General features: G+C 39.6%; 4 protein-coding genes across 12 annotated transcripts; 3 read left to right on the forward strand and 1 right to left on the reverse strand.

The window, feature by feature from the left end:
* Positions 1 to 4,177: 4,177 nt before the first annotated feature.
* rsph1 (radial spoke head component 1) lies at positions 4,178 to 8,851 on the forward strand. The gene is made up of 7 exons (XM_026177656.1): positions 4,178 to 4,360; positions 4,453 to 4,566; positions 4,857 to 4,962; positions 5,115 to 5,205; positions 5,507 to 5,642; positions 6,617 to 6,688; positions 7,668 to 8,851. Exons 1-7 carry the CDS (start codon positions 4,310 to 4,312, stop codon positions 7,788 to 7,790), a joined length of 693 nt encoding a protein of 230 aa, XP_026033441.1. The 5' UTR covers positions 4,178 to 4,309; the 3' UTR covers positions 7,791 to 8,851.
* A 629-nt stretch (positions 8,852 to 9,480) lies between these two features.
* Positions 9,481 to 12,935, forward strand: adprm (ADP-ribose/CDP-alcohol diphosphatase, manganese-dependent). The gene is made up of 3 exons (XM_026177659.1): positions 9,481 to 10,324; positions 10,659 to 10,781; positions 12,041 to 12,935. Exons 1-3 carry the CDS (start codon positions 9,751 to 9,753, stop codon positions 12,358 to 12,360), a joined length of 1,017 nt encoding a protein of 338 aa, XP_026033444.1. The 5' UTR covers positions 9,481 to 9,750; the 3' UTR covers positions 12,361 to 12,935.
* A 1,478-nt stretch (positions 12,936 to 14,413) lies between these two features.
* On the forward strand, positions 14,414 to 26,322 carry map2k4b (mitogen-activated protein kinase kinase 4b). 3 transcript variants are annotated; one of them, XM_026177427.1, is made up of 13 exons: positions 14,414 to 14,673; positions 16,819 to 16,854; positions 18,422 to 18,454; positions 19,555 to 19,657; positions 20,424 to 20,598; positions 21,427 to 21,546; positions 21,661 to 21,780; positions 21,876 to 21,927; positions 22,020 to 22,147; positions 22,928 to 23,005; positions 23,097 to 23,245; positions 23,341 to 23,386; positions 23,566 to 26,322. In XM_026177427.1, the coding sequence occupies exons 1-13, from the start codon at positions 14,562 to 14,564 to the stop codon at positions 23,677 to 23,679; spliced, it is 1,266 nt and encodes a 421-aa protein (XP_026033212.1). In that variant the 5' UTR covers positions 14,414 to 14,561; the 3' UTR covers positions 23,680 to 26,322. The 3 variants fall into 3 exon arrangements, with proteins under 3 accessions (XP_026033212.1, XP_026033215.1, XP_026033213.1); XM_026177430.1 differs by having other exon boundaries at positions 19,597 to 19,657; XM_026177428.1 differs by lacking the exon at positions 18,422 to 18,454.
* A 57-nt stretch (positions 26,323 to 26,379) lies between these two features.
* Positions 26,380 to 89,677, reverse strand: myocd (myocardin). Of its 7 annotated transcripts, none has more exons than XM_026177421.1 (13): positions 89,491 to 89,677; positions 45,143 to 45,208; positions 39,098 to 39,253; positions 35,649 to 35,833; positions 34,640 to 34,744; positions 33,923 to 34,266; positions 33,353 to 33,509; positions 32,713 to 33,255; positions 31,804 to 32,307; positions 30,909 to 31,055; positions 30,449 to 30,556; positions 29,701 to 29,758; positions 26,380 to 29,493 (listed from the first exon to the last, which is right to left on the reverse strand). In XM_026177421.1, exons 1-13 carry the CDS (start codon positions 89,639 to 89,641, stop codon positions 28,958 to 28,960), a joined length of 3,060 nt encoding a protein of 1,019 aa, XP_026033206.1. In that variant the 5' UTR covers positions 89,642 to 89,677; the 3' UTR covers positions 26,380 to 28,957. The 7 variants fall into 7 exon arrangements, with proteins under 7 accessions (XP_026033206.1, XP_026033205.1, XP_026033207.1 ...); XM_026177420.1 differs by having other exon boundaries at positions 26,380 to 29,571; XM_026177422.1 differs by lacking the exon at positions 89,491 to 89,677 and adding an exon at positions 51,451 to 51,857 and having other exon boundaries at positions 26,380 to 29,571.
* Positions 89,678 to 144,179: the final 54,502 nt, after the last annotated feature.

Below are 144,179 nucleotides of genomic sequence, written 5' to 3' on the forward strand. Positions count from 1 at the left end.
TGGAGAGAGACAGGATAGCAAGCACAATTGAGAAAAAACACATGACATAAATGTTATAAACTACATGAAGAACTACAAGTTCTTTGTCATCAACTTGACCCGCTGTGTTTGGGGGAAGAGAAATGCTGAGTATGACCTAAAGAACAATATCCCCACAGTCAAGCACGGAGGTGGAAACTTCCTTTGAGTCTTTTTTCTGTTAAAGATACAGGATGATTTCATCGCATCAATCTTACAGAGAATCTATGGAGGGAGCTCCCAAGAGGCAACCAAGAAAACTAAAAGATTTAGAGTTTCTGTAAAGAGAAGTTGCTGTTTCCGTAGCGATTGGAGTTTTTACAGGGTGGGGTTGCTAGCCCCACGCCCAACCCTCCTCCTTTCTCATCCGGGCTTGGGACCGGCAATGGCAGAGTTCAGACTACTGAACTCTATCGTCTTCCCTACTGCACTTTACGCTAGTGAAACCTGGCGCTCAACAAGTGCAACTATTCAACACCTAAACGTGCTTCAACAACGTGGCTTGCGGCGAATCCTGAGAATTTCCTACCGGGACCGAATAACAAATGAGGAGGTCCTACGAAGAGCAGGCACCCGCCCATTAGCCGATGTTGTTGCAGAAAGACGCTTTCGCTTTGCGGGACATACACTCAACAAAAATATAAATGCAACACCTTTGTTACTGCTCCCATTCCCCATGGGATGGACGTAGAGACCTAAAATTCATTCCAGATACACAATATAACCATCCCTCCCAAACAGTGGTCACAAATCAGTCCAAATGTGTGGTAGTGGGCACATCTGCTATATTGAGATAATCCATCCCACCTCACAGGTGTGCCACATCAGGATGCTGATCTGACATCATGAGTAGTGCACAGGTGTACCTCAGACTGCCCACAACAAAAGGCCACCCTGGAATGTGCAGTTTTGTCTCACAGCAAAATGCCACAGATGCCACAAGCAATGAGGGAGCGTGCAATTGGCATGCTGACAGCAGGAATGTCAACCAGATCTGTCGCCCGTGCATTGAATGTTCATTTCTCAACCATAAGCCGTCTCCACAGGCGTTTCAGAGAATATGGCAGCACATCCAACCGGCCTCACAACCGCAGACCTCGTGTAACCACACCAGCCCAGGACCTCCACATCCAGCAGGTTCACCTCCAAGATCGTCTGAGACCAGCCACCCAGACAGCTGCTGGAACAATTGGTTTGCACAACCAAACAATTTCTGCACAAACTGTCAGAAACCGTCTCAGGGACGCTCAACTGCATGCCCGTCGTCCTCATCGGGGTCTTGACCTGACTCCAGCTCGTCGCCGTAACAGACTTGTGTGGGCAAATGCTCACATTCGATGGCGTCTGGCACATTGGAGAGGTGTGCGCTTCACGGATGAATCATGGTTCACATTGTTCAGGGCAGATGGCAGCTGAGAATGTCCCAGTTCTTGCATGGCCAGCATACTCACCGGACATGTCACCCATTGAGCATGTTCGGGATGTGCTTGACCGGCGTATACGACAGCGTGTACCAGTTCCCACGAATATCCAACAACCTCGCACAGCCATTGAAGTGGAGTGGACCAACATTCCACAGGCCACAATTGACAATCTGATAGACTCCATGCGACGATGTGTTGCACTGCATGAGGCAAATGGTGGTCACACCAGATACTGACCGGTTCTGGGTCCCCAGACCCCCAATAGCGCAAAAAACTGCACATTCCAGGGTGGCCTTTTGTTGTGGGCAGTCTGAGGTACACCTGTGCACTACTCATGATGTCAGATCAGCATCCTGATGTGGCACACCTGTGAGGTGGGATGGATTATCTCAATATAGCAGATGTGCCCACTACCACACATTTGGACTGATTTGTGACCACTGTTTGGGAGGGATGGTTATATTGTGTATCTGGAATGAATTCTAGGTCTCTACGTCCATCCCATGGGGAATGGGAGCAGTAACAAAGGTGTTGCGTTTATATTTTTGTTGAGTGTATTTTACGCCTACCCCCTCATCGCCCAGCTAAGATTGCCATGACATGGCGTCCACGAACTGGCAAGCGAAAGCAAGGCCGACCAAAGACCACATGGCGTCGAACATTTATGGACGACCTGAGAACTGTCGACATTGCCTGGGACGAAGCTGAAGCAGTCGCTGCTGACCGACATCGATGGAGATCACTAGCTGCCCGATGCGCCGCTCGGCGTAGGAGGAACTAAGTACTAAGTAAGTAAGTAAAGAGAAGTGTCCCAAAACCCCTCATGAGATGTGCACCAATCTAGTGACAAACTACCGCTGTGCTTGCCAACAAGGATTTCTCCACAAGTCATCTTTTGCTTGGGCATGCAAATCAATGTATAACTTTTATTTTTAACTAAGTTGTGCTGGGCAACTTTATCTACATCAGATATGTCAACATTTTAACATTATTGGTATAATGTTTCTGTATGCAGGCAGATGGTGCCAGGTGTTTAATCATGCCCAGGAAACAGGTCATAATAGGCTGTTAAACTGTCACTTATTTTAAAAACCAGTGACAGCGTCATGAGAGAGAGATTAGATGGATATAAATTGACAAGTGAGGTGCTAAATCTCGAACAAGCAGCCAGTGAACCCAGGTATTAGCTGCCCCTTTCTTAAATATGCACTGTTTCAGGAATTAATCAGGAGTGAGATATTCTTAGGAACTGTCCTCAAAGGGACAATGATGCCACAGAGATTATCACCACGGCCATAAACTGCCGTTCATTTATCTTTATTATGTATGTTATTGAATACCTGCTTCAGAAATTTTAAACGGCACCTTATGTTGAGTCACAGAGGGAACAGCTGAACACAGTGGATTACAACCAGAGTTCATTCTAATCTTTAATGCAACAGATGGCAAAATCTCAGGGCTTATGAGTTAATGTCAAAACAAGTTCAAGTTGTCTAAATAAAGAGCTGCAAAGGAGAGGTCATTAAGTTTATTATGTTGGTGTCATTTGATGGACATACTGATTTGCCAAGATATCAAGAAAAATGTTTTTTCATGAATCATTTATTGAAATGCTGTGAATTTTTTTTTTGATTGTGTGGTCATAAAAAAGCCCTTTGGAGCTTTGAAGCAGATTTTAAAAGAGCAAAACTGAACTAAGTTTGACACAATTTATTAAAATGTTAAACAAATTTCTTCCAGTCAGAGAATGCTGCATATAATTGAATTTTTGCTTGATGGATAAAGTTAAAAGATTAAAACTATTAAAACTAGTTTTATTAGATTTATTCAGGTTGTAAATCATGTTTTTAAAAAGTAACTAAGTACTTTAGAAAATTAGTAATCAGTAAAGCAACGGGATTGCTTTTGGGGGGAAGTAATCGGTAATTAGTTACTGATTACTTTTTCAAGTAACTTGACCAACACTGGTAGTTTGTAATACCTCATACCCTTCCACTGAGATTATTGTTGACGAATAGCTTTCAGTGCAGTAGCTCTCACATGCTGTGTCAAGCCCTTTTTCTGTCACTTTACAATATGACTGTCACACACTGTTGATGTTCTGTAGTTTTTTAGGCCTGCCACTTCTTCTTTCGTCCAGTTTTTAAGGTATATTTGTTGGCTAATAGCCCCTTGGGAATTACCTTGCTCATACAAAAATACTATATATATCTGTCAAGGTGTGATCTTTGACATTTTTCATAGATTCAATTAAATGGGTCCCAGTCATGTATTTTTGCCACAAGTAACAAAGTACCTGAATACATCATTTAAAAATGGTTCTTTGCGAAGTTATCTGTTAACTGACTTGAAAACTCTTCAAACCAATTAAAGGAAGAAAGTCCAATCCTGTGGAATTAAAATATAAAGAAATAAGGGGTGGCTCACCATGTTTACTGCTAGAATAACACCCTCCAAAATAGACTGAACTACATTGAATACACTCGTTGCTTTTCATTATGGAGAAGTGGGGAACTTGGCTTTAAAGTTTAATAGAGTTGAGATAAAAAGCTACTATCACATTTTAAAAAACCCATAGTAACTTACAACGTATTCTCCAAAATAAACATTTTTAGCTTGGAAAAAAAAATCGGAGTCAGACGGGCGCCCTCTTGTGGCTGCGTCCGTCCAGTACACAAATGAACATCAATACTGCGCAAGAGTCTTCTCAGGCAAGAGCGCGCCTGGGTCTTTAGCTCGCGTGACCGACGGTTGTCATAGCAACTGTAAACTAGTAGGCTAAAAGAGCAGGTGCAGGATTTTCCCCGTTTTTGGCGCTTCTGTTTCAACTAAAACTACAACACAGTCGTTCAGAAACTGACAGAAACATGTCGGACGTAGGATCTGAGGAGTTCGAGGATGAACAAAATAAACTCGGGGTGAGAGAATATAATTATCGTGTTAAGTTTGTTTGCTGCCGACGATGAACTAAAGCTAATGGTAAAACCCTATTTTGTTTTTACCCGAGCAGGAGTATGAAGGAGGCAGAAATGAAGCTGGAGAAAGGCACGGATTCGGGAAAGCTATTCTGCCCAACGGAGACATTTATCAGGGAGACTATCAGAACGGGAGAAGACACGGACAGGTAGGACGTTTGAGCTGGACCCCTGCAGTCCAAAGCACACAACATTCTGCATGTATGTGCATATCAGCACATAAAGACATTATCCTTTAGATATAGAAAAAGCTGCTAAATTAGATAACAGTGTGGACAGTGCGTGAGAACATTAAGCAGTTTAAAGCAGTCTTACCCTCTAATTACAATTTTATTTAAATATTTAGTCCCAAAGAAAATTCTTAATATTTCACGCTTTTCCCTGATGCTACTCGGGTAAGGACTAATATATATTTAAATATAACTGCTTTCTCCACTAGGGGACATATCGCTTCAAGAATGGGGCGAGATATGTAGGGAACTACCAGCAGAACATGAAACATGGACAGGGAACCTTCTACTATCCCGATGGGTCCAAATATGAAGGTATAACAAATGTGCTTTACATGAGTGTGTTGTGTACTTCTACCAATCAAAATTATTTTTATACAGTCCTGAGAACGTTTTTAAAGCCAGCTGAAGCTCTGATGTTGGTTTCTGTAAGCAAAACTCTTACCACTGCCTCTTCTGACTGCCAGGGTCGTGGGTTGAGGGTATGAGACAAGGTCACGGTGTCTACACCTACCCCAACAAAGACACCTATGATGGAGAGTGGCTGCAAAATTTGAGGTATGTCACAAGAAATGCAATCACAATTGCTATAACAACTTGTAATGCCAGAAGGAGTCAGGGTTTATATTATATATACACTTTTTTATGTTAAGATAATTTACTTTGATTCAACAGTATTAATACTCTAGAGAGCAGGACTTTTTTCATGTTGAAATGTAGTCCCAGAAATGCTGTCACATGTCTTTAACTTCTGAGATGTTTGAACTTTTTTTTGCACCAACATGCTTTTACTTTGAAGTTAGCTGTAACTAGATATGTTAAAAGCTACTTGAATCTTTGCTGTTTTTGTGATTTCCAGGCACGGACAGGGCATTTACCACTACCAAGAAACTGGCTCTAAGTTCAAGGGCACTTGGGTGAACGGCAAGATGGAGTCAGCTGGAGAGTACCTCCATACTAACCACAGATTCATGGGCAACTTTATCAACAACTATGTAAGTTTTATTTTTATAACATTCTCACAAATTGGTCAGTGATCGATCAAAATACTGAATATGTTTTAATGTAGCCTGTGCATGGTGTGAAAAGTGACAATAGCCAAAATGATTATCATGATTTTTGTGATCACTGTTAAGTTATGTGTTATTTGTCATCACTATTCATTGTTTTTAGTGACATAAATGTTTTTATGACACCGTCCTCCTTATTCCCCTAAATTCAGAGCATCATTCACTCTTTTCATTGCACCTGTGTGTATATTTATGTGAGGGGACGACATCATTTGTCCAGTGAGTTAACCATTTTCCTGGAGGCTTCATTAGTCACCGTGCTTTGTGGGGATTTTAGTTAGTTTTTTTAGTTAGTTAGTCGGTTTGATGGACTGTACTCTTTTACTGTACTTCTATTTAGCAGAATTAGATTAATATATGTATGTATGTATATATATATATAAACTATTAAATTATGGTGTGCTTTAGCTATAGTGAATTATCTCCAGCTATCTCCATGATTTAACCATTCTATAGAGTTTGAAGTATGTTTTAATGCAGAACATTTGTACTTCAGCGTAAGTCTAATTTTAAAGAATGTATGTATACTGTAGCATTATTACTTTGATATAAGTAGAGGCTTTAGGATAGGTGCGTCTTCTATAGAGCCCTCAGAATCGCTTCATTCATCACATAATCAAAAGGTCAAAGTGTTGTAAAAAGACTTTTTAAGGAAAAACAAAAAACTCATTTTTCTGTTTTTAACCACAAAGAAAGTTACATTATGCGGCTCCATTCTTGCCTTGTGTATTGTTTTGTTTTGTTTTTTGCCCCACTGTTCCAAAATGACATAGATTGGTGTTTTCAGTGTCAATCAACAGAAACAACAATCAGTTCTTATATCATTGTGGTCTGTGTCATTGTAAATGAGGATGAGTCTGTGCCTCTCTCCCTTATTATCTTCGGTTTTAATTTTGTAGCCGCTTGGCCCGGGGAAGTATGTGTTTGACATCGGCTGTGAGCAGCATGGAGAATACCAGAAAGCAGAGCAGGTAAATCCACTCGATTCACTTGAACAGAAACACGGTGATGTTAAATATTTGCCCCCTTCCTGAGCTACTATTTTTTTTCACACATTCAGATCATCGAACAAGTATCAGACAAAGCTAGCCCACATACCAACAAAATGCACTTTTTTAATGATTTCATTTATTAAGGGGAAAAAAGTCACGAGATAGAGCATTAAGGTCAGCTGATCACAGCTTCTGGTTGTTCTGAGAAGCAGACTAAAGGCGATCGTGGCTCAAGAGTTGGCAGTTCGTCTTGTAATCGGAAGGTTGGTGGTTCGAGCCCCGACTTGGACAGTCTTGGTTGTTGTGTCCTTGGGCAAGACACTTCACCTACTGGTGTTGGCCAGAGGGGCCGATCAGTCTGGCCCAGGGCAGCTGTGGCTACAACTGTAGCTGCCTCCACCAGTGTGTGAGAGTGAATGAATTGTAAAAGCACTTTGAGGGACTCGAAAAGCGCTATATAAATGCAATCCATTATTATTAAAGCACAGAGGAGATCAGGCCTTTGCTGTAGTTGCACATACACTTTTGAACAGTCTGCCTCTTCAAATCAGGACCTCACCAACACTTCTTTAAATTGTCTTTAAAACCTGCTTGAAGAAGCATATTTACATGCTTGCATTTAAATGTGAATTAGTTTTTGATACTTTTCTTTCACTTTGTTTTTTGTTTGTTTTGTTCTTTCTGGTTTGCTCTGAGTTATTATTTTTAGTCATACAGAAATTTGGTCAGCCCTTGTTGTTTTAAAATCTGCTTATAATCAAATTGACTTGAGTGGCTGTGTGCTGGCTGCAGATGTGCCTTGTGTTTGCAGATGTTGTCATGCTCAGCTCACTCTACAGATAGTCATGCTGCTATTTGTGGAAACACAGAAATATGTCTGCATTCTGACTGAATTACATGCCAAAGTGTGTTCTTAGAGCATTTTCTATCTGTAGGATTCATCCTGTCCTCTCTCCAGCCTTTGCAGGACAGAGCTGAGGGTGAGTGGGATGCCACTGTCCTCAAATGGATTCCCAAATGTGTCACAGGCCTAACAACAGAAACTCCTGGGAAAGAGACTTCAGGTGAAATTCAACAGTGACGTGCAAGCCATGATTGTAAAACTACTGTCTGATAGCAGAACCCCATACAGAAGGTTACTCTTGCAACCCTAGAGATTTTGAATTTGAAAACACTGAAAATGTTCATTAAAACTTTAAAAAATGTTCAGTAAAAGGCTAAAATTTTATAAATAATTGTCAATATACTTGTTTTAGGGCTGCACAATTAATAAAAAGTTAATTTTGATAATGATTTTTGCATGGGCAAGCATGATTGATTGATACTTAAATGTATGCTTCACCAGTTAAAATGCAAAAGCAAAAGCAAATCAGTTGCTCCCTAAATCAGTGCTGGACCATCCGCTTGTGCAGATCATAGTTTTTCCCTGCAGTTTCCTGGACTAATGTAGACAACTAACATTATGTTAAAAGAATTTAAAAATCACCAAAATTGAAATTTCCTCCACATTATGAGCTTGTGCCTCCAAGAGGATCACCTGGAACAGCCTTGTTGATTTTAATTTTGCATTAAGTTTTGGTATATATATTTTTTTTCTTGATGCAAATAAGGAAGACGAGTTTTATTTTGATGCAGACACAGATGTGAGCATGTGAAAGCAGTGCTAGAAATAATAAATAATAAATGAATAATCGGGACCAATAAAAATGAAGATGGCTTAACAAACCAAAGGGTGACATCATAAATCATCAAGAACATAGGTCCTTAGAATTGGAGGGGGTCATTTCATGTTTGTGACATTTCTGTTGTGGTAAGCAGATCAAAACTAAACTAAGGGGGCAGCTGTGGTGGAAGGTGTATTGATCCGTTATGCTGTTTAGTAAAAAGTACTAATACCTCACTGAAAATACATCACTGTTTGTAAAAGTCCTCAAATTGAGATTGTTTTAGCTTGATTTAAATTGCCATGAAGGTTTGGCCATAAACCTCAATGGACTGAAACAACGCCGTAAAGAAGAGTGCTTCAGAAAGATGCAAGAGACTAATTAAGTTATACAGAAATCACTTCAAGTTATTGCTGCTAAAAGGTGGTTTTACAAGCTGTTGAATCACAGGATGTATTTAATTTTTACAACTGCTTCTGTATTTTGGTGTACATTTGTTTAATAAACATTTACACTGTGTAATATATCATATGTTGTTGTTCATCTGAGGTATATTTACTAAGGACTTCCTCATCTATATAGCTTTCAGAAGAATATTTCATTTTTTTATTAATCTTTTGAGTATACTTGCAGTTCTGCTGAAAGACAGAACTGTTCTCTCTAACATTTAAAAGAAAAAAGAATACAAGTTTTTGTCTGTTGTCTTTGCTTTATACTATTTTAGATTAAACCTTCTCCTTCATTATAGTCTTATAGCTATGTCAAATTAGTTGAAAACCAAAACAAACAACACGCCCCAAACTTCTGTATAGCCTGTTGGAATAAATACCTGAGTGGAGGTAAGATGGAAAAGATGTTTTTGATTCATGCACTGTCAAGTGAAAGTTAGAGCAAAATTTTAAACATGCTGGGAACTCAAACACTATATATTTTATAATGGAGACCTTTGTTGCAGGGGTAGCATAGGTAAATGAATGTTTCTTTATATTCTCTATAAAATAAATACATTTGTCTTTAAATTTCTCTACAAATCTAGAAAAATAAACCAAAAGAAAAATGTAGTATTCTCACCTATGAAATAAAATATACAATTTATGAGTAGTTTTTAAAGCCAGTTTCCACATTTTCACTTCACGTGTGCTGCGATGAGTCAGTTTCGCTTTCAGCATTATTTCGAAGGATGCCGGAAGTTGTTTTGTTGCCGTCAGTTTCGGTTACGCGCTGGCTGCTGCGCTGTCATTCTAGACAACGGAAGAAATTCTGGCAGGCAGTCAGCATGTGAGGGGGTGGACAGGATACCTGCGTGGAGTCGGTATTTTCATCTTCCTCGGTAGATATAAGGGGCGCACTCAAGCTGATTCGAAGACAACACCAAGAATGGACGACTGTCGTCAGCAAACGTTGCTGTTTACGTTCGGCGTGATAGCTGACATTCAGTACGCAGACATCGACGACGGCTACAATTACACTCGGACTCGTAGGCGATACTACCGAAGCGGTCTCCAGCTCTTGAGAAATGCTCGGAAAAGTTGGTCGGAATCAGCTGTCAAGCCAGCATTTATTCTCCAGCTGGGAGACATTATCGACGGCTTTAACAAGCCCAAGGACGCCTCGGAGCGCGCGCTGGACACCGTGCTGAGAGAGCTGAGCTCCTGCCCCGCGGAGGTGTATCATGTATGGGGAAACCACGAGTTTTATAACTTCAGCAGGAGCGCGCTGCTGCGTTCAAAGCTCAACAGCACGCTCCACACTGACAGGAGCATGAGCACTGCCCCGGCCGGCTCCGGCATATATGCTTACAGTTTCAGCCCTTTCCCCGGGTTTACATTTGTTGTCCTGGATGCCTATGATGTGAGCCTGCTGGGAAGAGAGAAGGCCAGTGAACAATATGTCGATGCTATGAATTTGATAAAGCAGTATAACAAAAACGAAGATCTCAACTGCCCTCCAGGTATGCTTTACTGATAATTACAACATTAATAAAACAAATGTAATTACATTAGCCCAGATATCAAGTAACAGGAATATGCATGTACACAGTATAAAATGCAGTAATATGTATTTAGTTTATTTATTGCCTTCCTTAAACAACTGACAATTCTTAGATGAAAATGTAATTTATACCAGTGAAGGTATCCAGTAGGACAGTTATGTGTTTTAGTAGCATAATTTGTAAATGAGGACCAAAGGATAGAAAACAGGTTTTATGGATTTACACTTGTTATTGACTAAATTAGCTTGCGACCCAACAACTGAGTTGATGATGGTTTGTGTTTTTGTTTCAGCATTTAACAATCTCACGCAGAGATTCACAATGTTCAATGGTGGGTTCAGTAAGGACCAGCTGGACTGGTTAGACTCTCTTCTATCATCAGCTGATGAGAAACAAGAAAAGGTCACAATTGTCAGTAAGTAAAACTTTTAAATACGTTCACTGGACACCTTGCTAGTACAGGACCAAGATTTGCCTTAATTTCTCACGGCATAGGTGCTGAAACCTTCCTACAAGATTTCAGTCCATATTAAGATAAGAGCTTCATGCAGTTGCTGCAGCTTTGTCAGCAAAATGTCTGTGATGGGACTCTCCTGTTCCACCACATCCTGAAAGAGCGAATCTGAGTTCAGTAAACTAACTGGCATGTTCCAGAAAGTAGTTTGAGATGATTTGAGCTTTGTGACATGGTGCATTATCTTGCATTATCTTCTACTGTCCAGTTTTGGTTTTTTTTGCCTGTCCCGTTTGGCTCTTTTGCCATCAGAATTATTGTCTAAAGGCAAAGAAAGATGCCCAATGGATTTACTTTACCAAATTGACCATCCCAGCCTTGCCATAATGGTCCATTTGATTCACCTTTTATTGTTTATTTTATTTTCACATACTGAATATGGGACAGACTTGACTGGGGGAAAGAAGGGGAGAAAGAAAGAGGGAAAGAGAAACAGCTGAGAAGAGGGACGGGGGAGAAGGGCAAAAGACAAAAACCAACAGAATGGGCAGAAAAAGAAAAAAAAGAAGGAAAAAAATGCATATATCAATCACCTGGGTCACCTGCTGAGAAAGAAAAAAGAAAACAATTAATTAATTTCTTAATTTCTCACGGCATAGGTGCTGAAACCTTCCTATGAGATTTCAGTCCATATTAAGATAAGAGCTTCTTATCTTAATATGGAGCTTTGTCAGCAAAATGTCTGTGATGGGACTCTCCTGTTCCACCACATCCTGAAAGAGCTATATCTGAGTTCAGTAAACTAACTGGCATGTTCCAGAAAGTAGTTTGAGATGATTTGAGCTTTGTGACATGGCACATTATCTTGCATTATCTTCTACTGTCCAGTTTTAATGAGCTCATGCAAACTGGAGCCCTAGTTTCCTGCTCTTAGCAGGAATGGTTCCTGGTGTGGTCTTCTGCTGCTGCAGTCAGTTTCCTTGGTTCTAGGTTTGCAAACTGCATCCAGCACAGAACCAAGAGCATTACACTGCTAACAAAACACCAGCCCTTTGCAAGCATCTGAACAAACAGCATGCTAACACAAAGGTAGCCAACAACCCAAAGTGAACGTATGCTGATCCCAGCTCAGCTTGATCAGAGCCTGATCTTCAACATTCCAGTGCTTCTAGTACAATTTAAAAGAACACATGTGTTTTTATTTTTCCTCCTTTATCCAGGTCACCTCCCCATCCACCCAGACTGCACAGACACCATTTGCCTCGCATGGAACTTTGAAGAGCTCCTGGCCGTCATACGCTCCCACACCAGTGTGGTGTGTTACATGGCGGGACACGCCCACGACGGTGGATACTGCCAAGACGAAGATACAGGAGTGCACCACCTGACGGTTGATGGGGTGATTGAGACACCACCTGACAGCAATGCATTCGCCACAGTCTCTGTATATGGAGACAGGATGGAGCTGAAAGGATACGGGAGTATCACAGATCGAGTGTTTCTGTTTCCATCCAGACAAAAGGACACATACTGTAATTAAAGAATCACAACTTTATCACTTCTGTCTTGAAAAAGAATTATTGAAGAATTATTTCTTGTGTGAGTCCAGTCCACCAGTTAGTTAGTGATACACCTAGGAACTAATTTAGAAGATTTTTGAAAGTGTCCTTTTGTGTTTAATCACACCTGGAGCTGTGATGGAACTGTTTGGATTTTGAGAAATGTTCTTCAGACTGGGAACTTGAAGGATGTTTCGCTGAGGAAGTGGGAATATTATGAGTACACCTTACAAGAAGATAGTGTTCTCGCTGCTTTCCACTTTACAGCACTGAGCTTTTTAAGTTATTTTCAAATGGAAAAACACTGACAAATTAGGAACTATTTAAGGGATTGTAATATGATAATATGAAAACAGCAGCATACTTTACAAATACAGTAGCTCAGATATTTTATTGACACTTATGTTGTTTTTTAATTTATGACAGCGTGTGAATGATAACACACCAAATTGGTGACAACGCTTGATTGAAAGTGTTTGATTAAGGCTGTATGAAATACAGTGAAAATAAAAATCTATCTATGCTCAGTGGATACATTAAATGCTACTGTTTCTTGCATTGTGTGATGTGTTCAAGTTAGTGGTAAATTAAAAATTGAGACTTAAGTTATTCATCATGGGGTGGAGTTATATAAATATAATGATGTGATAGCAGGCTCCAGTGTATGGTATGGTATTTCCATATACATTGTCGATTACCTATTTAACCATCTCTTCCTTCACACTGAAAGCCTAAAGAGCCTGATGGTAGAACCAGTTCCATTGTGGAACAAGAGTGCCACCTAGGGGAGAAAAAAAACGACACTTTTATTGCAAAGCAAAGTTTTAATGTGTTTTTTGATTTGACTGCTGGTTCTACATATGCAGTTTTTACCCCTCAGATGTAAAAGGCTAAATCTACCCGACATGTTATGTAGCTACTCATTTTGGCCCTCAGATTTATCCTGAAATTTTACCATGTACAGATGCGTACTAATACTTGTGTTTCTTCATTAGAGCAGTATTTCTTAAAATGGGACACTTTGGAGGACTGCGGCGGCACAAGGATTATTATTTTACGTTTTAGAAATTTGCGTCATGCAGAGTGCCTAAATTATTAATAAATTAGTTTGTTTAATAAGAAAATCGAAGTTAACATGTTTTATAAGTTCTGTATTTGTTATAAGCTCTCCCCAAAGGAGAAAGTAACACATGCAATCAAAATGAAGGAGCCAGTTTCCCATACTGATCACCGATGATTTGTGGTTAACATGTAGCAGCAGTCCAGAAACAAAAAAAGCTTGACCACTACATTTGCCTCACTGCCACAAACACAAGCCCTTGTTTCTTGAGTATCTCATCATAAATACTCAATTTGGCGTAACCATTGTCTCTGTTGTTTTGGTATAAATGTAGTTATGGAGTTGAACATTAAAAGTGTAGCATTTTTAGCTTAGACTGTAATAACAGACTGGCAGACTTTTACCGGTGAGGTTGGAGTGCTAGTTAGCAGCTACTGCTGATTAGCAGGCTACATTCAAATCACCGATACATATACACATATGTTAATTTGTGCTAAGCAACAGACTAATAAAACACCAGAATTTATTTTACCAAAAATGAAGCATAAACTTCCTGGACAGAAATTTGCGTATCATTTCAAAGGCTGTTTGACATATTATGTGATCCTTGATTATCTTTGATGAGCTGACACATCTAACAGTGTAAATCCAACTATAAAAATCTGAGTAAAATATATTACAAATTAAAAAAGGAAGCTTCATTATTCAACACGAAATAAAAAATGTAATACATTAGATCGTAATGTATTACATTACTTGAGGCGACTTTTGTTGTGATTTGGCGCTATATAAATAAAATTGAATTGAATTGAATCGTCTTTTGTCCATCATATTGTGTTAAATCGCTTAGAATATAAAACAAAAGTATAGAATTGAGTCGATACAAACTAGCCAGAATGTAGAATATGTTATATACATTTGTTATTTATTCAGGTCAAACGTTCAACTGTGAAGTCGTGATTTGCTATTTCCGATTGTCCATAAAAGCAGCAACAGCAGAGACGTGGCCGTCGTTGCGGCTGTTGCGTTCAAGTGGCGCAGTGTCCCGTCTGGAGGCAGAGCGGGCGAAGTTTCACTCTCTGCATTGCAGCCTGAGCGCTGCTGCTGGAATTCAACACAACAATGGCGACTCCCAGTCCTAACAGCAACTCCACTAGCTCTAGCAACAACAGCAACATCGTAGGATCAACGTCGCACCAACTCCACCAGCAAACACAGAGCAGCAGCATGCAAGGTAGGCGAGAACTGGCTCCAGTTCACAGTTTCATATTTCTACTGGGGACATAAGAGTTTGTAGGAAAGGGTAGCCTTTAGCTTCCTAAAAGCAGAAACACTGTAGCCAAGAGAAACCCAATAAGTAAGTCTTTTCGGTCAGAACTTTCAAAATAAATTATGTTACGCGGCCCATGTCTGGAAACGTGATCAATTTAATGCATCTGTTGCAGATGCTCCGCTTATGTTAATGCAAAATGCACACTTTTGCTAAAACAAGCCAAAATAGTGGCCGAACCGCCTTTTCTTTGAGTAAGGTCAATCTGTGCACTTATTTGGTTAATCATAATTAAAATTAAAATGAGCAGTTAGTGACAAGCATCACACATGTAAGTTTTTACATGTTAAATCAGATTTAAAAAAATATTCACACCATGTAGTTGATTAGCCTAAACTAATCAAAGGCTTTACTGTAGGATCTGAGTAATTGTCTGTTGACAAGCAGCGCTTTTACTTTGACGTCTGACTCGTGAGACTTCCGCTAATTCTGTCTTTCTGCGCTTAGCTTCATCTCCATCTCCCTGAAACTGCACTGCTGCTAGGCTAGCAATGATGCACAAGCTTCAGTTTAATTGTTGTACCAACGGGCCTGTAATGGCATAGTCAAGTGTTTTCATTCCTGAAGTTTGAATCGTACATCTCGACTCTACCTTTAAAAGTATTACGTTGTTTAAAAAAATGAGTTCTCCAACTATTTTAACTTTTTCGCCTTTGTTATTAGCAGAGGGCTGCTACAAGTAGCCTCAAGGCCTACACTGAAGTGTACTTCTGTCCCCGGTCAGGCCACTGTTTCAGTGCTTTGCTCCGAGTAGCAAAGAAATGATGGAGCTAATAAAGTTAAAGTTGGGGCTATCAATTCTATTAAGTGTCAACATTAAATTCTGTTGGCTTCAGGCCATACATAACGTTACTTGTCTTCCTTGTGTTGCTAACGGTAGTTCTGTCGGTGGTTTCATAACGTGTTGACACAAATCACCTCTATTTGTTAAATAAATTTAAAGTCTAAGCCTTTATATTTGTTAAGTGTACATCTCTATCTAGTTAATGCCTCTAAGCGCACACTGTCATCTCTTATCGGACAGGCAGACCTCGTGACAAAACCTGTAGTCAGCTAAGATTTGTTTTAGTGAGGTCACACATTTTAATAATGTGCTGTGAGGAACAGAAACGTCTACTGAAACTTAATACATAAAATCAAATTTTCTTATTCTACATTAATCCACTGTGCATATAAAAGAGGATGATCGCAAGAGAGTCCTCAACGAATAGGAATAAAATCACCAAAATAATTATTAACACTTGACAAAAATACTTAACTAAAAAAGGGAGACAACGTATTAGTTTAGTTTTTGCGAATGCAATATCGACATTATGTTAAAATTGAAGTAACAAACAGAACTTTTGTCCGTAGGGTTTTTCTTACAGGAAAAGCACCTTCTTTGACCTGAGGGTTTAGGCCTTGTCTTGCTTACTTCTGTTTACAAATTAGAATTAGATTTCAGAAGCAAAGATAAATCACCACAGAAACTTTTGAATGTGTGTAAGGAGCGGTTGAAGGTGACTGCTGTCAGGAGTAAAGTTGCTCCTGGTGCTGTGGTATATGGAAGACTAACACCCCCCATATAAGTGTCATTACAAGAGGAGGGGGGGAAAGTCAATTTTTGGGCTACAGCTCCATAGGATGCTATTTGTTCTGACTTGCTTGTCACCCCCTATGAAACCCTCAGTCCTCAGAGTAGGAGTTCTCCGCTATAGTTGAAATTCTGCAGATATACAGGGAGTCATGTAGTGACAGCTGATGGGTGTTTTGGGGGGTTAAATAGAATTCTTATTGTCATTCATAAACCTTGATTACACACACATGTAAAGTGCTTCACATACATTAAGCTGTGTTTTCTTCCAAGAGTTGTCATTTCATTGGAAAAAGCCAGCAGAGCAGGTTAGACAGACTTACATGTAATAATGGATGTGCTCATAGTATATCAGGAGGGCTTTACTCTGGATTTTATTGATTATTAAGCGCCTAATCTTAAGCCTCAACAGCCATATCTGACTTTGTAATTTCTTGCTCTGTGGCAGTATCAAATGTTTTATCTAAACCTTGCAGAAACCAACACCTGCTGGAGATGTCAAAATGAAACAGGTATTCAAACTTATTTTATAAGGTTTTAGTCTGATTTGGGGAGATTTCGTTTTTTGTTGAGTTGAAAAAAAAAATTATTATTATTATTTTTTTTTTTTAATTTTTAGGGCCAATCTTGGCAAAGGAATTTATTGAAATGTCCCCATCGCTTCCCTCTGTTGGTCTTTTTCTTTTGTTCGCATAAAGTTATTTTGTTTTCCATTTTTTCCATTTTTGTAATACCTGTAATTGTATCATCTTTTTTTCTGCATGTTTTCAACTGAGTTTCTATGTTAGAATGACCTGATGTAGACAGACCCCATTTGATGAGACACTGTTAAGTGTGGTTTCCATTGTATGAAAGGTATACCAGTTGAAGTGGCACATGCAAGTTTTTAGTGGCTGGCCACTGTGAAACTGTGGTGTTCTGCTAAGCCAACAAAAAGAGAATCAGTCTCGTTCCACCGGCAAATACCAGTCATCACTAGTGTGTTCATAGTATTTTACTACTGTCTGTTTATAAAGCTAACAAACATCGTAGCTTTTAGTATTAATTTTATTTACCTCCACCCCACTCCCCATTGTGATTAAATTCAACAGTTGCATGTAATTAACTTTATTACCAAGAATTTGCAGCATGAAATATATTCTTGTAATACAAACTGTTTTTGTTTGGGTTTTTTTTTTTTTTTTTTTTTTTTTTTGCTAAGACTGTTTTATCAGCTAGCTTTAACGTGTAGCCCTTTGTTTTATTTTTTTTCCCCACAAAAATGTAATTTTCTAAGATATTAGTTTATATACTTACATTTAAGGTACAATGGCAAACAGTGACATTGAGTTCGTTTTAATAAGCTGTATTTTGACTTTGTAGTGCTAAGCATACGTTAGCAAAAAGGGCTAATGCCAAACAAAGTATAGGAAACAATATAGTTTATTTTAATTTTACTGTCACTTTTTAATACAATCCACTTATTCTTCTATAGTACTTCATACACTGATGATACAGTATTCAACTTTAATAATAATCTTGGCAATATGGGAAAATTGAACTATTTGCTTTTTTGCCATATGCTTTTAGTACTGCTAACAAGCTAGCAGCCAGCTAACCTAGCTTGGCACAACAATTGCTATCTATCTATTAGAGAGGTCACAGGAAGTAATTGCAAAAGCCTAAAACAGTTTTATATAGGCAGCAGTGACAAATACATGTAATTGATTATTGTTCTGGTGGTAGTATTTGCAAGTGGAACAGCAGAAAGTAGTGCCATATGCACAGTGCCACAAGACTGGCAGAACATTGGTTTTCAAAATTGAAAGTAAGATGGTACTGAAATGACTGTTAAAATTGAACTATTTTGCCAGTAATACAGCAAATACTACATCGGTTATATATGGCAGTGCACTGAGCAAGACCCACCAATATGTGGCACATCTTTTGCCAGCTAAAGCACGTTCTCAGTATCCTGACCTGTTTTCCATTTTCAGCATTGAATCATGCTGGGACGGCACTTATCAAACGTGGCCCATTTAAACTCTTAACAACACATTTCAAGAAAATGTAGTAAAAATGTTTTTTTCTTTACTTCAGGGTTTCAGATAAGCCTGTCTGGAATACCCCAAAGTAAGCATTAGACTTGCACACAAAGCACACGACCTCTACTCTTTGTGGGGACACCTCAGTAGTGTAAAGGAGCATCCTTCCCTCTGTTATTGTAGCCATATTCAAGACTGGGCTCATTCTTGCCTCCTGTTACTGAGCTTCAGTCTTGATTCATGGTTTATACTATTATATACATGCACGTGCGTAATTGGATAACACAGGTGAGAGGATGCCACTGTATACTACTGAAACAGCCTGTGTGGTGCTCTGGTAGTGGGAGTCTGTCCACTGTTCACTGCTGTTAATTGTCACAAATATATTTATTGCCATGAAAGATTCATTTGCACTGGGGCTTAAAAGGCTAAGGGATCTGTTTGCATTCAGGAGCTGGTTGGACAGGGCATGGCAGAGACAACTTAACACTTGAACTCAGCACTTTCAACAATGCCTAAACTTAATTACCAACTCTATTTGGGTGATGCATTCATATACTCACATGCACCTAACAGTTAATTCAACCTATGTGTCCTCAGTCTGAACGAAGTGCTGTCTTGAGTGTTGGGTCGCTTTCACATGTCAGTGGGAACTGTTTAGTGTTGACATGCACATTTATAAAGATTATTGATGGAAACATTCTGAACATGGATTCCCAATGTTAGCACCCTGCTTAGTGCACAGCATACTAGCCTGATAGCTTGCACACATGCTGCATGCCATTTGTTCAGAAGGTTCTAGCTAAAAGGGCTTGTGCAGTACACCTATCTGAACACTGGGAACCCCTGTACATTTTTGCTTGTGTTCAAAACTTTTTGCTTTCTCGAAGCTTGAGAAGAGCTTGAGAACTCCAAAACTTCATGCCACAGATTTTTTTTCCCCACCCTTCCCTCATAGTCATATTTTTCAAATGCAACTGCATAATGCATATGAATGTGTTTATACTTGGATCATATTAAGTTGCTGTGGCATATTGAGACTTATCTCAAGTGTAGAAAGACAATACTGAGGTAAGAAAGGCATTTTATCACACCATGTGTATCCTCTGTCTTCACCAGTTGGTTGAACCCACAGACTGGTGTGCATGTGGTGGCACTGTGCATCTGTTTCTCTCTTTGTCCTACCAGGTAAACGCAAAGCTCTGAAACTGAATTTTGCCAACCCTCCAGTGAAACCGGCTTCCAGGCTCCCACTCAATCCAACAGTTCCCTCTTTCCAGAACCCTCACATGTGAGTAAAGATAGTTGGGACATGATGTCACTGGAACTAGATAAGAGGTTGTATATAGAAATTGAACATAGCCTCTGGACCTGATAACAGTAGAGTGAATTTGTCAGGCCAGCAGGGGGCAGTGCCTGGTTGCAAAAAGTAGTCCTGTTGTGTAGACGTTTACAGAGAAACAACACTGCTCATTTGCTTCATAACCTCAGGAAGTACGTTTTGATTATTAAGTTTCTTTGTGAGCAATTTTCCAAAATCTCTTCAAGTTACTATGACAACAGAAATGCACTGACTACATTTGCTTCTGTGTAAAACATTTGTAGAGTTGGTTTTTATGCTAACCACCTTAGCTTGCTAGCAGTTTTTTTTTTTTTTTTTTTTTTAAGTTGACATGTTGCTACATTTCCTGGCAATTTGTTGAGTGCTGTGCAATGGCACAAAATCACTGACACGACTGTTTTTCAGCACATGTTCATATTTCTGGTTGCACAACATGCAGTCTAAGTTGGGGCATATCCTTAGAAATACTGCTTAATAGCACTAATGGTGGTCTAATCTTTATGCATCCTGCACCTTTAATATCATGAGGGGATTTTTTTTTAATGATAAAAATATTACAAATACTATGTTCATATTTTGCCATCTTGTCAAATCCCACATACCCGATCAGATTTTAAAGCCGGTTCATGGAAACTTTACAGTTCACATAGAATTAATTTCTGATTAAAATATAAGTGATTAAATCTAAATGCTGTCATCGTCCCACATTCAACAGAGAGCGCCTACGGACACACAGTATTGAGTCATCTGGGAAGCTGAAGATCTCCCCTGAGCAGCACTGTGACTTCACTGCAGAGGATCTGAGAGACCTTGGTGAGATCGGCCGTGGGGCGTATGGCTCCGTCAACAAGATGGTCCACAAACCCACAGGCCAGATCATGGCTGTCAAGGTAGCCCAATAATAGACTATTAGTGATCTGGAGAAGTTTGTGGAATCAACCAATTCCAGTCTCTGGCCAGTCTCTAGGTGCTTCTCTACTTTTTGTTAAGCTGATGCAGAGCTGCTGTATTGAGGTCATATATTGTAGTGTACTGCATGAAAATGTCACGTCACCAGAGGCCAGTCTTTACTGATCAACAGGCATCTGAACTCAGTTTTGCAAAGACGTCCCAACCAACTAATATTTTAGTCGATTGTACTAAAACGAGTCTGACAGTAAACGTCTCTCAAAGTGTGACTAACATTAGCCGTGCAAGCAGCAGCAGTCTGCCCACACACCTGGATGGCATGCAGTGTGCACTGCAGGTGGTTACATGTTAGCTTATTCTGACAGCCTTTTTAGAAGCATTCATTGTGTAGATGAAATACTGACAGACTCTGATTTTAGGAAAAATGCGTTGTTGAATTTTGAATAACATGATAACGAGCTCATTGGAATTAGTTTCGCCGATGCATTTTAGGGTCGAACAGTTTCATTTCTGACTGAAACAAAGGTTTACTGAACTAGCATCAGTGTTGTGGTCAAATGACCTCTCACTGTTAAGTGGATGTGGATGGCTTGAGTGGTTTATGTGCATTACTTTTATTGAACCCAGCATGCACACGGTGATAGCAGGTGAACTTGCAAGGTATAATAAATAACAAAAATGAAGGCTGTTCAATTCATGTCCATTGCTCTCTCAGAAATGAATTCTCTTGTTAATGCTGCTAAAGTTAGAAATGTGGTTAAAAGTGTGAGGCTGAAACATGCATGTCTGTTTTCTGATGTGTCCCTCAGAGGATTCGCTCCACTGTGGATGAGAAGGAGCAGAAGCAGCTGCTGATGGACCTTGATGTAGTGATGAGGAGTAGTGACTGTCTCTACATTGTGCAGTTCTACGGCGCCCTCTTCAGGGAGGTCTGAAAAACACACCCACCTGTCTTTTTTTATGTTACCGAAACAAAATATACCTGATTCATTCAGTTGATTGCAAATTCTTGAAGGAGTCTAACCTTTATGTCTTTGTTTCAGGGGGACTGTTGGATTTGTATGGAACTTATGTCTACCTCATTAGACAAATTCTACAAATATGTATATTGTGCATTAGATGACGTCATTCCAGAGGAAATATTAGGCAAAATAACATTAGCAGTAAGCAACGATTTCATATTCATGTAATGTAATTTTCCTGTAATGGCATGCATAGCATCAAATAATTAACCAAAGATTTTTTTTCTCTTTAACAGACTGTTAAAGCACTGAACCACTTAAAAGAAAACTTGAAAATAATTCACAGAGGTAAGTTTTCTCATTTTATTCTGATCAGCTATTACTAATTAACTCTCGTCCCAGTTACATTATAGTTAGGTCGTCCTTTACTGTGTTTGCAGACATCAAACCTTCCAACATTCTTATGGACCGAAAGGGGAATATCAAACTGTGCGATTTTGGCATCAGCGGCCAGCTGGTGGACTCCATAGCCAAGACCAGAGATGCAGGCTGCAGGCCTTACATGGCAGTAAGTAATCAACTGCACTGATTAAGAAATATGCATCAGTTACATGTGAAGGAGTAAAACGGGTTGATGTTATTATCATATTTATTAAGAACCTTCATTTGAGTTGTTCATACCTTGCAGAGTGCACCCCAAGCAGCCAAAACATTTAAATCTTCTGCTTAATATTGCATGGGTTACCCTTGTGTTCAGTTCTGACCAATGGGGGCACAGACCTGTGCTGTCGAGCAACTGATCCTTTGGATTGTAATAAATCAGGCTTGCTGAAAAGAGGTTGGAGACCAGTTCAGTACCTATAGCCAGGGGTGTGCAATTAATTTTCCCAAGCGGCCACATGAGAAGTGGAACTGTTGTGGAGAGATCAAATTAATACTGAGCAGAATTGAGTTCAGCTTATTAACATCGCCCTCTGCAACAGTCCAGCTTCTCGTGTGACTCTTTGGGAAAATTAATTGTCTGCCCCTGGCTTAAGCTGTGTGTCAAGTCATTCCTCGGTAGTTTTCACTGCACAGAGGGTGTTGCAGTTGGGAGCGAGTCTATGAAGGATTTCTGACAGTGTTTAGGTCGGCAGTACACCTTAAAGTAATTCCATATATGCCATTTATATGGGCATCCTCAGTAGAACTTTGCATTTAATGACAAGTTCACTTCACGTGTCATTGGATTTAAAATTGTTGTGACTGACATGTATTTTGCATTTGTATGATAGAGTGAAATACTGTCGTATGGGGTCTAGTGAATTATCTGTGTATCACAGAATATTTCCATTTGTGCATTTTGCAGCCTGAAAGGATAGACCCCAGTGCTTCTAGACAAGGCTATGATGTCCGGTCTGATGTATGGAGTTTGGGAATCACCCTGGTAAGACTCAAGGGTTTTATTAAGTTAAGCTGTTGCGATAAGGATAAATCCACAGTGTTAGACAATCACAGTTCTTTCTGTTTGTTATCAGTATGAGCTGGCAACAGGAAGATTCCCCTACCCTAAGTGGAATAGTGTTTTCGATCAGCTGACGCAGGTGGTAAAAGGTGAGCCTCCCCAGCTCAGCAACTCAGAGGAGAGGCAGTTCTCCCCCAAGTTCACCAACTTTGTTAACCTATGGTAAGCACAATCACGTAAAAATTGATTGGGGAACATTTTTATGCCCACTACATTTGGCACATTGCCTCTGATTTGTTCTTTTTTTGCCTGTCCAGCCTTACAAAGGATGAATCAAAAAGGCCAAAGTACAAGGAGCTTCTGGTGAGTTTCAATACTACTTAAAATTGAAATGTAAAAGTCATTTTTATTTGCTGCAGTAAATACAATTTTACCCCAACTCCTAGCTCTGTGATATTTGAGGATTTAGGCTAAACCAACTTTAAATTAGCTGCCTCATACAGGATGAATTGTCACTTCAGCTTTGTGTATCTCTCCTGTAGAAACACCCTTTCATTCTGATGTATGAGGAGCGTTTTGTGGACGTTGCCAGCTATGTGTGTCGCATTCTGGATCAGATCCCTGCCTCTCCTATCTCGCCCATGTATGTCGACTGACAGTTAGTCCAGGGAGGGTGGGGTGAGGGTTGGGGGAGGGGGGTCGTTAGCCAACAGTGGGTTGGACACCAAGTTTTGTGACGCGACGTTTGACATCTTAGCCCTAAGAGTTAGGTGGGATCACCAGTTTTTTCTCGTGTTCCAAAGAACAAAGGAAGTCTAAATTGCTCAGTGCAATGAGACAAATATCCTTAAGCAAACCTTTCAACCTCCCATCACCTCATTTTAAAATCCCATAATATTGTCATTTATCTTCAGTCAGAAAAACTTGAAGCGAGAACATTGTCTTAGTAAAATGCAATGTATCTGTGTATGTGAGGGGGAAAAGGAATAGAGTGTGTATATAGATATAGATATATATCTCATATGTACTTGAATTTGTACACAAATACAGAATTTACCAAATAAAGTGGTGAGCAGTGACGCTCTTGATGTATGAACAAAAATAGCCACCCAGTGGATTGTACATTGTGGACTGTATGTTTGCATATGTGTGTTCACCTCTGAACTGTTGACATGTACAAATGTATGCAGATAGGTCTGCTGTCTCAACAGTCTTTTCATGCATTTGGTTGAGAGCACCTTTACTCACAGCAAATGGTTGAGTATGCAAGAGTGTTTCTGTGTGGAACACTCGTGGATTTGGTAGCGCAGCTTTCTTTTTCTTTTCTTTTTCACTTTCCCCCAATATGCAATCTGTGAGAAGCTGTCTTGATAGAAACATAAGACAACTGCCATTTCTCACAAACTGGCCTCAGTTCATCTCTTTTGTTATCATTGTGTTTGAGTTATAAAACTAAGCATCTCTTTTTGATTGAGAATTTCCTGTGTTAGTCTTGTTGAACAGAGCTGGTGGTAGAAACTCCTAATTAGAAGTAATATCAAATGGCAACACCTGGTTTAATGCAACTGGATTTTTGTCATTCAAAGAGGTAGCTACAGCTAAAGACAACTGATAGGTTAAAACAAAAAACAACGCATGCTTCCAAATATCCTTTATAGGTTTTTGTTAATAAAAAAAGACAAAGGACAAGATGATGTAACAATAGCTAGCTAAGATGAGAAGCAGACTAGCAAAATATATGTTAAATAATTCTGTCCAAAAAAAAAAAAAAGGTTAAGATTGGTAAAGTAAGGTATACTAACTCAATAGAAATGTATATTTTTCTACTATATAGTTCTAGTCAAATGGATGAGGAAATAGAAAAGACTGTTACGCTATTATCATGCTAATAAATTCAAGTTTAACATCTAGCTAACCATATTTTTTTATAAATGCCTTCACCTGCATTTTAAATGCAATCAGTTTGCATTAAGGCATACTGTCGTTCTTTCAGGACCACCCAGAAGTCTCCCAGGCTACACACTTTTTGTCCCACAAAAACATCCTCGTTTCCTTGCGAGTAGTGGAAGATGCCCTCTACCCTGGTGTAAAGTTAGTTTGGGACATTATGTCCACTGTAAATGTGTATGTACATAGAACACCTAACCTGCTGTTACTGGCAGGTTCTGCTCAACAGTTAAGGCTGATTCCTAAACACAGATCCAAGCACCAAGATAGGTGTCAGGTGCAAATTCTTTTAGTTTAGGAATGAGCCTTAATTCCACCTGTCATAGTGCTGTACAGTTAAACTTCTCATCCACACTGATCACAGATCCACCGTGCTGCCATATAGCAGCAGTAACTACAAGTTTAAAAGTCTAGGCATGGGAGTTCTGTCAAAAAATAAATAAAAACTGTAAACGCTGCTAAATCACAAACTATTGACTTCCATACCAACTACCGAACTGTCGGGAGAAGAGGAATCTCACTCAACACAGTTACACGTTTTCGTCCTTAAGTTCACCACGGACTCGGCATGCTTCTCCATGACTTAGTATGTCTTTCTGGCTTGCACTGATGATAGAATATTACCATGCATTAAACTCGGATGCATCTCCATAATCCAAAATGCCTCATCTGTCTTCCTTTGTCAGTTATAGTAATATTCTGGAGTTTTACATAATTGTGTGGCAGAAGGTCAATGGGAGGCCACAATTTTGAGACTATTGAGATGCACCCGTTGTCATTTCTTTTCAGAAAGCCACATTTACCAGGCGGGGCCTCTTATCCACAGAATGGCGAGACAAATATCACATTACTTGGTGATAGCTATTAACCAAACTGTATGGATGATGGTCCTTTAAGTGTGGGACACTGTAGGGACTTTTACATGCGTCTCCCAGAAACTACCACCATTGTTGGAGTGGGTTGGGGACGTTTCAGTGTGGCTTGTTTAAATGTTGAATACTTTTGGCCTGTTTGGGAGGGCAACACATTACAACCGCATAGGTGGCGACGTTGTAGAACCCACACGATTCTTTTGGTAAGCGACTTTCCATTTCTGTCTAACACGAAATGGTGCAGACCCCAGAGAAAGCCCACAGATGGAGCCGTTTAACTTCAAACTGTCTCTAGAGCTGTTGTAGTCTGTCATGTGTTTCCAGGAAGCTAACTTGACGCTGGTGAATCTCCAGGGTACATGTTGTATAAATTGCAAAATTACTAGAATGTTCATATTAGATTATAAGATATTATTAAGGGCAATGAATATTATATTGTATCTTCATTGATCGTTACAAATAAAGTTCCCACGGAAAAGATTGGAAACCTGTATTGTGTGTTTCTTTGAATTTAGACACGAAAAAAAACTGCCAAAATAATTTTGATAAGTGATAAGTTTATTGCTGTCTTTTTTTTGTAGTATACAGGGACTTGGGCAAGTCAGTGGCCAAGCAACATGGAAGCTTCTGTCAGATTACTTTTCTCTTAATTAGGGAAAATTATTTAAAAATTTGTCAAAAATAATTAAAAGGACAGTAATTGTTCTGACAACAGAAGACAGGAAATAAAGTATTAGCTTTGACATATACTGAAGCTGGGTAATAGCTAACATGTAACCAGAGAAGCCACTCAAGTGCAACACTTCATTTTAACAAACAAAAAAACAACAATTTGGTCAACATGACATGAGAACCATGGTTACAGAGGACACGAATAATTGGACGAGGTTTATTAGCCAAGGAACTGAAGTCATAATTTTATATTACTGGAAATGACATACATCTTTCTAAGATCAAAACCATTTACATCTGTCTGTAAAATAGCTAGGTGGTAATGTTAGCATAAAGACTGGAATAAGGTAGAAACACTTTATGTAGCTAACGCCTACCAGCACTTCTGGTTCAAGTGTAAAAGCAAGCGGACTGCCGTTAAAAATTTGCTCAAGCATAGAACATGAATGAAGAGAAAATACATATTAGTAAAGTTTTCTGTCTCCTCGGGTGTTCTGAGTGGGAAAAAAAAACATACAAACAAAATCTAGACTGCTAGTTCTGCTAGTATTAATTTTACTGCATGAAAAAAGTACTTTATTTTAGCATTTTGCTAATAAAACTTGTATTATGTCTAATACTCACATTAAATAGAACAAGTTTATGTGGAGTAAAGTTAATATCATATTTTCAAGTTAATGACCAATGAGCTAGCTAAGATAATGCTAATTTGGAAAAGACGGTGAGTACTGTGAACAATGAATGAAGCTTACTGGGTCTTTTGAGAATGAATGAACAGATGTAACTAGGAACATAAAACAGAAGTGCTGGTAGGCTGATTCTGTGATTTGAAGACAAAGCCACTTCGGTCTGTCCCCATCTGTCAGTCTTTATGCAATTTAGGCTAACAAACTGCTAGCCGTAGCTTTACAGTCAGCGGATAGATATAAAGGAGGTATGCAAGAAATTATACTTATTTATTAATTTTTAATCTAAGTTTTTAGGTGCATAAAAATGCATTTACTAATCAAAACTAAAACCTTATTTGGTTCTGAGTTTGTCATTCTCACCTATAACTACTGTGCATAATAGGTTTATCTCGGCTGGCTTTTGTGAAAGTCTATTCTTTATTAATATCCAGTATTCACAGTAAAAATTTGATTATATTACATCATCCTATTAAGTGCTAAGAATTGTCAATTACAAATCTTTTTTTTTTTTTTAAAGTAAGTTAGGAAAACATGGCTTTTCAAAGTGGTTCTTTTACTTTGTATCACATTCTTAAGAGAACTAATAATGAAGAAATGTCAGTGATCGATAATGGTACTTTTTTCATACATCATATAGAGCCCCAATCTGTTTTAAACGAATGTATAAATACAGGATCAACTATAAATACAAAAGCACAAAATAAATAAATGTAAATGGGAACAGAAATGCTGGCATTTTAATGACCAAAAAAGAGAGAGAAAAAGCTAGATGTGAGCTTTACATGGGTGGAGCCATCTAAATCACATCAGTCAACAACTTCCAGGGGAGCAGTCATTTGATATTAAAATTTGGGAATAAAAAGCTTTTGCAAATAAGGCAGCATTTGGCTGCTGATATAAACTGATAAGATAATTCTTTTAAAGGTGTCATCCTGTGGATAATAGTGGAAAACAAATAAGTACAAAAAGATTCCTTCAAATGACCTAACCTATACACATATACTAAGCTCAAGCAAACTGTGACAAGTGTTTATTAAGCTAGAGGTGCACAGTGAATTAAAAAAAATCATATTTACATCAAATAATGAAGTGATTACAGAAAGCATTTGATTTGTTGTTTGTATGTTCTTCCACACCTCTGACATAATATGTAGACGGCAACTTATCTCTGTCAGTTTTGATATTTACAGTATGGCCATTACTAAGCAATCCAATTCACCTGTTAAGTCCTCTCTGGGGTTTTTTTCCAGTACAAATATATAACTCAAAGTACACAATGAAAGTCAAACTGTGTCTTCAAGTCAAAGCACTGATACTGTATTAAATGTTGGCGTAAAGTACTGTAATCAGGTTTTTAAGTTACATTAACGTTTCTTCTGACACTATGTCCGCTGTCATAAGTACTTGGTAGTTGTGCACATCAAGATCATGCCAAAAAGCACAAGGGCTTTAGTTTTTGAGTATGACGACAACATAAGAACCACATTTCAGTGAAGTGGAAAGGTTGGGATATGACAATTGTTCAATTTTCTGGCTTAGATTTCAGCTTTTGCATATCTGCTAATGGTTATACATTCCACTGGATCATAGCAAGGAGCAACACGTGAACATTTAAAGCTGTTAAGAACAGAATTAAATAGGTCTTTGGTATTGTCATAGCTAATATCAGAAGTCCGTGCAGCTAGTTGCAAGCTGCAGTCTTGAGTTCGATGGCTGGTATGCTGCTAACCAGCACTTTAGGGACAGTGTTGTTTTTACCAGTGCTCCAGGTGAAGGTCTGTGGCAGAGTTCAAATTAATGTCTGTTACATCCAGGAACTCGGCATTAAAAATGCTTGGTGCACTGGGTGGAGCAATGCTGAAGGCAGTGGCAGAACTGGGTGGTGTCAGGTCGAGCCATTCCATTGTCTCCCAAGCCGTCTCACTAAAGGTCATGCTGACCATTCCCTGCACCTCGGGGTTGGCGGATGCCTTACTGCCGATGGCCGAGAGAGACGTGTCCATCAGATCTCGGTTGCTCAGAAGTTTGTCCTGTTGTGGATGATGAGAGTGATGATGATTCTGAGGGCTGCTGTACCGATCAACCTCTCGCTTCCCTTCATCTTCCTGGCCCCCATCCTCTGCTGCCATTTTAAGAAGAGGTACCTCCCCTCCGCGGCCGACGGGACTGCCAAGCAGAGTGTCTGGGTGGCTCTCGGTGACGTGATTGGCTGCGTGGTCGTAAGGGAGCTGGTTGGGGGAGAGGTGCTCGTAATGTCGGTGAAACCACGGGATGAGGAGGCCGGGACACCCTGGGGACACAGTAATGTGAGGCATAACTTTGGTTACAGAGGACCTCTCCCTCTCTTCTCTGGCGTTAGCTGGCATCTCTTGAAGAGAAAGAGGAGAGGAGGGAGGGTCACAGCAGGTTCAATGTGTCAGGTAAGACTGTGAACAACGGGTAGTGATTTCAAATGCTTTCGTCTTCAGCCAATAGGATCTATAGAATGAATCCTTACCTCCACTCTCTATGAGCACATCCAAAAGCTCATCCATCTGCTGACTTCGGGTCAGTTGCTGTAACAGTAACAAAAAGTGCATTCCTTTTATCAGCTGAAATTTTAAACACTTAAAAAACTGAATTGAATTTGTTGATTTTTTTTTTAAACTTTCTAGCTCCTAAAACGGGACTTGGCCCCTTTTACTAGCTTTAAAAGATAGAGGGGTTTTTTTTTGCTTGTTTCAGAGAAACAGAAATATTTTAATTGGCTTTAAAAAATTTAGATGTGCTTTATTTTGCTTTGCTGGCAAAATTAAGAAGGTAACAGAAATTTAGTTTTGCTCATAGTCAAAAATGTAGCGCTACAACAAGTGTTCTAATAATTATTAATTATTCACTAACCTTTTTATGTCTAAGGGGGAAAATCCCTTTTATGTGCAAACAAAACAATACATTTCACAACACTGTAGGCATTTTTTTTACAGTTTAATATAATGAATAAAATATTTTGTCAACTGTAACAAATTTTTACATAATTATGATGGTTAAAAATAAAATCACTATAACGCTGTTGTCATAATAGCTATAAAAGTGCAGTGAACAAAGCGATGGATGAAAACAAAAACTACAACACAGATAAAAATAGAAGAAAGAAAAAACAAGACAGACCACAGGAGGAAGAGTGGAATGAGAGCAACGCCAAAAAAAGGTCAAATAAATTTCTGGCCAGCCATCTCTACTGAATTTTATCATGGATTTGAGTTTACCTGTTTGACTGCATCCTCATAGCATGGGGGCTGTCTTAAGTCAGATGCATCTGAATCTGAGCTACTGAAGGCAGGGGGAGGGACCTGGCACTTTGGCAAAACTGACATCTATATGGGAAATAGGTGAAAAGTGATATTAGTATATTATAGGGGGATTTACCCAAATTAGGCCCTCACGTTTAAAAAATCTCATCACAGTGAAAAGTTTACTCTAAAAAATGATTTGGCGTTGTCGTCTTGTAAAGGAAATGTCACTGACATGTCAAGGAATATATGATGAAAACTGATATGAAGTTATGACAAAATGAACTTCACAACAAAAGACAATAATACACAGAGACAGGCCACAAATGGAGAGAAGAAAGGAAAACAGTAACATACATGTGAGATGATTCAGCTGAAGTAAATGATGCTGATGTGACGATGCTGTAAAATGCTGGTCATGTGGATAGAAAATTACCTTTGGTTGCATGTTCTGGCTCTCAGCCTTAGCAGGGCTGCTGTTGTTGAGGCCACAGTCAGCTGAGCTGGGATAGACTCCCTGAAGACCTCTTTGGTTGGAAGGATAGGAGCAGTTTATAGGCGGACCGCCACTCTTTTGCTGCATCTAGTTAGCCAAAAATAAAATGCCCCAAACATGTTAGAAATCAACAAAAGAAGAAAAGACTAAAAAAACCCACCTAAACTAAAGAGAGCATATTTTGTATATGAAATAAATATTTACATATACTGTTTTGAACATGTTTTCAGAGATGCAGATGATGGGAAATTGTAAAAGCTAATGCTAGTTACATATGTTTCTGTGCTAGTTGGTGGCTGCCCACATTTAAAAATGTAGATAAGTATTATGTCGGTTTTCTTTAACTTTTATACTATAATATACATTTACTTATGCAGCCCACTGATGATGATGATGCCTAATGATTTTGGTGATCTCATGACAGCAAATACAGGAATATATAAATGCTAAAAGAAATCACAATAAAAATCAGAATATCCATAGAAAATAAAGAAATAGCAATATAAAGCTAAACAAACCTTGATTAGGTTATGTTTTTGGTAGCGTTTGTTTGCGTCCATATCATTCTTTCTGTCTCTAAACAGGATAGTTTGATAAAACTTCGTAGGGGTGTAAAGTGGGGTCATGTTAAAACATTGGTTAAATTATTGTCTCAAATCCACCATGGTCTTCAAGGTAAACATCTCAAAGTACATTAGAAGAGAACAAAGAAAACTAAATAAATATATATAAAATACAATACTATTCCCTTAAAAGTAAATACTGCTTCTTGTTTTAATTATATTATCTAATAGAAGTCAGTAAAATGGTCATTCTAAATATAAAGGCATCATACCTGCATGTTGCATGCTCTGTTGTTTCCCTGGGTGTGGGGGTGACTACAGCCATCCCTCCCCAGTTGAGGAGACAGCAGGTAGGGGTTGTTAGGAGATGAAGGCTGTGGGCTGCTGGAAGATTTTCTGATAGGAGAGTCTTGCGGTGAGCACTGTGGGCTGAGGAAGGTGGACATAGCGGTGGGGCTGCCAGAGGCAGGGCCTGTATCCATACACTGTGGTCCCCCGGGGACCCCCATGTTGGTAATGGAGGAACCGCAGTGTCCCATATCCTCTCTGCAGCTACCAGGAGGGCACTTAGGCTGTTTAGGGGAGGACAGAGGGCAGCTGGAGGACAAAGACAAAGGCTCCTGCTTGATAGTCACCCCAAAAAAATGCTGCCCCATCATGGCTGGTGTCTGGTGCTGCTGGTGGTGCATGGGAGGATGAGATGCAGGAGGGACCGTATCCTGTGTTGCTCCATAGCAACGTTTTCTCTTGTGGAGTTGCATCTTTAGCTCTTCAACCTAATAAGCATGATCACAGAGCATTCAATTTACAACTCAATACTTTATAAATAATAACATGATTGATTGTTGCATTAGTATTAGATGCTGCAGTTTCATGGCTGCCTATGACATAGACTTGATAAATGAAAATTAGCCTTCTTAACATCTCTACTTTACATCCACCTGTTGACTAGCAAAGCATGTAGTGGTAGGTTTAAGAGCTTGAAAAAAAGCAGACTTTTCACCTCTCATTCAAGAAGCACTGACCTATTAATTAGTGTGTAATCACATGGCCCAAGTTGTGAAAAAAGTCATGGGTCCAGCTTTTGGTTTTAGACCTGAGGAACCTCGGATGAGAGGTGAAATGCCTTCATTCTCTTAAGATCCACCATGAAGTGTTAGGAAGCAGAAACAGATCATCACCTGTCTCTGCTCCTGGTGCAATTTCCACGTCAGCTCCTCGATCACCTTCTGCTTTTCCACCAGCATCTTGTCTTTTTCGGCTTCTACACCATCCATACCACCAACCTCCCCCATCCTCTGACCTGCCCCACCCATGCTGCCACCTCCTCCTCCCCCAAAGCCATCCTCCACGCCGAGCTGGGCAGGAGATGGATGAAGGGCAAACTGTGTTGGCGAAGACATGGGCACATCGCTGAAGCTGTCGGGGAGTGAACCGCTGAGGGACAGCTCAGAGGAGGCCGGCGAGATGGGTGGGGTGGAGGAGGTGCTGGGGTACTGGTAATAGCCTCCCTGGGACAGAGCACTGGAGGAGGATGGGGACTGGTAGGAGGACAAGGACCCTGTGGGTGTGACAGGAAAGGTCATGGTGGTGATATCAGAGGATCCCGAGGGCGAGGAGCCGGTGTTGGAGTCTTTGAAGGGCCGGAGTCGCTCGATGAGGGCAGTCTTGGTGCCTGAGACAGGCATGCCACGAATACGCAGGTGCTGCCTCAGCTCTGAAACCTTGCAGGGCAAAAGAAAAAAAAGGAGAATAAAAAGGATTACATATGTATGTTAAGGAGAGAAGATTGTCAGAATGTTCCTCTCTAGTATCACCTACTTTTAGGTCATCCAGATTAGATGGCAGGGGCCCAGGTTTGACTTGTGCGATGTTGCTTTGGTTGGGGAATGTGTTCTTGACTGGAGAGGATGAGTTACTGTTGGCTGTGCTCGACGGGGCACTGGAACTACAAGCCGATAGTTGCTCACTGACTCCTCTGGAATGGAGCAATTGAAGAAGATTACCCAAAAGTAAATATATATATATATTGATGAGCCAAAACATTCTGACTGCTTACATTGGTGGGTGCACCACATGTTACATGGGTCTGCAGTATGTAAGATGGTAAATTAAAAACTGGATCTCATATTTACTGATGCAGATGTAAGGAGTTTATTATTGTTCTGACATTAACCATGGCTCAAACCTACAGAAAGTAATCAGATCCCAGATTTCTTCCCTAATCTACATCATTTTAAAGTCTTTCAGTTCATGTTTTTTGTGCTATTTACTGTTTTGGATCACACTTAAGAGTAAGATGTAGCATTACTTTTATTAACCCCCCCCCCCCCTACACAAGTTTGCAGTAGATAATTTGAGGAGATTTCGTCAGATATGTTCTCTACTTACTTCTGGGTGTGAGCTGGTGTGTGGGGTTGATAGCTGAAAGTGGGCTGCCTCTGCTGAGCCTGAGCCTGAGACTGGGCTTGGGCCTGCGTCTGCGGAGTGTGGGTATGCGGATGTTGCGACTGCTGTGTCTGCGATTGCGCATGAGTGTGTTTCTGCTGGCTGAGAATCTGCAGCTGCAGGAAGAGCTGCTGCTGCTGGAGGAGTCGGGCGTAGGCCGAATCCATGGGTGGAGGGGACTTCTCTGCCTTCTGGTCTGGAGGAATGTACTGGTGGTACTTGAGCTTTTTGACTTTAGGCTTCACATCTTTGGGCTTCTTGTGACGGTTCTTGTCGGAAGATTTAGACTGGTGGTAGAGAGGACGAGAAAGTCTGAGTTAGGGTTAGAAATTCATTTGTTAAAGTTAAGAATGTAAATGGCCTGCATTTGTATAGCGCTTTACTTAGTCCCTAAGGACCCCAAAGCAGTCATTCACCCATTGGTGATGGCAAGCTACATTGTAGCCACAGCTGCCCTGGGGCGCACTGACAGAGGCGAGGCTGCCGGGCCCTCTAACCACCACCAGTAGGCAAACATTGGGTTAGTATCTTGCCCAAGTTCGATCCCAGGCTGCTCCAGGCTGGGATCGAACCACCAACCTTATGGTTAGTGGCTGACCTGCTCTGCCACCTGAGCTACAGCCAGGTGGCAGATGATAGTGAGTTTAATGACAAACTGACCTTGACGATAGCAGGAACAGGTATTGGGGGAGTAGTCTGGCTGTTGTTAGCACCAGAAAGCCCCTCATCCTGGCTTTGATCAGGGGGGTCTCTGCTTACACCACCCTATCCACAAATAAAAACAAAGTACATTTACTTTTCCAGGCTGAAGTTAAAGAAATAATTACTAAAGTATAAAGTGTTTCAGTTTAGACGTAAAGAATAGTTTTCTTCTCGCTTCATTTGATAAACTGGTCTGTTGAGCTCAGTTTCACTCAAAGAGGTTTAACCTTGGAGTTGTTTTATCGTATCCACTCTACTGACAGACATCTGGTTCCAAACAATACTAAACAAGCACATGGCAGGATGTAATAAAAGTGAACGACTGTATTTACGCAGCTATTTTATAGTCTTTGGCAACTTTTTTGCTATTGTTGCCTTAGATTTCATGCATTTTGCTCTGACTGTATCTGTTTTCTTCTCATTTCTTCTTCATGATTATAAAGGTAAATTGAACAGACAGGGAGACTGCTTGACAGTTTATAATCCAAATAGAATAATTATCCCTAAAATGCTCATGTATTGATGTTTCCTCCGCAAAAGTATTCCAAAAAGCTTTAAACAAACCTTTGGGCCTGACATGACGCACAGAGGGATGATGATTCAGTTGGAACATTTAAGAGGCAGAGGTCTAAGAGATATAAACAATTGTGTTCTGGCACAAATTTCAGTTGAGGGACCGTTTCTGTTGGTGACCGTTGGAATGAGGTCACCGTGAGTGAAAGGTAAGCAGCAAGCATATAAAGGCAGCTGTGCCGCCAGCATGGCTCAGCATGCAGGAATGTGACACCTGCCTATGTCAACTCAGTCCAACAGTGGAAAACAGAGGATGTGCAGCTCACTCTGCTACCACAGGAGGGCAGCAGAAATAAACTGGTGGTAATCATAGCTGCTCAGTGTGGGAGCTTGAGTGAAAGAAATGGATAGAACAAAGGAGAGGAGAGGAGGCGTGTTTGTGTGTTTTTTTGACCTGTCGTTCGCTGGTGAGGGCAGGTGAGGACGAGGAGGAGGCCGTACTGCCGACAGCCTCAGATGAAGGGCAGGCCGAACCCTGCGACTCATCACTGTGGTGCTGCTCTGGAGACAGACTCTCGCTGCTGCTGTCCTCCTCAAATGCATAGGAGTCCTCTTGCTTAGGGAGCTTACCATGGTTTACTGCAAGAAGAACAAAAACAGAGATACGTGGGGGTGTCAGCGATGTAATATCTATCAGCCTAGACCCCTTTTACACCTAGAAACAAAACAAAACAAAAACTGTAAGTGCACACAGAATGCATTCGGATCGTCTTCAATCTGCCAGGCGTGCGTTGTTATCAGACATAACAGAAATCTGCACAGTGTGACTACAGCCTAAAGGAAATGATCCACATAGAAACTTTAAAGATCACCTAACCTAACAGTGTCTAGCAGCATTGCTACAATTGACATGGGATGTACCATCTAACTCATTTGCATACTGAGACACACATCAGGGCTGTTACAATATTACTATGCTCAAAAAAATTCCACATAACATTAGTACAATCTGTGAAGAAAATTTGGAAAAATGTAGATAGGTGAATTAAACTAAAGTGCAAAATCTAACCAGAACTAAAAGCAAAGCAAGTATAAACTGTCACAGTCATCATCGATATACAATTATCACAAGACCTATGATTCAAGACACTAAGAGCACATTTTAATAACCGAGCATGCTTCAATATGTTCCTTCCAGTTTTTTATAGCCTGGATATTACAGTTATTGAAACAGCCAATCAGTACTGCTGCCTCCAGCCGGCTGACAGTCAGACTTTACCACCAAACTACTTCATCTGCAATCTAAAACAGCAAATGACCAGTCGCAAGACTATTGTGTTCAACCTCAACCTGTTGTTTTAGTGGAAACGGTTCTCAGTTTAACACGCTGTTATGTTACTCCAGCACTGTATCTGTGGAGGTTCAATCATTCTGTGCTCTGTAGTTTTAAATACACCAGGCTTTAGTTACACGTGCTGCTGATAGGGTAAGACCTTTGTCCCACAAACCAAATGACAGCAGAATTTGTCCAAAGCGCCTTGAACACCATTTCAAGAAAACATTTCATTCAATCCACAAACCACTGGACCCTTTTCACATCTGTTTTTGTGAAACATTTTTTTTACCTGCTCCTTGGCTGATTGGATGCATACTGCATGCTGCACACAATGTATGTGAGCAGAGGTATTCACACACTGCCTGTCACTCACACCTAGTACAGCACTCAGCTCGGAGGTGTTACGCTGTGTGGGTAAGACACTCACACAACCACTTTACCTCTAGAACGCTCCTGATTGGCTGGCCCGATAGGGAACTCAGCTTTGATTGGGGTAGTTAAGAGCAACTATCTAATGGAGCTGAAGGGACAGAGCCAGGGAAGGAGGTGGTAAAGGCTGGAGTGTGTGTGTGTGTGTGTGTGTGTGTGTGTGTGTGTGTGTGTGTGTGTGTGTGTGTGCGCGCTGAGAGGTATAAGATTCTCTTTTTGTATCCAAACATGTGACAACCAGGAACAGATTCTGGTTTCCATCACAGTACCAGGTCCATTCTGTGCAACTCTATGACCTTGCAGTACACACAAACACACACTCGGCGAGCTTACTGCACAGCTTAGTAAATAGCATTGTCCTAAATGCCATTTCCTCCCACCTGTTCATGTTTAAGTCTGTAGGGAAAAACACCAACACGGTCTGTGTGTGAATTTACTCGGTGCATTTTCGCTCTGCTGCACAGTCCAGGACTCTTTAAGATAATTTGTTGTCACCGGGAGATTGAGTTGGCAGAATTACAGGAAATCTGCACGCCACGTACGCTTCCTCTTTTCACATGGCTGGTTTACAAGCTATGGCGGGTCAGGCAGTTTCCAAAATTACCAGACAGAGGTTGAAACAATCACTGGGAGTGTTATGTAGGGAGATATAGAGCTTTAAGGTGAGGGGTTAATGCTGCAGGCAAAGGGGGCGGGGTGGGGGTCACAACAGCCTGGTCCTGTCACGTAGTTTTGTAGGTGGCTGATTGGAGCCAGTCAGAGCACAGACAAAAGAGGGGGGTGGGGGGAGGATGAGCAGATAGGTCCAAACATACAGGCAGGTACGCCCACACATGTGGCAAAGGATGCACTCTACACGCACACACATCGCAGACTTCTAAAGAAAAAGGGTGGACCCAAATACAGCTGCTGTTCATCTCGATAAACGGAGATCCCCTTCTCCGGCAGAGGTATTATAAACCAGCTGACCGCAGCCTGCCGGCTCCTTTGTGCAACATGTTTACTGGAAGCTTAAGGAGGCAAACATAAAACCGCTAAAACAGCAGAGTCGAAAGAAAACTCGCTGCACTGCTAAGAACAGAGAGAGTGAGTAACATGTTGGACCCAAACAGTGTGAGATGTGAGCGGCGTGGTGGGACAGCTCCGGCCCTGCGCTTCACGCAGTGCTAAATCTTTGTTTAAGCATACACGATGCACCGAAGAGCACTCCTCAAACACTTGAGTCCATAATAGACATTTGTAAATGCTGATTGCTAAGCACCTTTTTTTTTTTTTACATGGATTTTCTTTCTTTCTTTCTGGCTACAAACACAACTGTTCATTTTAACAGCCCTCATCCCTGTTAAGGCATTCAAATTTAATGTACAAAGAAGAATACTTTGATGCATAGGTGGTCCACTAATCAAGACCAGAATTCAAATTTTGACTTGAATAATGCATTTTGATATGCCTTACAAAGCTTGACTGATCAGAAAGATAAACAAGAACACATGGGCAGGTTGTGAAAAATGCTTGTTCAGATGGTTTATATCCCTCATATTTTGTGGTAATACCAGTGTTTTATTAATAGAAATAAGGAATAGTGATAGTAATTAATAGTTTTAGTAATTTTAGTGTTTAAAACAATTCCTCTAAAATTCCTGTGTTTCCTGAAACACTGTAATATTTTCCCAAAATAGACTTTGCTGGAGAGTGCAACATTAGCGTGGTTCACATATGCAAAAATAGACCAGGTTAAAATAAAGAGAAATATCATTGCTCATACCTATAAACTTGACTTTAGCACATGACTCTCCAGCACGAGAGAAAAACAAAAGGGGTTGTGATGCATTGAAGACTCTGATCTGTGCAGACCCTTTGAAGGTCTTATCATTTGGAATAATCCGTTTCTCCTGTTAGAAGACTAAACGATGTGACCGACGTAGCAGTGCAGTCCACTCAAGTACAATGCTCGTTTGAGTAGCTTACAGTCTGCCTCATTAATGAGTACACACAGTCTGTCAGTTAGAAGGGCCCTTTTACACAAAACAAACTCTACACCTAAACTTTAGTTCCAAACACACAAGCATATAAACGCACAGGCTAAGGCGGGTGTTAAAGTCGGGTTACACCACGTGGCGGCGTCTCTCCACTGATACCTGTCATCGTGATGGCAGAGTCTAGGGGAATGATATTCTTTTGCACCAGCTCCATGGGCCCTGGCCTGAGAGCCAACTTCTTATTCAAGTCCTCGGCGAGCTGGGCTCGCTTTAGCCTCAGCTGGGCTTCCAGATTGGAGCCGCCTGAGGCCGGGTCTGGATAACACAGAGCAGGACCACAACATCAACGACATGGGACACACCAGGGAAACACTACACTAAAGGAGTGGAGAGTAATGAAGTACATGCTTAAAAGTATATTTTTATGTTTGCAGTTGAAAGTATACTTTGATATAATGCACTTTAGCCGTGATCACAAAGATCCTTAATCCATTTGTTTGACAGTGACTCTTATTACTTTTAAAGATTTAGATGGTCTATGTTGTCCAGAATAACTTACACCGATCATGCATAACATTATGACCACCTGCGTAATATTGCCCGGTCTGCCTTAGCCTGGTAAAACAGCCCTGACCTATTGAGGCATGGACTCCACTAGACCCCTGAAGGTGTGCTGTGGTATCTGGTACCAAGTTGTTAGCAACAGAATTTGGAGGTCAAGTCAACTCAAACTTGTGCTCCTCAAACCATTTTGCTTTGTGGCAGGGCGAATTACCAAAGTTTTCCCAGCAGGACATTTTCCAAAGCATCACACTGCGTCCGCTGGCTTCCCTTCTTCCCATAGTGCATCCTGGTGTTCAGCTAATCAATGCACACTCCAGACTGGGAGCCTCCCACAGGAGATGCTCTGACCCAGTCGTCTAGCCGTCACAATTCGTTCCTTCTCAGACACACTCAAATCCATACACTTGTACATTTTTCCTGCTTCTAACCAATCAACTTTGAGGACAAAATGTTCACTCGCTCCCTAATATATCCACCCCAGTAACAGGCGCCATGATAAAGAGATCATCAAAATGTTATTTACTTCACCTGGTATGCCTGCTCAGTGTATAATGACTCCATAAGCTAGTTAATAATGGCTCCACCTTACCCTGATACTACATGCTAACATGAAAAGATCTCTGATAAGTATGCAGTAACGATTTTGAGCATCTTCCAGATATAACTTTCAAACAATTCTGAACTAATGTTGAAATTCATTTAAAAACAAACCATATAACCCGATCCTTCAATACACCGTTACTGCGGTCATTTCTTAGAGGATTCAGGTAACTGACAGTGTCACTGGTGATCTATAAGTGGGATAATGTCCTGCAATTAATGAGCGTGGGCTCTGTGTCTGCATTTTTATGCAATCCTTCTCCTCCTCTCCACCGTTCGGTGTGTCTGTTCTACGACTATAAACACAGATGATTTCTTCGCGTCTCAAGAGCAAGCTGTGAGAAAGCACAACTTGGCGGTTAAGCTGGCACACTTCCACTGCCCTACTTGAAAGACAAGTTAAGGTCACAAGGCTGTTTTTCAGTAGCAAAAAGATGAACGTTGCATTTTAGGAATGCACCTGCAGCACACCACGAATTCATAACAGCAGATCTGCTTTTCCTGTACGCAGAGAGATTCTGCTCATAATATTTCTACACTTTTCCTTCTTTCCTTACAGAACATTTACCTGTAACTTGATTGGGGTATTTTTATAACCACGTATGGATGACAACTGTGATATTTAAAAATATTATATCAATAATGTCAGTAATTATAAGAATATGGCAAATAACTCTTTGTGTATGCTTTGTTAATGCAGACTTTAGTTTTTCGTCTTATTGTGAATGTTGTCGTTACAACACCCACAGTAACCAAAGTTATAGATGATGTTTAGAAGTAACAAACTACAATAATTTTGAAGTGATATCAGGGCTTTTTCCTCATCTGTTTATTAAATTCCAGAGTAAAATGGTCTTCCATTTAAACCTCTGTTCCCTTTTTTATCATATCATTATTAATCTACACACTTCTGCATTCAGCTGCTATCTCCACACTTCTTTTATCCTTCAATAATCAATATTTACATTTTGGATCAGCTGTAATATCAGTCCAGCTGCTTTTACTCCTAGTACAGTCTGAATACTAGAAAAATAAATGGAGAGGCTCTAATTAAAGGGTTGCAGTGGGTAAGATTTTCAACTTTCTACAATCTATCTCTGTTAAATCCTGGATAAATAATCAGGGCCAGAGCTAACCTGGCTTGGCCTACAATCTGTCCGCAGCACTTGCAGGACTGATTACCAAGCAGTGCGGAGAGCGCACCAGATCAGTTTGATTATCTGAGTCCAAGAAAGAGCAACAGCACTTATTTGGTCAAATATAATTTTAGTGGGATATTTCAGAGGGATGACATAGGATCCAGCGCCAACAAAGAAATGAATGATACTGAGCTTTGTGCTGGACAAGTTAGAGAGAGTATTAGTGTCTGATGAAAAACGGATCTGAAATGTAATGCTTCAGAGGAAAAATAGGTTTCATCAAAATCAAGATTAATGTTCAAATATTAGGCATTTTTAAACTTTAGATAAAGCAAATATTATGCTAAAGATCTCAGTCAAAATAGACATCTATCAATCTCTGACAAAAGAAGACGAAAAAAAGGAAGAGGCAGACGTTACTAAAACAGGATGAATGAGAAAGGAAAACACAGAAAGAAGGAAGGAGCAGCATCAGGAGGTAGAGAATAAAATCTCTGGCTCTCTTCCACAGCATGTCTTTATCCTGTCTTCCTTCTCTCACCCCAACTGGTCATGGCAGATGGCCCCGCCCCTCCCTGAGCCTGGTTCTGCCGGAGGTCTCTTCCTGTTAAAAGGGAGTTTTTCCTTCCCACTGTCACCAAAGTGCTTGCTCATAGAGGGTCATATGATTGTTGGGTTTTTCTCTGTATGTATTATTCTACGGTCTACCGTACAAATATATAAAGCGTCTTGAGGCGACTGTTGTTGTGATCTGGCGCTGTATAAATAGAAATAAAATTGAATTGACTTGAAAATAAGAAAGAAATATGTTAAAAGAGAGGACAATGAAGTAGATTAAGAATGATTATCATTGTATGTTAGAAGTTTTGATACTTCCAGAAAATGAAGAACATAAAGAGCAAAAAAAAGAAAAATATTCAACACAGACAAATTCTGAACTCAAAAAGGGGAGGGACAGGAAAAAAGGTAAATTTAATTCAATTTAATTATATTTGTATAGGACCGAATCACAACACAGTTCTGTATAATTGTAAGGCAAAGACCCTACAATAATACAGAGAAACTCCCACAATCAGATGACCCCTTATGAGTAAGCACTTGGCGACAGTGGGAAGGAAAAACTCCCTTTTAACAGGAAGAAAGCTCTGGCAGATCCAGACTCATCTGCAGTGGGGGTTGGGGGTGAAGGGATGTTAAAATAAAAAAACAAAAAAACAAAAACAATGTTGGGAGCATGAAAAGGAGCAGAAAAGAAGAAAAAAGAGATTCGATTTGAGTAGAAGGAAAAACACTGAGGTGGGTAATACAGATGATCCGCTGTGGCTGCACGCCCCATTCCTCTGAGAGAGAGTGGAGAAGCATCAGCTGCTGTCATGGTCACGTCGGCGTTATCGTCTGTTTAGAACTTGGCCTGATGCGACTGCGCTGGTCTAATGTAACATGATCGGGTGAGTCTGAAGCTCACTTTTAAACATACAGTGCTCTTTAAACCTACTGCAGTACATTTAACTGCTGACTGTCATGCGTAAACACTACACAGAGAGGTTTGGTGCATTAGCTGGAATGATTCCTTTTGTGGTTCCATCCACTGAGGATTAAAGTCCTTCTGCTGTGGAAATGAACATTTTAAAGCAACAGAGAGCACAGTAAACCTGCAGCTACGGGCCTGTTATCTTTATGGGGAAATATTAGATTGTATGTGTGTGTCAAGTCAGACCTGTGGCCAGCAGGCAGACAGTGTGTGCTCCCATGCAGGCCACACGCCAGTCGGGCCCGAGAGGCCGTGGCGGATTCTTGAATAGTCTAATAAACACCAGATGTTCCCTGGGTAATATATACACAGACCCTGTGCCGTGTCCATCTCCCCCGAGCAGGAATAACACAGCCAGGCAGAGTCAACCAGCATCTGAGGGATCACATCGACAGCAGCAGAAGCGGCAGTCGCAGGAGGAGGAGGACGTTGTGCCCTCCTCAGAAATGCCGGATTTTTTTTTGGGAGGACGGATGATGTTTTGAAGAACGATAAGACATCTAGTGTGTGGGTGTATGACAAACAGCACAAATACGAGTCCTTGCAACGTCTCTCAGATCTGCACCACCGCCTGCAATCAAGAGATAAACAGCCAATTGAAATTTCTTTTTTAAAAGAGTGCTTGGAGCCCTGCTGGCCAATTGTGTTTCTCGTTGCTGCCTTATCTGTGACAGACTCCTAGAAACTGATAGGGGCTCGCCGGGCCCCTGGATTCCGTTCCCCCGCACACTTACCAGAGGTTTATCTTGAGGCTGGAGCCTCTGTGAAATGGCGAACGGTGCCAGACATATCATTCAACAAATCCCCAGCCTGTAGTCCAGGTCACCCGGTCCCCTTGTTGTTTCTACATGCAAGGAATCGAGGGGGGGACAAAACCAGCTTGCTTGCATGGCTCACTAATTCCATGTTTCCCGAGATGACTTACGAGATGCTTTAAAGTAACAGGAATAGATAAAAATCTCGATTTTATGAGTAGCTGTCTGCTGTGTTGTAATGTCGCACACTAAACAAACTACTTTCTCATGAATATTTGAAATTTATCTCTCGCGTGGCGTGTGTTGGCAGTCACAGCTAACCCGAAAAGCTGCAAACATCCACTAAGCTGACCTGAAGAAAAGGAGGGAACATCAATCGCAGCAAGGGTGAAGATTTAAGAGGTTGCTCAGTACAGTCAGGTCTATGTGTTCTCATCACTATGACTTACGTGCTCTTAAAAGCACAAAGCCTCTTTATTGTAAATGCGGCCTGCACGCTCAGTTGTTGTGTTTGGGCATGCCTCTCAGCGCCGGGCTGTAAACAGGTGCCACCTCTTGTGAATCTGGCCTCCTAAGCTGTTTCTTCTGAGGCCGAATGTCCTCTTCCAGCACAAGAGCATTCCTCGGCGGTCACTTACAATCTTGTCTGCCTGTTCTCGGGCTGCAGCCACTATCTGGCCGTCTCTTTCTCCTCTGCTCTGTAGCATAAAGCCACCTGCTTTCCTTGGTTCTGGATTTATTCATCTCCACTATCTAGATATGTGCTTTGTTGTGTTTTTGCTGCCTGTTTCATTTTGCTTTCTCTCTTTAATACGGCTGGATTCATGTTACACGTCCATCAGTAACATATATGTACTGTGAAAAATTGTCCATGAGACTGTGGATCTCTTTCTTTTTGTCTCTCTTTTGACTAACAGCTGGTATCTGTTTTTATAGTTTTCATTTCAGGCCTACATCTAACTATTTTTTTCCCTTTTCTCTTTAAATGTCAAGCAGTATGTCAGACTCAAGGATCCGATGCATGTGAAACTCGGGCAGTTGGTGCTTCTCACAACCTCATTCCTGGATTTTCAAAATAATACTGATTGAGCCAAGGGGACCTAGGGCAAATTTGAAAAATGCAGTAACTGCTCATATTTCCCACAGTGAACTGCGCCATCCACCACACACCCGAGGACAAAGCACACAATATTTGTTTTTTCACTGCTCTAAATTATTGAAAAAAACCCCCAAATTAATTAAAAACAGTTTTAAAGCTCACTAATATTTTTGTTGGTAATGGAACAAGTCTAATGTTAAAGGAGTGCCTCACATAAATGAATGTAAAAAATTCAGTTACCTATCAACCTCGTATTTGCATGGAAGCAGAACACTCATTTATCTTTTGGACAGATAAAACCTACATTATTTTAACAGCTAGACAGTCAGGGGAACTGACCTTTCACCTCTGTATCTAATTGCTAATTGGGACAAGTGTGATAAGTTGACATGCTTGAGTTTCTCACACTTTTTCCCTCTGACTGTCTGACTCACACTTAAGTCTGAAAGCATGTAAGTACATGTGTGTGTGTGTGTTTGGATGTGCAGCAGCTCCATGTTGGAAGGTGTTACTCACGAGGCATGATGCCTTGGTCTGCCAGCTGCTCTCGTGTCCTCCTCTGCTGAAGTCTTAACTGTAGGACTAAAGTTGGGGGTAGGAGGAGGAAGAGGAGGACAGATAAAGAGCGAAGGTGAGAAAGAGGTATGGAGAGACAGGAGAGGGACAGAGAAAAAGCAGGAAGAGGCTGAGAATACAAGCCACTTAAATCGGTATTTCAGAATGAAACTTAAAGTCGAATTAGCATAGTTTTACTCTGTCTGTGGGCTGGAATGAAAAGCTACCAGCATTCAATTTGTAGTCATTGAACAGATGCACATGGACACATACGTATGTGCACATATGCATACAGAAAACACACACAAAACAGCGCAGCTTGCTCACAAATATTTCTGTGAGCAGGATGTAGGGAATGATAAACACAGCTCCTGGCTTTTAAACAGATCTGCTCTGCAGTGTGTGGTCCACAGCATGTGCACACGTTTCACTGTGCCCTGCATGTGTGTGTGTGTGGGGGGGGGAGTCTAGGTGGGAGTTTAAGGTCATAAACATAGAAACTCCTCAATGTCTGTTGGTTGAGTGCGTCTGTGATTTTGTTGCTTTCTCTTTCTTTCTTTGTCTGTGTGTGTTTTCCCTCCCCAGTATTATCTGAAGGTCTCCCGGTCAGATCCTGGATCCGACACATAAGTATGAAATGTTCCCTTTTCCCTGCTAGGTCCTAATCATTTTCTGTCTCCCCTATTGTTAATTATCTCACTCAGGTGGTTTATATTCACGCAGCTCTGGCTGCAATCACACGTTTTATGAATTTCTTCCAGCCTTCCAGCTTTGATGTCATGTAACAACTTTCTTAACAGTTTGACTGTGTGTCAGCGAGCTCAGGCGCCACATCACAGGTCTCTCATGGGAGAGCACCTCAATTATGTAATATCAGGCCCTTCCCTTCATCTGACATCTGCTTTCGTTTACAGCGAGGGGGTCGTGACCTGCCGGTCGCGACATCCCAAAGAGCAAATGAAGGCATTAGTTGCCGATTGGAAGCTTACCAAAACATGTAACCGATACAATTTCTGACAAGGAAAAATGAGCACTTTCCTGCATGCAAATGTTGTCTCTTCTTTTTTAAGACCAGGTGACAGATGGAATGTAACTATAGCTAAATGATTTTTTATTCAACAAGCTTGCACTCATTTGAATCTAAAAATAACAGTTTAAGTTGAACAGTACTGAGGGTAGCTAAGTCCTTGTAAAAGCAACATTTTCGTTTTAAAATTTAGCACCGCCAGTAAGCCAGTAATGTAACAGTAACCCTTAAAGCATTCATTTATACTTATGCTATGAATCTATGTAGTTAAATGTAGCCTACGCAAGTAGCTGATAGCATTGCCAGAATTTACCAAAAACACGTGACATAAAAGTTACAAATGGACGTTATATTTTGAGTCAAAAAAGTATTTGTTCCCCAAGGAAAACATGGCTGAGGAGGGATTTTGGCCCACTCCTTTTTATAGAAACTCTTTTTTTTCTTGGCTGCTGCACGGCAGCTCAAAGCTTCAGCTCCCTCTACAGAATTTCGGTAGGATTGAGGTTTGGAGACTCCACGAACATTATCAGAGTTATGGCTGAGGGAAGGACGTTCTTGTCTAAGATTTTGTGATACACGGCCATCGGTTGGCCCTTCAATGTGTTGAAGTTGTCCTCCACCCTTAGCAGAACAAGAGCCCCAGAACATAATGCTTCCACCTCCATGCTCGACTGTGGGGATGATGTTCTTTCTGTTATCCTCTCATCCTCCAAACACAGCAGGTACAGTTGATGCTAAAAAAAAAGAGCTTGACTGTAGTTTCATCTGACCACAGCGCTGTCTCCCACGCCTTCTTTGCATCATTTAGGCGTTCACAGGCCTGTGCATGCGTGTTCTTGAGCAGGGGCCCCTTGCAGACGCTGCAAGATTTCAGCCCATTATGGCGTAGTGTGTTACTAATAGTATTTTTTTGGTGACTGTGGTCCAACCGTCTTCATATTATTAACAAGCTTCTCCTGTGCAGCTTCACCTCATGAGACAAGATCCTGCATGGAGCTTCAGACTGAGGGTGACTGATGATGTTTTTATATTTCTTCCAACAGTTGCCACCATCTCATCAAGCTTCTTGGTGATGGTCTTGTAGCCCATTCCACCCATGTGTCCCTGTCTAGGGACCCTGTCCAGGGACACGTGGCAGCTCTTTGGTCTTGACCATGGTGGTGGAGAGGTTAGAATGGAAGAAATTGATTCTGTGACAAGTGTAATCTATACACGTAATGCGCTGAGATCAGACTGATTACAATCTGTGGGAACCAGAATTCTGTCTAGATCGTAGGGGATCAAATACTTATTTCACTCAGTAACTTGCTATTTTTATGCATTGTGTTTTTTCTGGATTTTTGGTTGATATTCTGTCTCGATTAAAATGACAGTCGTGAAAATTAAAGACTGTCCATTTGTTTGTAGGTGAGGAAACTTACAAATTTAGTAAGGGATCAAATAATTATTCCCCCTTCTATATATGCTTTAGAAAAAGGGCTTTAAAAAATAAAATAATTTCATTGTCAGACAAAAGACAGAATAACTGTTATTGTGAGCTGAAGAAACTTCCTCTTTGATTTTTTCTCTTCAAAAGCAGATAACCTGTGAAACTTTTAGGAGAGAGTTATACGCCTGAAACATTTGTCAGAGATCAAATATGAACAAATTTGATTTAAACACAGCATTATATGTATTCATAAAAATTAACAACAAACAAAATGAACAATGAACAAAATGACTTACGGAAATCAATGCGCTATCCAAACATCATGTCATGATACCGGGCTAACGTAACAATCAGCCTGAACAGCCTGAATCTGGTCGTACGTGCAAATTTTGTCTCTAATTTTCTTGGAAAAAGCCAGGTGAAACATCAGCTGCTCTTTATTATGTTCACTGACAGGTTATCAATAATTGTGCTTGGAAAAGCACAGCAGCTGCCATGTAATCTGCTCTTTCTCCCCAAAAGCTTTGCTGAGACCAAAGACTCGCTTGTCCTGATTGCAGAGTATACATGTTATAGAAAGTGGGCCAGAGCCAAGCTATGTAATCACAGATCACTGAACCATACTACGCCTCTCTGAATGTTGACTTTGAAACTGAAGACACTTGTTTTAACTTGGGCTTTCTTGACAATAAAGGACAGACAAACCCAATTTTTCAGATTTATAGTGCAAATAAATTGTCATTTGGCTTTGGTTTGCACCAGTGAAGTGCTGATAATTGCACAAGCCAGTTGAGTGATACTGTGATTTATTGTTCTGTGCCTCACACACTCACAGCCACCGCACTGAAGAAAGAACAAAAAAACAAAACAAGATAATAATAACACCTCACTTTTACACTTAAGCTCCAACACTGGTTGCATTTGTTACATGAATCCTCCTGAACTTTCCCTTAGTGCAATCAGGAATGTGTTCACGACAGATATATGGGTGTAACTGTATAACTTGTAATAAACAGGTATTCCTAAATGAAGTATTACGTTTATTTTAGTCTAATACCTCTGCATAAAGTGAAAATCCACCTTAAAACACAACTGGCATATTTTATTTCTACGGTCTTGGACAGTTGGAGTCAGGTTTGCGAATGCGAGCCAGGACCTGTGTGGAGGAGAGCCAACGCTCCACCATTAAGGTACAGTTTCTGGAGCGGCTCCATTGACAGTGAGTCATAGTGAAGAGTGGGGTAATAAGGACATTTGGATGTATGTTGAAGAAGGCGAAAAAAAATCTCACTTGCGTTCAGAAACACAGGTAAGACTGCAAATCATCGTCAGCAGAGCGTGTTGTGGGGTAGTCTCTCATTTCGTAACTTATTACCAACTTTGTCAGAAGAGACAAGAATTCTGCTGCAATTTTACCTGGTGACACGTTCGTTATAGCACAGCATTATAAATGCAAGATGAGACTAATTTAGTGCTAGTGTAGTGCAGCATTTAACATTAGAGATTTACTAAAAGAGAAGCAAAAGTGTTTTTTTCTATAAAAAAAGTAAAAGTGTTTTTTAAAATGTTATTGTAGGTTATTATAGCAAATTGTTGTTTTTTTTTATATCATTTAACTAGTGATTCTTACTTACAGCCTATTCTGATCACTTATTGAATAATACTTCAAAATAACTGTTGCAATTAGCGCCTGGAGGAGTCTCATGAAGGCTCTAGAACAGCGATAATTTCTTCAGTACGGACTTTCCTAAACAAAGAATAAACCCACAAATTTTGTCATGTGACTGCCTGCATGGTATGCTTATCCATTTAGTGCAGACTGCTGGTTCCTCCTGTTTTTTTTAAGCTAAGTTAATAATTTCTTTTTTGTTGTTGTTTATTTTGTTCTTTTTTTTGCTGTGGGTCAGATGGATTTTTTTATTTTTTATAGATGACACCGGTGGAGTGAAAGGCTTATTCTGCTTTTAACTGATAAACTCACAGATCATATTTCAAACGTGACAAATACCACATCAAATGTTTGCCAGCTCAGAAAAGAACATCAAACTAAGTTTCCTGTTTTACTATTTCGATTTTCTCGGTGATCCAGGTTGAAAACATCCAGCGTGTTTATGTTTTATACATTTGGGATCAGAAGTGAAAATGGGTCTGAAATAGTTATATATTAAAGACAGCACATGTATGCACTGCTGATTTACATATGGTTAACATGTGGCACTGCATTTGACGTCTCTGTCATAATATTATGCAATGGCCTTGAGCTTAAGAGCATGGACTGTGGTCATTTGAGCTCTAAATCAAATCAGCATGAGAACTCGTCAGTACCTCACACACTCAGATTCGGCGCTCCGTGGGGAGCACTTAAATGAGATCTTTATCTTTCCTTTTAGCTTCAACCATGCGGTAGCAGTTCCCATGGCTTTGATTAGTTTGATTGTCATTTAAGCATGGTGCATAGGAGTGACAATTGCTGTGTAGTGTAAGTCAACGTACTTCATGTTAAAGAAACTGTAAATCCTTGACAGCAGATCATCTTCGACTTCCCCTGCCATCAGCAGTTATCACAGAGACATTTACGGGCAATTTTACTTCGCTTACGCACAACATTTCACTCATGCGCTCATAAATGAGCTCAAGCAGTCGCTTTTATCAGGCGGCATTAACTCCTGTGACTGTAATATCAAGCAAACTTTGGCATAAGGACAATATCTCTACATCTGTGTTGTATTATAACAAGCTATAGCACAAGGGTTAGAGCAACACAGACCCTGAGCAACCTTCATGAAAAGCCTTATGCTGCTTTTGAATCCAGCCTCTCATGCTCCCCAGAGCACCGGGGGTCATTTCCAACCCTACTGATGTGCTCTAAACAAATCAAAGGAAAAGCATCATTTAGCCTGCCATTTCTGGAACGCAATTACAGCTCACAGGCACACTGGAGGTAGCAACCAGAGCCACTACAGCCACCGCTTTGAAGCAGCTGCTTTTTGAGTGTAGAACAAGCTGAACAGCTACGATCAGTTGCAATTTCCTCAGGGAGGTGGCAGTGTTGCTCAGACTACAAACACACTGAAAACACACACGTGCGAGCTTAGACAAAGTATGTTCAAACTAAGGAAAGTGCGTGTGGGAATAAGAAAGTGACGGAATTAAGGAGTCTGTGTACGTGAAGGAGACAGATGGATACAAATCCCCAACATCTGATGTGTATTAGAAGGAGTTTAAGTCAGTGCTGTAGTCCAGACCCTTCCTCCCGCTTTGATATACTCAGGTACACGCAGCTTCCAATGCAGCCATATTTAGATAACCTTTGACCTCTAATCTCTTTTTATCAAAGCCTGAAAACGACAGTGTCTGACTGGCTTTCCTCAGCAGCAGCAGAGGGTTAGTGACTGGGACTGAACAAGTGCACTAACCTGTCTGAAACATCATTCTCTCTCGTGTCATTTACAAGGAGTTTGATGGACATCACGTCTGTAAATCCATCATACTGTGACAGAGTGATGGGAAGCTTTCTGACTCACGCCGACCTCGCTCTGCTATTCCTTGTGCCATCACATGCCAGCACTGTGTATTACACACACCTGTCACTCGGCTGCTGTTACTGAGGAGCACATTCTGAGTATCAACACAACTCATCCGCGAAGACAGACGAATGACACAACGTACGGAGAATTGTTTTCAAATGCTGTTGGCAGACAAACTGTTTGTGCGGCTTCTGAGAATAAACACAGCTGTACACAGAAAGTGTTCATAAGTTGTGACAGAACAGAGAAGCAATAAAAGTCACGTTTCAGTCATCACTGGACTTACCCGATCTAAACTTGCTTCGTATTAGTATGGAGTGTTCAGAGCCCAGAAGAGTCATAATGCTTACAGTACAGTTCCAGTGTTCAAAAGTTGCAAAATAGCCACGCACACTCAAGAAGCAGTGACACTTTGACCCCGACCTCTGAACCCCACACTGAGACGAGACCCAGAGCTGACCCAGCCTGGCTCATCAACAGATCTAGAGGAAAAGTGGCACAGCAAAAAAAAAAACCAAAACAAAACAAACACTGGCTTTCCTGTCTTTCTCTCAGCCAGCGTGCACACCACCAGCAGCAGCCTTCCACTCTGCCTGCTGCTTTCTCTTCTCCGCTCACTCTCCCCCCGGTAGCTGATGTGGGAGTGTGTCTGTGAGTCTGTGGGCCTGAGAAAGCTTTGGTCCCATCTAGCTGTGAGATCTGAGCAGGGCCAGGGACAGCAGAGAGAGATATGCCCTGCTCTGGGAGTGGCTAGGCGGCCAGGGTTTCCTCCAAGCCCCGCCTGTCAGAGCCCAGGGGCAGGACAGGGTTTGGCTGATGATTTCTTCCTCCCTTGCCACCAGTGTAAATATATCAGCCTATCAGCCTTGTTGACTGTCATTAGAGAGGAGAGAGGGGGAGTTAGATGGGGAGGGAAATATCAAGATAGAGGAGCAGATAACGAAGTAGCAGTACAGCCAGGAGGAAGAAAGCGAGAAAAGCAGGAGTGGCAACAAGTTTCACTGGAGTATTCAATTCTTGTGTAATAAATAGAATGCATAAAAGCAATATTCAATAAACTTGTGATACAAATGTAGCAGTATAATCAGACTGGAAACACACGCTAGAAGACCAAGTGGGCTTTACACACACAGAGGAAACAAACAATGTGGACAATGTACAATAAATAAAAGTATTAATGGCTGCCACATTTTTTTAAAAACTTTAAACAGATATTGTCTGAAAACCTGATTACTTATCATTTATTTTCCTCACAGTGACTGAACTGCAGAAAGTAGCAAGTAGTTCTTGTACTAAGCCTCACTGAACTTTATTTTAAGGTGATGGTTAACAATTGTTTGGCAAGAAATGAGTGACTCGTAAGACAGAAGTCTAACATAACTCGAGATTCTCTTCCAAATATGTTTACATTTTTTCAGCAAACACAGCCTCAATAAACCAACATGTAGGTAAATAAAAGACAAATTTAGCTTAATTAAATCCATTATCCAACAATCTGTTAGGCCCAGAAACACTGACCACACCACACAACCAATGCTACAATGGAAACACAAAAATATGTAGGAATGTTTCCTATTTAAATCCAAGAAAGTGGAAAGAAATCCTTCATTTCTTAACAGGGCTTTTATTGTGAAACATTTTCAGGAAGCTGGTAAATAATCGTTTGTGGCAACTTTGACTACAACTCCATCTGAAATGCTGGGTTTCAACTGAATACTCGTTTATACTTTAAAAAATACTGTATATGTCAGTTGTGAAAACACTTTGATTTGAAGTCCAGAGTGTATGACTTTCCAGTCACATTCAAGCCAAATTACTTCACACAGTGCTAATTAGGCTAATCAAGCACAGACAGACCAGTATCGATACATTTTATGCCCAGTAATGATGACTGATTTGCCAGAGCAGCGTAGGGGAGGGACTGAACAGCATGAATATGACAGCTGCAAAAGTTTATGGTGTCACTGTGACTTTAAGTATTTAAAGAAGTGTGTCGCACAGCTTTCTCTGTCTCCTTTCAGATTTTTTTCAAGGTGAACTTTGACCTCGGGCACTAACAATAGTAGTATATTATTGTGACATTTGAAAATTACCCATAACAACTGCTGGTAATATAAAGTTTTACCGATTTTCACATTTGCTTTGGCCTGGACGTTAACCCAGCTAACATTAAATCATCTACAACTACACAAAATTTGAAAATTGTGGACACTAAACAGACAAACAAACATAACCAATTACTTACATCCTCTCTTAAGGGGGGAAAATAATACCACTGTAATGCAAAAGTCGCTATTTACAGTATGTGAAGGAGCAGACTCTGAGGAGGATTTAAAGCATGTTCTGAGTAACATTATTTATTTTGCAGCTTTAAATTTGAATAATTTTCAGACTTCTGAAACCATGAGATATACAAACAGGCGTCCCTTGTAAATGAGACATGCCTGCCTCAACAACAGCAACACTGATGACCACTGAAACTGTCTAGCATTTAAAATAAACCTCTCTGAGCTACTTGTCTTGACTTTTTGTACAATCACTGAGTTTGCTCAGTCACACAGCAGTTTATATTATATTCTCCTGTCCTCAACATGTGATCCCCACCACATAGCACGTTCTCCTCTGAGGGCAGCCTTCGCCAACTGCTGCCCCACCGGGTGCAGAGCCTCCTAAACCTCTGTCGACATTGGACGTCGGCTGGACACATCGAGGATTTCACCGTTGCTGTTTATCCTTAGATTTGAATGGAAAGTTATATGGAATATGATCCGGAGCATGAAAAGAAAAACACCAGGAGCAGTGAAGGTGTGCAAGGGTCCAGAAAATATACTCTTTCATTTCTTAACAGGGATTTTATTGTAAAATATTAACAAGCATTGTCATTTTAGTTTGTTTATTACTAGCAAATTATTCTGTATTATAATCTGATGATTCAAAAGAATTCGTTTTTAAGAAAACTCTCGCCTCCTTTTGACCCTTTCTCTTTGTATCCCCCTATTTATAGGCTTTTCTCCACCTCAACTTTGGCTAGAAAATTATTTTTCCATTAATTTCCCACCCTGCCCGTTTTCAGTTTGCTAAATAGAGAGAATACCAAAGACAAGTGTGTGATTACTACAGGCCTTTTCTCCACACTGTGTAAAAACTGCAGCGAAAGAGGGCTAATCAGTCATTGAAAGCTTTTTTCCAGCAACAGCTCAGTGCTTCTGCCTCGCTACTATCCATTTTAATCTCTTCACACCATAAACACTGCTTGGTTTTTGTTGCCGAAGAGCCCCTGCACACACCAGTGAGATGCGCACACCAAAACACGCAATAATTTAAGGTAATAAATGATACGGTCTATCTGTTTGCTGTTAGCCCATGTGCCTGACGTGTGCTGGAGTGAGCTCCAAGAAAGCCATAGGATTCTCAAGTCAAATATTTACATAGAAGCTCCTCGGGCTGTAAATCTATCCCCGACATTCGCAGGTACATTTGTCTTGCGAGTACGCTGAATGAACACAGGTGCACGCACACCGACACGCACACACGAACCGGTCCCGTCTTAATTAGCAGGTGAAAGTGCTTAAAGGGAAGTTCTGTCAGAGGGTTTGACAGTGTACACACAGTGTCTCAGACAGATTCCTGAGGAGGTCACCCAGCCCTGGCTTAATCCTCCCCTTTAATTGGGGCCTATGTCAGCGGATGTGACAAGTCTCATCTGAACTGTCTGGAAGCGCACGTGTGTTTGTGTGTGTTTCAGCGTGTGCGATAAAAGCACTAAGAGAGCAGATGATCACACTCATACAGCCGTGAGACAGTTCTGAGTGCATATTTTTTACATTATATACAATAAGAATGCAGCAGAGTGTGTGTTGATGGTCGGCTTTTTCTTTTCTGTGATGCATATTTCAACAATGTTTCTCTGATGCAATTACTCAAATGTCTGTGCCTGGAGCATAAGGCAAGAGAAACTGTTTATTGGCCAACTGTGCAGACATGTAGATCAAAAAATGACTGTTAGTGTTTTGGGTGATTTCTTGTGTTTTAGATAACGCAGATGTGACTCGCAAAAATGGCCAAACTGGATACAATGTAATAAAAATTACATCTAGTACAAACAGTTATTACACACGACGTGTCTGGACATTTTTTAACGACATCGTCACATTGTCTTTTCCACCAGTTCCAGTAAATGATGAATCAGTGGTCTGTAGGAGCCCCTTCTGCTGATAGGAGCAGTCGCATCGTATTTTAAATGCTTGGAATATCTCCTGTCAAATGCCATCTGTGGAATCCAGCTGTCCTGCAGCCATTTGCCTGACAGAATGTCACAGGAGGAAGTGTACTAGAATGCGCTGTCCAGTGTGAATGCAACATGTGCTGGACATTGTGTGGCCTTGTAGAGCATGCAGCAGCTGTTACATGACACCCGACTTCAGAGAAAAATTGAAAACTTATCTCCTTCATCCCTCTATCTTCAACCATCCTGTCTCGTCTATCTTCCATCACTTAGGTCTCATAATGAGGTGGAATTATGACAGACTGACTCACAAAGCTTAAAATACTACAAAACCACATGTCATTTGGTAATTTATGCCCAAACTTGTCTACTAGAATACACCAGGTCATGGGCTAGAGCTTTGATTACGTGATTGTCCAGCAGGGTTCTGAAGGGTGTCACTTGAGCCACCAGGTGATGTGAGCATGCACAGAGATAAGCTTGATCTGTCAGGGTTGAGGCTGAGCTTAATTATGTGGTTTATCTGAACTATCACTGTTTTAAATTCTGTGTGTGTCTGGTAGCTAGCCAGGAAACTAGTTATGGCCATGACTCATTTCATCTTATATCAGCCAATTTGTTAGAATATTTTAGAATTTAAAACACACACATATATAAAGTCTGCATTTATATAGCTACATCTATCTATATATCAAATAGATATGTTAAGCTAATAGATAAACAACTATGGCTTGTGTACTTGTGTAGTAGGTTGTTAGTCCATTGTTTACTTCAGCTGTCAATATGTAGTCCTGTCTCTTTATTCTAGAGGAGTAAATAGATGTGGATAAGAACTGACGAGCCAGAAAAACCCACTTCTGTCCACTGACAGTGATACCGAGATGAGTTATTGAGGATATCCATAACCTTTCTCCCTGGATGCACTGCTGTTTTTATGCTGCTGTTGGGGTTCATTTCTGTTAGCTTCTCTTAGTCAATGCTACTAAAACTTTGAAGTTGATCTATTATTTGGACTGTAACAGTAAATAAACTCCCACATGAGAGTTTATATAAGGCAGTGGTTCCCAAACCTTTTTTGCTAGGCCCCCCTTTGTTTTACAAGAAAAATGTTATAAAGAGCTAACATCTCTAAATGTCAGGAGTAGTTGGTCGTTACAACAAGTGTTTGTGAACTAAAAATCAAGAATGTAGGATACTGTTTGTCTGTGATGTCCGAAAAGCAGTTATGCAGGGGAGACCTACCTCGGCACTTGTGCAGGTGAAGCCAAAGGGAAGATATGCTTCACCATATTTTCTAGTCTTTGGCTTAGAATGAAGTTGGTTTGGAAACATATTCAGCGATGCTTCATCTCCTGCTTTGCGTTTGTGTGGGAGCCCCGTGCTAGCAGTGTCCAAGCGTTTTTTTTTCTTCCTTTTCACACCACGCCCCCCCTGCAATGGCTCTTCGCCCCCCTAGGGGGCAGGCCCCACACTTTGGGAAGCTCTGATATATGGTATGTTAATCAGAGTAAAAGTGTGATTTTTAGGCTACTCAAGCCTAACATTATTTGGCATAATGCATATAACCAACAGTTTTTGTTGTTTAGCGGGGTTGTTGTCTCACTCCTTCATGTTTTTGCTTGCACGATATCTGAGCAGTGCTGATGAGTAAAAATACTTCAGAAAAAAAATTCTGATTGAGGTTGTCATAATTCATGCATGAAAGGGTTAAATAACAATAATTACAATGAAACACGTAATACATCTATGGTAACATTAAAAAAACAGTGCGTGGCAGGGTATGTAGTGACACATCAGTGTCCAATGTAGTGGTTTATATGCAAGGATACCATCAACAGTGACACAAATACAGGAAAACAGTGTTTGAATAGCCGTCCACTGTAGGGTGCCGACAAAATATTAAAAATTAAAAGAAATTTACCCCCACGACAAACGAATGCCTAATTCTCTTCTCCTCCACCTCTGGTGTACTATGTACAGTGTGACCGCTTTCTAACCACATATATAAAATGTGATTAGAGGAACAGCAATGTCTCTCTCAGCCACTGGATTCAATATGTTGGCTTCCACAAACTGGCACCGCTCCGATGTATTTTTGTTTAGGTATTTTTCTCATTTTAGTTTATGAAAATGCCTCAATTTCCTGGGAAACATAATTATGTTTTTTACATGCCCCATGATCAAAGCTGTAGGATATGTCTTTGATGTTAAGTATTTAAAAGGATTCATCACTTGTTAATGCAATGATCTTACACAGACTGTGCACACCTGACACTCACTATACTCAGTAAGTATATACACACACACACACACACACACACACACACACAAGATTCAATTTTGGTCATGTTGTGAGATCATATGAACCCCATTCATCACAGATGAACAAATCTGTGCTCAAACTGCATTTTAACGTTTCATGAGCATCCATGATTCGATTGTATTCTATAAAATAATGCCTCGTGAAAATTCAAGCTTAGATTCTTTTATAAAGGTCTGTTTTGATCTTCTACCAAAGATATCCTAGCAAACAAGACAAGTCCTGTTTCATTTACAAAGACATGAAGCCAATCCTGGTGTGTCTTAATTGACTAACTGAAAAAGGAGGCATTTTCATTGGACCACATTATATCCAAACTGGCAAATAGTAAATCTGACCTGAACTAAAAACAGCTATAATACAGAAAAGATGAATATATTGTTGGAATTTCTTTTACTTATGTATTAATCACATTATTTTATTGTATGAAGCCTTGGTGCCACTGGATTTTAACATGTCTCACACTCATACAGTAAGACAAATGGTGGGGGTGTAGTAAGGAACTTGGGGGGAAGCAGACCACGCCGCAGGAAGAATCTTTGTCTCTTCGAGGACTCTGGGAGTAGCAAGGCAGTGTGAATCTTAAGGTGTGAAACAGCTGTGTACTGCCTTTTGTTCCTGAAGAAGGTATTTAACTGACAGCCATGTTAGGCTCGAGAGACTCTGCTGACCGTTTGCCCCGCGATCATGCAGCCTCTCCACCAACTTGGTTTTCTGTTCTTTGTGTTTTGATTAAAGAATGTTAGCTACCGCTCACCGCTCGTCTGCAGGCTTTGTTTAAATGGAAAACTTCCACAACAATTGAAAACTTGGATGTTCACTACCTGAACACCAGGTTCTATGGCCAATTATTTTGGTAGGTGTGTATGTGTTTGTTAAAGAGTCTCAGCGGCCTTGGTGGCAGCAGCTGTGTCCTATCAGTGTGAATGCCTTTGTGCTGGTCTACCTCAGACAGCAGCTCTTGGTCCACTGTCTCTGTGGTGGTTGGCTCTCGGGTAAATACTGACATTTAAATAAGCGGTTAGAGAGATATATTAGAGTCCTGCACTCATACAGCCAAGCAGGTTTAAAATAAGTCTCACCCATCCCAACAAGAAAAGATGAATCAGTTTAAACAAGTCCCCGTTGGGACTTGACAGCAAGTATCTTTTTCATGTTGTGCCTCGGTCAAAACAAGCAGCAAGCATTTTTATCACTGATGATATCCAACTACTATTTTCAGGTCACTATCATGTATATTTTATTTTACTTATTAAAGTTTAGCCAAAGTATAATTAAATATAGTATCAACTTGTGATGTAGTCAGTGTTGGGAAGGTTACTTTTAAAATGTATTCCATTACAGAATACATGCCCCAAAATGTATTCTGTAACGTATTCCGTTACGTTACTCGATGACAGTAACGTATTCTGAATACTTTGGATTACTTAATATATTATCATGCTTTTTACAACAACGTGAATGTACTATTGCTGTGTGATTTATTACTATTACTGAAGGTCCGCGACTCCGAACTGTAGTAAAGGGACCTTTGACTAATACGGCGGGGTCCCTGTCAGCTCGTAGCCGAAAAATAGCTTTACTTTGTTGTGTGGGTCAACTTTTCTTGCGAGAGACAGAGAGAGGCGTTGAAAGACTGCTCCAACGGAACTTATTGTTTTCGGAGGAAAACACGAACACGGTGTACAGTCGAGTCTTAATAGCTTACTTACAACTGGGCTCGTCAGGCACTCTTCTTGGCTGAAGTGGTTATTATTATATTTACATGCTTCCAGCTCCCGTTTTTCCTCGATGACAACTCGTACCTTTCCACGCCCCTTTTTCTCCCTCCTCGCACTCACAGACCCATGACATGTATGGCAGTCCATTCTCCCTGCAGCACGGACTACACTGCCCATGATGCTACATTCTTTAGAGCTATGCTTGTAGCATTCTGCCTGTTAGCTTAGCACAACAACAACAACAACGAAAAGGCGCTCTCTCACCCAGGAAACACACAGTCACAGAGAGAGAGCGTCACCCTGTAACCATGGCAACCGTAACGCTGCCGCCTGGAACAACAGAACGTAGCTGTCAAACAAAACCCAAACAGTCCTGACCCGCCACAATATGAAACAGGAAAGTACCGCAGTGTAATCCATTTATTTCAACAAAGTAACTGTATTCTGAATACCACCTTTTTAAACGGTAACTGTAACGGAATACAGTTACTCATATTTTGTATTTTAAATATGTAACGGCGGTACATGTATTCCGTTACTCCCCAACACTGGATGTAGTGGAATTTGGATAGTTAAGAAAGCTGTGAGTAACATGTTTACATGTACCTTTGCTACATACATTAGCTTGCTAAGCCCTAGCTAGCATTTCTGTTCAAAAACCCAAATAGACAGGGGCTACTGAAATATTGCCTAATACAGTATTTCAGCCTTCCACAGCATGTTGTAGGGCTGATGCCTAACATGGGTGCACTCTTGTTTGTGTCTCTTTGAGGTTTAACTGACAGCTGCTGCGATGCAAGCTACACTTGTTAGCATTCTTACTTAACTAGCTTACTTTATATAAATATATAGTTGTTTTTTGTTTCCACTATAAAACATGAGAAAGCCAATGGGGTAATATAAGGTTAGATGATGGCAGTTGGATAAGTTATCAGAAAGTCTTGAGAGTGAGTCAGTACTTTATCAGCAACCAATCAGCCTTATCAGAAAGCTGAGGGGTTTCTCACGACACAAGCAGACCAACTAAAAAGAAAAAGAGGACTGAAAAAGGAGGCGACTGTGAAATGCAAACAGAGTCGCCGAAATATAAAGAGTATAAGAGAAAAGGGCATAAAGTAAAGAATGAGATTGGAGGAGACAGAAATATAGGGAGAGGCAAGAAAAAGAGTTGGGGGAGGCTGGGAAAGAAAGAGCAAGATGTGGACCGGGCCAGACGAGGAGTCAGGTTCAGCGTTTCCCTCCGTCTCTGAGCTGCGGTTATAATGAAGTTCCAGTCAGAGTGGGCTGAATTCAAAACCAGAAGTGACAGAAAGATGAGGCTGAGCCAGCACTCTCCCCTCCTGTCTCCCTTCAAATCCCTCATCTCTGCTCTCTCTCCATCTTTATCTGGTCTGCGCGTCGGTCACCTTCACTCTGCGTTCTCTCCTCGGGCCTCACGGGGTCCGAGCGGCGCATGTCTGCCGCCAGGTTGGAAATGTCAACATGTGTGAGAGGCACTGGCGCTGCGAGCGATCTGAATGTAATCCCAAAACACAACAACAGCGTGAGGGAAATAGATTTTCTCCACATTATGTAAAAAGCTGAGGGGACGTAGTGTTTTGTACTTTTGTGGTTGTTTAGATTTCGCCAATTGACTTTGCCTCCGCTGTAGTCTGCAGGCGCTGGCGTGCAGCCAAGCTGGGAGGAGGTGGGTGTATGTCTGCGAGGCTTCAACAGAGACGGGCCTGCATCACTAAAGCTTAACTGTAACTCCTGCCTATTACCAAGGCCTATATGTGCTGGCTTTATGTGGTATTCCCAAAACTTCACTATCAGAAATTTAATAACTCAAAGTCTGCTTTGTTGTTGTTAATGTGTGTGTCCGTGACTAACAGGCCAGATGAAAGGCCCATCAAGAGGAACCACCGGGTATGCCACGCAAATGTCTTTCATCAAGCTTGACGGAGCCACAACGAGAAACCTATTAAGTAAAAATTTGTGAAGATGAAGTAGCATGTTTGATTATTAGCTGAAATAATTTCAGGACAAACTGTTTTGTCACAGCGTTCGGTGGAGAGACGATCAGCTGTGTTGACACAAGGCAGAGAGCCACTGCCTCAAAGCTTTCCAAATAGGAACTTTACTTTCTACAAACAAATATGTGAACTCAGTACACTGCAGTGTGAAAAAATAAATGAAGTAAGATGGTGAGAGCTCAGGCATGGCGCTTAGTTAAAAAACTAAAAGAGATACACTATTTTGTTTTTCTACATCTCATTTTTAATGAGAGTTCACACAGAAGAGAAAAGAATTAATTTGTACATATTTGTAGAGCACGTTTAGTCCCCACATATTCAAATATCAGAACATTATTAACTTCTGTCTACTTTCAGCCTTTCTGTATTTTGAATCCTCTTTTTGGACTTCCCTTTGGCTTCACCCACTAACAATCACGGCAGAAGGCCTCCTGTCACCACGTACTTAGTCATACTAAGGCATCTTTTCATGTGGATTCCCACACTTTGAGAAAACTGTTATTGGAAACTATTTAAATAAAGCTGAGATGATAAGTATTTCAAATATAAATAGTAAAACATTTTGAGGCTTGATAAATAAAAATAGTAAGAAATACCAAAATACTGGGAAAAGTATTCATCATGTAGAAAGAAATTTATTCAATCATTACTTCTGATGATGTTCATAGTTTATAAAAATATTCTTTTACATGAGGTATGAGATATGAGGTCAGCAACTTGAGTAATTGATGGCGCAGTTGATCAAGAACGGAAGATAGATAGATAGATAGATAGATAGATAGATAGATAGATAGATAGATAGATAGATAGATAGATAGATAGATAGATAGATAGATAGATAGATAGATAGATAGATAGATAGATAGATAGATAGATAGATAGATAGATAGATAGATAGATAGATAGATAGAGGGGAGTATTGTACAAGCCTTTAAATATGAGGATTGAGAAAAAACTCCCATGGTTTAAACATTTAAAAATGTCATCCTTGATCCACATCTCCATCACCTAACTGTGACAGGGAGACACCCTGATGTAGACCCACCGCAGAATCATTGCAGAACTAGTAACAACTCCTGGTAAGAAAAGACTCACTAGTGCAAATATTTAGCTATCTAGATCTTCCGAGCTGGTCCAGCACTTCCTAAACAGCTTGGCTGAAATGACCTGTCAGCCAGCACATTCTTTCTCTCAATGAGGACCTTGTTTTTGTTGGTATGACCCAACCCCAACGAGCCCGTCCTCTGCACAACCCCACCACTCTCCCCGCCCTCCACCCACTGATGTCTGTTTGACAGAGTAAAACATTCCACTCCAGACACCGATTCAACGTCGGAGTTGTGTACTTAAACAAAAACGAAAAACTGACTCACTCGAGTCCAACTGCTGTGTAATGTGATCTGGGAACAGAATTTGAGGTGGCTGACAGACAGCAGACAGAGGGGTTGCCACGGGCCACAGACTGATCCCTGGGTACAGAGCTGGTATCTGCTGGCATGGACTCCACTTGACCCTCCAGGACCAAAGACTTATTTATAGAGGACTACATCTCTGTGTGTCTGTTTATCTGTCTGCGTGTGCACATGTGTCACGTGTGTGCATGTTGCCTTATCAGTGCTGTGAAGGATTCATCAGGAGTGGCATTTTCTGCCATTCGGTGTTCAAAACAAACACACAGCTGTATGTGCTATCGCCACTCTGTGGGATGTTGAAAGGCCTGACTTATGCGACTTGTCAGTAAGAAATTATGCTATCGTCATGCTAACCCATTGATTCGCTACATTGGCTTCTTTATTATTTTTTTTCTCGCAATAAGTAATTCGCTCAAACAAACCTTTCTTTCTTCCTCGCCCGATTCCAAAAGCTGAATCAACAAAGGGGCACCAACAGCTACATGGTCCTGCTTGCTTTTAACACCCCAGGGACCCTCAGTAGGTTGTGATCAAATGTTGTTCTAGGGTTCTGAAGGGGTCTGGATGTGTATTTTTTGTTGCATTTTTTTTCCTGTTCTCTGGTGTGATTGTGTGTATTAAACCCCAGCACACCTTTCCAGGCTGTATGGGTTTGGAAACCTTGGTCATGACTGAGAGTAATCGGATAGTGGATGCTGTTGATTCATCTAACAGGATTGGGAAATGTGGAAAACGACCACCTTTGCTTCATTGGTTGTGGCAGTTTTCTTTCCCTAGATGTAGCCTGGGTTTGGATATTGTGGACGGGGGAAATGAAAGAGACAACCTCACTTATGATAGAGTGCCAGTGCAGATTTTAAGTTATATTTTTCAGGCTTAATTACTTTAGTTAGCCATCTATTTGGAGTGATTTTATTATATTTTATTATAATATAAAAACAGTTCATCAAATAAAGAAATAATAACAATAAATATATAAATAAAAATAATTTAAAAATCTGTGCAATTATCTATGCAATTTAAAGAACATTTCATCTACATAAATATAGACACTGAGACTTGAAATATTATGACGATTCCTCTGAAGGACTAACAGACCTCTGAAAGTGGTCCATGATGTCAGACACCAAGGTTTTTAGCTGCAGTTCCTTTCTGGAAACTGTGAGATGCTGATAATATAATAATTCCAACCAACTCTCTTATGGGATCCTCCTCAAGCTTTAAGTGTCTGGACAATACCTCAGACTGTTTCCTTAATGGTCCTTGTATTTATAATTTTTCTTTAGCACTTTGTTAACTAAATCCGTGCTCTTTTTTTTCTTTTTTCCAAAAATGAAGGTTATTGTAGATAAGATACAGTCCACAATCTCTTTTGTGTTTCTTACCATTTTAATTTGTGAAGTCCAGAGGATATGCTTATTGAATAAAGACTGGATGCTAAGAAGACAAAACACTGGCAAGTGTGAGCTGAAGCTGGAGTCCAAGTTAGTGAAATTACATCAATATTTTTAAAGATTATTGCCTATTCCTTTCCTTATTGTGTTTGTCTTGCCTGTTTCCTTGTAATGAGATGAAATATGGCAGAGAAATACTTTTTGACAGTAGCACATTTGTTGTGAGGTAAAAGAAAAAGAAAACAAAGCTTTAGATGTGATCTGGGATCTTTCAAGCTGCTTTTATCTAACTTGATCATTATTAATCTAGATGCCCCATATCTCACATAGGCCAAAATGTGTCCTTTGCATTGTATTTTATCTTACGATACTAACTCTTCAAAGTTACAGTAATTTGTCTCAGAGGTAGTATAAACAGCTTTGCATGACCAAAAAACCTTCTATAAAAACAGTATTTTACTGTAAGTATGTCTAAATCAAGACCCTGCAGCTCAGCTTTAAGATGCAAAGCCTGCACATAACTACTAAAAACAAGAGAAATCTTAATGTGGAGCGCTGACTTTGTAAATGCAGAGATCGGGAAAAAACCTGTTCGTTACCTGTTGACATACTGTACATGGTAAGATCGTCAGCGCAAGCAAGAACAACGTCTCTACACAGTCCACAAACTTTATGGGATCCCAACATTTTTTTGTTTGAGCTTTTACATGCAACAGGACTTTATTTCATCGTAGCACAGACAGCTTTAAGACACAAAACGCTCACATATCTTCTGATGATCACGCTGTGTACGGTCACAGTGTTCAGTATTTGCACACAGCACTGTCTTTGGATTTACTCAGTTTAAATCACAGCAGCTAATTAGAAATTATACACACTTCAAATCCAAATCCTATTGCAATCCATTCTATTGCAGTTATAGTTGTTACTTTTTCCATGTGGCATTTGGTTGAATGTTATAATTTAATTTGCTGTATCTAGCAGATTGAGTCTAGTAGTCAGGAATAACCATAAGAAAGATAACATTTAGAGTTCAGCACAACACACCGCTACAACCACAGCGAGAACTGACTCAGTGCATGAACTTGGTGGGTGAGACGAATGGTGTGTCACACTGACCAGAGGTGTCACTTTATGTCTCCCCCCCTCCACACACACATCCGCAGCGAAGTATGATGTCATTGGCTGCCTGTCTGCTAAGCGGTGGACCAGCGCCATGATCACAAGCTGCACGACTCACAGGCTCCACACGAGCCGAGAGAACGAGGAGGAGATGAGGGGGAGGGAGGAAGAGTAAACAGCAGGAAAGGAGAGGAGAGACAACTCCACAGTGTCCTAGACCACAAAGAAATGATGCAGAAACACTGCCAGCGATTCCTCCTTAACCCAGTGTCTGATATCATTTGACTTTTTGAAATTTACACTTGTAGTACAGCACCTATCAGCATAACAAGTGCTATGTAAAGGGCAGTGCAGACAGAGACTGGAGGAGGGGTTAAAATTAATGATGTAACCCATTAGTTTTGCTTTGTACAATACATTTCTGTTGACCTTTTGAATCAAGAAACAAAGCCAGAAAGAGACGATGATTCTGTTTTTTGGCAAATATTTCTGCAGTCAAGAATGAACTATGAAGCTGAACTTCTGTTGCCAGTATACAGTAAAAACAACCAAGTATTTGTATGGAGCCGTGGAAATGCCTATAAAGAGGTTAAAAAAAGAAGCACAATAAAGCATGTAAAACGAAGAAGTGACACTGTACAGTAATCACCTGTCAGAGATACAGCCCCAAGATCTCAACAGAACAGTGAGGAATGGGAGATGTGACAGCAGAACTAAGTGAAAGTGACCAAAAATCACATTATTACTGAATTTGCAAAAAAACAACACATCTGTCTTTAAAAGACTATGTAGTAAACCACTTCTCTGGAGGGGAAACAACACAAATCATAGCCTGTATGATGTAAAAGATGTCACTGTGACAGCCACCATTATTTTTATGAATGGGTTCAATTTTTGCAAAACTACTCTTAACATACTATCTGGTGGGATAATTTGTTTTCATACACTGTATTTCCAAAAGTCTTCACTCACCTATTCAAATCATTTAATTCAGGTGTTCCAATCACTTCCCTGGTCACATATGTGTGACATCAAGCACCTGCTTCTACACACAAATAATCCCAGGAGAATGGTACGTATTTGATTGCACTACGCCAAATGTAACGTTCTTGTGAGTGAATTTGACCTTTGACCTTTGACCCTGAGCTTTTATGTTAAACCTCTGAGGTCTACCCATAACCTCAGCCTAGCCCTATATTTTGGAGATATATTTTGGCAAACACTGACTTTTTGGGGAGGTTTTTAATGTTTTTTTAAGCATGTCAATTATTTTTGTTGTTTTTCTCAGGAGAAAAACTTAATAAAACAAAAATTCAGTATTATGTAGCTCTAAGGGGTCAACGTCAAAGACAACTTAAACAGAACGGGGGAGTTCATTATGTTTGGTTTAGTTAGGTTTTGTGTGTTTTACCCCTTCTCCTGTTTTTGTGGGCTGATCAGCCACTATTTAAGTTTCCCCTTTGTCTTGTTAAGTTAGGTCAGTTTGTATGAATTATCAGTTGTGTTGTCAACTTTGAGTGGAGTTTTGTTATTTTGACCTCTTTTATGGGCCCAAGATTTTGATTCTTTTTGCATGAGTTAACCAATTATGTTTTTTGGGTTAAATAAAAAATCATTTTTTTGGATTTTAACCTGTGCCTAAGTTTCCTTCACTGCTCGGTCCATCACACAGACATATACAGAAAAACAATATATACACATGTACACATACTTGCATTTACAAATACGAATATATATGTAAATACAGACACGTATGTGCTCAGACAAAACAAATGACATGAAATGACAATTATTAAGTCTGAAATGGAGGAAGAAGTATAACATACTTATTAATCCCTACCCCATGCTCAACATTCTATTGAATCCCACTATTCATTGTTACCCCTAATTCCCATCATCACTTACCCCACACAATAAACAAGGAGGACATGAGTAAACATAGCTACAGTGACAGATATAATTTAGATACAATTTAGCATAGTTATATATACAATGGGTGATCAACTTTATCAGTTTCATATTCTTCCAAAAGCAGTTTTCAAAACATCTTTATGAACTAATGCTTGAACATTGCTGTAGGACCACAGTTAAACTGTTCCACAGTTTTACCCCACAAATGGTAACACAAAAGGTTTTAACCTTTGTCCGTGCTTTAAGAGTCTTCAGATTTAATTTCCCCCTCAATTCATAGTCCCCTGGTAACATTGTATCTGGCTTTGTACATAATCTTTGCAGTTTTATATTTTATAAGATCCATAAACTTCAGAATTTTTAATTTCAAGAACATAAGGTTAGTGTGGTCTCTAAATCCTGCTTTAGTAATCATCCTGATTGCTTTTTTCTGAATTTTACATAATGGTTGAAGTGAAGTTTTGTATGTATTTCCCCAGATTTCCACACAGTATGTCAATATAAGTGAACAGTAAAGTACCCGGAGTGATTTGGAAGGCAAAAAATGTTTAGCTTTACTCAGTAGAGATGCTTCTTGACAGTTTAGCTTGTATATGCTTTATGTGAGGTCTCCAGCAGATTTTGTTGTCTATTATCACACCCAGAAATTTTGTATGAGAAACTTGCTGTACTTCAACATTATTTATTAACAATTTTGCTCCAACATCTTTTTTTACAATTTCCAAATAACATAAATGTAGTTTTTTTTCTTTCAAATTTAGTGATAACTTGTTTCTGTCAAACCATGTTTTCAGTTTAATCATTTCTTGTGTGACAATTTCCAAAAGCTGCTGTGAATTCTCTCCAGCACAAAAAATATTTGTATCATCTGCAAATAAAATAAACTGTAATATATCAGATGTTTTACATATATCATTGATGTACAGGATAAACAGCTTTGGTCCCAATACTGACCCCTGTGGAACTCCACAAACAGTCCAGGCACTCTGATTGATATTCACCAATCTTCACAAATTGTTGCCTGTCTCTCAAATAACTCCTGACCCACTCTAGCACCACTCCTCTAATGCCATAGTACTCCAGTTTATCAAGTAATATTTCATGATTAATTGTGTCAAAAGCTTTTTTTAGGTCAATGAAAACACCAACTGTACATTGTCTTTGATCGATATTGTTGGTGATATTTTCAATTAGTTCCATTAATGCCATGGATGTTGATCTATTTGGTCTGAAAACATACTGACTGTCCATTATTATTTTATGTTTATCTATAAATTTGTCAAGTCTATTAATGAAAACTTTTTCCAGTATATGGGGTATGTCATGAGATGTCCTGTTTTTTTCCTATTTCGGTCCTTGTAATTTTTCAGTTTATTCTGTGTTCAAACTCAACACTGGTTTTATCGTCTTAATCATAAATGCACAAACTCCTAATGGAGACAAACAGTGCAAGAGCAGACAACAGTCTGATAACACCTCTGAAGGTGACAGCTGTCTAAAGAGCCTCTGTTTGGTGGAAACAGATGCCTATCTTAACCTCTTAGGGTTGTGCGTATGAATTCACACACATGCAGACATCATCACATATGCAGACACCCGTCATCTGTGCTCTATACTTGCGTGCGATGTGAGACACTTGCTGCCGTGCTGACAAGGAGGACTTTCAACCTCTGCATACTTTACACAAACCTGCAAACTGTCCTCTTCATCAGCTTGACTGACAGCTCAGAAATGCTTGGGTTTCTTGACGTGTTCTAAGTCGCAATTGGTCAGATAAACAACTCTCAGAAGCAGACAGCATGCATCTTGTAAGGCAAGGAAATAGAAGACAGCAAGTGAGTTCTGCAGACAGACCACTGGCTTTATCTGTCTTTGTGTGTCCATTCCATTAGTCAGGCCATTAGTGAAACAGATAACAAGAACCTTCCTTTCTTTCTCTCCGAGTGAATGTTTTTTCTGACTTTTTCCTTTCATTAGAAAATACAACATTTACTTTTTCAGTCTTGTTTGTTAATTAAAAAAATGTATTTCTAAAAAAATAATACTACCTTGACATTTAACACACAGGAACAGGCAGACAAGCAAAGTCAACTCTTCTATTGGCAAAAAGTAATCAGACTGAATGTATCAAGTGTGACCTCGTATTGTACTGCAGGATTTGGCTGCACAATGACTGGGAACGTGATGCTTGGCAACTCTTATCATTCCTGTCTGTCAAACACAGGAATACTCACAGCCTGTGGGGACGGCTGCCCGAAATTCTCTGGAGAGGTCTGCTGTTGGCTCAGACTCTGCAGGTTAGAGATCTCACAAGAGAGAGGACGGCAGAGGAACTGAATGGGGTACTTTATTATTGTTGATTTTAGTTAAAGAATTACACCTGTCCATGACTGAATAAAACATAATGTACAGGTACAGTGATGAATGATACATTTTAGTAGAGACAGGAGGTAAAAAGTACTCTAACCTGACCAGCTGTGATTGTTTGTCCATGAATTAGAGAACAGGACAAATAGCAGAGATGCTTTTGATGTTGAGATGTTGAAACACGAGTACACAATCTTTTCAGTTTTTAGCATGATTTTTACGACATATCAGTACAGAAGGTCACAGATTCACAGAGGGAAATGCTGCATCAGCTTCAGAAAGATGATACTTCCTGCACTTTTTCTCTTCCTATATCAGCACTGATGTGGCAGTTTTGGGTGCAATACTGAGGGGTGACACCTATTGTTCAGGAGAACACTACAGGTCAGCTTCCCCCACGACCTGGCCCCGGATAAGCAGAAGAAAATTGATGAATGGATGGCGACTTCTGGGCGAAGGCTACGGACAGTGTGAAATGAAAGGTGGAACCATGAATGCTGGCAATATTACTGCTAAAGGTTATAAACTGTCAGATAGGACGGGATGTACAAGGAGTAACAGGGAAAAGGTGCACACAGTTGGACTATATGCTATAAAACATGGCAAAGCTAAAAGAATCTGGAGATTTTAAGGTGGTAGCAGGGGAGGATGTAGTGAGGTGCCACCAAATAGAATCAGTAGTAATGAGGAGGGTCATCAGAGTGAACGCAAGAGGCAAGGATCAAATGGCAAAGGCTGTTAGGGAGTAGTTAAGACAGACACTGCTTGGTAAGTGTATCCACTGCAGAAAAAATGATGATGGTGATGGCTAGAAATGTGCTTAAATGGTACATGTACCATCTAAGACAATGCACGTATAGTTTGAAGAAAGTACATTTTCATGTTCCAGTATTGCCATCCTTCACAGTTTGACCTCATTCCTCTCTTCAGATTAGAAGTAAAATCTCTAGTTCATTATTTCACAGTAAAGCCAACTGACATAAAGCTTAGTATCATTTAACAGTCATCTATATCAAATCATATAAACAGTGGATCAAAACTCAGATACCTGTTCCAGCGCCCATTTCATTTTAATTAAATTTCCAAGGTGTGTTAAAAAGGAAGCACAGTATACATATACAGGAAATTATGAAATTTGATTGCTGTCCTGAGCACTAATCGAAGAAAATATATATTAAATAGTTGCCAGACAACTGGCTCAGGTAAAAATCTAAATATGAATGTTAGTATTTCGTCAGGTGAAACCTTTAAAAATATGACCCTCATTGCCATGTTGCATTTGGCATAAGCAACATTTATAACAAAAGGAAGAATCTGAGCAATGCATAGTGAAGCTTATTAATCCCAACACTGACCACTTTCACAGTGAGCAGTATTGGGATGAATCATCCCAATGTGGGTGAGTCACAGTGAGTGAGACCTGATTTAGACTTCTGCTGGAAATCTACATCATAACTTACAATGGCTTGGAAGTTTACGGCATAGATTTCCAGCATGCTTAAGTCAGATTAGTCCTTTGGTACAGCACGTCAGAGTGTTTTGAGTCTGAAAAAAGGAAAATGGTTGGAGGATGGGGCAAGACCAAAACTATTGCACCTGTATCAATGAACTTTTTTGAAATGATTGCTTCAAAGGTAGGACCGTTCACAGTCAGCTGCAGTCTTCAAAGGAACTTTGTTGCATCAAGACACCAATAAAATGGCAGTAATATTGAGTTAGCCTGCTATCAGCCTGCTTTCAGTTTGTGAATGAATGTGGTCAAGTTGGCAATTACATGTAATCTGTGTGTGATAACATGACTAACTAAATCAGCAAAATTGCAAATTTGTTGCCTTCTGTTGAAACTCATATTCTACAGAAATTCACAGTAGCTAGTTACATTCAGAGTCGACAGAACATCATATTTTCCTCCAGAGATAGCGACACAGTTGCTGTAGGAAGACGACTTAATTACAAAATGACATAGGTGTGATTGCCTAGGCAACCTTTGTAGTAGTAGTAGTACACATGATGTTGAGGGTTTTTTCATGCTCAACCACTGGGTGGCCACCTCTGGATCAACGGTTACAAATTCAATGCAATTATGTTGCAGCAGCATATTTTTCCAGGTCACAAAGATGGTTGCCATCCTAGTTTTACTCCAGTGTGACAGAACCATTAGATAATTACAGACAGAATGGTTGAATTCTTAAAGTATCCCTCGTCAATATGTTTTGTACAAAGGGCACAGGTACACTCCATTCCACGTTCAGGACCAAATGATAAAAAAATTAGACTACACTGAAAAAAAGGGACTGGCCATCTCTTGGATTTATGTAAGCATCTTGCATGTATTTAACACAATTGCCTCATGTTTTAAAGTTAAATGTAACTATATAGTGTAAAAACTACATGATATGCAGAAAGGGTGTATTAAATTGTTCATATCATGTTCAGGTGAAGTAAGTCAATAAGATAGCAACGTTAAATCTCGTGAAACCACGCGTGATTTCATCTCGCGGGCTTTGGATCGTGGTTTAAAAAAGGCATCCATCTCAGTCAAGTCGAGCAGCCAACTCTACGTTTTTGGTATGTCTTGATTTTTTGAATTAATATTTACCATATTTCAGCCAAATGTAGTTAAACGTCTAGAGTGTCGCCATGTAACATGCTAAAAAAGAGCCGTTAGCTTATTTGCTGTTTTATCTGTTGTCAAAGAATTGGCGCTTTTTCATTTGAATTTGTCTTTGGCACAAGAGCCGTAATATCACATTAAACCTAATTACGAGGCACTCATAACATAATTTGGTTTTCTGTGTGAATAGATTTGCCAACTGACTCTTCAGTTACATTGTGTATTTACTGCACCATGGTGTTAGTGAGATTTTGGACATTGAACAGCTTTAGCTAATATCATCAGCGGCATTATGCTAGCTTACATCCCTACCCCTCCTGGCCTCACCTGCTGTCCTTTTGTTTTTGTTTTTGTTTTTTTTGCTGCACATTGAGAGACGACCTCTATTCTGCATTTCACCAGGAGTCAGCTGATGGATTGTGGGTTCAAGGTGTTATGGTAAGAAAGTATATTCTATTTTCGTTTCTGTAACTTAATTATAATGGGTTTTTTATAATTATTAGGTGCATGCATACTCACCCTATTAATACAACTGAGAAATCCAAAATCTGCCATAGGTTTAACTTATACCTGTATGTATTGCCAGAAAGGTGATTACTGGACTCGCATTAATGCACACTTGAACTAAAATGAGGTTGTAACTTGTGGGTTGTTGGGTTGCAAATCAGAAACAAACATCTTTGGATTTTTTTTAATCCCATAAGATCTGGAAACACAGTTTTTATTCAACAAAACATTACTGATTAACCAAGCACAGTGCCTGCTGTTATTTCAAAATAATTTTATGTCATTTCAGATAAAATGCAGCATTCCAGTGCATCCCAACCATGCCTTTACAGTCAAAGTTTCTGACGGAGCTGAGTTTCTCTCTGACAGTCTGCTGAAAGTGTTTGCAAAGTGATCGGGGGAACAGGGCACAAAGCTAAAGGATGTAGCTGCCATTATGACAGTAAGAACTTTAAAATTCTTTAACTACAAAGTGTATATGTATTGCATTAGGTCAGTAAAATTTTTATGCTACATCCATTGAAACAGTCAACTATTACCTGTGAGTACTGATTCCACTAAAAGGATGCCATAATTTTCGTCATGCATTTACTGGCCCACTGAGAAAAATTTATCTTTTTTTAAAAATAAATGTTCTGGAAACTATATATCCATAAAGTTGATGTCAAACAGGAACTTTTGATATTGCTTTGTAGATGCTGGTGTTGCATGTTGACTGGTTTAAAAAGTCAAGAGTTTTTGTCTGGGATCATTTTCTTCTGTGCTACTGAAAAGTTCACAAATCTCTGTTTTCTTTGTTATAATAGTCAAGGATGACATTAATGCTCGGAGTCCCTCATCAAAGTGCTCCGCATCTGTGTGAAAGACAATTGCAACATCTTGGTGCAGGAGTTCATGGTGAGTGTTTTATGAGTAGATTGTGGCTTTGCAACATTTAAAAATGCATTTAGTTATCCACTTGATCCTCATTGGACTGGTTAGGACCAGTAGTCCTCTTTAATAATTTGAAGTTCACATGAGGCCTGGTAGTGAACTCGGCCACCGGCCCTTGAGGCCCCACCCCCACCCCTGTATTAGGGGTCACATCAGTGTGAAAAAACTTTAAATTTGTCATTCTAATGAACAAAGGAAAATCCCACCAGTATTTACATTAGCTTTTGTTTGAAAGAAAAAAAAAAAAAGACCAACTGACCAACAGCTAACCAAATTGTGGGGCTGAAAGTCTAAATTCTAACATCTTCTGAGTGACATAGCCTGGATTTCTGATGGGCCGGTGTCTTTCTAACAAAAACTAATGTAAAGCATTTGAAATTATTATGTTTTTCACCCTCTCTTAGAAACTCTGTTAGACCATGAATGGCAGCATGGCAGGCCACTCTTTGGCTATAGCTATTTACTATGTTGCTTGCATTGGTTTAAATTACTCTAACATTAGAACTGGTAGATTCAAAAGAGATGAGTTTAAAAAGGAATCTTAAAGAAATGTTTTGTGTTTAACCAGGACTTGACTGAGGCCACTGCACAGATTGAGAAAACCACAATGAACATCTGTCTCCAGAGATGCGCCAGGCAATGACTTTTCTGATGTTGTTCTTCAAGATCTGGATAACGTGACCTTTGCAGTAGCCATGCTGTTTGGACCTTTTTTATTCCTTCAACATGAGTTACCCATCACAACTCTGCTACACTTTTGAGGTGATTCAATGGGTGGTAATGGAGTTGGATGCAACTCAGCTCTCAAGAAAAGCTCACAACTAAGACAAAACTGCTCCTGCAACGAAGCTCACTGTTATGCATGTGAGGTGACCAGCTCTAGGTGAGAGGACATTTAAATCTCACACTTGTTCTGCTGCATTTTTGAAGCTCAATTCCAGGAACGGATCGCAGGGTTCATTTTTATATACTCTGCAACTGCCATGAGGACGAGCTGTTTTTTGTTGTTGTTTGTTTTTCCTTTTGCTCTGTACAAGTTCTGTTTGTCTGTTTGGCAGCATTTTTAAATTTCTCTTTGTATTTTTTCTTTCTTTTACTAGTGAAGAGATGTAGCGTGAACAGTTATACAGTCTAAATATCCCATATGGGTCGTGTGAAATGGTATTTTCAGTTTCATTCAGTTGAAGTAAAGAACGTTGAATATTTCTAAGTGTGCTGTTTTGAACCAAGATGTCACAGTATGATCAGTGCTGTAATTTTTGACAGTCACTGTATCAATGTTATTTTTGCGTCTCTTGAATAAAGTTTTTGACCTGCAAGTGCTAATTTCTTTAGTTATTGGGGTAAAATGGGTAGTGTTAATAGGAAGGTGTTTGCCAATTCAGTAACCTAATTTAATGTTAATGGAAACTAACATTACCTCAAATTGTTTAGTTATAATTGTTGTTTAACTGAATCTTGATGTCAGAGGCCTTAAATAGAATGTTTTGTATTGTTCTTTCCCAACATTTTTCAAAAGAAACAGTCTAATTTCTTTGCTGCGATTGATTCCAGAGAACACGGAAGAACTGACATTATTTAACTGTTGATTTATATAGATTCAGTAGAGGAGTAATGTCAGTTTAATTCTTTACCTACTGCAGTGAAATTAGACATGTTGTTTTGAAAGGTTACTGGTGGATGCCAGCAACCATCTTGGAAGAGAACAATACAATCTGTTATAAGGCCTCCATTTGAAAATTGTGTATTTGATACTAGAATATAATAGCAAAATGTAATTTGAAGATAATATGTAGTATTTAAGTGACCAAGTGGTATTGGGTAAAAGTTATTGAATCGTGTTGGGATAACGTGAGAAAATTGTGAAGGATTAAAATATTCCAAGAGCTCAAATTACTTCATCAAAACATGTTTAAGTCACATTTTATCAACACAAATTGCACAGGTTTATTGAACATGAATAAATTGTGTTAATTTAACTCAATTGTTTAAGTTGCTGCCAAAGCAAAACATCTGTGTGCAACAAATGTCCACCATTGAATTAAGTAAATCCAACAACATATTTTTTTCAGTGTAGGTGATACATAATGGAAACTGTCAGATAGCATTTTTGAGTAAAAGAAGGATAAAATTTGCCTAAACTAAAAATAAATCCTTGAGGTTTTAAGTGTTAATGCCATTTATGCCAAAATGTGGTGGATTAGAGTAAATGCTTTGACAAAAAGTTTCTAAAAATTCCTTTTTATGCTGTTAGGATGTAACTTTTAGCTTCTATTCAAGTAGTTATTTTAGTAACAATAGAACAATGTATAAAAAAGATGGATATATAAATCCATTGCACTCAAAATGACGTTGTTACATTTACAAGAGTCTAACTTGTAATTTGAACAAAAAATGTTTCTATGGTCAACGTAACTAAATCATGCAGGATCTGCATGAAATTTATTTATTAATTTATTCTTGTCGAGTTGGACTGAACTGCAGAAAAGAAGTTGATAAGCTGGAATAACAGAACTGCATAATCCTAAAATCCTTTCCATTATTTTTTATGTTCATTTAAATAATAATTTTTTAACCCTTGTATGGTGTTCGGGTCTGTGAGACCCGTGTTCAGTTTTTTTCAAAAGAAAAATTAAACAATTAATTATTTTTTCACGTGTAAATGTGTTGTGTCTTTCCACTCACTCCACTTGATTATAACTGATTTATTTATAACATTTTATATAAAAGAAAAACGAGAAGCACATTAATTCATAAATGTGATCTAACAAAGGTAAAGGGAAAAAATTAACCATGTTTGCTGTTCATATGTCTTGTAATTGGGATGAAGTAAACATCTGTTGTAATTTAACATAAAATTGTTTGATAGTGTTAATTTGGAAAGCCAAAACTCTAGCGGGTCCACCAGACCCATGAACACTGGCTGAGTAACAAAAATACGAACACCACACAAGGGTTAAGTGTAGTTTGCGAAGTCCTATTCCAAAGCCTCAAGTTGAGCATTTCCACTGTCACCATTGTTAAAGTCATGAGTGAGGTGCAAATTTGATTAAGAAACTGAGGGACTCTGCACACTCATAAGGTTTCAGTCACACAGGCTTATACTGGTCGGACACTCTGTGGCAAGCTCTGGTCAAAGATGGTGCCGCACCAAAAACCTCCTTGTTATTTCTTTGGTCGCTAGCAGATTACTTCACTCACACATTATATTGCATGGAAGATGCCAGGCTGAATCTGAATGCCTGAAAAAAAGGGAAAAAAAGGGAGGTTTTGGAGGAGCCTGGTCAAAGTCTGGACTTAAATATAATTAAAATTCTTTGGCATTACCTTAAATGGATGATTTAAAAAAAAAACAATGGGACTGAATTAAACAATTCTACAAAGAGTGGGCAAAATTCCTTCACAGCGATGTAAAAGATTCATTGAAATTATTACAAATGATTGATTGCAGTTCTTGCTGCCAAGACTGGCATGGTCCGATTGCCATCTTAATGGACCAAAGTTGCTTTGAAGACGACAAGTGGTGGTGGCGGATGTGGCCTTTGAAGCAACTGTTTCATAGGCAACAATATTGCAAGATTGTATATGATGGCAATAATTTTGGTAATGCTGCAGTTGTGACTGTAGCATTACCACTGAAACAATACTTCAAGGAAATACTGTGAAGAAACTTTCAACCCTGAAAAGTGGAGCTAGTGTCACTAAAGCTAATACTTTGACATTGTAAAAGCTCTGAAAACATAATTTCTCAGTCGGCTTGTCACTGTGACTACTAGGATCCAACACCAGTAAAAGAGCCCCTCCAACAAAAATATCTGGCTCTCCGACATAAGCTAAAGTTTCAAGTTCTTGTTTACATAAAAACTTACACATGCTTATGTTACGACCCGGCTCAAAGGCTGTAACATAAAAAAAAAGAAGAGAGATGAATACCAGAGTGTTAGTGAGACGAGGTTTCATCTTAAAATGGCTGGTGCCACCAAGGCAAAGACAAGTGAGCTCCCCGGGAAGCTTGCCTCAGGTGTGCTTTTATCCACAGCTGACTAGGTGTGGCCAATTAGCACCAGCTGAACACATTGAGATGATTAGGGGCTGCAGGGACGTAACACTTATGCACAAACGTACTGCTGATTAAAATGTACATACACTGGCTATAATACAATAGCTCATGTATATCCCAATAAACATGACCTCTTCAAATCTAATACTGCCTACTCTCTAGTTTCACAGTGTAACACAATCATATCACATCACAATCGATATATAATCAAAGATATATTAACATACACTGCAGTACCTTAGTCAGGCTAATCATAAAAATGTGATCAACATACATGGAAAACAAGGAGTCCCAAGCCAAGTCTAAAGATCCAAGACATTACAGAATTCATTGGTGAGATTGCCAAACGTCTCAACTTTAGCCTTGTCTGTCCAAAGGCCACCAAGAGATATGAGTGACATGGAATGAAGGAGGTATACCTTCATACACAGCAATCCATGTGGATAGGTAAGTGGTATCGTCCTCACAAATCCAATCTAACCACTTGCAAATAATTGTGCAGACAGTCTGCCTTAAAGATTTGATTTTAGAAACAAATCTGATTTGGCAGCAAAGCCCAAATGTGTTTAACCTCTGTCAAACTTAATCTTTCTGTCACGTTTCTGTTTGGCAGTTGCACTTTGCAGTTTTGAGTCTTCTAGCTCTACGAAACAAAAGACTTAACAGAAAGATGCTGTTTGACAAAACATTTGTTTCTCCATATTTTATTTGTAACACCTGTTGAACATTTGCCATCTGACATAAATCTTAAATTCAAAACCAAACAACCTAAAAAACCCACTCTTCAGCTTAAGATCTTTGTGGCCTCAAAGAAGAAAAGAACTCACATTCAAACAAGCCCACATACTGAGAGAGAAGTTGTAAAGTAAATTGCATTGTAATTTATGGAAAATTAGCTTTTTATATGGAGATTCTTCGCTGTCCATCAACGCACTCAGAATTATGGCATATGTATTCTTAGTAAGCCTGTGAATCACTCTGTTCATTAAAAGGAATCCTTTAGATTTTTTAAATGTTTTTACTCCGATTTGAGTCAATGTTGCAGTGTCCATTGGGCTGTATTCTGGGAGAGCACAATGTGTTTCTATCATCCACAGCATGACCTTAATCACAACCAGGTGCCGCACATTCAAATTAACATATGGTTCTAACTTTCCTCCTATTTTGACAAATGCATACCTGGGTTGCTGACTAGTAAAACCATAAAATGAATTCTTCTTTTTTATTATTCACAACACAAGGATGGCGGGGAAAGCAAGGTGGAACAGAGCTGAGAATGATTTCACCTTGCATGCAACCCTCCTCTGCTCGTGTTGTGCACCTTAATACATGACTGTGATCACAGTTATTAGAAGCAGGACCTTTTGTACTTGGCTGATCCAAAATCTTTTTCTATTTATTCATAATTTGGGGTTATAAGTTACATTTGTAGTGGGCATTAACAGACTAGAAGAAAGACTTTAATGTGATATTTTCATGATCTGCGACTGCAGTTAAACAGATGGATTCGTATGTTCAACAAAAACAAACCTACAGTCTCCATTTTTGCACTTGAGGACTGCAAATATCACTGAGAGGTGAAAGGTTTGCATGTCAATACAGGAATGTGGCGTCAGTGCAATGTACATAGCAGGTTCCTATTCATCAATCTTCCATACTATAGTGGGCACAATAGGTTTAAGTTTTAAGTAAGTAGCTTTTCTACCAGTTCCCATCAGTTAAAGGAATATACAAAGTCTTTGTTTACTCACAAACCTGGGCAAGACAGTTATATCTAGTATGTTCCATACTAAGACAAGAGGGTTAAGTTCCGAGTCCCGTAACACCTCAAGCCCTAAACATAATTGACTGTTCACCAGTTATAGTCCTGAAGTCTTGAGTCCCAAGCCATGATAGTTAGACAACATCAGCCTGAAGAGTAATGCAACAAAGTTGCCAGATCAAGACAGTGTAGAGTCTTGAAGCACAGTTCAAGGCAAATAAGGCAAAGCAGTCCAGTCTCGAGTTACAAAGCAAGCTAAGGTGGTTGGATTCTGTTTAGATCCTGTTTGGACCATGCTGACATAATCACACCTTGATGCCCTAAAATCCAGAAATGGGAGTGTGGAAAAATCCCAGTAGATTAACAGTTTCTGAAAAACTCAGACCAGCCTGCCTGGAACCAACAATGATGCCACATATGTCACTTGAATCATCTTTCTTCCCTATTCTGATGCTTGGATTGAACTTGTCCATGTCTTGCCCATGTCTACATCTCTAAATGCAATAATTTAATGCACTTTGACTGGACGATTAGATATCTGCATTATCAAATATATATTAGGTGTACCTAATAACATGGGAGACGAGTGTATATAGTTATAGCAAGAGCCAAGTTCAATGTTAAGACAAGTCAAGAAAGTCCAGTCCCAGTCAAGACAGTTACATCCAGAGTCACATCCAACATCAGAGGAATTACAGGAATTATCTATTTTACATTAATACGGCAATGTTACCTCTTCACCTCTGTCACAGACATTTGGCAACATGTTTGTTTATGGGTGAGAGGATGTGAATAGTTCCCCATTTGCCATGACTTCATACAGAAAAGGTAGTAACAGTCCAGGTAAATGGTTTGTGTCTGCACCTTTCAAGCTTGTAAAAACGTTATCATTGTACAGTAGTCACAATAGACACAGACTAGCAACCACTGATTAGAGGAATCACAGAGAGTTAGTTGGACAAATTTCTATATGTAGCTTTCTGTTGTTGTTGTTGTTTGTCATTTACATTTTCTCTGGTCTTGTGCTTGCTTGACCAAAGCATTACAGGATGTTTTTATTTCTTGTCACAGTTGTGAGACACCAGAACTTCTTTTCCTCCAGTTTACTTTAGGAAGGTGAAACCCCATCTACTGGATCTTTAAAAAATGTGCACAGTCATTAATACACAGATGCAATTTCTCTCATCCAAAGACACATGGTAATATCCTAAACCTGGTATCCACAGGTCCCTCAGAAAAACACTGTATCCACATTTGGCAAACAAGCGCTTCCTTTCAGTATTGTGTTGTTGTCTTTCTGCATGCTGTGAGTGATGTCGGTCCTCATTTGTGGACTTGTGGGCCAACACCCAACCATGAAACTAATGTGAACCCCAATTGAACCTGGGATAATCTGCTATTGCATGGTCATCGCAGGTCAGCAAACTGTTGCCCCAGCTTTGTTTAGCTCTTAATTTTCCCTTATATCTACAGCAAATGTAATGAGTGCACATTTACAATTAACGCCTTAATTCAAAATTTAGCCCAGTAAAATAAATCTAAATTCTGAAAACTAAGAGGAATGGAGCAAATGCTCAATTTTGTCCATTTTATCCACATTAATTAGTCTGTACTTTAGTCTTGTAATGATTAGTTTTGTAAATTTTCTTTCAAAGTGAGAAAGCGATCAGAAGGGTTTGGCTTTTTCACTGTTGAGCTGCAATTCTGTTCATGCCTAACAGACTGTCAGGCTGGGGGTCATCTTACATTAAAATCAGAAACCCATGTGGCAGCTTTAAACTGCCAATGAAAGCAGTAGAAGATGACTAACAGCCCCTGGAAGTGCTGATGATGACAGACGCATGTGGATAAAATTATAGGATGGACTAAGATGTCTCCTTTATTGATATTTATACCAGGGTGTCCAACTGTGTTATTAAAGGGTTTGAGGGCAAAGGGGTTGTGAAAACCATTAAAACACTTCCCTGAAGTCAAAGAGGTCCTTCGGGAATTCATGGCACTTTCACTAATATGAATGTACATGTGATCGATATCTGAGAACGATCCCTTCCTTGCATCCTTTCTCTCGAGTCTGGAATGCCCTCCTGTTCTCGCATCTAAGCCGTGAGCCGGATCAGAGCTGTATATTGTGTTACTGTTTTCATTTCTACCACATGGATTTCTAGCCTTGGTAAAAATTCACCACCCAAAGCTCTTGTATCCACAATACAACACCTGGAAAAAGAAACTCTTCATTAATCTCCACAGCCCCTAAAAATCTGTGGTTTTAAAGCACTCCTTTTTCCAACCCACATGTGAAGCGGCACAGCGGCTGGTCGGCAGAGCCTTTGTTTTAGAATAACTCTGGGTTATTTTCAGGTCATTGTGGCTGAGTGGTTTCTTAATTGAATTTCTAAGCGTTTTGTTTAATATGCCACCGTTAAGAGCTTTAAAAATAGCTCAGTGGATGCAATGACCTAATCTTTTCCGGATTTTTGGAGAGATAGATAATCCTGGATGGTCTTTATCACTCCTGCTAACAGCTGATGAATGAGTAATTACAGAGAACCAGCGATTAGATCAGTATCAGTGTTGTTCTTCATTTAAGAGTGCTAAATCATGTGGTGTTGCACTGATTACTTATATCTCTATAATGCAGTTTTATAGGACGCTTTCCCTCTCTTACTTGGTGTACTGTGTTACCATATCCTTATAAATTCAAGCAAAGCTTTTAAAGATTTGGACCGAAACAGCCTGGTATCTGTGCCGACTGATGATTGAGGGCACTCTTTTAATTGCTTGCTTTCATGAAGACTAACAAATAATGAAAACTTTGAATAGAATTTTCTGAGGTAAGCCCTTTAATTCCTTCTATATTACATTTGTCCTTACTCATATCCACAGCGCATATTAGTGACAATCATGGAAAGTTTAATAGCCGCCCAGCTGAGTTTTTGTTTCCAGTGGACAGTAGCTTCAAATCTGAAAATCCTTTTCATAATACTAGGAGCCATGAAATCATAATAACATCTATCCTCCCTCTCGAAAACTGTCCAAATGTGAGTCGGCCAATGAGATTACACAATATCGTTCCTCTTGCTGCCTAAATATGGAACCACTGTGTTTTTGATGTTCAATAAACAATCATATTAAATGTTTGTGTGGAAGATGCAAACGAATCAATCATCTTTTGATAAATCATTTAGGAATACGTTCTGATACATTGCAGCCATTAATTTAAATTATTTTTCATAATTTAGATTTGATATGAATCTTTTTTTGTTCACAAGATTTCAGTTCAATTTTATTCATATGGCGCCAAATCACAACAACAGGGTCGGCTTTAGCTCAGGAGGCAGTGCAGCTCATCTACTAAATCTACATCTCAGAAAGTTGGTGGTTCAATTCCTGGCAGCTCCAACACCGATGGATGCTCCCTGCTTCATCCACTGCAGTGTGAATATTTAACAGAAAAGCACAGCAAAAGTGTAGAGGTGAGTGGTTTATATTGAGTGCTTAGCAGCAGAAGCAGTCCATTTACTGTCCAGTAAGGGAACTAAACCTACACTGCTAATCAGATTCCACAACAAAAGACTTCCAACCATGTCAAATTTAATCATTTCATTATGGTTGTGCTGTATAACAGTTATTTTCAGTTTGTGTTGTGTATGAAATACGATACAGTGCTTCCTTGCTGTTTGTAGGTAGAGTAGTTCTTTACTGTGATATTGCAAATAAAAGGGTGTTTTTATTAAAACAAGGTTGATATCAGGACACATACCATTGTTTCACCATGTCATAGCCCTACTTTGGATTTTATGGCTCATAACCAAAACCCCCTGTAGAGAATATGAATGAGGTTCTCAGTCATCCAGGTCATCGTAGTCTAAGGAGCTTGGAAAGAAAAGCATCTGGACTCCTTTAAGTTTCTTGAAGACGTTTCACCTCTCAGCCAAGAAGCTTCTTCAGTTCTAGGAGCAACTGGTGGAGAGTCCCCCAAGAGGGGACACTCCCCTAAGACGGTCATGGACCCCTCTATTCTTTTTGGGTCCTCGCCCTCAGTTGTGGTATAGCACGTTACCTACAAATGGGAAGGTCAGTGGATTCCTGACTCTTCCAGCTGTATACCAAAGTATCCTATTGCCCCTCATGCATCCACACAAGTTTGTAGCAAAACACATGACATTAAACAACACCTTACACAATTACATTTGTTCCCTAAACCTACATTTCTGGCAGCAGAAAAAAAGCCGTGAAAGCAACACTTTTATAAATAAAAAGAAACTTATCAGCAAAACTATTTACATAATGATCAAATGCATTGCTGCATTAACTTTTATTTGGAATTTGGTCTCTGCCAAAAGAAGGCCAAATGTCAATGTTGTTATTTTTGTTGGCATTTTTAGTTCTGCTTTGTTCTCCACCAACTCTCAAAAGCAGGCCCTGTTAAACATTTGAGTTTTCCCAGATCCACTGCTTGCATGAAGAGTGATAATTCTGGGATAATAATGGGTGAACACTTCATGTAGCCATAAAATCCATTGTTAATATAGCAGTAATAATTCTAGCACCTTTAAATATGACTATAGCAACTTTAAGTGAGCGATGAGGCAGTGACTAATACCAAAACTGCTATCAATGAAACACACATCCTGACAATAAATGAATAAATTCATCTCTAAATTCAATACAAATTTACAGAACACCACTTTGTGCCATTATAGGAAAAAAATAACAGTTTCTCAGTTTCACAAAATTTTGGTCTTGCATATTTTACACAGTATCTGATGATTACTGTATTATCTTTTAAAATTTGTATACACTGCCACTTTGTAACTAACCAGAGGAATGATGTGCGCTCGAGTGTCCTGAGAACAGCTAGTTTGTCGTCAAGCATCATAGAAATACAGTGATGTGTTGTTAATCACTTGTCAGGGATTGAGGGTAGCACCAAGACACACACTCACAAAGACATCAGCATGAAAGCTAACAAGGCCACGTTTCACTTCACTGGAAGAGCACTGTGACTAAGAGCTGCCCGCTCTCCACACAAGGGTCTGCCATCTCTCTACACTACAACAGCCGTGCCTGTATTTATATAAGCTGCAAAGCAATTTTAACTGTACATTCCAGATAGGTGAACAGCGCTTGGCTCAGGAAGATGGATATTTCAAAGCTTGCAAAGAAAAAAAAATTAACGGTCAATGTCCAGTCAGAAAACTTGGCACAAGGAGGTGCAACAAAAGTAACTGAGATGTATTTATGCGTCTGAGCTCACAGAACCCTGGTACACCTTTCCATACGTTGTACTGTAGTATAACTAAATATGAAACCAATTACAAACTTGGGTCGGCACTACAAACACAGTCAATTCAGGGGGGTGTTCTTTTTATTTATCATTCTCCTTGAATACAAGCATTTATTTCATAATCTCCTTTTTGGTTTTTCATCACGTCACACAGACTGGTTTGATAAATAATAAATGTGTTTACAGCCCGTGCAAACTGAGGTAATATTTGCCCACAGAAAATGTTCTATCCATCAACTGATTCTTGTTGCTCTCGGCTTTGCTCACATGATAAATGAACATCTGAGTAATTTCACGGATGAATTAGGAGCTAGAAACAATAGCAGAAAAAAATGCATCGGCACACATTCCACCTGTTGCCTAATGTAAAAAAGAAAAGAAAGAAATGCTGGTTTTTGTTATGGTGTTGATGTTTCATGCTGATGGTGGTTAAGATAGAAAGTCTGGCAGAGCTGCAGAAAATGCTTTTGATAATGAGAATAGAAAGGCAAACATTTCTTGTCTCCCTCAAACCAGAGTGCAATTAACAGAACATGGAGCTCTTATCATGTCTCCGCTAATGTCCGTTCATTACAATCACTTCAAACCTTTGTGTCTGCTAACCTAAAAGTTCAAACTTTTACCTGCCGGCATGGGATTTGCATGATTGTCTATAATCAGAAAAAAAGCTAATTTTCTCTGATGAAAATGATTCAGTCAGTTTAAGGGCACAGCACTACAAAAACAAGCTAGCAGAGCAGGGCTGATGTTTAACTGCGTGAAATGATGAAGTGTCGGGCTGATCATGTCTATCAGCATCACTGACTAATCTCCTCCAGATGAGAGTAATCTGTGTAACTCTGGCCACCATCAAATCAGTGTGGAATCCACTCAGCTTTCAGGGAAGAAGGTGCCGCACGAACAATCCAGACTGGAGCAATAACAGTTGTTTTTTTTACTGCAGGTGTTTGAGACTCTCGAGCTGCCAAAGAACCCTCTTACCCAGTCGGACCTCTCCTCAACTCTTACCTCACTAAATGAAAAGAGTGCTGCCCAGATTTGTATCAGACAGATCTGTGTTTTCATATTAGACCCGGTGAAGAATTACAGCCGTGCCGGGGCCACCTTTGACTGAGGAAACACACTGCTGCTAGCAAAGAAGACTGGTGAAGTCTGACTGCATGTTTGCTTACAATGAGCATGCAGGAATTTATCTACAAGGGTACAAACCAATTCTCAAATGCACTTTCTGAGAAACTACATGAATGTGAAAACATGAAGCCAAAAGGAACACTGCCCATTCTACAAGGAGCGAGCCTTCGAAGTGTAAGTGGGCAGCAGTACAGTAGTAACACCTCTAATGGCAAACTTGTGTTAACAATGCCATCATGTGGACTCTTACACATCTTTGTAAGCAGTGGACACTGATGCCTTAGTGTTAACACAAATGCAACTGAGCAAAAAAACATCAGGGCAACTGCAAGTTTCAATCTTGCAGTTTCTAAAAGAGGCAATTTATTTCCAAGTTACTGTTTTATCTGACACAAACACACACACACACACACACACACACACACACACACACACACACACACACACATGCGCGCACACACACGCAGGTGCCAGTTTTGTGTAGGCACACTATAAATTTCATCTTCTTGGAATGAGAAGAAATATCATCCCATCCTCCACGTTGGTTTGCCACTCCTTACTCACAGCTGTAGTTAGTTTTCCGTACTGGGAAGTGACAAGGCCAGATCCTGGAAGTGTAGCATCAGCTATACTTCCATTCACAAGGACAGAAGCCAGATAGCAAATCATTCATTCAAGTCGAACGTGTACTATGTTTTTGACATGCACCACTCGTAGCTGTAATGAGCCTTCCTAGTGGGGAGAGACAAAATACTACAGCTGCATTTTTCTTGGATCTGCACATTATTGTCACTCCCCACTCGCTGCCGTGGTGAGTTTCCCTTGTGGGGAGTGATGAGGTAAGAGTCTACAAACTAAATATCAGTCTACGTTCAGCAACTGAGTCTGCACATCACGGTCACTCCCCACCGACTGCTGGATGGAGCTTTCCTTGTAGGGAGGCAAAACTGAACATTTTTTACATTTGTAACTTTAAAATGTATATTTTACTCACAACATAAACAGATTTAGACATGTAGACTATTGCAGTGCTAAAACCAATTTTGCTTTGATAATGCAAACTTTCTAGATATTACACATAGTCCAGTAGATTACTGTAGCTGAGTCTGGGTGGTTACAATTTAAATTTTTAGACTATTCTTACTCAGCTAGGTTTTCAAGCGCATGTTACAATGTGACAGCATGAACAGCTCTTTGATGTTCTATCAGTGCAGGCTAAAATAAAACTGGTAAATTATTTATCTATTCATTTTCTTCCTTAAAAGTTGTCATATCAGTAGAACATCACATAACCTACAGTTTTGACTTTTATTGTGTGTTTGTCTCCTGAGTCGTATTTTCACAATAAAAATGACACAATATGCTTTTTTTGTTTTGTATTAAAAAATAAAATCCTTGATTATGAGTATTTAGTTATTTTTTATTCACTTCTTTCATTTATGTGAGGAGAAGTTTTAACATTTGTTCCCTGCTGGGCCTGAGCTTTATGGCAGAAGTAAGACCAACTATTGCATTTAGGTTTTAAGTCAAGAAGAGGTTCAAAAGAATCCATTATCAACACTGGCAAGAACTTACAATTAGTTAATGTCTAATTAATCTTCTCATCTCAATACATTTGACGCAGATCCTTTGCATGTAAATGCTTAAAAATGTGGATTGTCTAATTTAAACATTGTTATTAGGCTAAAAGCCCGACTTTCAGTCACAGTGCTAAAATGAAAACATTATACACGCCTCCTGAGCTCATTATTAGGATTGACTAGGATCTTGTGTCTACTGCACTCGTACCGTGTAAATGAAAAAGGGGCCATTATGCCAGTGACAGTCTTATCACTCATTTGCGTTTGTCATCTGGTCTTTGGCAGGAGCACGAGGAGCAACGGTTCGGGCTCCTCGCTTGTTTTGCTTCTCTTGTTCCTCCCGTCTACCGGCTGACTTGAAGAATAAGGGAATAAAATGAATGGGTGAATTTGAGGAGATTCCAGTTTCTGTTCATCTCCCTCTTCAGTTACTTCACTCCCACGCCACCCATGACATCATGGAAAACTTTGCAGGGTCTAGCAGTTTGAAGTGAAATGCTGCGCTGCTCTCACTATTTTGAGAGATGGCAGGAATAGTTCCATCTAAAAATACCAACCTAAATCATAAGATTCCTCAGGCACTTTCACCTTCAGCCCTGTGATGTGAGCGACATATACACCAGCTTGATCTGGGCTGAGAACATATTTAATCATTAGTTCCTAAAATATTCAAATAACCTTGTTTTGATTTGGCCTCGAGGATTGTTCTGAGGATGTGACTGGCATACTTAACCTTTTCACCTGATTATTGACTTTATTGTTAATATTAATATTATATTACTTTTGTAGGCACTAATAGAAAAATGGTGCTAAAGAAATGACAAAAAAACCCAAAACCAAAACCCTAAACATAATAGAATACAGTAAAAAAAAATCGAATCAAATCACTACAATTAGAATAAATCTATTAAATTACTTCACAGACACTCCAAACTGTTTCTGCTCGAGCATGCTTTGCCCTATGCCACTTTTGGACCGTGCATACACAACCCACTGTAACTGTTTGACTTGTTTGCAGAGTTGCATGCTGTTGCTTATACAGGATATATCAATTTTTATAGCTACTCACCTCTACATACACAATAGCCGTATGATTTTCTTTGCTTATCTCTGCTTAGCTTCATTGAGTGCTGTGTAGCATTATCCAGGGAAACTAGGATACTTGAAACTAAAAGTCAAATTCCATTTATGGGAAACGTGCTTGGGAAGTAAAAACAACAAATAGTTCATTCAAACAAAAGTTTAAAAACAGATTGTTGAGAATGTTTGGAAATGTTTTAAAATAATCAGAATATTATATTGAGACATATCATTTTTCAGCTTTTAGGAAGATTTTCGTGCAAGCCCTTAAAACTGTCATTTCAGTTTAAGTGCTTTTTTGTATATCACAGAGATTTTAAAATGAGCCCTGCCCAATACAACCTACCCAAAAAATCATAAATAAAGACAAGAAAATCTCTCATTTGAAACGACTACAACAGAAGATCACATGTTCACATAGGAGGCCAAATCTCAGAGTGCAAAAATAAGATTTCAACCTAAAACTGCAGCAGTGAAGAACAGAATCAACGTCATTACTTAAAAAAAGATAGACACAAATCAAGCATATAACAGCATTTGAACAGTCAGTTTAGTTTGATGGACAGGGTTTTTTAATGTGGATAACATTAAGGTAGTTAACCCTTTAATGCCTGAACCATGGAATAATTGTCAGAAAATGTTTTTGAAAATTGAGCGTTAATTAATCAGATTTTAAGTTCCACACATGAGTTTTAGCTTGTATCACCTTTGCTACATCTTTTTAAAAAAGTTTAAAAATGTATTGTGCAATTTATTTAGGTTTTCAGGGGGGAAAATCACACTGATGATATAGAAAACTCTCAAAAAGTGTATGTGTCAAATATGATATACTAGGACTTAAGTCGCTAAAGAGCAAAGGATTTCAAATGGAAAGAAAGGGCTCACCATTCTTGCTTTCTCTTGATTGTATGTGTTTCTTCAACACGTGGTTTGTCCTCTCCTTGTCTCCATGAAGCTGCGTGGCCCGCTGCAGCTGTCCAGGACACCGTCTGTCTTCTGGACCGTTGTGGACCTCAGAGCTTTTCACTGCATTCATGGCTCACACTTCATTCCCCAGTAGATGACATCTCTTCTCGGGTCACCTCCCTTTTGAAGAGAAAAAGACACAATGAAAACTCATAGTCTGTGCACATCATAATAAAAACACTTGACTTTGTCGCTGCCACCTCAGTCAGCTGTAACAGCTAAAGGAGCTCAGTTAATTGAGTTTGAACGAGCACGAAAGACACAGCAAACAGCCATTTGAGTGTTTGCGTTTGAAAACTCCTCCGTGGTGCCGAGAACTGGACTCAAGCCATGTTAGTGTTTGAAGAATACAACAGCAGTTCCAGATTTTGCATTGGTTTTTTTGGGGGTTTTTCAGAGGTCCATTTCGGATCAGGCAGACAGCAGAGCGTGTGTTTGTTTACAGAACTTTAAGCCCACTTTTAGCCTCATGGACGCAGCCCTCCATCAGCTGCTGCTCTTGCCAACTTATCAATTTACGCAGTGTACAAAGAGCAGACCTTCTTACCTCGTGAACAAATATTAAACACATCTACAATGTGGATTCAGTAGCTTAGAGAGCCCCCACAAAGTGTCAATGTGAAAAATGAGCCTAACTCAGGTCTTAGACAAGCCAAGCTCCGTGCGCCCTGTCTGCGCTCTTCATACTACATCGTCTCCCGAGGGCACCACCATAGGGCACTGCAAACATCTGCATCTCTGTTTTCTTTAATAAGTTGTGTTTGGAGAACTGCTCATACCATGTTTATGGGACAATAAAACCCTCATATGCATGCATGTGCTGTACAAATAGCAAGTTTTAGAAAAGGCTCTTTCATCTGGCTAGAGTATTGTCAAGGCTGACAGTTACACAATCTTTGCTAAAATAAATGCAAACTTTTAAAACGTTGAATAGAGGAAGTGCAGGTAAATGAAGTTAATGAGAATGGAAAAGAGAAAATCCCTTCATCGACTTCAACCACACTGATGCACAAGCTGCATGAGAGCAAAGCTAGAAGAATGGGATCAAATACCATGGTCACTGCCTCCGATAAATGACTCTCATATGCATGGTTGGCTGTTTGCCTTACCCAAGGAGGTTGGTTGCTGCAACTTAATCAAACTTTAACCCTGCCTTCCTAAAAAGCATATAGGAAACAACAAAAATTTAACATGAAGTCTAATATTAGAAGGAAACATAATATTTCCTCTGACTGCATATCATTCTTTACAAAATAACTGTTGTAACCGATCTAACAGCAGAGTTCAGCTACTCTCAAGGTTAAACACGGTCAAGGCACTTGGTCCTGAGACAAAGACTGTATATAAAAGATGGACTTGGCAGCTGTAAAAGTCTTTCACATTTGTGTCAGTGTGAGAAACATGCCGATCAGAGTGTACGCCCTCCCTTTAACCTTTTACATAATTATAAAATGAACATCATGATTGAATAAAATGTACTGAGGTCACAAACCAAGGGAGCTAAGGACTTCTGTTCCCATAGACTTCTAAACAGCCCGACTGCAATAACAGAATCAACGCCTGCTGATTTTTCGAATGAGTGCAGCTTTGAGGCACTTGCGTATTGGCTTCTTTTTTAAGACCCAGAAACTACATTCATCTTTTGAGCATGTAGTTTATGAGATGAGCTCCAGCACATTCACTCCTCACAGTAATTCAGGTATGCTGGACCTTACTACATTCATCTTTAAGAAATCAGCCACATTAAAAGCACTGAGAGGTTAAGTGATTAACATTGATCATCCTGATACAACTGCAACGCTCTGCTGGGAATCCCTTGAGTCTGACAGAGTGCCGCATTTTCCTCTTGCAGGACAGAGAATTTGAGCATATTTTCAACCATGCTTCTTCTGTAAAATCTCAAAAACGGATGCTCTGGTGGTATTCTGGGGCTTGACTCACCTCTTCTAAGAAATAGCTTTAAAGACACTGCATCTCCTCAGACGATATCTTGACAAATAGATTATGTGTGGCGTGCTTAAAAGAACAAAAAAGGTTGCACACTGTACTGCACATAAACACCAGCCAGAGAAAACAATAACAAACCCATGCATTTAACTCAGAAACAAGGCAACAGTTACAGTAAATCATAGTCGGGTAAAAGGCTGGGACTCCTCCGTGGAGCTTCAGGAGGAACCTCTTTAATGAACGCTTAACTGATGGGCTTGGCTTAAAAGCCCACCCAGATGCAGATAGGGTCCACTCTGACAATTTATACCACAGTGACAACCCCTACTGGGAATAGACAGAGATAGACAAAGGAAAATAAAAGACAAAGACAAAGAGTGGACAACAATGACAGCCACATTCACCTCCATGACAGATAGTGGTGCATACTGTAACAAGTTATCAGTAAATCTAGTTTTTAAAGAATATCTGAAGAAAAATGCCTGTTTACCAGAAGGCTTTAATGGAAATGTGTGGATGAAAAAAAGGAAAGCAGGTCTTCAAAAGAACCAGGTTATAATCTGATGCTATCTAGCACATGGTGGCCTGTATCTCTGTGTCAACACAATATGAGCCAAGACACGTGGCACTTGGAGCTCCATTAAGATGAGCCGATAGCAGGTCACACTTGTCAGTTGTTCTCTTTTCAATTCCTTCATACCTAAGACTTGTTGCAAGTATTATCTGCCCTTCTCTCTAATGACTTATAGATTGAGGAAGGACTGGAAGGGTGAATTATCAGTCGTGTCTTTTCCTTGGTGAGATGTACATCTTTATTACCAGCCAGTGTTTAGTTTATTTGTCACAGAATCTGCTTGCGTGATGTCCCAGTTAAAAACACCATGTCGTAGATTTTGCCAGTGATGTGAGGGAGATACAAATATAAACAAACTGGAACAAACAGAAGGTGAAGGGAAAACACTATTAGAATATTTAGGCCCACTTTTAGGCAGAGTAGCTGTAAACTTACTATGAGTAATATCGTATCATGCGCAAATTTATCAAGAATAAGTAGGTTCAAGGCACACATAAAACGGGGCCAACTGCTGCGACCGGTTGGGGTGAGAGAAGGAAGACAGGATAAGACATGCTGTGGAAGAGAGACAGAGATTAATAACAAGTATAACTCAGTGAAGAGAGAGGTCTGTTAACACATAGTGAGTGAAAAAGGTGACTGAAGAAGAAAACCTCGATGCATCATGGGAATCCCCCGGCAGCCTACACCTATTGCAGCATAACTAAGGGAGGATTCAGGGTCACCTGGTCCAGCCCTAACTATATGCTTTAGCAAAAAGGAAAGTTTGAAGCCTAATCTTGAAAGTAGAGATAGTGTCTGTCTCCCGAATCCAAACTGGAAGCTGGTTCCACAGAAGAGGGGCCTGAAAACTGAAGGCTCTCCCTCCCATTCTACTTTTAAATACTCTAGGAACAACAAGTAGGCCTGCAGAGCGAGAGCGAAGTGCTCTAACAAGGTGATATGGTACTACAAGGTCATTAAGATAAGATGGGGCCTGATTATTTAAGACCTTGTATGTGAGGAGCAGGATTTTGAATTCAATTCTGGATTTAACAGGAAGCCAATGAAGGGAAGCCAATATAGGAGAAATCTGCTCTCTCTTTCTAGTCCCTGTCAGGACTCTTGCTGCAATAACAGATGAATGTAGCCATCATGATATCACCTATTAGTTAGTGACGTCCCATTGATTGTGAATCCTTGAACTAGCTGTTAGTATCTTGGTCTTTTTTAACCAGGCGTGTCAAACAAGAGATAGATCTGCCTGAGAAACTGACTGTGAACACTCAAAGGGTGATTATCTTACAAATTATGTCCATCCTCATGAATACGCTTCTTTATCATTTTAGACAAGTAACTAGTGATTACGACTTCAAAAAGACTTTTAAACCAGACCTGCCCATTTTTAGAAAGAATACAGATTTAAGGCACTGGGTTATGTACCCAGAACCTAAGTCTGTCTTTTATATATGGTTTATGGCATTGCCCTATTTCAAAGTGAAAACAGAAAGACAATACCAAAGATGGTAAAAACAGCTTGCATAAATGACTTTTCTACTTGCTTTCTAAAGAGAAATGTTTCCCTTCCTGTGCAGCTGTAAATATTCACAAATATATTCAGAAAAATCAGACAATGATTTGCAAATTTCCATTTCCTGTTATTCCGCAAATATGTAGACCCTCTCGCATAGAAATGTAAAAGAGTTAGAGGTGCTGATTTATTTTCCTATATTTCATCCTTTTATCTTTCACTGTTGAATTTGTTTACATATTCAAATTTGTAATTACTAAACATCAATAGCGTTCACCAGGGAAGCATAAATTTATAATACCAACTGCCAGGATACTGAATGCCCCTGATAATAAAAGTAAAAATTCCATTTATTTTTCCCAGTCATAGCACTTCTATTGAATGGGTAAGACTTAAACTTTCCCAGTTGAATCATCAGTGCAAAAGATCAACAAGTTTCTTGAAAATGAAAAGGGTGTATCTCTGTAAAATGCTTAGAATGACACAAGATCAGCAGTACCCCAAGAGCCTTCACCAGGAATTCAGTGGGAATGTGGAAAGGCCAACTTCGAGCCAGCTGCATGAGTTAACATCAACTGCAGGATTCACCATTGTTGTTCTGGCCTGTAGGCCTGAACCCCCTCAACCAGATCATCAACAAGACTGGCTACGGACACCTGCTCTACATGGATGACATCAAGCTGTGTTCCAGGACTGAACAATATCATCAATTCACTGATCCACATCACTACAACACCAACACTGGAATGCCATTCAGATCAGAGAGGGGTAGTTGGATGTAACAAAAAGAGGAAATTTAGTGAGAACTGTGGGAACAACCAGAAGGCAACATTGCAGACATTGAGGACAGCTGTAAGTACCTTGGAATACCACAGGGAAATAGAAACTATGAACAGGCTTCTATGAAAGCCACCAAATGCAGACAGTAAGGCAATGCCTGAGGACTCAGGGAAGAACAAGATCCATGCACCCTGCTGGTTGTCAGATACCCTGCTGGTATAATAAGCTGGCCAAAAGAGGAGATAGCATCCACTGATATCAAGACAAAAAAGCATAGAAGGTTTTACATCAAGTCTAGTACCCTGAAACTATATAATAAGTGGACAGAATGAGGCTGAGGACTATTGAGTGTCAGAACCCCTATTCAGAATGAAAAAAACAAAACGGGTACATTGGGAAGATGGCCATGACCGATCACGAGCTTAGTGAAAACCTTAGGCAGCAGAAACCTCAGAAGGAAGAGTTGTAAGAAGAGGAACCATCATGGAGGGACAAGCCCCCACACCCACCCCTGCCTAGATTCTTAGCAGAACTGAACACCAGCAGCTGAGGATTCTCTCCCCAGTGCAAGTCTACTCTTTTCACCATAATGGAGTATCTACAACCCCCAATGGAATAAAACATTTTATATTTTCTTTGAAAAAAACGTTTGCAGGTCCTTTTAATTAATGTTTGCTCAACTTTTTATAGGATTTAATCCCACTGATGCATGTGGATTTTTTGTCACTGACCATAACTTTTCTTTGGAGGTCATGATTTTGTAGCTTATTTTCTTGTTAACAGAGGAAGATTCAGCCAGTGAGATTAGCGATTTGTTTTTTACACATCCACAGAAAATGTGTCCTGCTGCCATCATCTGTTCCATCATTAATCAAGATGAATGAGATGGATATAGTAACAGCCACACACGAAGACGCCCTGAAATAAACTCAGGGTCATTTCCTGTGCTTTCTATCCCTTTCGATGAAATTCATTTTGTTATCATCTTGTTGTATTTTCTGAGTAAATTACAGTCACTGGATACTTGTTTCCAAGAGTTTGGGATCTTGCAGGATAGCCTTGCGAATTCACACTTTCTCTCAATCTTCTTCAAACAGTAAATGGTGACACAACTGATCTCTTTGCACACTTTCACCCTTTTCTTATCCTGCTGTGTAATTTAATGCTGTTTAATTAGATTTTTGATGTGTGTATACATAAGCTGTTGTTTGGTGTCCAACAAACTCCAAACAAAAGAGGAGATCTCGTTATAGTCACAAGAACACAGTTTGTATCCTAGTTGGACTTTTTTTAATTCTTCATTTGGAATATTTTTCACTTTCTGATTTGTTTAATTTTTCACATGGATTAGGTACTAAAACTACTCAACTGGTTAGGGTTAGGTTAACCACAGTGGTTAAACCAAAACCACTGTGGTTAACCACTGTGGTTTTGGTTTAATACACCCACTCCTCCCACCGCCCCCAACAATTTACAACAGTGATCCTGCTGGTTCACAAATAATGAGTTGGGAGTTACAGAGAAAAAGAGCCCATCTTACACATAAATGAGCCATGCCAACAGCAGCTAACGCCCTGCTGATGTAAATGGTGATGATAATGTCACTGATCTCTGTAACAATCAGTGACTGTTCTCTGTTCTTCACAGTTTACAGGATTTTTCTGACACCACCTCCGATATAGATTCTCCTTCTGATTTTGAAGCTGTTAAACTTAGCCTGTCACACAGTCTCCATGTCAGTCACACAGGCATGGAGACTGGTCAGCAACCATCTGAAACCCAGACTTCTTGAGGGAAATGTGTATATTCCCTAACCAGTTGTGAGTGGTTGCTGACAGTCACTGTGAAATTGACTGCTAAAGCTCCGATCACAAAGGCCCAGTGACCAGTCAGTCACTCCCTGATCGCCACTGGTGGCTGAGCAAAGAGTGTTTCGCAACCAGTTGGCAAGTAGTTGCAGGAGGCTGCTGGCAGTTGGTTAGGTAATCCATACACTTTGGGTTGGGAGGTTATATGTAGTCCAAAACATCATGTTGGCAAAACCAGCTTCTATTAACAGTCATATTCTATATGCTCCTAACAATAGCAAGAAGGTTGGAGCATAAATCCTGCTTAATTACAGAATTAACCACAACTAAGTATTTTTGGGAGTGTAAAATACTGAGGTTATGTCATCTCACTTTTTCGACAGTGACATAGTTTGGAAAAACATCCAAACTGCTTAAAAATTACTGGGGACCAAAGGTGGGCTGTTGATTACTACTAGTCTACTTCCTATTACAGAATACTCGTGTGTTTCCAATGTCATTACACAATTTATTGTGGCATTCATGAGCAGCTTTACTGTAATCTAGCATTTGCTTTATTTGACTTGGACTAAGACTACAGCGTGCAGTGTTTCACAGTGAATTATAACATGTTTTTTGTTTCTTTTGCTATTCTGAGCTAAAGATTCACCCTCTCTTTACAAGTGCGGTTTCTTTCATCGATAAATGACTCATTTGAGCGGTCACATCTCGTGTTTTTCTTTCCTTTTGTGTCTTTCCTGCTGCACTCACACTTTCCAGGATTTTCAGGCGACCACCAGCTGAGCTGAAGCTGAGCCAGATGTACGGGAGGCTTTCAGGGCCTGTAGTATTTACGTTGGTGTTAGTCCAGGATTTCCAACAGATGATCGTGAATTTATGCTGCAATCAATATGGGGGATCCTCCAGCTGAGCTCATTATGATAATTCCTTTTTGAGTTCTGCCTAATGACATTTGTTTTGCACATTTTTTATGGGAGCACCATAACAGGCCGCTTCCAGCTAAAGTGCTGTTGTAATACCGATCCTCTTGTTTATGGCTTCCAACAGAGGCCTGATTGACCAACACATGCTTTACTGGAATTGTTTCATCTTAAAGACTTTTTCTCCAAGACTGAAGTCTTCCTCACACATCAGGCCAAACAGTAATCTCCAGTAATTTCAGCATACCATGCAATGCATCCTCATATCTCATGCTGCTTTATTTCAGCGGCACGAGACTACTTTACTACAGAGTGGAATGCAAGACTGTGTCTGTGATGGGCGACATGCTGAATTTAGATGAGACAATGTGCTTCTGAACAGGCCAGAAGTATGCTTTTATCCTCCCGTGACTGCTGCAACAATCAGAGTATGCAGGCGATGTCTATGGTTTGTTTTAACACGCCGCTCTAACCTGAGTCTTTACACGTACTGATTTGGAAACAGGTGGTGTTTCTGGATTTGTTTGAAAGTGGACTTGCGAATAATGAAAAAGGAATCAGCTCCGTGTTCACGGTGCTTCACTTCAGACAAGTTGTTATTAAATGATTTTTTTAACAGAGGATTTGGCAAGATTTAGAACTTTTGCCATTCTATAATAAACAATGGCATGGCCACAATGAAAATATTTACTTAATTCCCTAAAGTGACTTATGGCAACTTTGGCCACTAAACAGAGTGTCATGAGTGTTATGGCGTCAGGTGCCACAGTCTGTATAAATACTCCCTGTACACTTGTTTATAGGAAAACCCCCATCTGGTTTCAGCGAAACACAGTCAGACATGCTGGTGACCCCTGACAATTTTTTTAAATGGAAAATATAACAAGGCTGTTTGCTAAGCTGGGGGATAGCTTCACAGCAGTCAACTGTCAAGTGACAGACAAGACAGCATTGTAAAAGACTGCAGGCTCCACATCCCTGAGCCCAGCCCTTTCTCAACCTGTAAACACAGATTCTGGCTTTTGAAGAACCATCCAAAAAAACCCAGTGGCCTTTATGTCATCCCCCATTTACAGGAGTTATAAATGATGACCGTGCCGAAGTACTGTGCAAACTTAGAAGTTCAAATATATTAGAACCGAAGGAATTAGCAGTGGCATTTGCAAAACCAGTACACTGATGGCAACAAGATTTTTAAAAAGTCAGCTGCTCAGTCATGCTTCAGAATGTAAACAAAACAATAAGACATGATGGACATGGAGATAAACTGGATTATAAACTACCAGTGCACCATTTCAGCCTCAGCTCACTGTTGAATTTATTATAGGACGCAGGATTATTACGCATATTCATTTGAAAGTGCATTAAACAAACTAAGCAATTTTTGTTACTTTTACCTATTTTATGACCAATGTGGTTTAGTCTACAAGGCCCCTAAAAGCAGTGGGTGACAGTCGATGCATACACAGAGCTGCTGTAAGTTATAGTAGACTGAGCATTGGAGAAAGTTGAAAGGTCAGATGTTTCAAATAAACAAGAAAAAGCTACTATAACTGTTTTTGCAGAAAGGAAAGCAAGATGAAAGAATGTTGGTAGGAGAAGAGTTGTGTTACATGTGTTACAAGCTTTTTCTTGTCACAGTTGTAATCAATCAAAGAGGGATGGAAGCACATCTGTGCCAGTACTGTGCAGTGTTACGGGGTTTTTGTTTTTACTTCAGAAAAATACTGATTCTTTATTATCATATAGTGCATGATACTGAAAATTAAAAACCACTCATTTGGTAAATGGACTGGTTCTTATATAGCGCTTTTCTACTCTGTCCGAGCACTCAAAGCGCTTTATACAGCTAATTCATTCACCCAATCACACCCATTCACACAAGCACTTCTAAGCTTAAGTGCTAAGTATCTACAGTATACACATTCACACTCCGATGAACGCATCGGAGAGCAACGTGGGGTTAGTATCTTGCCCAAGGATATTTGGCATGCAGACTGGAGCAGCCTGGGATCGAGCCACCGACCTTCTGGTTAGTGACTGATCCGCTCTTCCACCTGAGCTACAGCCACCCCACCCCTCATTTTTGCACCAATAAAACAAAATCATACTATCAGAATAGCTTTGTCCCCTAAAATTGTTCCCATACTAGAAGAAAGTTAGCATAGTAGTGTGGTTTTAAGAAAGTGGTTTTATTGGCTTTGGTTGGCTAATGTTAATAAAATCCAGTCAGTTCAGTGATATTCTGGACTTATTGAGTTTGTCAGTATTATGACTTGTAGTAACTACGGATTGGAACCAGGTAGTTCAGCTACCTTGAATTGTTAGCCTGCTTACTTATGAATTCCACTCATCATTTTTTGCACTTAAACTACAATCAGTTTGTGTGGCCTGAGGAGGAAAATAATGGCAGTGGAGTGTGGATATGGCCAGCCAGGACAGAAACAACTGCATTATGCTGCTATATATAGGATATATTTATCCTCATTAGGATAGTGATTTTTAGTGGTGTCTGGGACTGTAGCTTTGGGTTTATACTGATAAATGGTAATTGACTCTCAAAGCAGAGCCAATGAAAGCACAATGAGAACTGCTAAGGAATTGCATTGATAAGGGCTATTGATAATGGAAATGGAGCTGCTAAAGTCTTACCAATTACCATCCCTAGCGGTAACAATAGCCATAAAAAGCAGGATAATGTGACTGCATCATATTTATGTGGATGGCTAGGATAAACTGCATCCAACATATGGCGGTAACAAACAGACTCACCCAACGGCTATTGTGTGTACCACACAGCAGGTCAAGTTAGATCAGCTCCCAGAAACAGCGGCCTGTCAAAGCAGCCACAATACAGAATTTAATCATTAAAAATACAAATCCATTCACGTCTGCTTATCCCAGCTACCATAGGGCACCAGCCAATCACGGGGCTAACACAGAGACAGACAACCATTTGCAGTCGTATTCTTATTTAGATTCGCCAATTAAACCAGGGCTCTCAAATTCCAGTACTTGAGGGCCGGTGTACCGAAACTTTTGCATGTGTCCCTGTTGCAACACGCCTGAATAAAATTAGTAGGTCACTAGCAAGAGTATAGAACTTGACTCACTTGACTGAAGTGGCAAACCCCTAACCCTACTTAAGTAAATGTAAGTGTTTGGAAAAATGTTCTTCTAAAAGTACTTTTATTGCACCATGTTCATTCACTCATGAGCTGCTGTAACATGAATCAAATTGCTGAACTGCCACCTCAGCATGCTTCTATATAGTCCTGCTAATGACCTAGTAATTGTAATCAGGTGTGTTGCAACAGGGACACATGAAAACGTTTCAGGACTCCGGTCCTGGGGGACTGGAGTTTGAGACCCTTGAATTAAACAAACCCCACTAACTGTATGTCTTTGGACTGTGAGAGGAAGCTGGAGTTCCTGGAGAGAACCTGCAAGAACATTAGGTAAACAAGGCAAACTCCACACAGGAAGGGAAAATATCCATAAAGCACATTTTTTTTCCATTTTATGGTTTTTGAAGCTATCAAGTTTAAGATCATTTCAATGCTGGCCTCTGTGGCATTGACTCTTTTTGGAGACAGCCTCAAGTGGCCTTTAAAGGAAAGTACTTCCGCACTGGATTAATTATTTAGATCTGCCATTTGGTGATGCTGGGCTTTTATGTGTTGGACATTCCTAATGTAGTAAGTAGCCAAATTTGTGTTTACATTCAGTTAGACTTTGAAGCAAGTATTTAAAATGATTCATGTAAAGAAAAATACCAGAAGTTCCCTGGATATTCTTCATAATCTTTAGTTAATTGGATGTTTATAAATAATGAAAAAAATACTGTCAGTATTAATAAACTACACTTGTTGTGTATTTAGGCTGGATGCTATTGTCTGTTTTGCTCATTATTATATTTTTAGTCATTTTTTAAGGAGAACTGTTCTCATCAGTTTCCAGGAGCATATTTACAGAGCCACGGCACATCCCGGATTTATACGTGTTATTATGTATTTTCTATGTTATTACTACCTTGATATTCAAGCTGGTAATATATTTGTTATAAACCCCAACACATCCTCCAACCCTCTGTCAAAACTCTACAGTAAGCGTGTGAATTTCCCGATTAGTATGAGAGTCTAACAAGGAGCTGCGGTCAGCCCAACATGTTTCTTGTACTGTCACTGCTGGGCTTGTAATGCTCCCCTCCTTCAAACTGTTTGGCTTGACGGCCCTTATCTACATCAGTCATGTGAGGAATTGAATCATGGGTGATTTATCAACACTTTCAAGTGAAAACAGTGAAAGATGCCCCCGGACGCACACACAAACTGAAATGAACTTGAACAGTAAGCAGCGGCAGCAGCAGTTAAGCTTGCGTTGTGTCTTGTCTGGTTGTTCATGCCAAAGGACATTAAGATATTCCAGAGAAAAGGATCCGATAATATTTTACAGTTCACCAGATGTGTCTAGAGTGTTAGGAAGAACACGGTTTCAATGAATTTATCATTTTTCAACTGTGTCCTGCCCTCGGAAGCTACCAAATACTTCAAAGGCAATGGCACGTGGTGGATGAGGAACTATTACTTAGGCATTAAGAGCTTTAAGTAGATTCCCGCCCATCACAGCATTATGGCACCCACTAACGTGCAGCAGAAGGTAAGCCGAGGAGGTCAAAGGTCTAAACATACCAAATGCCAGTATAGACATCCAAGAGTTAAATAGCCCGAGTTCCAAATGTTTTGTCACAGCTCCAGCACAATGTAATGTGCATGATTTACACAGCCTGAGAGCATCAGGCCTCATCCTGTACGTCATCCACTCCACAAGTTGAGAGAAGATTTACAGCCAAACTTTAACCAAGTATAAACAATTCTTTGCCACCATAAAGGATAACTCAGAAGATTAAAATCACATTCAAACTGAGAGACAATAAAAAAGAAACAAAATAAGGTTTAAAAAAATGCAAAAAGGAGATAAAAATACACAAAGGAGAAGTGACCGTGACTTCTTCTGAACTGGGCTAAAAGTGATCCAATTAACAAGAACACGGAGGACCAACATAAAAACTTCGGGTCTTGCAGGAAATAAACTCGTGCAAGAATTGAGATTGCTTTGCCAAACAGTGTTAACACTCAAGGTTATGGACTTACCTCCCGAAAACTGGATCCTGTCATCACTAAAATATAATGGCCAAACATGTATGGTGGTCTGACTTTTGTGTCCTTCGTTAACACAAGCGCTAAAATGAAACAAATAAGTCTGAAGTTTGAACAAATTTGAAGATGATAACACTATTGGTTAATGCACCGTCAGACCAGACTGTGGGAAGAATATTTAAAAAGCTTGGTGATATATGAACACATGCAAGGATTGTGAGCTACCACTGTTAGTTGTAAACTGAAACATAATTTAGACTTCTGTGGGAAAGCTATGTTGTAACTTACTTAACCGGAAATCCTTTTTAACCCTACGCCATAACCTTCCAACCCATTCGGCTGTTACATTTCTCGGGAGGTACTTTAGTTTATGGTCATACCACCCTGAGCAGACCAGATCTCATCTGATCTTGGAAGCTTAGCAGGGTCAGGACTGGTACTAGCTAGTGGTTAATACTTGGATGGGAGACCGCCTGGGAATACCAGGTGCTGTAAGTTTTATAGGGTGGTGGAGCAGGTCACCTACTAAATGGAAAGTTGGTGGTTTGAATCTCCGTCTGCTACAGGCTACATGCAAGATACTAACCCCATGTTGCTCTCAGATGCATCCACCAGAGTGTGAATGTTAGATGTTAAACCGAAAGCACTTAGAAAGAGCATATTGTGTGAATCAGGCAAGTTGTGTAGAGTGCTCAGATAGAGAAGAAAAGCGCAAAATAAGAACCAGAGGGATATGGCTTAGGGTTAAAAGAGGTTCTGGCTTACATCTTAAGTTACAACAATGATTTCACGCAGAAATCTAAACGAAGTCTAAATCAGAGAGCAATTTTACTTCCTATTAATCCCAGTGTAAAGAATTTGGGTGTGGCAGCACGGGGGTGTAGTGGTTAGCACGGCTGGCTTACAGCCAAGTCCTGAATTTCACTCCCCCACCTGGCCGGGCCCTTCCTGTGTGGAGTTTGTATGTTTTCCCAGTGTTTGCGTGTGTTCTCTCCAGGTACTCCAGCTTCCTGCCACAGTCCAAAGACATGTAGTTAGTGGGGTTAGGTTAATTGGTGAATCTAAATTGTCCAAAGATTAGCCGGAGTGAACGGTGATCTGTCGCTCTGTGTTAGCTCTGCATCAGGCTGCCGACCTGTCCAAGGTGTACCCCGCCTCTCGCCCTATGGCAGCTGGGATAGGCTTCTTGTTTAAAGCCTGTAGATTTATATAACAACACAGCTAATATGTTAGGATGTCTTTAACTGTTGTGTGAGGTCCAGAACTGTCCAGATAGTTTGTTCTTTGTCAGCATTGCACATTTGTACATCAAACCTCCACTAAAGGACACTTAAAAAACCTTTGTGTTGAATTGCTTCACCCTCAAAGAAATTCACAGATCCTTTCATTTATGAAGACTTTATCTCGATTATTGTTTAGGCTACTATTATTATATTATGGCAGACTTCATGTCTGCTTTAAACACTTAGGAATAAATAATGGGATGGGCAATAGTGAACACACACACACGCACGCACACACACGGGAAACATGTTTTCAGTGCATGGTGAATAAAAAGAATATTTTTTGCGGATACAGACTGATATGATTGACAATGATCGCTCAGCATAATTTCTGCTCTTCAGAAATGAGACGCTGCATCTATGTATAAACTGAACTTTAAGCTAACTACAAGCAGTGCCCAAGAATTTAGTATCATATATTTACTTTACTTTAGCTGCACTGGTTTCCGATGAACATTTTAAAACAAAAATGAATACGTCCCAGACAGACTGCTGCTTTAATCAGAAGAACCTCCAGTATTTTTTTCACTGGTACATTTGACATGACTGAAACTCTGTCCTTGCTGTGAAAATCTAGTGCCATTCAAATTCAGGTTTGAAAAGCATAACAGTTACTAATCATTGAGGTGAACTGAGTGAGTTGGTGATGTTTACTGATACGTCTGTGGACACTTTACCTGTCCTGCAATAACCCCTGTGACGTCATTGCTCCGCAACCTTGCAGCCTCCTTGCTGCTGAACAGACTCCCTGTGGGCAAGATGAATAATGACCTGTGTGTTTAACTTGCTCAATACAAAGAAGCCATGTAATCTAAATACATAAGGTAATATAAATACAAAAGAACCACATAATCTCACACGCTGGAGTAGTGAACCCAGAGTGTGTGCAGACTGTGACATCTTGGCTGTGCCTCCTGCTCCTTCTCTGGTTGGGTAGGCTGGCACTCTCTGTGTTTAAAAAGCTCCCAGAAAGTTTACAGAGAGTGTACTTCTGCTGGGCTTTGTGTGACAAGCTTTAACGCACCATACCCATCAGCAGCAAAACAGCCGCAGACCTCCCTGGAATTCACTCTGCCACTTTCCATTCATACATTTCCATGCATTTCCCAGCTTCCTTTAGTGTCCAGTCTCTGCAAACCTATGTTGACAATTAATACTGGCTATGTTTGTCAGCCTGCAAGCTAAGAGGCTACTGTGTATTTACCTCGCTTTTGTCCTGCCATGTCACTGTGTAGAATAAGTTAATCCAGGGTGGAAAAGAAATCAATTTGCAACAGTTAGGTCTCTGTTATGCTAAAGAAAAATCCTATCAGTTCACCTCAGAAATGACATCATATTTTTTTTTAAGTGCAGAAATCCTAAATGTGCATCAAATTATGGAATGGGCTATTTTAGGAAACACAGCACAAACTTGATAAGGACTGACACTAAAAACTTAACTGATCTGGAAAAAACGTTTTTTGTTAAAGGCTTTTATGTTATATATACAATATCTATTTCGCCAGTTACCAGTTGTAGTGATTATAATGATGGATTGCTAACAATATATTAAATTGGAACAATTTTGGTAATTGATTGTTAAAGACAATTATCAAGCCAAAAGCCAAACATTTGCTTACTCTTGGACATAATCACCAGATTTATCTGCAATTATTTCCCCTCCCTCAAGGTAGTGGCCTCCATTCATTCTTGAATCAGTTCACCCAACAGATTCTAAATGTGAACATGTTACAACGGGTTTATTGTGGCAACCCTAACAAAAAGTCTATCTTTGAGAAATCATCATTGTGTGACTTGGGATTATTCTCAAAACAGTACGACAGTATTTGTAGTAAAAAATGAAACAAAGAGATCAAAAGCAATCAGTTTGACCGGAAGATGGATATACAGTTACCACAGCAAGAGTCAAGAACTGTAGTCTGTAGATAGTCACACCAAGAAAATCTCCACTTCTGCAAAAGAAACACCTTCAAGCCAGACTGAAATATGCTAAGTGACACTTGGAGAAAGATTAGTCAACCAAATGAAAACAGAGTACTGAGTATTATGAAATAAAAAGTATGACCACCCAAGGCTGCTGAGCACCTAGAGTACTATATCAGACAAAAATCCCACCCCAAAAGTCCAGGATTGGTCTCCTCAGTTCCCAAACATTCATGGATTGTTGTTAAACGAAGAGGGAATACTACACACATTCCAACTTTTTTGAAGCATGTTGTTGCAAGTAAATTCAGAATGACCTTATTTACACTATACTGCTCAAAGCATTTGCTTGTCTCCTTTCAGATGCTTATGAGTGACATCATATTCTTAATCCATGGGGTTTAATATTGGTCCACTCTTTGCAGATGAAGAAGCTCAGACTCTCCTGTGAGGCAAATGTTCTTATTTATTGGCACTATATAAATAAAATTGAATCGAGCTGAATTTAATTGAATACTTTCCACAATGTTTATAAGTGTGTTTATGGGAATTTTTGACAATTCTGCCAGAAGTGCATTTGTGAGGTCAGACACTGACGAGAAGGCTCACAGTCTCCCCTCTAATTCATCCCAAAGATGTTCTATCAGGTTGCGTTCAGGAATCTGTGCAGGCCAGTCAAGTTCTTCCACACCAAACTCTCTCATCCATGTCGTTATGGACCTTGCTTTGTGCACTGGTGCGCAGTTATGCTGGAACAGAAAGGAGCCATCCCTAAACTGTCCCCACATAGTTGGGATTATGAAATTGTCAGAAATTTGCTGATATAGTGGAAAATTACGAGTTCCTTTCCATCAAAGTAAGGGGCCAAACCCAAATCCAGAAGAACCACCCCACACCATAATCCCCCCCACCAACTTTACACTTAGCAGACAATTCACGCAGTTCTCCCAAACCCAGACTTGTCCATCGGCTAGTCAGACAGAGAAGTGTGACTCATAAAATAGAATGGAAAAGCCTTTTATTGTCATTGTACATGTACACTGAAACCGTGGGTGCTCCAAACCAACTGTGTAATTAATACAAATACAACTGCAGGACAGGGGGAGCTGGTGATGGCCTGCAGGGGTGGCAGAGGGCAGTCAATGAGTTTTTGGGTGTTGTTAATTACCCTCTGTGCAGCCTTCCTGTTCTCACTTGTGGTCCCTGCATACCAATCACCAAGGCAGTTGGAGAGCACGCTCTCTTCTGAGGAGTGGCAGAATGCCAGCATCAGCTGCTAGTCCAAGTTATTCCTCAGGACACAGAGGAAGTGCAGCTGCTGCAGGGCCTTCTTTACCAGGCGGACGTTTTTGTGGGTCCAGGTGAGTTTGGGTTACCAGAGAACTCCAGAGAACATGTCTCGACTGCTCTAGAGTCCAGGCGGAGTGCTTTACCACTGCATTCAACAGTTTGCTTGTGTTTGGTGATGGCCATGGAAACCCTTTCATAAAGCTTGCACACTGTTTGTGAGCTAATTTGAAGGCCACATGAAGTTTGGAGGTCTGTAGTGACTTTACAGAAACTTTGTAACCTCTGTGCACAGTATGGCAGAGTGAGCTGTGATTTTACGTGGCGTACCGCTTTGTGGTTGAATTGTTGTCATTCCTAGTCACTTCTACTTTGTTATAATACCACTAAGAACTGACTGTAGAATATTTATTACGGAGGAAATTTTTACAACTAGACTTGCACAGGTGGAATCCTATCTCGATATTATGCTGGAATTCACTGAGCTCTGGAGTGCGACCCATTCTCTCACAAACGATTGTAGAAGCCGTCTGCATGTTTGATTTCACACACCCGTGGCCATAGAAGTGATTGGAACACTGAACAGGATTTGGATGGGTGATTTGTCAGTATAGTGCATTTCTTAAAATGATTAATTTTCTCAGTTTAAACCTTTGAGATGCTTCTTTTAGTCTGTTTTGAATAAAATATGTTGTTTATACTTGTGTTTATAAGGATAGTGACCTCTACAGCGGAGTGATAATTCACTTCTGAGTTTGACCATATGAAAGCTTTCAATTTTAGAAAAGTTCACAGCTACTGAAAACAACTTCTCTATCATATTCCAAGACACACATAGATATATAATATTCCATTAAATATTTACACCAGTTTAAAATTGGCAAGATTTTGGCATGCAAATAACCCTTCATGTGTTTTTAGAGCGTTGCTTCATTTGAATTATGATGGAATGCTAACAATCGCTCCCCCCTAAACTTTGCAGTCACTGGGTGAGTGATATGTGCCGATATAGTTATACAGTGAGCATGAGAGGTGGAAAGTGAAGATGGCACTTCATTGATCTGTTATTTTAACTCCTTGCAGATATTGCTAACAATAACATGTCTCCATGATGTCAGTTCTAGGAAGCCACATCTCTCAGAAGCAATATTTACATTACACACGGTGCTTGGAAATCAAAAGTAGTCTGGGTAATGCTCGCAGTAGCTTTGTCGCCACAGTAAAACAGCCAAGGCTACAAGAGAGACATGGAAATATTATCTGCCTGCACAGGCTTTTACATGAAAAGTCTTTTACTACATAGACTTACTCGCACACACTCCTTGACTGTGTAACCTTACTACGTGTTGTACGCTCAGCCTTAAACACATACTGTTTAAGGTAAACACATGGGAAAGTAGACATTTAGGTCTACTTTCCTGCTAGTTTTGGCTTAAAACACGTTGACTGATAGCACGGTGATGTATCACAAATGTAGATCACATTTTATCTCTGAGTCTGAAAAGAAAACCTTGAATTTTCAGACATAATGTAACCATATGCTCTATTTTAGCTATAGTATCTGACTTGGGAACTCCACTTAATGTGTATAGCTAAGTGGCGCTAAGTGCCATGGTAATCAATGAGCTGAGTAGATTATTGAATTCTATGAAATATATTAGAATGGGATATCATCCCAACTAGGATACTTCCATTCAACTCCTTCTACAACATGAAATGCTATAATGTGGTGATGTTGTCCTGAAATATTACCCAATTTCAATATTAACTTCAATATAAGATCTGGCAACTTCATTGGAGTTCACCAGCTATTTATTCTGAAATAGCTCACTGCCATTAATTTTGCCACATCACGATTGTAATTTTGAATATTGCAACAGCAGTGCTCATACATTGTCTCGTAATAGCTGAATCCATAATTCGGTAAAATGCACAGTGTTTCTTGCTGCAAGCTGATTACCGTGAATCTGTAATATTACAGTACAAATGTCGAGAGGCTGCAAAAAATGTACTTTTTCAACATAATTTAAAGATGTTATGAAAACACTGTCCTCACCAAAGCAAGTGTTGAGTAGAAGGAATACAGCAATAAAGTCAGACGGGGCAAGACAGAACCAGTCAGACATTTGAGAGGCTGTAAACAAATCAGCCAGATTATCTAAACCATTTTATTTTGCACATAAACCAAAAGCAAATGCACCCGAAAGACCTCATTTCCCAAGAATAGTGTGTGTGAGCATCGTTATAGCAAGTATGACAGATCAAAGTGGAAGCAGAAAAGTCAATCTGTAAACTGAAACGTGAACGTTTGCATAACCAACAGCTCAGATAATAAATTTATCCCCGACTTGCACGTTGTCTTGACAGAAGGTTGATTAAACAATTGTTGTTGTGTTTGCCTACTACTAGTCATTGCTATTGTTAGCATTGAGTAGCATGGATAATTTCACAGCTTAAAGGTCAGGATGCTTTTTAACCCAACTAAGTTTTCACAAGCACGTCTAAAGCTAGGAGCACTTATAAGCAGATAAGCAGAGAAAATCCTGCCATGAAGTCAGACAGATGTGTTTCTGTTGTAATGGGAGCCCCCCACCACCACTCATGCGGTGTTCCTTAGGGTTCAGTTTTAGGCCCCATTTTATTCTCTATCTTTGTCCTTCCACTGGGTTGGATAATCAAAAAATTGTGTTAATTTCCACCAAAAGTTATGGGACATCCTGGTATTACAAAGTAGTATTTGAACAATGCGCCCACTCAGAACAGTCTTATATTTGAATCATATCTACAGTAAAAATTTCTCTCCATGAATAGACCCCAGTCCATGTCTGATGAGTGAATGCAATAAAATTCTTGCTGCATAATTTTGAAACTTTATTTTGAAAGACCCAAACTCAATCTGAACATATAAACAAGCCCAACCTTTGGGTAAAACCTTAAAGTTGAAAGCTTTAAGGTTTTAAACTTTCCCTTAAAGCTAACTTAACTTTAATACAGCAACTAGCAACTGATAATATATACGTATATACAGGCCAAAGCTCTCTACTGTGAACCATTGTTCACATTAATAATATGGGACAGCCAATGATTGACAACATAACAAAGAGCCTTGTATTTAATGTGGTTCATGTAGCCGTATGGTAGCATGACAACATGTGCTACAACACTGCATCTGATGACAAAGTGTCCCTCATCTCTAGGGCAGTAGACGCACACTGGAGATACTTACCAGCACATTCCTCCACCCAAACATTTAAACGTGACATGCTGCAGGAGCGCCTCGCCCTGACGCGACGCCATGTAACTCCTTGATGAGGGCCAGGTGTGGAATCTATTTTTTAAATGTATTTTTTTTAATACGAATGTCCCCTTTTTTCCAGGAGATTATGAATAGATGTATATCTGCAAAAGGTAAAAAAGAATTGATGGGTCGGCTCGTTCCAGGAGAGCAGAGAGATCTGAGCCTTTGCCGGCCTCATCAGACACAAGAAAGCTGAGCAGAGACTTGCAAGATGCCGTTCTTGTTTAATAGGTGTCACATCATCGTCAAAACACTAGAAACAAGACAGGCAAGAGGGTTTTTTCCATTCCTGAGGCTCCAGATCGGTGTAGTCTGTGTACTTTCACTGTTTTATAAAAGCACAGTGAATGTAGACATGTCTTTTGTTCAAGATGACGCATTGAAGTGTGTCTGAGGCTCTGGCTACTTAGTGTTCAGTGCGTGCCTTCACATATCCAAAAAATACGCTCAAACTCATAACTGCATCACTTTCTTTGTTATATTTATTCAAGAGGAAATAATTTTGCATCTCTGAGTGTTTAGAGAGATCTAATGCAGATAAGTGCAGCAGGAATTTCGAATGAGTGATGTCATCTAAATTGAAGCCTGCTGTTGCACTTGTACGTTGCTAATATAATAAATAGCTATGCCTTGGATCAGGAGTTTGAACAAATATCTATTTGTGATGAGTGCCGATATGTGAGGACTAATATGGTGATTGTGTTTTATCTAATTGGCAAAGCGCAAAGATTCGCAAACTGTAAAATATGCACTTCTTTCACTCTGTTTTGTTATTCTGCTTGTCCCTCTGATTTTACAAAAACACTGCTGTTAGTAGTCAAGTACCGATATTATGCAGCACAAAGAGTCATCTCACAAAAGCTTGGACTATGACTCCTTTTTGGGCACTGAAGATATAGGGTGCAAAAAAAAAGAAAAGAGAAAAGAAACCCATAAAAATAAAGTAGTGCCTGACATGCCGTCACACATGTTTAATGAGTTCTCGCTATTCGGAAAATAACAGACGGGTTCTGACGTGTGTAACATCTTATCTCCTTTGCTCTTTTCCTTTGTGATTCCTGTTGTATTTCCAAGACAAGCACAGGCAGCGCCAGCAGTATTTGATGCAACTCGGATGGGCCCTCTTGGGAAGCAGCACCCAAATTAAGCCCTCTGAGCACTGAGGTGGCAGGAGTTTGGCCCAGCGTAGGAAGGGAGGCAGACAAGGGAGGAGATGAGGAGGGAGAGAAAAGGGAGGAGGGAAAGACGAGACAAGAATGATCAGATGAAAGTGCTGAAATTAAGGGAGAGCTGTTATCTGGGCGCACGAGGCTGTGATGAAATGTGGCGATGATATTTAGAATGTGAGAAAGAAATTTCTCTGTTGTGTTTTATTGGTCGGAACGGATAAAGGTCCTGAAAAATCCCATTTCTTTGATCGTAATGGGACTGCTGATTCAAACATAAAACAATTCACTAATCATAAAAAAGGAATGCTTCAAGTCACTCAAGTCACCTGCAGCTGTGACTGGAGGTATTAACATTTTGTGTGGTCTTTAGTTCGTGTCAATGCAATATCTGATGTCAGTGTTGGGACTCATACTGTAGATGAACTGATTAGATTTTGATGGGCAAAGGTCAAAGGTTACCATGCCTATTTTGTTGTCACTTTATTTTTAAAATCTCAATGGTCAGCATCACTGTGCCATAGCTCAGAAGACAGAAAGGTGGTTACCTCACCACTTGGCTAAGGTCTATAACCACAATAATTCAAGTTTTTTCTTTTGTTTTGTTTTTTTGGTTGCGATTTGCATAAAAACAAAAACATTACTACCCATACTAATTACCAACAGACACGAAAATAAGTGTCTGTGGAAAGTAGGACCAAAAGTATGGACAAGTTTAACAAAAGACTTGAATAACTTGTTTTCTGTTCAGTCAAGGACTCATTTTTGTTTACATTTTAACCTTTTAACCAGTAATGAGGATCTTAATGGGAATAATGCTATTAAAGAAATCCTTAACATGTGGAATTTTTTTGGTTACAGTTCAGTTTAACACATAAAGGTAACACCGAGGTCACTATTTTGATGGTTATAATATAATCTTATTATGTTCTTACAAACATGACTCAAAAACATAAGAAAATAAACAAAATATTATTGTCTGGAAAAATCATAATATACCAGTCTTACTGGAATAAGTTCAATCTAAACTTCCCTGTAGGATTTATCCCATTTAAAGCTAGTGGGCATATTAAGCCACACTAAGTACTCCTACACTGTGTGTGTGTCATGTGAAGGTCCTCTGTGTTTACAGGGCCAGCGAGCAGCGATCCACAGCCTAACCATGGACAGTGGTGTGGGGTCATATCAGTGCTGCACACTTTCCAGCAGGAAACAAACACTGGAGTGTCACGCTAAAACCTCAGCTTTCTAATTGGCTACTAACTGGCCAACGAAGTATGACCTGCAAGTTCTTTCAACTGTAAGAACCCTGAACCCTTGAATCGTGTTTAATCACCAAAGTCCATAGGTATTTTGTCAAATTTAGCAGACTGATGGAAAATATGTGATTACAAATACTGCTGCATGTAATTTTTACAGCCACAAAAACAGACTCAATATGTGCAAATGCTGAACAATATTTGAAACTGCTTTTTCTACATGGCATTTCAACAGATACATCATTCTAAATGTTCTAGTTTCTGGCTCCGGGGCCAAAATTTTACGAGGCAACAAGCACATATTTCCACGTGGAATAAAGTTGTGTAAAACAGTCCAGCTTTGAGATTTCTCTGAGGCAAACCAGAGAGAGAGAAACAGTGTAACTCATCTTGATATGTTCACATAAAGTAATAAAGTTAAACAGGGGGAGACAACATTAGTCAACAACACATTCGAATCAAAAAAGACTTTTGTCTCTCTGAGGTGTGAGAGTTGAGTGTTTGAAGAAATGCTCATCCATCTTTTACTGAGCTCCACACAAGCAGACCAAACGACATTTGTCACCTTATATTTCAAAAGAAAGCTCTTTTTCTCGACAGAAAAAGCCTGGATGCAGATTTCTACATCTCTGTGGGGTGCGTAAAGTGCAGAGTATTTGCCTGTCTGACCCAGACTCCATCTCAGCAGCACTTCTAAAGCCCGTTCATATTCTTATCCAAATGCCATCAAGTGCCGGTTGACTTTCATGTAAACGAGTTTGATTTTTTCATTCGTTTTAAAGTTCAATTTCTAAATACATTCAGCTTTGAGATCTCCAAGCAGACTAAAAACTAGTGGGAGGTGATGAAGGGAATAGTTGTTTTGAAATATTATTATTTGGCATAAATAAGGATCATTATTTGGACTTGTAAATATAAATGATGAGGCTTTAAAGGAAAAAAGTTAAGCTGTACTAAGCAAAGATAAACTCTGATTGCTTTGACATTCAGCTGTGATGAAAATCATAAAGACATGTTAACTTGTCTTCCTTTGTTGCTACCACAATTTAATACCCTCCAAATTTTTCAGTCTTAGTCTGACTTTAGTCTTCATCAAAATAAAAATGATGAAAACTGTTATAAATTCCACTCCAATTGCTTTTCACAGGTCTCAAATAGTAGTAGCTACTATAAGTTATTTGCAACTTGATTATATTGTAGCAGATAAAATGAAACAATACAAACAGGAGATTTTAGATACAGCTGTGCTCAGGAGCAGTCTTCCCATTACTACTTATAGCAGCAGGGTCATCAGGAGGGCTGATAAGAGCATTGAGGACATTACACTCCCACACAGGACGCGATCACACCCTCAGACAGACACCACAGAAGTCTGAAATCGAGGAATAAAAGACTCAGCTTGTACCCACAGACCATCAGACTTTTCAATAAAAAAATCTCATCCGAACTATTGACTCCACTATTATTGTCTTGGACTATTAATATTATCTACTATCAGTTGTTGAAGCATAAATACAACTCCAGCTTATTTAACTCAGATTTCTTTAACACATTTTATCATTTGCATATCATTATTTGTACTTTCTCATTGCTTCCTGGCTCTATAAAGTTTTCTGTATATTCTCATCACTTATAATCTCTCTGTAAATGTATTTTTAGAATTTTTATTTTGTGTTATTTATTACATTAGAATGATTTTATAAACATCTGTGTTTGAATTTCATTGAACAGTACAAACCGCTGTCTTACTGTGTTGACCCCTACTTCTAAAGTACTTACTGAATATAAGTTGCAACTATTTCTTCTCATAATATTCACCAGTATATACATATAAACTATTTTATATTTATATAAAAAAAGAAGTCAAATGAAATCAACTCTTCAGCAAGAATGAGAATTCAAAATACTTCCGTCATCCCATATTTGGCAAATTCTTATATTACACTGGATAAAAAGATGACGAAATAGGAATAAATACTTGCTAATATCACGGACACCACAGAGATCATATTAATCTCAGGCTGTGCTTAAACACTTTTTAGAAACGTGTAAAACCACACTCCACAATGAAGCCATCATGACTGAAATGCTTTCAATGATGTCGTCTGTCATTTTTAATACATCAAATCTATGAGAGTTGAGAATTCCTTAACATGTAACTTTAAACCTGAGATCAGTTTTTAATAGATTCTTTTGAATCTTACTCTGACCTGGTGACAAAGACAAACAGATTTATTGTATTTATTGTATTATTTGATCCTGACTGACTGAACATGGAAAAGTTTTTACACATGGAAATTAAACAAATTATTAATGCTCTGAGGAAAGACGGCTCTCTTGGCTAAATATTGCATCCAGAAGTCAAAAATATCATGGAGCATGAGACAGCAATGAGCATTTACATCACGCTTTACCTGAAACCATGATCTTTGCCTAATTTGAACTTTTGTTTAGCTAACCACGTATCATATTCTGAGAGGAAAAAAAATCAAGCATAAGTGGAAACTTTAGCCCAGAAAGACTTTAGATAATTTAAATTAGCAGCAAAAACCTGTAATACACTCAAAAGCAAAACTTTTAAGTAAAATGTCGAGCTTTAGCACCTTCAAAATGTTCCAGCTGTTCAGTTTGACCAGTGTATGAAGAAAGGACTGCTACAGCTGATTGAAAAATTCCAGCTATTATTGGACAGGACTGTGTGCAAACCAGTCATGTACCAGTACGCACTGCTGTAGGTTCTGGGACAATGAAAGTGAAAAGCAATAGTTCTGTGCTTGATTAATGCACTATTACAATGTTTATTTTCATCGCTTCCCTTCATGAGAACTCTCCCTCTTTTTTTAACCCGAAAATAAATGTGTAATCAAAGCAGTCAGTCTTGATTCAAAGCATACGTCACTCAGAATGTACTAGCTCTTTATCGGCTCAAAAATCAGGAAAAGGAAAACTAAAGATATAGCATGATGGAACATCTGCAAATAGCTCAATAATTGCTCCATTCTGCCGTTCTCCTCTAGCACACTTAAAGCTTTCAAACATTCATTTTCTTTAAATGTACAAAAACAATATAAATATTGTTTCAGAAAACAATCACAAAACAAACTATGGTAAATAACATTACAAAAGCGATACAAACGATATTGACTGGGAAGCATGAATGATAATTAAACGTTGAAGTACTTTGTTCTTTTTTCATTCATGAGATTCGTCACACAACATTAATGATTCATTCTAAGCCATTAGGAGGCTCTTAATTTGGAACACAAAACAACTAAACTCAGCAACTCTGGCTTTATTTGAGTTCAGATGATGATCTGTTTTCAAATCAATAATCTTTATGTGTGAATTTTGTGGATTTTATTGTTAAAAGACCAATCAGTGCTATGCACTGTGACCCATCCTGTCTGTCTTGTTGACACTGTTAACAATTATCTACCATGCTGACGGAGACCTGCAGAGTCTGAGTTGTGGCTGTTGCGTTTTTCTTAATCCATAAGAGTTAATATGATGTTGACCAACTCTGTGCAGCTAGAACAGCTTCAACTCTTCTCTGAAAGCTTTCCACAAGCTTTAGGAATGTGTTTATGGAAATTTTTGAACATTCTTACAGAAGGGCATTCGTGAGATCACACACTGATGTTGGACGAGAAGACTTGACTCACAGTCTCTGCTCTAATTCCAAAGGTTCTGTCGATTTGAGGTCAGGACTCCGCGCTGCCCAGTCAAGCTCTTCGACACCAACATGGACCTGCTTTTGTGCCCACTGCTTTTGAGTTAATCTGAAGACTGCATGATTTTTGGAGGTCTGTAGTGATTGACTCTACAGAAGATCGGTGGCCTCTGCACACTATGCACGTTACATGCACGTTACATGGCCTACCAATATACTCTGTTATAATACCACTAGGAGCTGACTGCAGAGTTCTTAGCACTGAAGAACTTGTTGTTTCGGTGAGATGAAGATACCACACTGTAATTCACTGAGCTCCTCAGAGCTCCTCATTCTTTCACAAATGTTTGCAGAACCTGCCTGAATGCTTAGGTGCCTGAAGTGATTGGAAAACCTAAATTCAGTGATTTGAATGGGCGAGTGAACACTTTTGGCAATAAAAAGTGTACTTTTCCTCTAACGGTACTTAGTTTTTCACACGCTGCTTTGGCATTTTAACTTAATCTTTGAGGAATAATTAATTAAATGGTGTAATATATTATGTACTGTTTTTCATCTCAGGTTATATTTACCTAATATAAAGACCTGATAAGGACTAGGATCATTTTTATCATATCCAGATTTGTAAAACCTTAAAATTGAAAAAGGGTGTACCCCTGTATGGCATTGCTTTCAATTTCTGTCCAAAAACTATATGAGTAGTATAAAATGTTGACCCTTTAACGGCTAATATTATCCCCATCTGGATGTTTATTTAGAGGGTGTGAGATAATAAGTCCTATAATTGGTGTTAGTAGGTGGTTTTTATTATTTTTTTGCAACCTGCTCTTTGACATGTTAGCCTGATGATGATCATATTAAATATCTACAACCATGCAATGCATTTGGCTTGGTGCAGGTTAATCAGTTTTTAAAAAATAAATTATATTCATGTAACAAAAATCAAGTCTTGCCCGCAAACAGCTATTCACATTTCAACTGTAGACAACTGTAAAAAACAAGGTTCTCAGGATGCTTATTGAAATGCCTGAACATCCTCTTGCAGCACAACAATGGAAAAAAGTAACCAGCAAACCTAAAGACCCAAGCTGTGGCTGACTCAAGTTAATTTGCAGTAGCTTTAATTAATGTGAACTTATATAATTTTCACAGACCTTTAGAAACTAATCACTCACCATTTACAAGGATTACCATTTATTAGGATGAGCCATAGTGTAACATAATTATCCTCAAAATATCTCCAAACATTTCTAGTCAGTTATCAAGCACAACATTTGTTCTTCTGTTGTAAAAAGGTTGCCATAAAAATATTTTACAATAAATTGAAAATTAGGCTTTTTAGAATTGTTGCTGTTAGAGAAAACGACAGGATTTGTAAAAATTAATTCTGTAGTTCTCACTCAATGATGTCATTTTCAGGTTATGATGGTAACTGATTAGAATTAGAAAGCTAACTTATTTTTTCAGTGCATCATTAATTTTAGAACACAGTTAAGCAAAAAATCTAAATTGTATATGGAGGAGAGAAAATGTCCCTTTGTTGCAACCCATCGTGTGACATTTGTGTTTTGAAGGAGTACAACGAAGCCTGTTCAGAGGGTAAAGCTAGATTTCCTATGGCACAGCTCTCAGCTTAGCAGAGGGCTTGACTAATAGCTTTCTTTTCAAATGATCGCTTTGCTACACGACTTCAGAAGAAGGCAGAAAGCATGAAATTCAATTATGGCGCACACGCTCCGCAGCCCTGTCCAGAGCTGTCCACTTTAATCCCCCCGTTTGCCCTCAAGGATTTTCAGCCTCTTTCAGTTGGATGTCTTCTCCAAGTTCTCTCCTGTACTTGTGTTGGCCTTATGTGTGCCTTGTACAGTTTGTATTTCCCTTCTTGCTTTGACCTTACCGTGGCCTGCCTCTAACTTTAGAAGTTCCCGCCTGACTCTTATTCCTGATCTTTGGCTAGTGCATCCCTCTTGCTGACCCTTTCCCTCCTAATCCGTCTTCAATTTTACTTTTTTATTGTTAAAGAATGACAAGAATGCCATAAACGATGGGATATGTTACCCATGGGTGAATACCTTTGTGGTAATTAGGATCATAGAAATTATGACTCAGCTGTCAGAAATACAAAACAAAACAAAACACAAGTGGTGTGATTTCATACACCCTAAAAACATTGTAAGAAGGGATTCATGGTGGATGGATGTTTTAACAAAACACTGGACTTCGACATGGGAGACTGCTGTTTGTTTCCTGTTTCCTACCAATGGTCAGCATTTCATCGTCAACCAGTCTCTAACTCTAGCCAAGAAGTTATTCTTTCAACCGTGAAGACTGAAGTCCCCCAACCTTAATGAACCTGATGTTTTTAAACCAAACCACAATTTTCCCTAACCACAACAAGATACTCCTCAGCTTAAATGAATCATAACATTGTGGTGGCAAATCAGGAAAAAAAATAACAAAGCAGTGAAAATGAAAAATGCTGTGCTGCCAAAAGAAGCACGGCATCGGAAATACTACTCATACTCTTGACTTATAATGGATTTAAAATACAAATGATAATTCGATCGAAACGTATTGCTCATTACCTTCTTAAGTTGTGTCCACACAGGAAGTGATTGGCTTTGGTTACCGAGGAAACTGGTAATTGGCCTTTTCACCTGTGGTTGCTTGATGTGACTGAATACCTTCTGTATTCTCTGGCCACCACATGGTGAGTGGAACATCTAACATTTAGGATCAGGTGACTTGAGATTAATGTAAAGTGTTGGTTATTGTTTCAGTTACATGTGATTAGAAGCTGAGGCTGCAATGAAATCATCATGAAATATACTAGAAAAAAACAATGGTGTATGTAGTTCTTCTTTCAACTGGAAATACCTAAAAAAAAAATAGAGAATGTATTGACTGACTATGTTAAAAAAATGAAGAGGTTATTCTTAAATGTTGGAAAACAACTAATCAACATTTCTGAAATAAGACTTAATGGGGGACTTGGTCTCTAGGTCTGGGCCGAGGTTTTAAAGCAGGTCAATGCCAGAAACAGAAGGACCGCCAAAAAATGCAGGGGAGGTTTCCTGCCCCAGACCTGGGCTGGGAACACAGCATCCTCAGACCCCCCCCCCTTGAGGATGAAAGACAGAGGAGAGAATCATGTCGTGTTCCTACACTCGGCTGTGCTGGCTTTCACTCCTGAATGTTTCAGCTGATGGATTTTATATCTTCTTTTTCTGTCTCTATGTGACTTTATGACTGTCTCTTGGTCACTGCCTTGGAGTCTCACTTCATGTATGATTTCTGCCTCATCCTCACTCCCTCCCCTCGTGAGTCCACTTCTTTTCCTGTCTTCCGTGCATATTAGTCTCAGAGGGATCGACTACAAGCAAAGTTGTGGTCTGGCCTGTGGTCAGGAACTGATTCAATGATTTCCAAAGCGTAATGACATAATAGTAAGATTTGTAGTGCAAATTGTTGAATGGCAATAATATTCCCTAGGGGACAACAATTTTGATATATGTCACAATCTGTGGTCTAGTGCCTTTAGACTGCAACACTCAGCTAAAGCCAAGAGCTCAAACAGAAAAAGAGACAGAAAACTTTCTGACACTTTGTTCCAGACAAAAGCGTATTTGATTATTCTTCTAATAAAATTACATGAGAAACAAGATATGCCATTGATTACAGGCTCCAGTGGTCCAGTTCACACAACTCTGAAACGGAGGAAGAAGTATTTAAACACTATGGCTGATAAAGTACATTACTATTCTCTTATCAGATATGCTGCTAACACAGCCAGCCATGAACGTATGGGAAATCCCATGCTTTTTGCCTCAATAGACAGTGATTGTGTCACAAGGGGCCAAGAGGCTGGGGACCCACAAATCACTTCTTTGAGTATCAGACCTCTAAATTCAATATGATGTCCAAAGGCTCCACATGAACTTTCACACTGTCTGTTTATTTGGCTCTAGAAGTCATGGGCTCATCCAATTATCTCGCTTAAGATTATATGACAGCTAGTGATGATTAAAAAAAAAAAAAAGAAGCACTTTTGGGCTGATGCCAAGATGAGGGGCTCCCAGGGGGTGCTGGTGTGGGGGTGGAGGGCTGTGGATGGAAATAGCAGTGCAGACTGTGGGGAAAGCCCCTGTACATTCTGGGACAGTGACCACAGGCCTGCCTGATGGACAAACAACTGTAGTAGTGGCGGTTGTCGTACTAGTGACGTTAAGTGAAGGCCCTTTTGGCAGCACTGTGCAACATATCTTGTTTGGTTCTGTTTGTGGCCAAGCAGATGGGAAACAAGCTGATTCCATGTTCTCGGGAGGTCCTGGGGGAGTGGAGGACCAGAGGGAGGAGATTCTGCCAAAATTCCATGTCGGCTTGGCATGACTATGCCGACGACACTCCACAACAATCTACTCTTGCTCAGGGGTAATGGCTTTGTCACTAAAAAAGGTCAATGGAAGGCAAAATGTTGACATCAGAGTCATAGCTTGCACAGCTACATAAGGTCACAGTATCACATGCTGGCCATCAGAACAAATAAACAACAGTAAACCAAGTTTCTGTCACACTGCTGGAACACATCACAAAAGGCATATCTGGTCACATTCATCAGTTAGAATCAAAGAGCCCTTCAATGGAATCAGACCCGTGGGTATTTTCACTTACCCATGGTATTAAAATGCTTGTTTGTTATCCCGACTGCTCACAATTTGATCCAATCGCAATATGCAAATTAGCTAGACAAGGCTGGCTGGCTTGGTGCATCCCAGGTCAAGTGAAGCAATGGTGCTCTATGGACTAATTTGTTTTCTCCATTTCCAAGCTGGCTAAGGTTCTGCTACCGCTAGTAAAGTAAGTCATGTTTTAACTTATGGGACTGAGGCAAATTCATTCTACAAACAAGCTATTTTTGCAACACCTCTACCTCTACATGTCATTTTCTGTCAGTTCGTCACACTGCCATGACGTTCTGATGGCAAGGCAAAAAAAAAGACTTTACAGGGTTTTTTTGGATGTGTAGTCGTAGGCTACGTCCACACGTACACGGGTATTTTTGAAAACAGAGATTTTCCGTTTTCGTTTTAAAAAATTATCCCGTCCACACGTAAACGCAGAAATGAAGGAAAACGCTGCTAGGAACATGCCAAAGCAACAGGTGGCGATATATTCCTAGCCGTGCAGAAATGTTGGCCAATCAGAAGTCTAGAAGCCTCGGTGGGAAAAAGTAAACAAAGCTGGGGCATAGAAGCAGAACCGAGTCGTATGTGTGGAGGGACAGTAACTGTGTGTGTATATATAAGCATTTAAACACTGCAGAGAGTACACTTAGAAGTAACAGTATTGTAGAAATTCATTTCACCGAAACAATAACGTGGCGCACAGTGTGACGTCAAAAAATGCGCACACCTTTGACACCACGTAAATGCAAAAACGGAATTTTCAAAAATATCCACCCTGGCCGGAGTTTTTAAAAATCTCCGTTTTCAGTGACCAAAATTGCCGTTTACGTGTGGACGAAAGGTGCAAACGCATAGAAAAATCTGTGTTTTCAAAAATACCCGGGTACGTGTGGACATAGCCCTAATCTTTTGATCAGCTGTAAAACAGCTGTTTCAGTTTAAGCGTGGTTTTCAATAAATTGCACACTCAAAAAATGTTTTGTCTCAGTCCCATTTCTTCTTGTTGCACATTTAAGCTCTACTTGGAACCTTGTTAAGATCCAACAATGCAAAATATGATTTTTCACCATTTTCCAAGTGTTCTTAAACTTTTGATTGGGATTGTGTATGATAGTCTTCAGTTGTAATGCAAAGCACATAAATGGGAGTAGACGTACAGTAAAAATATCACATGCTACTCAAAAAAATAAAATAAAGCAGAAAAAAGGAGTCCGGAGACAGAAGCAAATATACAATGATCTCTGTTAACAGACAATTTTCTGGGCTATAACTGTATCTAGGTGCTTGTTATACTAATGCAAGAGCTAATATTCTGCCAGTGTGGACATACGGAGTTTCGATGTTTTCATAGCTGCATTAATTCATGCATAGACTCAGAATTGCTTCTGAAGCTTTCTCAACTTCTAAACGTAACTGTTGTTCAAGATTTATTAACTCCAAGGCCAATATGAACAGCTCAAGTAGAAATACCACTGTGCAAGTGTGAATGCAAAATATAACATTGCACACTATGGTGTAGGCTTTACAGGGACTCAATGAAGCAGTAAGCTTTAGGAGTATGTTCTGGATACAGAACGCATAGTTCCTTAAGTAGAAATAGTATTGACACACAGTAAAATGCAGCTTTTTAGCAGGTATTTTAGACTTGGTTCTATCTTCACCAACCTGAGTGTGATGCTGAAAAGTAAAAAGTTGACTGGAAGCATATGATTACAGCCGTGACTACACTTAACTATCAGTGGGTATCATACCAGTTTAATTAATTTCAGTCACATGAAAAGAAATAAAACTAGGCTCAATATGAGGCCTAGCTGCATTCGCTACTTTTGTTTACCATGAGCAGAGCTGGGTCCGAGCTCTTACACGTGTATGCCAAGTGCACCCGATCCCATGGCAACAGCATGTAAAATAAGTAATTTTTCATATTCTGAGACATTATCTGATAATTCCCACAGTCCTTCACTTACAGGCTACAGACAACATATGCAGAGTGCATTGCAAATGCAATAAACATTAACATGCATGATGGGCAAAATGATGGAAAGCATGTCTGACGCTAATAGGCAAAAGCATATCATGAAAAATTACAGGTCTCATCATAAGAATGTTAAATATCAACACGATCCCTTCGATGTTCTGTAAGATTGAATAAGAGGCGGTGACCCGTGTATTTTGAGTAGCCCGATGCACCACGGTGGTGTCATCTGCAGCTAGTGGTACCATAAGCAAACATGACGCCCTATGAACCATAAGAGGAGGAAGTTTGCAGGCAGAGGCCCTTGTGAATGTGATGGTGTGGATATAGCTCCGGTCACGTCAGACTGTGTGGGAAACACAAAGAGGGCCAGGCCGAGTCACATGGGTCGTCCCGCTCCCAAAGACGGGACTCGCTCTCCTCCTCTCTCTGTTCCTTCAATCTTTCACTCATTCCTTTTTTTACTGGCAGGCCCACCCTTATGTATCTTTCTCTCACTCACACACACACGCACGCACACACACACACACACACACACACACACACACACACACACACACACGCACACACAAATAGGCCTCCATTACATTCTCTATTTATGCTTTACTCCCTTTATGTGAGAGCCTTGCTTGTTTTTCATTTTCCTCTTTCAAAAATGTCAAAATGTATTAGTCCATATATAAGCAAAGAATATAACGGTAATGAGAATGCATTTGGATATAATACAAATCTTTCTCTGTGTGATTTAATGTTTGCGTTGTACGCTGTCATATCAAAAGTTAACATGCATCCAGCTGCATAATGGAACATGTGCTAAGTAGAGCACGTGTGCACACGCAGGGGTATTGTATGGTTAAGTCTGTTTACTTTAGCGTTTATTTATTCAACTATTAACTATTAAAGCTTTATATATACAGATGGCATGCACCTTTCCTTGTTTCTTGTGGGGCTGGAAAAATAAAGTAAGGTCTAAGCCAAGGTGAAGTGCCAAAAACTGCAGTTCCTGTACTGGCCACTTGAGGTTTGCTCTAAAAGCGAGTCAACCCCGATACACAACAGCAGTGAAAGAAAGAAGTCTGGACTCTAATGCAAGAACAAAAATCTTTTCACAAAAGACCTGTCATTTAACAGTGCCATATTATTTATTGGCATAACATAACAAAGTTCTCATAGAGACTCCATGTGGACAAAACTGCTGGCCCCAAAATTTGCACCTGCAGGATCTGATAGGCCATGGAAACCCATGTCATGAAGCTGGCTCGCTGTGGTTTGTAAATGCTTCCACTTTGCAATAAAACCCCTCAGAGCTGATCATGTAATATGTAGGAAGGAGAAATTTTAACTGATTTGTTACAACAGTGGTATCCTAATTGATTGATTTTTATATAGAGCTTTTCTACTCTCCCAGAGTTCTTAAAGCTCTCAATACAACATGCCACATTCACACAAACACTTTCTTCTAAGCTTTTTAGTGCTTCCTAACTAACATTCATACTCCGATGGATGCATCGGAGGGCAACTTGGGGTTAGTATCTTGCCCAAGGATGCTTGGCATGCAGACTGGCAGAGCCAGGGATCAAACCACTAACCTTCCAATCAGTAGATGACCTGCTTTACCTCCTGAGCTACAGCCACCACGAACGTTATCAAGGGAAGCTGTTAGAACGACCCTTTCCTCCAAAAATGTTTGTAAAGCTAGAGTGCATGGCCAGGTGTGACTTTGTACGCCTGAAGCAATGAGACTGAAAACACGTGAATTAAAAAAATTTAGGCACTTGGTCGAATACATTTGTCTACATGTATGTAGTGTATCCTGGTGAAGTGAGAAACAAGACAAAATGTGACTATACAATTTGTCACTGTGTACATTATTCAATTTTACTATACCATATGCATTCCAATGAAACACTGCTCACCTGTTTGTTAATCTTTAAAATGAAAAAGCACTTTTTCTCTGATTAATTATGTTAAGTTTAGAACACAAATTTAATGTAAATCACATCTTTAATAATGTCTCATGGTTACTTACTTATGCTTTATTTTGATATCACAAGATAGGTGTTAAACCCAAGTATTATTGACCATCGTGCCAATCGGATATCAAGAGTGTAGATACATCTATTAGGTCATATTAGGTCACTCAGCTGTAAATGTAAATCTTTTTGTTTGTGTTTATTGTCTGTAGCTTGATTTATAAAGGTACCGTTACAAAGAACAGGTAAATAATTTATTTTTAAAACATTTATTGAGTCAACTTTTTTATTAGAAAGTGATACTGCACAGCCTATTGTACAGCTGAGAAAACAGAAGAAATGGGCAGATGTAAATAGGATAATGTTTGTGTTGCAGCAGTAATTCCCCTGATATGCATTTAGACTACATTTGATTGATGATTCCAGAGAGAATCCCGTGAAAACCCATCCTCTGTCCTACACACAGAAACAAAAACCAAACAAACAAAGCATATAATAAGCTGTTGGGTACAAACACATGCTATTTTAAAAATGCTTTTGGCCACATTGCACCTGTTAACAAACCACTGGCACTGTTTTCTAAGGCTGACAGGAAAAGGTCTCGAAATAGCTTTCCCATGAGCCTCTGGTCCAAAATAAAATAAAGGGAGCTGGCAGGAACCACCCACTGCAGTAGAGGAACCCTGTCATGGGAACCATGCTGAACTGTCTGTGAAGATTTGAGCTGAAATAAATGAAAGTATCTCGATCTCCTTCGCAAATGCAAGTGCTCATTTATCTTTGGCGAAGAAGAAAACAGGATCCGCCTCTATGTGTGTGTGCGAGCATGTGTATGCGTTTCCATGTGTACCAGTGCTTGCACGCTGGGCGGACACGTGCTGGTGCTTGCGTAGGTGCCTTGTTGACCTGCCTAAGACGCGATCAGTGAGGAGAGGAATAAGCAAATCACATCAGAAGTGTGAGAGTGGAGAGCCAATAAGACCTGTAAACAAAAAAGGGCATGCTAGCCATTATTGCCAAAGTAAACATGTGTGCGCAGCACACTTCAACAAAAACATTTACATTAAACGGCACACAAAAGACCATTTATTAAAAGAAAACAATAATGCTTCACGACTTACAAAGCTGAAGCATCTCTGAAAACCCAAACTGCTCATATCCAAAGAAAAGTGAGGATTCCACTGAAACGAATCAGGTTTTTGGGGGCGCTGAAGCAGAATCGACTTAAGCGAGGCACACCGACCACAGTGTTCACCTTTCTCTGCTTCATTCTCAGACTGCACTGCTATTTTAGGGACCTCTGATGACTCCGTCTTGGCCACATCTCCTTTTTTCCACTGCAGAAAAAAGTTATTCATAATCCTCCCAATAACTCAACACTGTTTGTCCAATGTGATAAAGCAAAGGGAGCGCTCACAATCTAAATTTGCATTCTTCAGAGGTGAATGGCTTTGTCAGCTGGAGTAATACAGCTTGCTGCTTTGCCTTCTCTCGCTACAGGGAGGCTGTTTACATGGGGGACATCGCAGAGATCCAGAGAGGAGACAATGCTTCTGGCTTTCTTCCCGCAAGATAGGTCTCCGTGGGTGGGCAGCGTTTCACCCGCTGATGCTCCAAGATCATCCTTGAGACACACAAGATGAATAAAACTCTTAAAGGATTTGACAGACTTTGTGCCAAATAGTTCATTTTATGACATGGCTCTCCTCTCAAATGCACTTTCTGGACTTCAGAGCCTGTCACTTGAAGGGGAAAGATGAAAAATCTCAATATTCTCAGAAAAGCTACAAAAGAAAAACAAAAAGTTGTCGAAGGGAATCCCCATTAATCTAATTTAATCCCAGCAGTTTGCGGGAACTTTAGAGTGCAGGTCAAGAACTCAAGGCCAAAGGCTAGAGGTGGAGCAACAAACCGATCTAAGGGGTGATGAGAGGAAACCCCAGATCTGCTCTCAGCCATTTTGACTTGAAGTAATCAAAAACTTTCATCGAGGGATCAAGCAGGATTAAATCTGGGAGTAGCTCATTTAACTGAAAATGCTTGCAGATGACGTAAAGACGCTGCCGCAGGTTGGCCCTTCAGATTGATGGACATTTTGGTCTTTGTTTTGCTCTTTGGGGTGGAAGTTTATTATGACTCTACAGTGTTAATTTTAAGCCAAGTGAAAGTACTTTTCACTGAAATGTGGGGGGGCATAGATAACATGTACCTCAGAGGCCTTAAAGTGCTATCTTTACAGAGTTAGAAAGTACTCTCTATCAGCCACAAGGAGCAGTCACTTAACACTGGGATTTATGGGTACAAGGAGGGAGTTGTTGACACATGATAGCTAGCAGTGAGTACTTAAAGAATTGAATGTCCAAAATGAACTGAGTGTAAACACCAGCTAAAGCCTTTACTAAGCAATTTTCTCCTGTAGTTTTTAAATTACTGCACTGAAACAAAAGTAAAACAAAGATGGTAGAATTAAATGATCAAAACAAAAATAATTCCCAGTTAGTTAATAAATAAAATCAAAGCTAGCAAATCTTACTAAGCTAGCTAACTAAAAAGAGCTAAAATAATTCTTAAAATGTGCAATTAAAGTTCCTTTATTTAGAAATTGTTGTTTGCCCCTAACAACAGTTAAAACTGATTCTTTTTTTATTGTTACACAGTTCTTCTAATATTACGCCAACAGTAACAAAGTTAGTTGTAATTTTTCGGCATATCTCACAGTTTGGAAGCTATGTGACTGAAATGACTCTGGGTTTGTTATTTCGAAGCTCCTAAATAAATGAACTGCAAAAGAACCATGCCTTCAAATTCAGTAATTCAAGAAAACCCTTTCCTGTTTCATGTCAACATGAATAAAACATGAAGCTTACTTTTTAAATTATGGTCATTCTGCAAGAGTTTGAAATGGTCATTATCTGGGGCAAGCGTATTTGTTAGCAAGACGTGCTTGCCAAGTTGTAACCAGTGAGCGTGCAGTTTTCCCAGATCCACATCGTCGCTTGTAATATCCGGTTTTAAAAGGCCAGGATGGCGGTGGCAAAAATATTAAGTGCAACACGACTTCACTAAGCTTCTGAGATTACAAGAGGAGTGGAAGGTTTTTGGTGTTCTTGGCCAATAGTTTTTACTGCCTTATGACAGTTGTTGGGGTGCACAGGCATGAAGGCATGAATGGTGAAGAAACAGCAAATATTGGTATCTAGTAATGAGTCCGTCATCAAAATCCACAAGATGAAAAAAAACCCCATTAACACTTTGATTGCATGCTGAGTGGAGACATATGAGGATCACCTGCCAGTACGATGTCTTATCTCCAGACACAGCCTCACTCAGACTAAGCTGAACTTCTGCATGACTTTTTTTTTTCTTCCAGCAGGGAATTTATGGGCACGAAACTAAAACACTTTGTTCTACACTCAGCCTCCCATTTCTGTTCTCTCCCACAGCCTTGGGGCGGTACAAGAAGCTGAGCTTTATCCTACCACCTGAACTTCATTACTCTGCTCGTTTATGACTAGGTACATCTTGTGTTTTGTCTTTTCTTCTGAAATATCTCATGGGTCACAGAGTCAGGCTTGAACCTATGATTCACCTGAGATTTTGACTGGCACTTGGAGTTGTTGAGGTTTTTTTACAATAAAGAGTAAAAAATAAATAGGATGGATGCCTTTTCCTTGAACAAAAATTTCCCAGAGCAGGGAGCTGTTAGCTGTTACTGCTTTTGACACGGCTCAATCACTTCTTTTTGCAAACTTATATCTTACTGGGTTGACCCAGCGTCTTTTCCAGTGTCTGCTTCCAAAATCCTGCTTTTGATCATAGGAAACATTCTCTGACAATCTTGAAGTTGTGAATCACTATGTCTGACAGGCTGTTTTTCTAATCCAGAAAAAAGCCTTATTTAGGCCAGTGCAGTACACTCCAATCTAAAATCATACAGCTCAATATAACTCAAAAGCAAACATCTCTATAATAGGTTTCTATAATAGAGCCATGCAGATCACCCAGAATTAATGGCCTAATATTTCTGATGTGCAGAGTAAGGATGGGTATTTCAAGCACAAATACAATGCAGAATCCAACTATTCTTCGAAAATCGACCCCCAACCATTCTCAAATTGTTGCTGTAGATGTGTGACATGGTGCCGTTACATGATGGCCATTGCACTGCACCTTTTCTTTCTTCAATTTTAGAAGGTGCTCCATATCAGATTTTTTGATGGCTATGCTAATCCTTTGCACACTGCATCCCAATAGCTTTTCTGACTTTTATAAATTATCTTAATACGGAAATAATATTCTTTGACTGACTTTTATTTAACTATTGTTATTTGCATGGTCAAAATAACTGTTTTTGTTTTTGTTTTTTTTGTGAGTGATATTAACTTAAAGCAATCAAGTAACAACAATGAAAACAATGAAAATTCCACTCCCACCAGTAGGAGGAAGTAGTGCACTGAAATGTCCAATCTGGTGAAAAGAGGAAGAAGAGCAGCTGCGAGGGTGTACTGTCATGCCCAGTACCCCACTTCAAATTTTAACCCTTCCCTGTTCTTAGGGCAGAACACTGGCACAACTGTTAGACAGCTCATAATTAAGACTTTTAATAAATGAATGTTAGGATTGTTTTGGCAGTAAAGACCAGCTATCCTGGCCATTGTTCCTCAGGTGGGCCTCATCTACAAATTTTAACAAAAAAATGTGAGATGTAATTGTCGTACTGTCCTTTATTCTGATACCTGACGTTGCTTCTCTAAGTTTTGAGCATTTTTTAAAGAAATAAAATATTACTTTACTTTGGGCTGTGTTTTTGCTATATGTATGGATGTGACTATTTTATAAGAATGGAGCTGTTTTTTTATTTGTTCCTTTTGATTTCTGAAGCTCTCCAGTGTCACAAGTTACACACTTTATTTGTTTAGAACCATGCAAACCGATCATCTTTAAAAAATGCCATTTTTTACTAACTCAAGAGTACGTCTGAATTTTCTTCCTGTCAAAAGGGAGGTTTTTGTGCTTCTCATTGTTGGGTTTTTCTTTGTATTATTGCAGGGTCTTTACCTTATAATATACAGGACCTGAAGGAAACGGCAGCTGTGATTCAGTGCTATGTAAATACAATTTAAGTGAATAAATTAAGAAATAATGTAAATAATATCAAATATTACTTTACAGGATGTAGGCAAATTTGAAGTTGAAAAAGAATCAGTAAAGATTTTAAGTTAAACTCTAAATCCCATTGCCCAAACTTTTCAGTAATTTCTGAGCCTTTCAACCCATTTGATCTGCCATTAAGCACTTTGCACATGGGCATCGCTGACTACAAAGCCCTTTCTTCCAATAATGGTCAAGCAATTCATCCCAAACATGGGAATTAAGGAAAACAGTGATATCTTTAAATGATCGTGTAGCAGATGTGAAATGGTCACAATTCGTACATTATATCTCAGCTACAATCGCACCACTGAGATTTACAGATGTGATCTTGAGACTAGCTGTCTTTAAACGGTTTTAAGCTACTCTTTGAGTTTGTGGCTTTATGGCTTGTTTGGGGTGTAGCGCTGAGAACAGTAACATGACCTATGTTTGACCCCTTGGGTTCACCTTTGACCCAAAGGAAGTTATAAAATGAGTAATCTGCTGTTGGTAAAGGGTTTAAACTGTTCAGAGATCATGAAACAATGCTGGCACAAGATCCAAAGTGTCTCTAAACTGAGGTGCCATGAGATCACGGTAGAGTAGCATGCATACTGTCTGTGTGTGTGTGTGTGTGTGTGTGTGTGTGTGTGTGTGTGTGTGTGTGTGTGTGTGTGTGTGTGTGACAAAGTAAGGTTTCTTATGCATACCTCTTATCGGCAAGGCCTCTTTCCAGGAAAATGAATTGGAAAAATAGCAACATAAAATATGTGAACAGAAACCAGAGGGATGTTTGAGTGACACTAGTTTGATGTTGCAGGTCTCCTGACACAGGCCCTGCTGCTAAGGCCTGACAGTAAAAACGCCCCGTGAGCTCCCCTGTCACAGACTGTAATAAATGTCACAACTGTGAACTCTGTCTGACACAGACAAAAGGCACACCATTAAACAATTAACACACAGTAAGCCTGTAAAATTGCTACTAAGAATTCAACTAAACAAAACAGCTCCTGCAAACTGATATGTACTTTTTTTTTCCAAAGCTGAAATGTTTATGGGGTGGAAAAAAAACTCACCTTTCATGAAGGCCAGTAATGTTAAAATCCCTAAAGACTATCCATAAAGATATCGTTTTTAGACATGAGTACAATCAGTCTGTATTACTCTGTTAAAGGATATTAAAGGTAAAAATGGTAGCTATAATAACAGGTATGGGAAAATACAATAATCCTTTGGTAATAAAATTGTTTCCACTGACAGTTTAGGCTTTGTCAGTGTAGGGTTTAAGTATAAATTAACCAGAGAAGACTGAGTACTAAAAAACTCCCAGAAACAATCTTGAACATGGTTTTCAAAACATGGTTTTGTTGCAGTTATAATTAACAAAATGAAAGACGTACAGTTTCTGCTGTACAGTTTTACAATATAGAAATTTACAATCTGGAAAGGCACACACCTGTCTATATAAGGTCACATTTTTGACAATGCATGTAAGAACACAAACCATGAAGTCTAAGGAATTGTCTGTAGACCTCAAACCACGGACTAACAGTATCCCACAGCTGTTTATGTTTTTGAACCCATTTTGCACAGAGAGGCATTTTTTGAAAAATGTATTGACAGCAATGTTGAATATTATTACACAGGAAAAAACAACTGCAAGTAAAATAATTCCACTGTTACTGTAACAATAGAAAAGTGTTAATAATCGCACTGAGGCAAACAGCTCCTGTCAAAAATATACGAGACTTAAAGAAAAGAAAGCCTGTATCATTCCTGTATCAAGACAAAGCTTCATGTCCACCACCTGTTCAAGAGACATAATGATAATGGGTAACTCAGCGCTACATCTCTTCAATGCAATGCCATCCAATAGAACTGTTCTGCAAGAAAAGGTGGGTTTAAAACTCAACTGTTTCCAATATTCTAATTCCCTTATATGTCAACCAGAAGGAAGAAATAAGAAATAGAAATTGCTCCTATTTTGTAATTTGTGCAGAATAGTGATCCATAACCAATACAATCAAAATCAACAACTTCATTATTCTGTGAAATAAATGGTCTTTGAACAGACTCCACATGTTTAGTTTGTGACTGACAGATTATCAAAGTATTCAAGCACAAACCCGTCAAACGCTCCAGTGATCTGTGTGGATTATGATGCTTTGACACACTCTCCTCTAGCTCTCCGCAGGGCAACAAAATGCCAAATAAACACGCATATAACCAAGCAGCCAATAAATACACCAGAATAGCATGACAAGAATGTTCACACAGTTAATATGGATTCCACAGAGTGCCAACAGTCTGTGCCAATCCCAGTGGGAATCTGGGAGAGGGTGCAACATCAAAATGGCCACATTCCAAAAGCCAGTGCTTATTATGCAAGAGTGATATTATAGAGTTAAAGTGAGGAAAAACAGGAAGGTCATACCAGCTAAAGTCTAACTTAAAGGCTATGCAAGCCATCTGATTTTAGTATCTTGCATAAGCAAACACAAAAACAGACTCACACACATACAGAATCTCAACAAGCAATCGTTTATGTATCTTGGAAGTATTAACAAGAGGTCAGCAGATATCCATCTTTCAATAAACCCGATGGCTTTGATTAATTAGGAGCTAGAATTTCTTTAATCAGCTGTGTCAGGTATCAAATTACATCACCCTGACTGAATAGCAGAATAATAACCTGTGTTTTATAAAATATAGTACTTCATGAAGTTCCTAAACCAGCGAAGAAAAAAACACAAATCCAGTCTATGTGGTTTAATAGATCCAGTAAACATAATTCTTTCCCATGAGATAAGAGAACTACAAAACCTTTCCAAGGAAATAACGCTGACATGAAGTCATGTTGTTGTTCTCAGCTACACTAATGACAGCATCAAGTATTTTAGTAGAAGAAAGATCCAACAAAAACAGCAGCAGCAATAACCTTTAATACTGATTATCTCTTTACAGGCTCCAAGTGTAAATTTGAGAGCATCTTCTCTAACCTTCGGGGCAGAAGCACATCATTCTTCTGCTTCATTATGAATGTTCACAAGAACGAATGCTGACATGGAATCCATTTTATTTGTGTGTTTTTTTGCAATCATACACATCTTTTTCGCCCCCGAGTGATGGATTTAGTGTAACATCTGTTTCAGGATACGAACAACAAGGCCATAACCCTGTGGAAGCATTCCCAGCCTTGCCCATGTCCATTCATCCAGACCAATGCCCATGCATGACAGTTTTACTTTGGTCTTTTTCAGCCCTGTTATTTTGATCTACGTATGCTCTCTGCTTAAGGTAAAGTTAGACTGAGAGATTCCAAACTAGAAGAACTGGAAGAGCTCTTCTTGTGTACAGTAGACTGATATTACAGGCGCATCAAGTACGCAAACATCACAAGTCTCCCATTACAACAGAGAAATCATACTGTGATACTGAGGGAGCTCTGGTACGTTGTGCTTTTCATATGTGCGTATACCAATGTGTTTTTATGGATGCACAACTCTCTCCTGTGAAGCTTCGCCACAATCCTTGTATGCTTCCGGCAACACCGTGCCAGTTGATTAATTACTAATCATCTTGGCGGTACAGAGAGGCCTGTTTTAACGACATGAGTTTTTTAAAAACAGAGAATCCAAATCAAAGATGCATTCTTTCTAAAGGCCAGGTTAGGTTTTATTGAATATAGTGTGAAGTTCATTTTGTAAAGTATGGTTTTCATTTCAGTTATAAATAATGATTAAGTAGAGTAGTGACAGCAAAAATGCTGTGCTGAAGACTCCACAATAAGAGCGAGCAGTAGGGGATATCACAGTGGTAAAGTTACTACCGTAACATTACCACTGTGACATAATTTAATGTTACCAAGTTATTTTAAAAATACATTATCACAAATTATAATTTTGCCATTTTATTTATTATTTATATTATTTATTATTTATTTTTACATAATTTGGGAAATTTCTGAAAGTAAAGCTTATGGATCAGATATATCTGGATCCATGAGGAAAATTGCTCGTTGTATCTTAAGCCTGCCCTAAGCACCCAGAAATCATGCACTTGTGCCTTGAGTGACTCAACTTATGTTTGTCCAGGTATGTTCTTTGATCATGAAAGGTTAACCATTTAATATTATATGTGAATAAGGGTCACTGTGATTTATACATGTGACAGTTTTCATCAGCTTTAGGGTGTTTTCAGTGTTTTGCTTGATAGCAGGTAAAAAAGAGCGGTGCTTTAATGAACGGTCAGTTAAATGTTGGTCATTTTAGCAACTAAAAGACAGTCTGGCCACAGGAGGTCAGGTCACACACTATTAGCAGATCTAATCACATGTATCTGATAGCAGGTGGTTCAGAGAGCATATAACCAAATAAGCACTATGAGCCAACCTGGCCAAAGTCTTATTTTTCCTTTTAATAGAAACTGGCAACCACAACAAGCCATCTGACAGCTTCTAATTCATTCTTTCTGTTGAATGTTTCTACGGTGTACTTTTGTTACCAGTAGCAGGTTATGATCACATAACCCGGATAAATGCATACCTATGAAGTGTGTCCCATCCTTAAACTTGAGCTTCTTCATTGATGTTTTTTCCCCTCATCATTACCGTGATCAAGATTTCACTGGAAGTAAGGAATTTATTTCTTTTAAAGCAGAAGTGCTTTATAAAGGAAGAAACAGGTGATAGGAAATAAAGGAAAACTTTGAGGTTCTTGGTGGAGAATGATAAGACATGAACATTTTCTTAAGTTTATATACAAAAACCCCACTTACACTGTGCTTCTAGGAAATAATCTCTCATTGTCATTCTCTCCAATGGCACTTTGGGGAAACCCATAATTTCCTCATCACGGTTCATGAACAGTGTCACAAAAGTGTTGCTCAATTACCAGTCTTAACAGCAGTGCAAGCAGCCAACCATGGAGCTGACCACAAAAGAAGCAGGTAGCATTCAACAGGAAATGTCACCTCGGTCAATTACCCATGAGCTTACATGTTGCCAAAACAACCATTAATCCCAGCGGTGAGCACAAGGAGGACTAGTGCAGCTTCCAAACCTTCTGCCAAGACAAAAATGACTTTCAGAGTGAGAGACAAAGGAGAAAGTATGTTATATGACAGACTGATGTGAACAATCAAATATCTATGGCTGGCTGCTGAACTTATATGTTCAATTCAATTCAGTTCAATTTTATTTACATAGAACCAAATCAGAGCAACAGTTGCTTCAAGACAAAAAAGGAGAAAACCTTACAATCAGATGGCCCCCTATGAGTAAGTGCTTTGGCGACTGTGGGAAGGAAACAATCCTTTTAAACACAAAGAACGTCCGGCAGAACCAGACTTTCTTACAGGAAAAACATGGACAAGAGGAGAAAATTATTCACGCTTTTGCAAATTTACAACTTTGCCAGAATCTATACTTCTGAAAAACTCCTTTCTACTTTTCCAGAACATGTCACGTGCTGTCATTCTCTAAACTCGTATTAAGACCTAAAGACTAGAAAACAGTTACAAGGAGAGAGCATGATATCTCATATAGCCTGTTACTGTAAACTTTCTAAAGGTATGTGCAAGATGATGAACAGTGAAGGCTCAAACATAAAAATGAACAGTATACACAAGTGAAACCAGACTCATCCCACACTTTGCACTTCAAAAAATCATGAGTTGTGTCACAAATCTCCTGGGAGCCACGTGTCCTGTCATCACAGGGTTCAGCTGGAGAATATAACAACCGGACCAATGAATCAGCTGTGTTGTTGGTATGAAAGGCCACAATGAAATGTATGCTGTAGCTATAGCAACACAGCCTTCTCTAATGTATACTCCATGTGTGTGAGTCATACATACGCATCATTTTCCAGTTACAAGGCATTTCTTACTAAATAACACATTAAGCATGCTATTACCATTATATAGACAAAAGATTAGAGTGTAATATTGAAAACTACTGACATTTAAAGTATAACTAACTAAAAATAAACAAAAAATATAAAAGCAATCAAACTAATGTGCCCAGTAAAATGTATTCATATCAGAATGCCTCTGACACGTTAGCTAACACACTACCCTAAGGAACCATTATTTATAGCACACCACTAGCTAATTACACAGCCAGCAGATTTAGAGCAATTATCCTATTTTACTTGAGTCTACAGGCTATGGACTCTCCGCTTACATCATTTAAAATACCAGAGGTTTCAGCCACAGACAGCCGAGTCTTCAGCTTGGTATGTTTGCCAAGTCTTTTTCAATTATGGCTCAGTCACACTAGAGTAAAAATAAAATGGCAACTTCCTGGTGACCAGGGGAAAAAAATCAGAGGTTATCCAGAGATTGTAATGAATTTCTTTTGCAGTTGTAAGAAATTGCATTGACCAACTGGTCATCCAGAGGTTGCTTCAAATTATGTAGCACCTTGATGCTCACTGAAGCTGTACTGTAAGTTAAACTTACCAGGTGCTACGTATTTACTCAAAGTTTGCTCTTCTGTCAAATAGAGTAGTACACACTGCGTGTAATAGTACTTTAGAAAGACTGCAAAATACGTAGCAGACATTGTCATAGCAGGCAAAGCACAGGTGTAACTAATATCACTAACAATGGCTCTCTTCCATGTGCGTGTCCCACAAAGATATGTCAAAGGAACGGCATGCACAGACTCACGGTCCTGTAGCCAACTCACCTGCATGAAATTCAGCAGTCATTACTTCATGTTATAAGATGCACCTGGACTCTTCCTGCTAAAACATGTGGCTAAGACTTGAATCCTATGGGTCTCAGTTTGGAAACTGTTTATTTAAGTTTTCCATTTTTCAAATCCAAGGTCTAAAAATAGAGAGTGTGGTATGCGTTAAAGACTGGAAAGCTCTGTGACACAAACTTGCTGTTTGAGCTTCATAAATAAATTCTCCTACATTTTTGTATTTTCAGTAGGACTAAAATACCTCAGCACGGACACTTGAGCCAATGAATCTTCATCTAACTCTATTAGGTCAACAGTTACATTTATCTGGATTTGTGACCAAACAGCCAAACCGATGCGATCACCATCAGGACCAGTTATACTTTTTCATGTTAACTAGCAAACATTAGCATGCTTACAATGTAATATCCTGCTTAGAATATAAATATTACTGTAACTTCCCTACCTGTCATGGCGTTCATGTCGGCATCAAAGCCATACTAGTTATTTAATATTTTAAAACACTTTAATAGAACACTCTCATGTCCGAGTCTGCAGCAAAACAAACACCTTTGTTTAATTGTGCTTTTAGTATTTCCTCGGTTAACTAAAATATCAGCTGGTGAGATCAGATACACCTGATGGCAACTGTACTGTTGAGTTGTGAGAATTTTGACAATACGCTCACAAAAAGATCTGTTAAAGAGAAAATAGCTGTCATAAAGACACACTTGACATTACGATCTCTGATTAGATGGCTACTGACTTATTTATTTAAAAGTAATAAATTTAAATAATATTAAAAGTGACAGACAATAAAAAGTGATATACACAAGCAGAGTTGCACAAGTAACTTTGAAAAAGTAATTAATTATAGTTACTAGTTACTTCCTGAAAAAAGTAACTGAGTTAATAACTGTGTTACAAGATTCTAAAAGTAATTAATTACTTGAAAAGTAACGATTGCGTTACTTTAAAAAAAAATGTCTAACCCTCTGTTGTAGAGTATAATTGGCTATTTTTGACTACTTTTGATGTTTCCTCTACATTTTACCTTTAAAAACTATTTACTTTGCCTTGTTTGGTATCATACTTTTCAGCACAACCTCACGTGTCTGAATTTACAGTTATCTTTTCATTTTGACATACTATATTAACAGTATCGATCTAAAATTAGACAAAAAACATAAAATCTGAGTAGAAAAAGTTATCTTTTTTACTGTAACAACCAAAAACATGTTTATTGAATCATATTTCATAACTTTAAATGCAAATATAAATTGTCAATTTTAAAATTATATGCACAAGTTCTGCAAACAACAAAGTTATTTTCAGCCATTTAACTTTTACCCCTTTTATTTATAACCTTTTCAAACTATTTACATAACAATCAGCTGTTCTGCATTTAATGAGATGCAACATAAATTATTTGTGCCACTCCAAATATTTCTGTCCACTATAAAGGAGAACATCACAGCCTGATACCTGCAGGTCTGACAGCAGCAGGTGTATGACTCCTGTTTCTACCTGGAGACAGCAGTCGCCTCATTGTTCTGACACACAACACAAAACTATCCACAACACTGCACACTAACTACACAAGACAACAAATTTACTACACACTTCAAACACGCTAAACGTCACAAATCTCTCACATCTTTCTCTCTTTTTCTGCTGTCTTTCTCTCAAAACTATTGTGACAAAACTATTCAGGAAAAAACGGCTCTGGTTTCACGTGGCCTATCAGCACAATTTAAAAACTGGTATATATCACCTTGTTGCTTTGTCATCTTAAAGTGGTCGTGTGATTGGCTTGCCACGACTACTTTATTCTTCCTCAGTCAAACAGCAGGGCCCTATTTCAGGAAGCCGGTTTAGTGCAAACTCTGAGTAAGTATACCCTGAGTTAACGAAAACTCTGGGTTTTCGGTTTCACAAAGCGAGTTTAGATTAATTCTGAGTTACTATGACGACACACTCCGTGAAGCTAACCTGCCCCCTAGCAGGTTTACTTCAACTAACCCTGACGTTCTCCGCCTCTTTGTCGGAAACCTGACTGTAGGAAGTGTCAGGCGTGTCCCTTCCTTGAAGAGCCAGTAGATGTTGAAGCCCAAATTCTCCGCAGAGCTCTCCGCCGGGAGAGAGTGATTAGAGCGCGTTTGGACATTTTATCATTTCCTGATGATTTCCTGTGTGAACGTTACCGTTTTTCAGCACAATCTACAATTTATTTGAATAACATCCTCAGGCCTAATATTGCTCATGTGACACATCGCGGACATTCTCTCAGTTCTGTACATATTATTTGTATTGCACTTCGGTTTTTTGCAAACGGGAGCTTTCTGTATAATATTGGTGACGCTGAGCACGTTTCCAAGGCTACCGTCTGTCGGGCAGTCAGGAATGTTACAGTTGCACTGAAACGTCTCCTGTACTCGTCTGTGGTGTTCCCCGGTCATAGACCCACAAGATTTATCAAAGAGGGATGCCACAAAATTGCAGGTATCAGGATGAACAAAACTTAATTCATGATGTGATGATACTTGAACTACTACTTAAATTTTACATTTATTTTCAAGGTTCCCAGGCGTGATTGGCTGTATAGATGGCACTCACATTCCAATCATTGCTCCTTCAGTAAATGAAGGAGACTATGTGAACAGGAAGTCTTTCCACAGCATTGATGTACAGGTACATAGTTCCCTGTAGCATTTCAAACTAACAAATTATTTCATTATAGTAATGGATGCTAATTTGTGTTCTCTGCACTGTGAAGATCATATGTGATGCTGCCAACATTATCACAAATGTGGAAGCCAAGTGGCCAGGCTCTGTGAGTGGTGGTGGTGGAGGACCCCCACCTGTTTTTCGGGCCTCCGCTTTTTTTCTAGTGGCCATAACGGGTCACATTTGAGCATACAGAGTAAGCAAATATGTACTTGTAATGCTCAGATAATTTCAATAAGTGCTTACAGAGGGGAAATTAATGTAGCCTCTAACTGCAATTGATTTACATCGGACAAACAGACCAAGCACTGTGGCTCATAATACAATTACACCTTACCTGTTTGGACTATATTTTTATATTTCATTTTTACTTGCTGCCAGGAACGTTTGGGGCCTGTTGGGTTGCACCTGCGCTCACATCACATCACAAAATAAAATGTATGAAATAAAAAATAAAATAAAATATAATAAAATAATGTGTTAAATGGGTGGAAATCCCTAGATCAATGTTTAAATTAACACTCACGCATTGACTCTGTCGGCTATGTTTTGCCATGCATGCTCCCTTTCTTTTGCAGCTGTGGCTGTGTTACTTTTTTTCTGCAAAATTTGCATGTTATCGGCATATGCTGCCATCAGAATTTCGGCCTCAAGTGCTGTAAAATACATTGACCGCGCCTTCTTTCCCTCCGTCTCCATGGTGACTCGCTTAATCTGTGCTCCACTAATCAGGGCTTAATGTATCCTAGTGCGCGCGCTTAATTTGGGGTTAAAGCAACTCCGCGTTGATTGAACTAATTGTTATCAGCCTTTCTGAAACCGAATATTCCGAGTTGGACAGTTCGGGGTTACTCAACCCTGAGTATCGTTTTTCACTCTGAGTTTTCTAAACCGGCTTCCTGAAATAGGGCCCAGCATTCATGCGATTGTTTTGCCCCCTTAGCTCCAGGTGTTGTGCCAAAACGTGATCGTTTGCCAGGAAGTGATTGCTGCCTGCGGGAGCGCGCAGCTGCTTAAAGCTGTAGCGCCCAGATTACTTACAGCTGATACAAGATGCGGTAAACTGAAGACAGCTTCAACCGTCGGTTTGTTGAAAAATAGTAACGCAATCACACCGCATTTTCTTATTAGTAACGGTAACGGCGTTGTAATGATAGAAATAGTAATTAGTTAGATTACTTGTTACTGAAAAAAGTAACGCCGTTATTCCCAACACTGTACACAAGTTAATATTCAAAAAGTTAGTCATACCTTTACAGTGTGTAAACGATTACCACTAGATGTCAGTATATTGCAGTGAACAGAATTCTGTTTTTTTACCTCTCATTTGAAGTGCGTAATCTTAGCTATATCGGTTGCTGTCGGACAAACAACTCTCACAACCTCACTTCTGTCTGATGACGGTTATACTAAGGTGAGTTTTTGAGGATATCTTAAACTTTTCTGTTTTGCAGCATTGTAGTATTGTTTTGTTTGGTGGCGTTAGTAAATCCGTTGCTGAAGTGGATCTGTCTGAATGCAACAATGTCAGACAGTTAGTGAATAAACTCATACATGTGAGAATGTAATCGAACTCTTTATCAAAGAGAAAATGTTTAGGGTTTTTTTTTTATTTTTTATTTTTTTAGGAAACTCAAGCCTAACATCAGCTGGCATTATGTTAACTTATAGCCAGCTATTTTTATTGTGTAGCGCCAGCTGTCCAGAGATGGTGGCATATCTAATCCAACAATACTTAACTGCAACAATATCTGGAATAAATAAGCATGTTTATGCACGTTTTGTTTGTAAGTGCACTCAGTTCAGGAGATAAAACTTAAACTGAGTAGGAAGTGGATGATGTGGAAATGAGGGAGAAGAGAGAGCAGTGTCTGCGAGGAGAAACTGATGGTATATGTGTACAAATTTAAATGGTCATATATATATACAGTGGGGCAAAAAAGTATTTAGTCAGCCACCGATTGTGCAAGTTCCCCCACTTAAAATGATGACAGAGGTCAGTAATTTGCACCAGAGGTACACTTCAACTGTGAGAGACAGAATGTGAAAAAAAAATCCATGAATCCACATGGTAGGATTTGTAAAGAATTTATTGGTAAATCAGGGTGGAAAATAAGTATTTGGTCAATAACAAAAATACAACTCAATACTTTGTAACATAACCTTTGTTGGCAATAACAGAGGTCAAACGTTTACTATAGGTCTTTACCAGGTTTGCACACACAGTAGCTGGTATTTTGGCCCATTCCTCCATGCAGATCTTCTCGAGAGCAGTGATGTTTTGGGGCTGTCGCCGAGCAACACGGACTTTCAACTCCCGTCACAGATTTTCTATGGGGTTGAGGTCTGGAGACTGGCTAGGCCACTCCAGGACTTTCAAATGCTTCTTACGGAGCCACTCCTTTGTTGCCCGGGCGGTGTGTTTTGGATCATTGTCATGTTGGAAGACCCAGCCTCGTTTCATCTTCAGAGTTCTCACTGATGGAAGGAGGTTTTGGCTCAAAATCTCACGATACATGGCCCCATTCATTCTGTCTTTAACACGGATCAGTCGTCCTGTCCCCTTGGCAGAAAAACAGCCCCATAGCATGATGTTTCCACCCCCATGCTTCACAGTAGGTATGGTGTTCTTGGGATGCAACTCAGTATTCTTCTTCCTCCAAACACGACGAGTTGAGTTTATACCAAAAAGTTCTACTTTGGTTTCATCTGACCACATGACATTCTCCCAATCCTCTGCTGTATCATCCATGTGCTCTCTGGCAAACTTCAGACGGGCCTGGACATGCACTGGCTTCAGCAGCGGAACACGTCTGGCACTGCGGGATTAGATTCCCTGCCGTTGTAGTGTGTTACTGATGGTGACCTTTGTTACTTTGGTCCCAGCTCTCTGCAGGTCATTCACCAGGTCCCCCCGTGTGGTTCTGGGATCTTTGCTCACCGTTCTCATGATCATTTTGACCCCACGGGATGAGATCTTGCGTGGAGCCCCAGATGGAGGGAGATTATCAGTGGTCTTGTATGTCTTCCATTTTCTGATGATTGCTCCCACAGTTGATTTTTTCACACCAAGCTGCTTGCCTATTGTAGATTCACTCTTCCCAGTCTGGTGCAGGTCTACAATACTTTTCCTGGTGTCCTTCGAAAGCTCTTTGGTCTTGGCCATGGCGGAGTTTGGAGTCTGACTGTTTGAGGCTGTGGACAGGTGTCTTTTATACAGATGATGAGTTCAAACAGGTGCCATCCATACAGGTAACGAGTGGGGGACAGAAAAGCTTCTTACAGAAGATGTTACAGGTCTGTGAGAGCCAGAGATTTTCCTTGTTTGAGGTGACCAAATACTTATTTTCCACCCTGATTTACGAATAAATTCTTTACAAATCCTACCATGTGGATTCATGGATTTTTTTTTCACATTCTGTCTCTCACAGTTGAAGTGTACCTCTGGTGCAAATTACTGACCTCTGTCATCATTTTAAGTGGGGGAACTTGCACAATCGGTGGCTGACTAAATACTTTTTTGCCCCACTGTATATATATATATATATATATATATATATATATATATATATATATATATATATATAGAGAGAGAGAGAGAGAGAGAGAGAGAGAGTTTGAAAGCACTGTTTGTGATCTTTAAATTAAAAACGCAGTAATTAAACCATGTATGACACGTGGCCGGTCTCTAGCCACATATACTCTATTGCCCAAAGTATTTGATCATCTTCACACACTTAATTCATAGGTACAGCTATAACAGCCATAACATCTTCAACTCTTCTAGGAATACTTTCCTCATTTTTTAGGAGTGTATTTATGGTTTAGGACTCTGTGCAGACCAGTCAAGCTCTTCCATACCAAACTCACTCATGTGTGCCTATATGTATCTTGCTTGTACACTAGTGTGCATTCATGTTATAACAGGATGGCGCCATCCCCAAACTGTTCTGACAAAGTTGGGACCATGAAATTGTCCAAAATGTCTTGGTATGCTAAAGCATTAAGAGTTCCTTTCACTGAAACTAAGGGACCAACCACAACTCCTGAAAAACAACCCCACATCATATGCCCACCTCTACCAAACTTTGCATTTGGCACAGTACAGTCAGACAAGTACCGTTCTCTTGGTAACTACTAAACTCAGACTCCCCCAGTGGATCACCAGACAAAGAAGCATGTGTCGTCACTCCAGAGAACACGTCTTCACTGCTCTAAAGTCTAACTAGTCAGCCATGGAAACCCAGCCAGCCACTGTTCTTGAGTTAATCCGAAAGCCACCTGAAGTTTGGAGGTCTTTAGACTAATACGACAAGTAGTTGACTGTAGAATGAAACCTTTTGGCAATATGGCGTGCATAAAAGGTGATTAGGTGGAACAACGATGTTCATCTCGGCCACTGTATTCAAGGTGACAGGGCAACATGACGGCTTCCACAAACTGGAGCCTGATCCTGTGTATTTGAATTGATTAATACTAAGGTTACAAGAATTAAATGCACACTAGGAGATGTATATTGATAAGTACAATATTCTTTTTTTTTACCAAACCAACTCACTTGAAAATTGGTGGGAAATTCACTCAGTTATAATGATTTTTATTGTGGACAGACCTCAAGTCTCCCTAAACAAGCATGAGGACATATGGGTGTTATGGTGACTGTAAATTTTTGTGCTCGGTGTAGGAGTGGGAAGGACAGCGATTAACATCCCTGGGCCCCTCCTTTGCATCAGTGGCAGGCTTTGGTAACATTTTATATAGCTCTTGAGAATGTCAGGGAATGTATGCACTTCTATACTTTTCATTCATCAATGGTTCATGTCATGTATTATACAGCAGT

This window comes from Astatotilapia calliptera, chromosome 8 (assembly GCF_900246225.1).
Source record: "Astatotilapia calliptera chromosome 8, fAstCal1.2, whole genome shotgun sequence".
NCBI lineage: Eukaryota > Metazoa > Chordata > Actinopteri > Cichliformes > Cichlidae > Astatotilapia > Astatotilapia calliptera.

Excerpts from the sequence above, each read along its gene's own strand:
- rsph1 (XM_026177656.1), top strand. The coding sequence starts at position 4,310 with ATGTCGGACGTAGGATCTGAGGAGTTCGAGGATGAACAAAATAAACTC. Across the intron at positions 4,567-4,856 it reads ACGGGAGAAGACACGGACAG|GGGACATATCGCTTCAAGAA; the intron begins GTAGGACGTTTG and ends TTTCTCCACTAG. Across the intron at positions 5,206-5,506 it reads GAGTGGCTGCAAAATTTGAG|GCACGGACAGGGCATTTACC; the intron begins GTATGTCACAAG and ends TGTGATTTCCAG.
- adprm (XM_026177659.1), top strand. The coding sequence starts at position 9,751 with ATGGACGACTGTCGTCAGCAAACGTTGCTGTTTACGTTCGGCGTGATA. Across the intron at positions 10,325-10,658 it reads AGATCTCAACTGCCCTCCAG|CATTTAACAATCTCACGCAG; the intron begins GTATGCTTTACT and ends TTTTTGTTTCAG. Across the intron at positions 10,782-12,040 it reads AGAAAAGGTCACAATTGTCA|GTCACCTCCCCATCCACCCA; the intron begins GTAAGTAAAACT and ends TCCTTTATCCAG.
- map2k4b (XM_026177427.1), top strand. The coding sequence starts at position 14,562 with ATGGCGACTCCCAGTCCTAACAGCAACTCCACTAGCTCTAGCAACAAC. Across the intron at positions 19,658-20,423 it reads TCTTTCCAGAACCCTCACAT|AGAGCGCCTACGGACACACA; the intron begins GTGAGTAAAGAT and ends CACATTCAACAG. Across the intron at positions 23,387-23,565 it reads CAAAGTACAAGGAGCTTCTG|AAACACCCTTTCATTCTGAT; the intron begins GTGAGTTTCAAT and ends TCTCTCCTGTAG.
- myocd (XM_026177420.1), bottom strand. The coding sequence starts at position 89,641 with ATGAATGCAGTGAAAAGCTCTGAGGTCCACAACGGTCCAGAAGACAGA. Across the intron at positions 39,254-45,142 it reads AGACCAAGGCATCATGCCTC|ACCCGGCCTCAGGCGGCTCC; the intron begins GTGAGTAACACC and ends TGTGTTATCCAG. Across the intron at positions 33,510-33,922 it reads ACACCAGCTCACACCCAGAA|AGGAGTCAGTGAGCAACTAT; the intron begins GTAAGTAGAGAA and ends GCTCCATTCCAG.